Source organism: Ambystoma mexicanum, chromosome 7p (assembly GCF_040938575.1).
Source record: "Ambystoma mexicanum isolate Mex_15411 chromosome 7p, UKY_AmexF1_1, whole genome shotgun sequence".
Classification (NCBI taxonomy): Eukaryota; Metazoa; Chordata; class Amphibia; order Caudata; family Ambystomatidae; genus Ambystoma; species Ambystoma mexicanum.
Genome location: NC_090939.1, coordinates 282,755,733 through 282,899,911, shown reverse-complemented (window position 1 = coordinate 282,899,911; position 144,179 = coordinate 282,755,733). Strand labels below are relative to the sequence as shown.

The window sequence follows — 144,179 nt, the reverse complement described above, 5'->3', positions numbered from 1 at the left end:
GGAGAGCTCATCATTTAAAAACATAAGGTGAGGTTACTAAAAGGGGATATCGGAGGTGACAAGTGGGAGAGAACCAGAACAGTGGGAGGGGGCCATCACTAAAATCCACGGGTGGCTAAATCCCTTTCTCCACTTGCAGGAGAATACTACGGGTCAAGCAGACGAGATTAGGCGGGCCAGTCCAGACACTCATCTCTGCACTATGCATCACGTTGGTGAAGACCGCAGCTGTCCGGGTCCGATCGACGCCCCTGTGGGAACCAGGTGAGTGTAATAGCACGGGATATGGGACAGTGAGGTCTGACAGGGACGTGGACTGAGAGCTAAGGGAAGACGAATGGGATACCATGAACGAGATTGAGGATGGTGAAGGGGATGCACAGCAGGCGCCATAGTTTATTCCCCGGGTGGAATGTTTGTTGTACCAAGGTTAAGGAATAGGTTTGGCCAGGTGGCAGTAGCAAGGAAAAAGGGAAGTGTCAGACGTAAAGAAGGGAAGGGTACAGGTACCCAGATCCCTTAGTTGCATAAGGATCTAGGTAGGACACACTATGTGCCCTCGGCGCAAATGGGTAAGAATAACTTGATTAAGTTGCTCCCGCCCTTTACTGGCGGAGCTGGGAAATGGATCCATGACTTTGAGAAGCAGACAGCGGGGATCCCCTTGGCCGTGGGGGATATGAAAAGCCTACTTTTTGCGATTGTGGTGGATCAGACTGGAGACATGTGGGTTGAAGCGGCATATCTGGGAGTAAAGTTGGATGATGATGCACACAATGTTTCGCCCTTTTATCAATATCAGGACACAGGTGTGGGATGTGCTGCAGCGAACGTACCCGGACATGCAAGATCTACAGTCTATCATGCAGTATACCATGGGGGACAATGAAGACCCTGCACAGTACAATATTAACGTTCAGGAGATGGGGCGTGCAGAGAAGGGGAACCACTGGGACCAGTTGTTAGGACTGATTTTCTATACTCTTGCCTGGTGGACAGATGTATAGAAGGCCAACCTATATTGTGACAGGGACAACTGTGGGGAGCTGTAGCCAAACCAGTTCAGGCAGCAGTGACATGTGGTCGAGATTAAGTTCTTCAGTGATGAGATTGTAAAGGGTCCACAATGAGGTCACACAATGGGAATCACAGAATACACTTAGACAGGATGTATAAAAATACAGTTATTATTTATTGGCCAAAACACACTATCAAAAAATGACTACTAGCCAGTAGAATTATCACACAACACTGAATAAAATAGATACATATATGCCTTCACTTATTAACGGTCATAATATTCAACACAAACTCCTGCAAAGGAAAGGTATGGTTATTATTATGCACTCAAGGTCCACAGAGAAGGATCCCTAACTTAAATTGTCCAGCCCTAAATTGTCTGGGGCCTTTTGCCCAACAGTTCAGGTAAAGGTTCCACAGAATCTTTGAAGCAGGAAAAAATGCAGGTACGGTCTCTGGGGTCCAGTGAAGGGTTCTTATGCTTAGAGTACAAGTTAAACTAGCTAACAGAAGTAGCCCCAATGTTCAGAAGTCTTGCGCAAGCTAGTAATGGCAAAGTGAAAAGTGTTAGAATAAAGTTTATTATAAGCCCATTAACTTATAATGGGAGTATAGCAGTAGGTAAGAAGCTCTGCAATTTACCCCCTATACTCCGATTCTTCCCCAGACTTGGCAGGACAGAGGAAGAGGGTCCGAAGTTGCTTTTCCCTTCAAAAGTCGCAATCCTCGATTTACAGGGGTTGAAGGTTCTAGCTGATCTCCGGTTGGTGTCTTTCAATGTTTCATGGACTCTCGATGGAAGAATGCAGCAAAACCCGATGCAGAACATCTCTCAGGACTGGACTTGGGTCAGGTAAGCAATTTCGGATGGTGGTCACCTCAGCATGGCGACGTAAAGGGACTCAACTGGCATGTTCAGACTTTCCCCCCTATCTCGGGTCCCCTCGGTGCTAGGATGCCGACATTTCGTAGAGGTTAGTCTCGTAGGGCCAGCTGAGGATTCCCCCAAGTTCCAGGTCGAAACTCAGAACGGTGACTCTGGCAGCATGGTAGCCCAAATTTGGAGCTGGTCAGCCACAGGACGGTCCCGGGACACTTCCGAAGGCTCTTCGCTGCAGTTTACTGAGCAGACATTAGGAATTGATGTTCCCTCCACTCCAAGGGTCGCAGCTCCTTCGCAGGACTGCTAAAGATCTTCAGCAAGACAGGGAAGAAGTTGTTAGCCAGCCTTCCTCCGACGGGTCTCCGGTTTCTTTGCAGGTCTCCCAGCTGGATAGGATTCTTGGCTCCCTCAGGTTTCTCCAGGATCTATGAAGAATGGGTGCAGGGCTTCTCCTCTTATCCTATAAGCCAGGTAAGAGCAGCTGCCCTCATTAGCCAATGACAGGACTAGCCCACACCCACACCCAAGCAGTGGTCCAATCAGGACCACTAGGAGGAACATTCATGCATACCACTCAGAAACACTGAAACCTATTTGTGGATTGGGACCAGACAGTCCCAACCCACATCCTGCCAGCAAACACACACAGCCCTCCAGTACCCACCAAAAGCGGCTGCTTTCCTTGGCACTGGAAGTCCTTATAAGGATTTTTTTGGCCTCACAGACCAGGAAGAAGGCTAAAGAACAAGATGGCAAAAGGACAAGCAAAGACTCTTGTGGCATGGCCATGTTTAACCAGTAGCCACAGTTAGTAGCCAAACATGGTAAACATGGTAAGGCTAAAACGAAAAGTCCCCAAAAGTGGGAAAAAGTCATTGCTGCCACCAGCTTATCCTTTAAGCACACCTAGAGTAACCAAACAAAATACTCTGAGTGTTAGTCTAGGGCAAAACAAAAATGTACCTCATGTTACTGCAGTGTAAGATGCATTGTACAATGATAAAAGTTACCACAAGTGATACAAAGTAACCAAAATTAGTAACACAGTAACACGACTAAGGGAAACAAGGTTTCCCAGTACTGACAGCCTGAAGGACATGTCAGTTTCCCCATAACATATGAGCAAAAGCCAGTGTAGCGAAGCTTATGGCTTCACTGCACTGCAAAAAGTACAGATCATATTAACAAATAAAAGCAAAAATCTTGGGGGTTCCATAAAGATGGAAGGAAAGGTGCAGTAAAGAGAAATCTTTCCTAACACCAGTCAGTTCCACTTTTTTATTTCGTTATTAAAATGGGTTTGTCCAAGGAAGTTCAGAAGGGGCTCGACAAAATAGTGGGCATTGAAGCGAAAGGGTGGGTCGAGATTCAAACTATAATCATACACCATTGTAAGAGAATAAATGAGTGAGAAAAGGAAACGGCTCAACGGCTGCAGGCTGAGGAAGTGAATCTAGTAGAGAAAAAGCTGGCTCAAATAGCAGTTGAAGGGGCGGTATCATCAAATGTGACAACAGAAGTGGCAGAGCAAACCTCATCACCTCCAGATGTAAAAATAGCTGTGTTTTGGCCAGGAGGTGGACAAGGACACGGGGTGGCAGGCCTCAGTACCCCCATCCAGAGTGGCATCAAGGAGGTCAGCAACACGGGAGAGGTGGGTTCAGATGGGGAGGAGGGTGATTTGGAGGTATGGGACCTCTGGGAGCAGGTATGGTGCCCTCGCATTGCTGGAGCTGTGGAAAGTGGGGGCAATTTGCAAAAGAGTGTATGAGCAGGTAGGGGGTGGGATGCAATCAGTATAGCAAATATTACCCCAACCACAGGTACAGATCCCGAGGCCAACCTCCATACCCTATGAGATACATCAGGCGTATACCCAACTACCACCACAACCCCTAGGTGTGCCAGTGCAGAATCATCAAGTGACACAATCCCTGATGCCCCAACAGAACACAATGTATGCAAGTAACATGCCCACAAAGGATGCAGTGCCGAATGGCACTTTTATATCCTATTGAGGAGTAAGGGTGATGGGGAGCAATACTTTTATGTTTCCAGGCACAAACACCTACCCTGACTAGGATAGCCCACAGAGAACTCTTGCGTGCCCAGTCCTGTCCATAAGAGTCCACCCTGTCGAGGAACCATTGGTGGGTGCTGAGATAGGTAACAAGCCATTCATCTTCATGATTGACACAGGTGCCACTAAATCATGCATCAGTGAGGGAAACTTCCCACTATCAGGTGAAACTCTTGACACGCAAGGCTTCTCTGCGGCTGTCGCCATGGTTCCCTACACGAATGAACTGCATATCAAAATAGAAGGAAAAGTGGTACGTGTACCCCTGCTGTACTCTGAGAGTTCCCTGATAAATTTGTTGGGGCCAGTCCTGTTAAGCAAATTGAATATGGCCATCTCCTTCACAGGAATTGTGTGTGCCATGCCGGGCATGTGTGCCATAAGAGCAATGATCATAATACATGCAAAGGGAGGAGAGGCCATGGTTTGCGGTATTCCCATGGACCTGGATATGTTTGTATATGGCATAACAGCGCTTCTCGAGGCAGTGGCTCAAATTGCTAAGGCCTGTTGGCAAGTACCATCTGACTTAATTTATTGGCCTGTGGTAGCCCCTGAATTAGTGGCAGGAACAATACTGTCCCTAGATTGACAGGGTCTGGTGGTGTCAGCTAAAAGGATTGTTGTAGTTGGGACCGACTCAGAGGGGTGTGAGTGGTGCACAGTGTTGTGTATTGACCCTATGATGCCTCTAAGAGAAGTAACTGATGCAGACTTGTTTGAGAATCGACCTGATGATGGCTAAATTGTACTAGCGATTTCTATTCCTTGCGACATTATGGTGCAGTATCAAAAAGTGCAATGTGTTCTAATGGCTCTCGTAGCCCTGCAACCCCTCACTGGGACAGACTTACAACAGGTCCCTGAGAGGCTCTGGACAACAAATGCCCATGGCTTGGGGCTCTTACAATTAGTGACCCCAGTTCGAATAACACTCAAGTCAGGTGCCGTGTTGCCCCGGGTGAGGCAGTAGCCCTGATCAAGCGAGGCAGAGGAGGAGATTCGGGACACTATCATTGCTCTAATGAATCAGGGGATAATTGTGCCATCTACTTCCCCGTGCAACACAGCTATATACCCGATACAAATGGCAAAAAGGGGGAGCTGGAGAAAGATTCAGAATTTGCGCCCCCTTAATGACATTGTACAGGCAGGATTTCCAGTGGTCCTGAACCCTGTGACTATACTTTGTAACATCCCCAAAGAGGTGACCCATTTTACTGTGGTAGATCTTAAGAATGCCTCCTTTTCTGTTTCCTTGCACCCCGACTCACAATATCTCACCGTGTTTATTGATCTAGGCAATATACAGGTACCTAGTGCCTAGTACCATTATTCAATATGTTGATGATTTACTGGTGTGCAGTGTCAGCGAGCAACAGTGCAGGAAGGAGTCCATAACACTCCTGTAGCTCTTGGCCTGCAAGGGATACAAGGTTGAAAAGGCAAAATTACAGTACTGCCTTCAGGAGGTACTCTATTTGGGCCATTTGATCTCTGTAAATGGCAGGAGAATAATTCCTGATCGCGCTGCACCCCACAGCCCAAAACAGTGAAGGAAATGCAAAGTTTTTTGGGACTATACAATTACTGTAGGACATGGATACTTGACTATGCAGCATACACAAGGCCCCTTTTACAGGGCCTCAAGTAAGCCCAGAAAAATGACAACTAAATAGTATGGTCGGAGGAAATGCTCACCAATTTCAATGACCTCAAGGAGGTTATATCCACTGCACCAGTGCTAGCAACCCCATATTACATGCAAGAGATCTTTTTATTTTCCCACTCCAATGGGCAACTGATGACTGCGGGGTTTACACAGAAGAGCACCATGGGCCACAAGCCTTTGGCTTATTACAGTAGTATGCTAGATTCAGTAATGCAGGGCCCATTTGCATGTGAACAAGCACTTACTGCTGCAGCATTTGCCATTGAGAAGAGCTCCACTATTTTTATGGGATGCTCCGTAACATTGTACGCCGAGCATGTGGTTTTTGCCATTCTAGAACGCTCTAAATCCACACTGGCCACACAGCGAGCATCTGCAGACGTGGTTCTTCTATCAAGACCAAACATTCACACAGTGTGATGCAAAACCGTCAACCCTGCCACCTTTTTGACAGAAATGTGCTCTGACGAAGATTTGGCAAACCATGACTGTGTAACTTTTGAGGGAGAAGAAGATGATATTCCAAAGGCCCATTCTGTTAATCACTGGATAGGTGATTGGTCGAAGTGGGCAGTCGGGTTCGGGATTTCGGTCCAAGGTTGATTGTAGAGCTTGGGTTAGGCCAAAACCCGAGCCGCCTCTCTTTGAGGGATAAACATTTTTCTCTGATATGCCCCTTTGCTGAACCTTGGGGTCATCTTCGACTCCACACTCTCCTTCTCTCCTCACATCTCTGACGTCTCCAAGAAGTCACACTACCAGCTGCACCTCCTCAGAGGTATTCTGCCTTTCCTCTCCTTCCCCCAGAAGCTCACTGTCTCCAGAGCTCTGGTTCTCTCCCGGCTGGACTATTGCAACAGCCTCTTTCTAAAACTGCCAGCATCTACTCTCTGCCCTCTGCAGCTCATGCAGAACAGGATTGCAAGACTTGTCCTTGGCCTCAAGCCCAGGGATCGTATCTCTCCAGGACTGAAATCTCTGCATTGGCTCCCAGTGGCTGCGAGGATTAAGTTCAAAATCCTCTGCATCATCCACAAGGCTTTCTGGGGCCTGGGTCCTCAATAACTCCAACTCACTCTTCCTAAATATCTTCCTTCTCAAGCTCTTCGCTCATCCACCTCCAACTCCCTCATGGTCAGTCGCTTCTCCAAGCAACGAGTTGGTGGTAGATCTCTCTCCTCGGCTGGTGCCTCCCTCTGGAACAGCCTCCCTGCCTCCCTTAAACTTGAGGAGAACCATCTCCGGTTCCGGAAAGACCTCAAAACCTATCTCTTTGCTTCTGCCTTCTCTCTTCCTCTCCTCTGCTGACCTCCTGGCTGAAACCGGTATTTCACTGGCTACCTGTACACCCTTCTGAGCCCTAGCTCAGGTCCCTCTACTGCCAGCGTCACACACCTGCACTGCCCACCTGGCAACCCCCACACTCGGGGACTGTTTCTGTATCCCTACAGTCCCCCCACCAGACCTCAATAGCTGATGTGCACACTTACCCTGCACTTGCCACTTACTGGCTGCTATTTATTTTATTTATTGTTATTATTGACTCCCATGTACTGCACTTTCCTTTCCCTCCTTCCCATGCACTTGAGCGATCTGAATGACACCTGGCCTAGTAGGATCGTTGTTTTGTCCCCTTGTTCCCAGCCCTTGCCTCGTCGCGCCTTGAAATACTTGTGTATAGGTGCGTTATAAATGCCATATCATATCATATCATATCCAATTAGGCATACAAAGGGGCTGATCACCTAAAAGAGCGGGGAGCACACACCGCCACAGACCCAGCTGAAAAGGAAAGTCCAACAGGTCAATAAGTGAATAAGAAGTAACAGACCATTAACAGATAGTAGCGATATGTAGGTACCTGGACCAACAGTTCCCCTCCCTTCTGGAAAATGGTAACCACGAATTTCTCTACAAGAGTAAGAAATAGTTATTGCTAACCTGACACAGGGAACCAGAGTATAATAGTCAATGAACAAAGGAAGTCTTACCTTGGGCCAGCCGGGGACAGAGCGTACTGGAGAGGATTTGAACAACCAACAAAGACAGGATAAAATACAAAAGGGTGGTTAGTATGGGAAGCTAGACCTGGGCGCACTAGGATCGAGGAGGTGCACTTACTGTAGGGCGTCCGAATGTGCACAGAAAATGTCCAGCAATTCAGGTAATCCAGGTAGGTGAAGCAAGTTAATCTTGATAGGGGAAGGAATGGTGATGAGTGTCTTTGTATGTCCCGGGGTGAGATATAGGAGGTGAGCGAAGGCAGAAGACGGTTACCATAGTGGCAGTAGTCAGGTACAGCAGACCGTTTAAAACAGAAGAAGCAGTTTGGTACGTGGGATATCAAACAAGATGAAACATAATCAGTAGCAGTCCATATGACACAGTAAGGGTTCGGTACATGGAGTATCAAAAGTAGGCAAAAGGACAATGCAGGAACAGTCCATGCAACACAGCGAGGGTTCGGTACATGGAGGATCAATTGTAGGCAAAAGGACAATGCAGGAGCAATCCGTGCGACAAAGCAAGGGTTCAGTACACAGGTAATCACTCAGAAAATAAGGCAGTAGCAAAAGAAGATGAAACTTCAGAATGCTGGGAGCTACTTTAAACAGAAGCAGCGTTTGGCGGGTCTATGACGTATCTATGCCTCGATGAGGGGGAGGTTCTGAGCGGCCATTCACGTGGTACTCCGAGCATGATGGGATATGTAGTCCATGTTGTTGCGACAGGCGGCCGTTGCAGCTCGTCTCCATGGCAACTTCCAATGCCTAAGGAATGGAGCGGAGAAGCTTTGCAATGCCGCATCGAACAGATGAAAGCAATCTGCCATTGCTAATTCTGACGATAGTGTGTCTGCCAAAATACGCCCTGCGGGCTCGTGGTGCCGGAGTCAGCCTCCGAGTTGTGACAGCATCGACCCCCAAAGGTAACGCCAACCCCCTGAGGTCATGGAAAAGAACCGGCGAGTGAATATTGGCAAGCGGTTCCCAGGATCTGTCCTCAGGACCATAGCCAGTCGATAGTCCAGAATGACCGCCACCTCATAATCCTCATCACCTTCCACCCGAATAGGAGAAGGCCGAAGGGGCAGACAAATAGAGGAAGAGCACGGTTTCAGCAGGGAAACATGGAACACAGGGTGCACCTTTCAGGAAGCTGGCAAGGAGAGAAGCACTGCCGCTTGGTTGATCACAGCCATAATCGAATAAGGGCCCACAAACTGCGGAAGGAGCGAACCCTTACCCGGAATCCTGAGATTCCGTTTAGAAAGCCAGATCTTCATCCCAACTTTGTAAGCAGGTGCTGGAGACTGATGCATAACGTTTAGCTCTGTTTTGGGCCCGGAGGAGATGCTCCCGCACGTTCCTGTAGACTGAGTCCATGTTACGGAGACATGCCTAAGCGTCCGAGTTATCAATAGGAAGAACAGGATCTGACAGCAATGAACGCGGATACTGAACATACAGGGCAAAAAATGGAGACACCCTGGATGCTGCATGACCCGAATTGTTATAGGCAAACTCATCGGGGAGAGCAAAGCCAACCATGAGCCCTGAACCCGAAGACAGAGGCACCGTAGATGCTGCTCAAGGGTGGCTTTGGCCCTCTCCTGTCTGTCCATCTGTCTGTGTATGGTATGCAGAGCTGTACCTGTCATCGATGTGAAGAGACAAATCCAAAGCCTTCCAGAAGCATGAAGTGAATTGCGGGCTGTGGTCCGACATGATGATGGATGGCAACCCCAAAAATGCGGAACACGTTCTTGAGGAAAAGTCCGGCCAGGGTTGGGGTCGTTGGGAGACCTAAACAAGTTACGAAAATGGCCATCTTAGTGAAATAGTCTACTACAACCCAGACCGTTTTGAAACCGCGTACAATAGGTAAGTCAACAATGAAACCCATAGACACCATGTACCAGGGTCTGTGTGGCACTGGCAGAGGAAGCAGAAGAGCGACGGGTTTGGAGCGAGAGGATTTACACTGGGAACAGATAGAACAGGAGGACAAGTACTCAATTACGTCCTTGGACATGGATGGCCACCAGGCGCAGTGGTGCAGGGATTCCAATTTCTTCTACTGACCGGGATGAGCTGCCAATATGGAATAATGGGACTAGGTAAGAGCACGAACACGCCCCTCACCAGGAGGTATGAACAAACAACCCTGGATATATGGCATACCCTGCCCGATATCGAGGTTGAGAGAGATGCATTCTTCAGTATGCAAGGAAACCCACTCAGAAATGATGGCGCGCAGTGACGATTGCGGTGTACAGCCGCACACCACCCGACATGGCAGCAGCAAAGAATGACCGCCTGGGTTACTGAGAGACTCCAAGGGCAGGCGAGACAAGGTGTCTGCACAAGTGTTGAGGCGTGCCGGACAATACGTGATTATGAAATCGAACTGAGAAAGAAAAGGTGCCAGCACACTGGCCGTGCAGTAAGGCATTTCATAGATTTGAACGCCAGGAGACTGCGAAGGTCAGAGAAAACAGTCACAGGATGGCGCGCCCCCAACAAATGATGCCTCGACTCAGAGAAGGCATCTTTAACGGCCAGCATTTCCTGCTCCATGATGGGATAGCTCCTTTCGTATTGGGTCCGTTTTCTGGAATAGAAGGCAACAGGTTGTATTTCCCCCGAATCGGGACAACGCTGAGATCATACCGCCCCAACTGCAGAACCATAAAGCATCATCCTCCACCAAGTAGGGCAAGAGTAGATTAGGATGCTGCAATACCGGGAAGGAAAAAAAAGCCGCCTTCAAAGCGTCAAAGGCCTCCTGGGCCTCTGGGTTCCAGTGATAGGGCTGTTTGGAACTAGTCAAGGCCGTCAGGGGAACCTGAAATGGAAGAGAAAGAATGAATGAATCGTCTATAGAAATTTAAAAAACCCAAGAACGGCTGAAGAGCCTTTGTCGATATAGGAACGGGCCAGTCGAGTACAGCCTTGACCTTTGAGTGACTCATCCAGATGCCTTGATTAGTCAGGTCGTAGCCCAGGAACTCCACTTCTGTGGAATTTAAAACACACTTCTCTGCCTTTACAAACAGACGGTGGTCCCACAATCTTTGGAGTACTAGGCAGACGTGTTCCGTGTGGAGGTCCCTTGTGGAGGAATAGATCAAAATGTCGTCTAAATAGACAATCACAAATTGGTCTGGATAATCAAGGAACACGTCATTCATAAAAACCTTGAAAAATGGCCAGAGCATTACACAACCAAAAGGGCATTACTAGGTATTCAAACAGCCCATATCGGGTTTTGAAGGCTGTTTTCCACTCGTCCTCTTTTCACATATGGACAAGATAGTAGGCTCCTCGAAGATCCAACTTGGTGAATACCACTGATGACCCAAGTTGGTCCAGTAGAACAGATATCAGTGGTAGAGGATATTGATTCTTCACAGTGACCGCGTTCAATACCCTAGAGTTGATGCAAGGCCGAAGGTCACCCTCTTTTGTAGGAACAAAGAAGAGGGGAGAAGCTGCAGGGGATCTGGACAGCCTAATGAACCCCATAGCCAATGCTTTGTCCATGTACTCTTTCAATGCTTTGTCTTCCCGCAGAGTGAGAGAGTACACTATCCCCGATGGAATCTTGGCACCGGGAACTAAATCAATAGGGCAGTCATTGGTGTAAAGACTGGGGGGGGCGTATCTGTACTCCTGCTCTCTATATTGCAGAGCACCACAGCCAAGATTCTCTATTTGGTAAAGTTGGATGAGCAATCAAGGCTTAAGCTCTCAGGAGGTGATGTGGACTGGTTCTTAAGTACAGTGTAGTCCTCAAGCACCCACAAAGGAATGTCCACACACTATGTTAGTGAAAACACAGTCTTTATATAAATAAGGTTCACGTTATATACACAATCACAATAACATACTTTGTACTTTGATAATTCTAAAATGGTAAATATATACAGTTTCTATGTGGTACCACAATTACTCTTATTCCATTAAAATGCACCACCTGTAGACAGTTCAAACAGCATACAAATCAATATAGCAAAAGGTATTAACCATAGACATAGGAGGAAAGCAAGGGTTTAGACAACTGGCAGAATACTGGGCCCCTACCGTCAGGCACAGCTCTGTGTGAAGATCCCCCACCTGGGCAACCTGTAAATAAGATATACCACAAGCCCAGTCCATATATTGTCTAAGAGAGTCTTAACTCCTTCTATAAAAGTTCTACCACCTCAAAGTACCTGGTTTAGCAGAGTTTGACATCGGGTCATCAACGGATCCTTCTTGAGTGACCCCCTTTAAAGCAGGAGTCACGGATCATCGAGATCCCATGAAGGTGAACAAAGGCATTGAGGCAGCAGCCTTGATCCTGGCGGTGCTCGTCGATGATCGGTCATGGACGTCCTGCGAAGATGACGCATGCAGGGCACCTCAAGGACGATAGTTTGTTGCCGCAAAGAGTCACTGAAGAACTTTGGCCCAGCAAGGGTGTCGGATCATCACATCTTTGTGGTCTTCGGGTGGCGGGAAATCCACCGGCGGATTCTCCTCGGGGCATCAGCATCCTTGACTTTCTCCTGCGGGACAAAGCAGTCATCGGTGATGATCAAGGGAGTCCTTGTTTCAAAGGGTTCTTAGGCTAAGGAGCACTGCGGCTCCGTTTCCGGTCGGCAGCCTTTCGAGGACTGACTTCCAGGGTGCTTCGGCGAAGGTTAGCTGGTGCACGATGGTCCCTCGTAGCTCAGGGACAGGTCCCCTAGCCAGGTCCTCTCATGGATCAGTTCCTTGAAGGCACAGCAGCTTTCAGATTGCTGAAGGACAGCAGCAGCAATTCTTCCTCTTCCGGTGGGCTTCATGGTTAAGTTTCAAGTATCAACTTCAGCTTCTGAATGATTTCTAGCAGTGAGAGGCCCCCATATATACTGTTTGGACTCTCATTAATTCTGCTGGGTCACACTCAGGCAACCAATCACTCAGAATGGCATTCAGTCAGTCAGGCAGCCAATCAGTCTCACAGTGCCTTCAGGCCATTCTCCTCCCTCCAGACACTCACAACAAGTAATGTGTTTTTGGACAAGTACTCAGCCATTCATAACTCCACACTGCATTCATGCCAGTTTCGGGTAGAGCTGTCTCAGTCTTTGTGTCACATACCAGAAACCAGACACCCATACCCAGGTCCCACCCCAAGGGTGTACCCACAACATACAGTCACTGGGAAGGTTCCAGCCATTCTGGCCTGGACTTCCCCGCAACACCATATATGGAACTTCCACCCAACAGCCAGTCAAGGGGAAGGGACAGGGTCAGGGCTTCCCAGGACTTTGGGTAAAACAAGTTAACAGGCAATAGAAAGCAAGAGGCCACATGGGCCATCTTGTCTCCTATCAGGAATCAACTGATTCCAATGGCAGGGCCTGGGTATCCCAAAATGGAGGCTATTCAGAGCACCTGTCAAATTAAGCATGGAGCTGCCACCAGCTCATACCCTGCTCTGTGGGCCACACACAGGTGCCCAAAAACATACACTGGGGGTACAGGGTTGTACCCCCACCCATGGGTGCCATAAGGGTATCCCAAGGGTCTGTACACCAAACCAGAAAGATGCAGAGCTGCTCTGCCAGGAGTCCACGTGACTCCTAGCCAGAAAACAATAGAGAACATACATGAAAAAGACTACAGGACAATGACATGGAAGCCCTGTCCCTCCAATGCATTTCCAGCATCACAGTCACCACCTCCCACCCCCAAGACTGAGGTAAGGGCGTCCAATCTCCCATGAGATTGACACCCTCATCCAGACGGTCAACATACCTTCTGGAAAATCCATCTGCATTATCATGACTCTTCCCTGGCATAGACGAGTGGTGAAGTCTAGCCCTTGCAGGCTAATGGACCACCTGGGCAGTTTCAGGTTTTCAGCCTTCATCTGCATAAGCCACTTCAGGGGCTTATGTTCTGTTTGGACCTTGAAGGTAAACCCTGTAAGGTAGGGGCTAAAACGCCTAAGGCTCCAAACTATACTGAAACATTCCTTTTCCACAGTAGCCCACCTAAGTTCTCTACCCTTGAGTTGTCTACTGATGAATATGACCCTCCCTTTGTCATCTAACTGGGACAAGACAGCTCCAATTCCAGTGTTGCAGGCATCCGTCTGGACGATAAAGGGTTTGCTGTAATCAGGCGCACATAACAAAGGTGCCCTACACAGACTTTCCTTCAAGCCAACAAAGGCCCTCTGACAGTCTTCTGTCCAATTAACCTTCCTTGGTTGTTTGGGCAAAGTCAGTGCTGTCAGAGGGGAAGCTATGGTTCCATAGTCCGCCATGAGGTTGCGATAATACCCAGTGAGGTCCAAAAAGGCTCTCACCTGGGTTTGAGTAGTGGGAGTCTCCCAGTCGTGTACATACTTTACCTTACTGGGGAGAACTTGGATTCTACCCCCTCCTACTTCATGACCAAAATACTTGACTTTCCCCAGAGCTATCTGGCACTTGGTGGCCTTGATAGTGAGGTTAGCCCTTTTCAAGGCCTGGAACACCTTATCCAGGTGAGTCAGATGCTCTTCCCAGGTGGAACTGTAGACAGCAATGTCATCTAGGTAGGCCACACAAAAGGCCTCCAGCCCACTGAGGGCATGATTGACCAATCTCTGGAATGTGGCAGGTGCATTTTTCAACCCAAAAGGCATGACTCTAAACTGGTAGAGCCCCTCAGGCATTGAGAATGCATTATTTTCCTTGGCATGGTCCATCAGAGCTATTTGCCAATAGACTGCGGTAAGGTCAAAGGTGCTCACAAATTTGGCAGCACCTATGGTGCCCGAGCGCTCATCCGCCCTGGCAATGTGTGCGCGTCAGTTTTGGCGATGGCATTGACCCCTCTGTAGTCCACACAGAACCGCCAATCCTTGGTACCTGCCTTGGAACTTGCCTTGGGGACAAACACCACTGGACTGGACATGGGACTGGTTGTGGGTTCAATTACACCCAGATCCAACAACTTGGTAACCTCGGCCTGGATGTGGTTCTTAACAGTGTCTGACATCCTGTAGCATCTGCTTTTGACAGGTACGCTGTCACCAGTGTCAATTTTGTGCCTGCACCATGGAGTGAGGCCTGGTGTCAGCGAGAAAGGAGGTGCATATTGTTGGAGCAACGCCCTGCAAGCCATCTGCTGCTCTGGAGTCAGATCTGGAGAGAGATGCACTCCCTCCACTGAGCCATCCTGAGCGTTGCTATGCAGCAAATCAGGAAGGGGCTCACTCTCATTCTCTTCTTGCCCTGAAGCTAGCAAGAGGCATGAGACTTGTGCTCATCTATGGAAAGACTTGAGCCTGTTGACGTGGAATACCTGAGGGGCTACCCCAGGGACTCCCATGTCAAGCAGATAATTTACTTCACCCATCTTGGAGATGACACTGAAGGGTCCAGTCCACTTATCTGCCAAAGCCCTAGGCTTGATAGGCTCCATCACAAGGATCTCGTGTCCTGGAGTCCAATCCACTTGTGATTCTTTAAGGTCATCCCAGTACTTATTTAATTCCTGGCTGGCCTTAAGATTCGCTGTCGCCTGGCCCATCATCTGTGTCATCCTCCGTCTGAGGCCTAACACATAGTCCTCCACTTGCTTGGCAGGACCTGGAGGGGTGGCTTCCAAACCTTCTCTGATCAAGGCAAGGGGTGCCCTCACGGGATGTCCAAAGAGTAACTCAAAGGGGCTGAAACCAACACCCTCTTGAGGTACCTCTCTGTAAGCGAACAGCAAGGAGGAGATGCCATTTCCTCCTCTCATATAAAGATATGGCAGAGTAGAGGCACAGAGTACCCCAGTCAAGATTTTCCATTTGGTAACGATGGACGAGCAATCAAGGCTTAAGCTCTCAGGAGGTGATGCGGTCTATACCCCAGTCAAGCAGGAGTATAGATACCCCCTTCCAGTCTTTACACTAGTAGCAGTGGTGGGATTCTAATGGTTTTAAGAATCAGTGTGTAAACTTGCCACTTACAAAATATCTACACTTTGTTAAATTGAGGTTTAGTTGTGTGCTAGATAACTACATTACAAGCAATAGAATCTATTGCAAATGGTAAATTGACTAGGATGAGCTTAGAGGCTCTCCAGAGTGCCTGTGAAACCCGGGAGTTAGACTTTGAAGATAAGTCTAGGGCTGAGTTTATAGCTGACTTGGTGGACTACCAGACTGATTGGAAACTCTTGAACCATTTAGGCCCCTGCCCCTGGGGTTGTTACTGAATCTGATTCTGGGAATGCCACCACTCCTGCTGCCTCTGTTCTGACCTCCAGCAAGGTTTCTTCAGGGAATTCTTTGGAACTTGAATTATTAAGGATGAAATTGGCCTTTGAATATAGAACTTTGGAAACTGAAGCTGAACTTAAGAAAGAGGAGTTGGCACAGCAAGTGATACTCAAAGGCAAGGACACTGAATGTCAGAGAATCCAGCTAGAGAAAGCTAGAGTGGAGACTTCAGAGAAACTAGTTGATAGTGTCAGGTCCCCATCCAGCAAGTTTATGAAAGATTTGGTTGATGTGTATGTGGAGGGTTCTGATATCTTCCAGTGGATTGAAGCATTTGATATGGCTTGTGGAATCCATGATGTTGATAAAAGAGATTGGGCTAAGTGTTTGTTAAGCAGAGTGCCTCAGACTGGATATGACTGTATTCCGAAACTGAGTGGGGATGAAAGGGGTCAGTATTAGTGCATGAAGTCTGCTTTGATTGCCAAGTTTGGCAATCCACCTACCCAATACCTTAAAAGGTTCAGGGAACTTGAGAAAAGACAGACTGTGTCTTGGGTTGACTGGGTGAGTGCTGAACATGATGGGGTGGATTGATGGTTACAAGGTGAAAACCTTTGTTGAATTGTCACACCTTTTGTTTTTTGAGCATTTTTATGAATCCTGTTCACCATAGCTGCGTCAGTATGTTGCTGACCAGAACATTTTAGATCCCTTTAAGCTTGCCAGACTTGCTGATAAGTGGATCTCCCACCGGGTGTCCCTAAGGACTCCAATGGAAAGGGCAAGGACAAAGAAAAGGGGACCTCTCAGAAAGCTGAGGAGTCCCAGAAGCAATCACAGCCAAAATCTTCCTTTCCTAAGACCCAATAATCTAGTGGGGATAAGTGCTATGGGGGTGGGAATAAGGGTAGTGGTCCAGCTGCTGCAAAGCAGGCTCCCAGTGGTTCCAGTACCGTACCCTGAATTCCTGGCACTTGTTGGAACTTTGGGGCTCTGGACCACAAGAAGGGTGACCCCAAGTGTAAAGCTAAGGTATTTGGAGTCCAGGCTGTCAGCCTGACCTGCCCTTACCCCATGCCTGAGGTGGAGGCCAATATCCCCCCTCCTCTACACGGATCACATTTAGTGCTCCCGTAGAGATTTTCCTAGTGTCCCTTGGGGCCTGGGACCAGTACGCAGAAGTACTGGTGTCAATCCCACAGAACACCCGTAGGTTTTTGAGAAGTGTCCTCTTGAATGTCCAGCCTTCTACTGGCTTGAGAGACACTGGGTCAAGCATGACAATGGTGGACAGGACCCTGCTCAAGCCAGAGGACTAAGTAGGTGCTCCTCTGAGAACTTCCAGGTTAGCTGGTGGGCCTCCCAAATTATTGCATGTAGCCTTAGTCAACATTACGATTGGAGACAAGACAGCAAAGCTTCCTGTCCTGGTACAGGACAACCTGTCCGCTAACATTTTGTTAGGCAATGATTTGGTGGAAATGGGGATGATCACGGGTGGTCTACCCATGGCTGCTGCGGCGGTCACCCGATCACAGGTCACACCGGGTCCGACTGAGAGTCTGGTACGTGAGCCCAAGACTCAACTCCTGAGGGAGAAGAGGCAGAAGACCCTCCTGTGGGAGAAGTGCTCAACCCAGAGGATCACCGCGACCTTCAAAGCCTGCTGGCTGAAGGGGGGCCCTCTAGGGCGACTTCTGTAGGGGGCATAGAGAGTGCCACTCTCTGGAGGGTCTGAGGAAACAGGCCCTGGCCCAGGCAGGGCAGAGTAGAGGCACAGAGTACCCCAGTCAAGATTTTCCATTTGGTAACGATGGACGAGCAATCAAGGCTTAAGCTCTCACGAGGTGATGCGGACTGGTTCTTAAGTACAGTGTAATCCCCAATCACCCACAAAGGAATGTCCACAAAGTGTTTATGTAAATAAGGTTCACGTTATATACACAATCACAATAACACACTTTGTACTCCAATAATTCTAAATGGTAAATATATACAGTTTCTATGTGGTAACACTATTACTCTGATTCCATTCAAATGCATCAACTGTAGACAGTTAAAATAGCATACAAATCAATATAGAAAAAGGTATTAACCATAGACATTGGAGGAAAGCAAGGGTTTAGACAATTGGCAGAATACTGGTCCCCTACCGTCAGGCACAGTTATGTGTGAGTATCCCCCCTCCTGGGCAACCTGTAAATAAGATATACCACAAGCCCAGTCCATATATTGTCTAACAGAGTCTTATCTCCTTCTATAATTGTTCTACGGCCCCAAAGTACCTGGTTTAGCAGAGTTTGACGTTGGATCGTCAACAGATCCTTCTTGAGTGATCCCCTTTAAGGCAGGAGTCACAGATTGCCGAGATCCCACGAAGAAAAGGTGAACAAATGCATTGAGGCAGCAGCTTCGGTCCTGGCGGTGCTCGTCGATGATCGGTCGTGGATGTCCTGAGAAGATGAGGCGTGCGGGGCACCTCGACGACGATAGTTTGTTGCCTCAAAGAGTCACTGAAGAACTTTGGCCCAGCAAGCTCGTCGGGTCGTCGGTATCTTTGTGGTCATCGGGTAATGGGAAACCCACCAGTGGATTCTCCTCGGTGCATCAGTGGTCTTGACTTTCTCCAGTGGGACAAAGAGGTTGTCGGTGATGAGCGAGTGAGTCCTTGTTTCAAAGGGTTCTTAGGCAAAGGGGCACTGCGGCTCTGGTCGACGATGGCGTTCATAGACGGTGATGGACTTCAATGTCCGGGCATTTTGCTTCGTGATTCTGCAGCGGTCCCCGTGCCACCTAGCGTGCCGGCTAAAAAGCTGTGACAGTCCACCCAGTAGCACAGCCACAGGCCCACGACACACAAGACGAAAAACATCACCCTACCTCGGCACAGTAGCCTCGATCTGACGCCTGCTCCCCCAGAGTGACAGCTGCCGATGGCAAACTCGCCGATCTTGGGGGGCTCTCCAGCCTCACATTTTCCGCTCTGGGACTCACAAACAACTCAGCAATCACCATGGGCAAGTCAGACAAGGCACAGAGAAAGCTGACATTTGAAATAGGAGCAATAGTAAAGACACCCAGGCAGGGGGACCTGCCGGCACCCTAGCCCTCCAACCCAAACACGCCCAATCAAAAGACCCTACACCTGCAAAGAGGCCTCTCCATCGGACCCCATAAATTTTTTATCTCCCTTTACGCAGATGACATTGCTCTCTTTATATACAATCCAGCAGACAACCTAAACCCAATCATGCGAGAGGTCATCAAATTCGTCCAATTTTCAGGGCTGAGATTAACCATTCCAAATCCATCATATTCCCCCTAACTAAAGCAACAACAAAATTCACAGACGATTTCGGATTCAGCTGGCAATTATTGAAAGTCAGATACCTTGGTATCTCACTGTCCGGATCCCACTCAGACATTATGAAAGACAACTACGGAACAATCATTGAGACACTACTAAGTAAAATAAATAGATGGAAGCTCCTCCCACTCACCTTGTGGGGCCGGGTCTCCCTAATCAAGATGGTGATTCTCCCCAATCTACTATACCTCTTTACAAATATCCCCATACTGCTATCACAACAATTCCTACGACGCATCCGGAGCCTTATACCCGACTTGGTGTGGGCGGGCAATGTGGTGAGAGTGGCATACTCTACTCTCATCCAACCTGTGAGGAAGGGTGGTTTGGCACTTCCCGATCTGGAACAATACTACTGGGCCACCCAAGCCCAATTCCTAGGACATTGGTATGCCACATACTTCATTAGACCTCACGTCCAAATTGAACAAGCCCTGGCATCCCCCTTCCTTCTCAGAACAACAATCCTTGGTAACCTCCACGTGCCCCACACCACGCTCAACATTGTCCAGGTTACAAACACCATCTGGAAAAAGAGCCCACTAAGAAGTAAAATCCAAACTAGGTTCTCCCCCCTAATACCAGCAAGATTCATAACAGGACTCCCCCTAACTACAGAGAGAACCTACCTAAAATGGACAGACAAGCTGCAAATAAAGACACTTGAAGACCTCTTTGTCAATGGCACATTCATCACCCCACAACAAACCAGAGAAAAAGGAGGCGACAACGCCCTAGACTTATTCATATACTTCAGACTCCACCACACACTACAACGTACCTTACCTACGTTCCCTCAACAGCCACAGACGTGGTGACTGCTCCATGGAGTAATCCAATCGCAAGGCAATGGAAGACTGGTTTTGGAAATGTACAAGTCTCTCCTAAACGACATAGCACCCGCTCCCCAAGCACGTAAAAAAAGATGGGAAAGAACCCTACAATCCTCAATAACAGATGAGGATTGGTCATACATCGTTCATCAAACAACAAACGTCTCGCTGAACACACGGTATAAACAAATCCACTTCAACTTCATTCATCAACTATACTGCACACCAGCAAAACTCCACTTGCAACGACCAGCGACTCCAGCGATATGTGAAAGATGCAAGGCTTCAATGGCGGATTTCCTTCATTTGGCATGGATATGCCCAAGCATAGCACGTTTCTGGGATCTAGTACTAGAGAAATTCTCAGCAATAATTGAGACCCGACTACATACAGACCCAATCCTAGCACTGCTGGGACTAACCAGACACCTCCCGCTTTCCAGCCGCAAATTGGCAGACCTACTATTAGTCCTAGCAAGAAGAAGAGTTGCATTGAATTGGGGTCGGGGTCCAGCCCCCAACCTACGTAACTGGCTGAAAGATGTGACCTATAGCCAAGACACAGAAACAAACTTCATAAAGACCCTGCCGTTCCATGCACGGCCACCAGACATCTGGGGTCCATACATTGTATATCTGTTGTCTACCGCTGACTTGAACTCATCGCAGAGCTCATCCTCAGAGCCGGCTCCTTGAGGATGCTATGCCAACATAACCGCTGTCTGAGGAACATAAACTGAATTGGTCCCTGGAAGAACTAACGACTACAACACCGGGGGAGGGTGTTCTGAGGGGGTGAGGGGACGTAACCTGTGCAATGTTACTGTTGAGTTAGTTATGTAAAAACCAAAAAATTAAGTTCTAAAAAAAAGTATCAACTTCAGCTTCTGAACGATTTCTAGCAGTGAGAGGCCCCTGGATATTCTTTTTTGGACTCTCATTCATTCTGCTGGGTCACACTCAGGCAACCAATCACTCAGAAGGGCATCCAGGCAGTCAGGCAGCTAATCAGGCTCACAGTGCCTTTAGGCCATTCTCCTCCCTCCAGACACTCACAACAAGTAATGTTTATTCGGACAAGTACCCAGCCCTTCAGCACTCCACACTGCAGTCATACCATTTTCGGGTAGGGCTGTCTCAGTCTTTGTGTCACATACCAGAAACCCGACACCCATAACAAGAAGTGCATATTGGTCACACATTCCATTCACCCAGGTCCCATACCAAGGGTGTACCCACAGCATACAGTCACTGGGAAGGCTCCAGCCAGTCTGGCCTGGACTTCCTCACAATACCATATATGGAACTTCCACCCAACAGCCAGTCAGGGGGAAGGAACAGAGTCAGGACTTCCCAGGATTTTGGGAAAAAACAAGGTAACAGGCAATAGAAAGCAAGAGGCCACAGGGGCCATCTTGTCTCCTATCAGGAATCAACTGATTCCAATGGCAGGGCCTGGGTATCCCAAATGGAGGATACTCAGAGCACCTGTCAAATTCAGCATGGAGCAGCCACCAGCCCATACCCTGCTCTGTGGGCCAAACATAGGTGCCCAAAAACATACACTAGCGGTATAGGGTTGTACCTACAGGGTTGTACCCCCACCCATGGGTGCCATAATGGTAGCCCAAGGGTCTGTACAGCAAACCAAAAAGAGGAAGAGCTGCACTGCCAGGAGTCCCACATGGATTCCTGGGCAGAAAACAATACAGAGCATACATGAAAATGGACTACACGACAAGGACAGTGTCCGATGCATTTCCAGCATCACCATAGGGTCTATGGGGAGGCAGGTGTTCTGCACCCCCTTTGTCAAACACAACCCGAAAAGCTAAATACTCAGATGGGATTCTAGACTCCGAGTCACATGTTATGGCACCAATGAGTGCCATGGAGGCCACCATGGCCTGACAGGAAGATTCTGGGCACACACTTGTGTTCTGGAAACAATTATCATTACAGACCAGCGACAGGAACTGAATGGCTCTCCTGGACCAGTCAATAGCCGGATTGTGATGCTGAAACCAGGCTATACCAAAAATGACCCTGAATTGGGGCGCTTTAATCAAATCAAATGATATGATTTCTTCATGCCCTTCCTCTGTTTGCATGCGAATGGGAGATGTGTGCGTTGTGACCAAAGCTGATACCAAGGAGGTGCCGTCCACAGCGTGAACTGCGTCTGGTTGTACCTTGGTCAATACAGGAATGACAGCATATTCGTAGTCCATATAATTACCAGTGGCACCGGAATCGATTATAGCCAAAGCAGGAAAGGACACATCAGTTGTCGGAGTAAAGACCACTGGAAGACTGACTGGAGCAGAAGGTGATTTCCCTTAAGAGTCCAAAGAAAACACCCCCGGCGTTCAGCCGATCCGCAGTACATGCACAAATTGTGCGATCTGCGGTGTTCACGTTGGGCAGGTGTCAAGAGACAACGTATTGCCCCTAACTGCATGGGCTCTGGAGCGGAGGCTTGAGGAACTGCAGTGTTGTGTGAAGAGACAGCTTGTGGCAGGGATTTCTGCTCCCCCTTCCGTTCTGCTCTACGAGCATCGATCTGCAAAACCCGATCCAGCAGTATCCACATACGGTAGGGACAACAGGGACAGTTACAAGTGTGTCCTTGAGTTCATCCGAAAGCCCCTTGCAGAAAACAGCAGATTTCTCCTCGGACCAATCTGTTTCAGCAGCCAGGTGGTTGAACCGAGTTAGATATGTGAACAAAGAAGAGGTACCCTGGCGAAGAATTCTAAGTCCGTAGCCTGCGATTTATAGCGGGTATCGAAGACCCTGTTCATAGCTGTGATGAGCGTGTCACAGTCATACAGAACATAGCTGTTTAATTTTAGTAAGGGGTTAGCCCAGGCTGCGGCTGTGCCGACAAGGTTTGGGAGAACAAATGCCGCCTTGGTAGTTGAATATGGAAAAGCCGTGGGGCGACAAAGGAAATGAAGTTTGCACTGATTAATGAAAGTCTGGTATTGTTTGGGATCCCCAGAGAAACGTTCCGGTGGGGCCAATGGAAATTGTGTGGCCATAAGGACTGGGGACGACTCCTGCCTAGGATAGGAAATGCCAGAACCGGAGGCCATACCCCCTGCAGTGTCAGCCCCTTGAGAGCGGTTGCTCGATAAATCTTGCAGACTATCAATCCTATGACATAGAGTGTCATGCGCTACCGCCATGTCAGACCGGAGATCGGCTACCAACTGAACCAGGTTATCCAAGGGGTCTGCGATTTCCATGGCTTCTGTTTCTGTTACTCAGCGGATAGGTGATTGGTTGAAGCAGGGAATTGGGTTCTGTATTTCGGTCAAGGGTTGATTGTAGAGCTTGGGTTAGGTCAAATCCCGAGCTTCCTCTCTTTGAGGGATAAACTCTTTTCTATGATATGCCCCTTTTCTGATCCAATTAGGCAGACAAAGGGGCTGATCACCTAAAAGAGCGGGGAGGACACAATGCCACGGACTCAGCTGAAAAGGAAAGTCCAACAGATCAATAAGTGGTAGAAGAAGTAATAAACCACTAACACATAGTAGCGATATGTAAGCAGCTGGACCAACAGTTACCCTCCCTTCTGGCAAATGGTAACCACGAGTTTTCCTACAAGAGTAAGAAATAGATATTGCTAACCTGACTCAGGGAACAAGAGTACAATAGTCAATGAACAAAGGAAGTCTTACTGTGGGCCGGAGACAGAGCGTACTGGAGAGGATTTGAAGAACCAACGACGACAGGATAAAATAACAAAAGGGTGGTTAGTATCGGATGCTAGACCCGGGTGGCATGAGGGGCACACTAGGATCGAGGAGGTGCACTTACTGCAGGGCATCCGAATGTGCACAGAAAATGTTCAGCAATACAGGTAATCCAGGTAGGTGAAACAGGTAATCTTGATAGTTGAAGGAATGGTCAGGAGTGTCTTTGTATGTCCCGGGGTGTGATATAGGATGTGAGTGAAGGCAGAGGACGGTTACCATAGTGGCGGTAGTCAAGTACAGTAGACCGTTTAAAACAGAAGAAGCAGTTTGGCATGCGGGATATCAAACAAGATGAAATATAATCAGGAGCAGTTGGTATGACACAGCAAGGGTTCGGTGCACAGAGGATCAAAAGTAGGCAAAAGGACAATGCAGGAACAGTCTGTGCGACACAGCACAAGGCAGTAGCAAAAGAAGATGAAACTTCAGAATGCCGGGATCTACTTTAAACAGAAGCAGCGTTTGGCAGGTCAATGACGTATTTATGCCTCGATGAGGAGGAGGCTGTGAGCGGCCATTGGATGATCCATTCACATAGTACTCTGAGCATGACGGGAAACGTAGTTCATGTTGTTGCGACAGAGGGCCGCTGTAGCCCATCTCCATGGCAACTTCTATTGCCTAAGGAACGGAGTGGAGAAGTGTTGCATACCGCGTCAAACAGATGAAAGCAAGCTGCCATTGCCAATTCTGACGGCAGCGTGGCTGCCAAAATGCATCCTGCGGGCTTGTGGTGCCGGAGTCGGCCTCTGAGTTGTGACACATGATATCCCGCTTGAGAGGGGGTCCTCTTTGTTGACAGGTCAGCAACAATTGACCAGGACACTGGCTTACGGCACACTGGTGCGGCAGTGATTCACCTAGTGGATGGGGAGTATGAGATACTAGTTCAGAAGAGATTATCAATGCATTTTTTGGCCCGAGCAGCTGAATTTATAGTGCTTACTGAAGCACTACAAGCATCCCAGGGGTGCCACATGACCATTTAGTCAGACTCAGCATATGTCACTACTAGAGTGCATGCAGGTCTTGCACGGTGGAAAAGGAGAGGATTTAGGAGAGCTGACAGATCTCTGGTTCAACACGCCGTATTATTAGATAAACGTATTCATGCATTATCCCAACGATATGTATTGGCAGTGGTAAAATGCACCACCCATACTAACAACACAGACGAGGTCTCCCTTGGTAGTGCTGATCCAGATGCGGCAGTGAAAACAGCATCATATCTTCCAGTATCACATATCTCGGAGTAGCCTGTGTTGGCACAAAACACTGAACAGTTGCCAACACCGTACAATGCATTACCAATCACGCAGCTAATTTTGTTACAGGAACGAGCACCACAAGAAGTCAAGGAGTTTTGGGTCAAAAGGGATGTAAACAGTCCCCGACCAATCTGTTGTGGAGGCAAGAGGCATCTGGAAAAGCGGTTATGCCACATGAACTATTACTGGTCGCATTCGACCAGTTACACCATCCATCACACGTTTCCAAACAGCACATTGCAGCACACATACAGGAAGACTGGTTTGTCCCCAACCTACAGGAGAACTTAACTGTGTCAAAGTTACAATACAGGGCTTACATTAAGCACTATCAGAGGCACCTTGCCCTGCCCTACCGGGCCATTCGCAAACTGCACATAGATTATGCGGACATGGGTGAAAGATGCAATGGGTCTCGTTACCTCATTGTGTTCGTGTGTCCCTTCTCACAATGGGTGGAGGCAGGACGTTGTGCACATTCTGGTTCTAATTGCGCTGCAAAGATCTTGGTGCGTGAGGTTTTTCCTCAATGGGGCATCTGCGAAGTATTGAGATGGGATAGCGGCACGTACTTCTTTAATGAACCTTTTAAGGAGATTTCAGCACTACTGGGTATTACACATTGGATGTGCACCATTTACCACCCCAGACCAATGGGGTCATAGAACAGATCAATGGCCTACTGAAAAACAAACTGTCAAAGTAGTGCACCACATTAAAGAGGAATTGGGCGCACTGTTTGCCACTGGCGTTGTTCAGTTTGCACACACAGCCTTGCAAGGATCACCACTTATCATCCCATTAGGTGGTAACGGGTGCCTCATGCACACATCTCTCTCGCCTGTTAGACGAGCATCAGATGCTCACAGGGCTGCATCCATTTTGGGGGAAGAGTTTCACAACTATTTGTTCGCCCTAACAAAGGCCATAAAATGTGTCTCCCAACAGATTGCACTTCCCCGGACTGAGGAAGTAACTGGCACTGCAACAGACACGTCAACAGCAACACCTCCTCTGCAGTTGTTCCCCCGGTGACTGGATGTCTATGTTGAAAATGTTGTGCACCGGTGGAGTGAGCCAGATATAACAGCCTTTTCCAGGTCATATAAGCCACTCCTCTTGCTGTCAAAGTTAAGGAGCTACGTTATTGGGTGCACCTTTCTGATGTTCGCAAAGCACCTGTGCTGACCCAGTGAAGTGCCCCACACCCATAGCCCCCTAGCACTCTAAAACCACCCCTCAGGCTTATCTCGTATGCCAAAATTATAATAATGCTGATGACTTGCACTTCACCACTCTCCAATAGTTGCATTTGTATGTAAATCAAATTATGAAAACATAAGTCCAAAGTTTCTGATAACTATGTAATAGTAGTATCGGTCACAGCCAATACGTGTTTCAACCCCCGGTTGTCCTCAAGGCTGTTTGTATGAGTTACAACATAAAAAAGTATGATGATAGAAATTAAACATTCAAACGGTATGCTATTATTGAAAAGTAAAAAGTGGATTATAATGCAAATTACATAACAAGATGTATACAAAGGAAAAGGTGTTACATACCCAAAGTTTTTAGCAGGTGGATGGAGCAAAGATGAAACAGATGAGATACACTTTCATTAGAACGATCACACAAAATTGAGTTTGTATCACATTGTTACACACACCATTGAGTTTGTATCACATTGATACACATACTATGACAGATACGTATGTTATTCCTAGTCCGTTCACCTCAGTAATATGCCTTGGAACCACATGTTTATCATATCATTTGCGAATCTGCATGGTACCTCATGATAGATCCGCCAGACTATATTAATATGTGTGTTAAAGGTAACTAAATACAAGTGACCCAGCACCAGATTGTGTGTGAAGTGGACGATTGCCTTGAAATATAGATAGGTTCCTCCAAGATATAGTCACAGTGACGTAATTGCACCACTCCATATATTCCCATAATAAAAGATAAGTGACTTACCAACTTCTACTGGCTGTTGGTATCTATTGGCGCAATTTAAAATATATGTTGACAATATGATTAAGGAATATGTTTTCCTACTGCCATCATATATTAAAGACAGTACACAGGTTCTTCTAATACTATCTGAAACTGAATGGAGGGAGAACTGTCTATTGGCCACAATGGATGTTAAAGCTTTATATACTTCCATTAACCATGATTTGGCACTTCAGGCCATTGATCATACCTTTCAAGAACACTCAGCATCCTATCAATTACATATAGAGATGCTTAAGGACTTTTTAAGGTTTACACTTGAGAAATTAATGTCTTTCTGTTTGCAGGCTCATACTATCTCAGGACAAAAGGTGTAGCTATGGGGGCCAAGTATGCCCCCTCACTAGCGGACCTGTTCATGGCAGACTATGAACAAACACATGCATCGAGCAATGATAAATTTAAGGACACTATTGTAATCTGGAGGCGCTACATTGATGATGTTCTTATATTATGGCATGGCAAAGCAGAGAAAATTGTGGAATTCACAGAATATCGGAATACAAATAATTTTGGTATCAAGTTGACTGGGCATTGTGACAACTCCCAAATTGACTTTCTTGACCTTCACATTTATATATCCCAGGGTAACATTCAGACCAAGACTTCTCAAAAAGCAACATGCTGGCAGCTGCCATAGAAAGGCAACTGCGAACAACCTACCAGAAGGAGAGTTCTACAGAGCACACTGCAATTGTAGCGAAGAGCATACCTATGCCAAAGAATGTGATTTATTGAGAGACAGATTTCATGAAAGGGGTCATCAGACTATGGGCCTCATTACAAGTTTGGCGCTAAGAATCTGCCTTTACCGGCACGCCGGTAATAACATGTCCGTGTAGGCTTGATCCGGCAAATAGCAGGTGATCACGAGTGCGCGAGCACGTGCACCCCTGTATGCCGCTAACGGCCATATCGGCATGACGATAATGACCGTCAAACCCCCAGATAGCGGCATCATCGAATGCGCACGTAACACCTCCGCCATCGGCAACCCCTAAATAGCGGTACCGGTATTAACATAGTTTTAAGGACGGGCCCGTCAATACCGGACCCGGAAGTAACGTCATCGTGCGGGAATGGGAAGTGCTTTGGCAGCCAGCTTCAAAAACACAATCCATTGCCATCCTCCACATACTGGACCTTCACAGGCAAAACTCCAAGCACACCACGGACAAAATGTCAAAGGCTACCCAGAAAGGCATCGCCCACCTACAGAAACCACGATTTAAGGACGAGGAGCTGAACATGCTAGCCGATACCCGAGTAGAGAATGAGGATGTGGTATTCTGCAGTGACCTCAGGCATCCAGCACAGCTGAGAAAGAAGGCCAGCTGGGAGAAAGTGGCAAGGAAAGTAAGTGCAGTCGGCACCACCGCACGCACAGTGCGCGATTGCAAAAAGCACTGGGATGACCTGAGGCTGAGAGTGAGGAACATCTTGTCGGCCAATCGGAGCCAGGGGCTGGCAACAGGTGGAGGACCTCACTCACCTATCAAATTGGCTAGATGGGAGGAAACTTGCAGCTCAGTGATAGATGTGGAGTCCATTGAAGGAGTCGGTGGAGTGGAGTTTGGCGTTCCAACATCGGCAGATGAAGGTGAGTGTGCCTACAAACACACGTCAACCAATCATCACAGTTGACCGCCAAATGTGACAGCGATGACAGCGATGACAGCCAAGACATGGCCCATCATACACACCTACACATAGCCATATACACATGCTGAGCCCATGACTATCACATCCCAATGCATGCTGCATGCCGCTCCCATACACAAATACACACCGACACACAGATGACCTGCACGTGTCACACAGTACGCAAGTCACAACACACCTCAAGGCCCCACAGCAGACACCATGGTGAACATGTGAACACCTGCGAGATTGCAAAACACACCCCACAACCTTGCACATACCCCGTCTGCTGCAAAGCCAGGCATGCAACTGATCACATGACGCCAACTGCACAAAGACCAACGCATGCATGATGCAAGCACCACCATCACTGATGCCCTGCCACTCTCTGTCCCCCACAGGTATGGATGCAGACACCGAAGAACCTCATGGAAGTGCACAAGCCACAACACCAGCCAAAAGGCCCACGGGCCAAGATGATGGCACCAGGCCATCTATGTCGAGGGGACCAAGGACGGGCCAAACGGCACGCAAGACAAAAACCAATGCCCAACCAGCCACGCTGCCACCTACACAGGCCCAGCAGACACCACGGCAATGACACATATGCTGGTATGGAGAATGATGGCACACAGTCCGCTGCCGCAAGCTCAATAGGGGAGATGGCTGCATCGGCACAGCATAATGGCGACGAGAAAGGTGGTCCTAATGATTACACCAATGCAGGAGTCCTCCACTCAGAGCCTGTAGGTCAAACCACAAACCCGCAGGTCACCCCACAGGACATCCCTCGCCAGGATTCATCAGGACAGGGCAGCCATGGAGAGTGGTCTCCAACATTGCACAGCCCCATATTGGCTACAGTAACACCACCTAACCCACCATCCACCACCAACACTGCTATACGGGACCTTGAAGGACGTCTGTCCAGGATGGAGGGCCGGCAGGAGGAGATGCAAGGCTATGTTAAACAGTACTTTGCAGAAGGTGAGGCAACACGCTGTACATCTGAGACAGCACTGCGGCTGTAATCCAGGTCATCAACTCTAGCGCTCAGTAAGTGCGGGATGGATTCAATGCTTTGGGCCAGATACTCACAAGGATTGCAGACAGCATGGAGTAGCGGCAAACTGCAGCTTTGGGGACACAACCATCTACCTCATCTGCTTCTACCACGCCAGCAAGTTCCACACAGATCAGCCCTGTGTGCATGTCCCTGCGAAGTGCGCGGCGCTCAGAGATGCAACCCCCACCTCCGAAGGGGCCTCCACAGTAGCAGGGCCACCCTGCACAATCTGTTTAGCACCGCATCCAGCCACATGTTGTACCATTGATGACTTTGGGTGTTAGGGGGAGGGTGGAGGGTGGTGGTGGGTGTAGTAATGGGGGTGTGTGGGGGTGTGGTGGGTGTAGTACTGGGGGTTTGAGGGGGTGGGGGTGTAGTACTGGCGGTGTGAGGGGGTGGGGGTGTAGTACTGGGGGTGTGTGGAGGGTGGGGGGTGTATGGGGGTGTGTCAGGGGAGAGGGAGGGGTGTTTGGGGGCGTGGAGTGTTAAATCATGTTGTACAAACCATCACTTGAATACACCCATTGTGTACAAAACCTCACATGAGTGGACATTGCTTCTTTGGTGTGTGTCACTTTATTGCTTCATAGTGCACTGTGCCCATATACCCCCACACCCAGTGCACACAGTTCCCAATACATGGCACCCTCTGCATCCCAGTACATCAGAATGATTGGCGCACTGCGCGACCCTCAAGTGTATCGCGTCATGGCCTATGTCCAACATCTACTCCTTCCTCTCCTTCTACTTCACCAGGCGGTGGCAGCTCCATGTCAGGTGGCAGGGGTAAGTTCCGCCGGATGCACATGTTATGCAGCATTGCACATACCATGATGATCTTGCCCACCTTCTCAGGCCCGTAAATGAGGGCGCCACCTGACCTGCTGAGGCAGCAAAGCCTTGCCTTCAACAGGCCAAAGGTCTGCTCAATGACCACACGCGTGCGTGTATATGCACGATTGAAGTCCTCTTCGTGCCTGTTCTGAGGATTCCTGACAGGGGTGAGGAGCCACGCCTTCAGGGGATAGCTAGCATCACCTGCATGGGAGTAGAAGGAGGTATGTGTAAGGACACTGTTCAGTTGCCATATGTGCTCAGCCTGTACATCTTTCTTGTTCACATGCACTATCCCGTCGATGGCAGCCACATCTACATAACTATCTGCCCTGTACAGTACTTGCCAATCCATGGTGCTAGCCTTGGGTGACGTACATGACTTAGGGGCCTAGACATTGGAACCACCAGGGACCCCGATGCATTGTCAAGGTCCTTTTTATATGCACATGTGAGGGCTGTGTGGCAGGGGATCACTCCAGATGCATGTAGGCCCCCCCAACCCTCTCCTCCCATGGCCCAGAGGGCATTCTCTTTGCATATGCATGTAGGACCCCCAACCCTCTCCTCCCATGGCCCAGAGGGCATTCCCCTTGCATATGCATGTAGGAGCCCCCCAACCCTCTCCTCCCATGGCCCAGAGAGCATTTCCCTTGCATATGCATGTAGGCCCCCCACGTGGCCTCTCCTCCCATGGCCCAGTGGGCTGACTCACCCAACAGCCAGCCACGTCGTACGACGTATCCTTCCATGTAGCGGGGTAGTGAGGAGTTCCGCAGCACCATGGCATCATGCGTGGATCCTGGGTATCTGGCACAGCAATGTGTTATTATCTGGCTGGCATCACACACCATCTGCATATTGATGGAGTGGTATAGCTTCCGATTGCGGTACAACACCTCGACGGCATGTGGGACTACCAACTCTATGTGGGTGCAGTCGAGGGCACGAATTACATTAAGCATGCCTGCCAGTGCATGGAATGCTTTTTAGGTGGCATTTGCCTCCTGTGGTGTCCGTAGTAGGGATATGTAGGCCATTGCATGCTTTAGTAGTGCATCCAGCACTTGGTTTAGCACAACAGAGAAGCATGATTGCAACACGCCATGCATTTGGCCCACTGTGTGTTGGTAGGTGCCTGTGGCCAGGAACTGGAGCACAGATGCCACCTTCAGCAGAGGGGGGGTGGCTGTGCGGATGTTGATCAGGCTGACCAGATCTTCCTGTATTAATTCCACTATGGTGGTGATAGCGTCCCTGTCCAGGCGGTACAGGGTGTGGATCTGTGCTGGGGTTAAGTCAAATGGATTAGCCCTTATACGTGGAATTGATGGCTGTCTACGGGGGAACAACTGCCTGCACTGGTGGGATTTGCTGGGCTGGTCTCACCCTCCTTCTCCTCCTACGTCTCCTCTGTCTTGCCTGTTGTACTGCCTGCTCAAGGAGTAGCAGTGCAGGCATGTCCTCCAGCCCCAGTATGGCAAGTGCAAGTGGTATCATTTTGGTGTGGGAAGGGGTGTGGGTGTGCTCCTTTTGTGCTGGGCCTGACTCCATTGCCTCCACCTGTGCTGATTGTGTGCACCTGTGGCAGTTGATTACACAGCAGATTGCTGTTAACGGGTGATCTGCGATGCCGGTATTGCCAGCATCATGGTGACCCTTCTTACCGGCATCTCAATGCCGGTATGTGCATGTCAGTACGACTCGTGATGTCCTCTTCCTTGCGGCATGCCGGTATTACGGGCACGGCACCCGTGCGCGTGCCCGCATGCCGGTACGGTGGTGCACAGCCACAGCGGGTCCTTGTCGATGCCGGTAGGACCGGTGCCTAGGGTCGTAATACTACGGACCGGTAATGGATGCCAGTATTGCCTTAGCGGCTCCGTTATTACCGGACCGCCAACCTCGTAATGAGGCACTATGACTATTAATGAGGCACGCAGAAAAATTGGAATAAAACAGAGGGAATGTAACACCTTTTATTTTGTATACAACGTGTTATATAATTTGCATTGTAATCCCTTTTTCTTTTCTATAATGGCATACCGTATGAATGTTTAATTTCTATCATCATACTTTATTATGTTGTAACTCATACAAACAGCCTTGGGGGCGACTGGGAGTCGAAACACATGTCGGCTGTGATCGATGCTACTATTAAATAGTTATCAGAAAACCTTGGACTTACGTTTCATCATTTGATTTACATACAAATGCAACTAACGCAGAGTGGGGAAGCCCAAGTTGTGAGCATTATTACAATTCCTGCATTCATTTGCCCAGGAAGATTGGGGATTTCTTCCTAGTGCTGACGCTGCTGCCCACCACACAACACAAACACTGCGTCATATCGCGCCCACCAAAGGTTATACCCCCTCACTATTTCTAATTTATCTCAGATGCCCTTTTAAAACATTTGAGCAAAAATACTCCAATATAACTTCACGTGCCCTACACAAAGCTGCTACAAATTACATTTTCTCAGGGAGTGTACCCTCACACTCTTGCATACTCTTTTCGATGTGTGCTCTCTCTCTCCCTTTTTCTCGCTATATCTCTCGCTCTCTCTCTCTTTATTTTTCTTTCTTGTTTAAAAAAGTATTCCTTTTGAGCTATTTTTTTCGATGGATCTAATGGCTTCTAATAATTCCATTTATAATAAGAAAAGTGACGTGTATGGTACCATGTCAATGGGTTCCCATTTATTTATTTCAATTTTTATACAGTGCCACATGCCCGTGGGCCTCAGAGAGCACAAAGAGACAAGAGACAAACAACAAACATGTGGGGCAGCAAGGAGTCAGCAAGGCGGTCAGCAAGGAGGGAGAAGGCTAAGTTCAGTCAGGGTTCAGGTTGAAGAGAAACTTTTTTATTTCTTTTTTAAAAAGAGCCAGGCTTTCAGTCATACGTATATTTCCTGGGAGAAGATTCCATTGTAGAGGAGCTTGGACAGTGAAGGGGGTGCCCCCAAAGTGTACCAATTTGTACCTAGGTTGGATAAGTGTGGGGCAGGCGGAGGAGCGAAGCTTCCTACCGCCAGCCTTTGATTTTACTCTGTCAATGAGATAGATTGGGCATGCATTTTTTCGACATTTGAAGGAAAAGTTCAGGAATTTATGGGTGATCCTATGTCGAATAGGTAACCAATGTAGGGACCTTCTTGCCTCCGAGATGTGGGCACATTTGTGCAGTCCCTGTAGGGCTCGTACCACATTGTTTTGTGCGTCTTGCAGGGCTTGAATATCAGCTTGTAAGATGCCTGCTAGGAGACTATTGCAATAGTCAAGCCGAGAAATTACTACTACGGTGGCGAGCAAGGCACAGTTGGTGGAGAGAAAGGGGTGAATAAAATTAATTTACTTTGTGATCAGGCTACAGGATGAGCAAATAAAGGAGACGTGGGGTCACATAAATAGCTCATCATCAAGAATGACCCCCAGCGTCTTCACCTTCTTCAGTACTGGATTAATGTTAGAAGCAATAGTAAAGTTGGCGTGGGCAGGATCTAGTTCGCTCAATCTGACTTTTGAGGCCACAAATAAGAGCTCTGTCTTTTTACAGTTGAGAGCAAGCGAGTAAATGGCCATCCAGGTCTGGATGGCTTTATAGATGGTATTAATGGCAGCCGACTCCTGCTCATACTTCCCACTCAACTGGAAAATAACCTGGGTATCATTGGCGTAGTTTGTATTCCAAGCTCCCAGTGCGTCCAGCATGTTAAGAAGTGGTAGAATGTAGATATTAAATAATGTCGGGAAAAGACAGGACCCCTCTGGGACCCCACATGTTTGTAAAATGGAGTCCGAACTTTCTTCCCCAACAGCCACTCGGACGGCACGGTAACAAAGAAATGATGAAATCCACTGGGAGGCGAGAGGGGAGCAATGGGCAACCTCCCGCAAGCGTGTTACTAGGAGTGAGTGGTCGACCAAATCAAAGGACGCAGAGAGGTCCGGAAGCATCAGGACGGCGGGATAACCATTATCCACCATGCCGGCCAAGGTGGATTTAAGGTCCAGCATGGCTGTTTTCCGTCCCATGCTGAGCCCTGAACACTGATAGGCGTGTACCAAGAACCCTGTGGTCCTCAATGTGTTTTTGCAATTGGAGATATGCCAATTTATCCATGATCCTGAGAATAAAAGGCACATTCGTGATAGGCCGATAATGGTCTGGAATCTGCTGGTCAAGATTGGGTTTTTTCAACAACGACATGATCCAGACCTCCTTAAGGGAGGGGTGGACCACACCGTCATCAAAGGAGAGGTTAATAAGCCTGGTCATCCAGGGTGCTAGAACCTCAATGGAATCCTTAACGATATCCACTGGACAGCTATCTGCTGGACAGGTGGTAGGTTTAAGGTCCTGAATGATTTTGGGAACTTGTTCTTCAATATAGTGTGAGAAATTGAAGCATGGTATATTACTAATGTCAGGGGGAGGACTTGTGGTCCAATAAGATCCTGTGTGGTAACAAGGTTGTTAATGGTTGCTCTATGAGTGGACATTTTGGCCAAGAACCCATCATGGATTGTCTGACACCAAGCAGCATCCTTAGTAACAGCATTAGTGGAAGGTGAATCCTGAAAGTCCTTCAGTATTTTGAAGAGCTCACTGACATTTGATCGAGCATTATTAATCCGATTATTATAATAGGATGACTTGGAAGAAGTAATTGCAGCCTTGAATTTCTTTACTGCTAGTTTGTACTGAATTAACGAGGCGGGATTGGGATTTTTTCCCCATTCCCTAATAGAGGCCCTTTTAGCATGTCTGGCAGAGATGACATTGTCAGAGAACCAGGTGTTATGATGCACTTCTGGCTTGAAAATGTTTTCCTTCAGGGGAGGCAGATCAGAAATGGCTTGTTTTAGGGCAGAGGTAAAGTGATCCACAAGCGAGGTTGACTGAGAGAAACTAGACAGTGGTTTAAGGTTTGAGGCCAAATGCGTCAAAAGCCTGTCTAATGTGACATTTTTAAGGTTACGAACAAGCTTGGTGATCCGAGGTAGAGCATTCACTTTGGCTATGGGTTTTGGGAGGTTAAGAGACGTCTGAATTAGAGAGTGGTCGGACCATGCACAGGGTAATACCTGCAGGTGAGAAATGGGGAGATTTTGGGAGACCAGCCGGTCCAGCCATATTCATGTGCTTTGCATTACATTGCTGGATTAATTGCCATATCTATGTTTAGATTAGGTGTTTATCTGGAATGCACTTTTATATGGGGAGGATATTTAAGGGGGGTGTATACACAAGTGCTATCATTAACAATTCTATCTAGCATGTAAATATCACCAAGAGTACAAACCTAAATATGTCCCCATTTCTCCTGACACACAACACCGTGGCCACAGATCCCCATATCAATAACCAGGTCAAATGTAAAACACAGTCAATAGTGCTAATGAACATAATGATGTTATCAATTCACATTTTGATTCCACCAGCTTTCTTAACAATGTATAAAACAAAGTTTTAGCACGTAGAAAGAGGCAAGTTAAAAGGCCCAAGTATGATGAGTACCGTGGACTTGGTTTGGATACAATAGAAGATGTGCACAATCCAAAACTCTCAAATGGTTGGTATGCAGACATGAGCTCAGTGGGAAGTAGGAGGGTGAACCGTAGATGTTATATGTTCGTTGATACCACACACGTCGGCAGCACCCAAGGTCTTTATACCACAGAAACTACCAATTTTAGAGGCTCAATGACTAGTTCATTTGGCACTGTGTAGGCTTTGAGGCACCTTCCGAGCGTGGAGCATGCAAATAGAGGTTATGGATCCTGACCACCTGCAATGCACGCAAAATCCTTAAGGCATCTAGTGTCTACAGAGGGCATACCTGAATTTGCAAGGGGTAAAGTATGTGGCGAGCAAGTGGCAAGGAACCTCAATAAGCTGATTGGCAAGAGGGCTAATCAGGTTCAGAGATGAAGTGTTGGCACGAGTGAATAGAGCATTTGCGCCATTTTGGAAAGGACACATTGCAAAGTTAAAGTGGATTGAAGCAATGGAGAAGCCAGTGAAAGTGCAAAAGTAAGTGCCCTATGAACTATGTTTTTATAATGAAGGAACTGTTTTTGTAGGGCCAACCATGATGCAATAAAACATTGTTCATTCCAGACCTCAAAAAAGGCACTGCTGCAGTAATGGACTACTACTGGGTGTGTTGACAGCAGGCATTTGTGCACCTCCCGCCATCATGGAGGGGCTACTGCTTACTAGCCATGTTGCACTCAGCACTTCTCGTGATACCTGAAGACCACATAGCAGTGGGATCGAAGAACGTGCTTGCCCCAACCCCAGGTCCAACAGAAGCCCACTGCAGCCCCCCATCTTCTGCATCTTGACTGAAAAAGAAAAGGACGAGAAATTGCACAGGAAAAGAAGATCGAATTACCTGTCTCAAGACTCCTCTGAACTGCTCAAGGAAATACTCAGTGAATATAGACTGTTTAGCAGAGAAGAGAGCTTTTTTGCATCACTACTACTGCCTGGGGTCCAGACAGCTGCAAATGCCAATTGGCTACAAACTGAACAGGGGGTCTCAACACAATCAAGGTCGAGATGCATGCAATAAGACTAATGACTCTCCAAAACAGATATGTCACTGTGATGGAAGGGGGGTGGGTTGTTGCAAAATTGGTGATTATTGCTACACATTCATTCCCCTAAATGATGCAGAAAACAGCGCCTTGACACAAATAATAGGAGCACTGCACACCCTTTGATCACACATGCAAACCAAAACTGGCATACACAGGGATGACTGGTTTGATAACCTTTTTTCCTGGGCTCCATCCTGGGGGCAATCATGAAAGTACTGGTACCAGTGACAGTGTTCTTGTTGGTGCGTTTCTGCACTTGTCAGCTCAGACTCTGATGTTGTGCCAAAGCAGTACCTAACAGCGCCATGATGATGGTTTCAATTGGGGTATCGAGTGCACCTCGCGTTACAAAAGACAGTGCTGCCCAAACAGATGACCCAAACACACCATGCATGGCTGCGATAAAGCAATGCTTGCACGCCACTGGCACTATCACTACATCTCCGTTTGACCTGAAATATTATGCATAGCACTGGGTTCATTTAGCAGGTGATGGGGATGTATATATATGGCTTGCACTGCTGAGGAGTATGCCCAATCTGGCCAAAGCTTGAGTGATGTATGCAGAGCATGGGTTCAAAAAGAGGAATCACCGCCTTACTTAGAAGATGAGAGTTTGGAGGAGGAACACTGGTGGGGTATAAATAAAGTTGGCACTTAGTGGGGAGTTTGTTAATGTACAATTAACAAAAGGGGGGAATGTTGGAAAGGGGAGACAATCTTCCCACACCCCCAAACGGTTTAGGATAAGGCAAAAGCCGTGAAAGGTAATGTAAGAGACCAGGGGGGAAGAGGTGCTCTTAAAGCCCTCTACACAATTATTGCATGCTTTGTAGATGTAGTGCATGTGCAGAAACAAATGCCATCTTAGATATTAGCGGCCATATTGAAACGTAAGCCTAAACGCACGCGCAACAGCCAGCATCACAGGCCACAAACATGAGAAAAGGAATAGGTTGAATTCCGGGCTCTGATGAGAAAGATCCATAAACCCTTCATTTTTTTAAAAGTTGCCAGCCTTCATGCTCTGGGAAGAATGCGCCCTGCAAGGTCATTGGAGTAGGGCTTAGTATCTCTGTATGATACAATCCCACGAGAAGGAGGGCACGGGCCTCCGGACCCCCAACTGTAAGTTATAGCACCCAAATGCCCTAGCCTTAGGGCCCCTGAATTCCAAGGTAACAGCCCGCCCCAAACCACTGATCAGAAACCTGTTAGACCCCTGATCGATCAAGAAAGATCAGAAAGCAAGCCTTTGCTACCTTCACTTTTGGGTCATGCGATTTGTGCTGTGAGGTGCAGGGAGGGATAAAATTATAGCCCAGAATGAAGGTGGAAGACCTTGGAGAGGTTCCTGTCTGTCTGGGGGTCGGGTGAATTTTGTGAGTTAGTATGAACTCGGCTTTTCCCTTGGGCCCCTGTCTCCTTGTACCAGGTGCACTGCTACATAGATAGAGATATAGTGTTTATTTTCTACATAATTGCCAATTATCCAGCGCCTCATGACCAATGTCGAATGTAGCATCACCCATGTGGAAGAAGATGGACAGAAGGGGCTGGGACCCCCAATGGAGCATGCGGCCTATGTATAGGGTCTCACCAACCAGCCACATGGGTTTCTACTGTACAATGATGTCACTGATGACGCTATGTACCTTCTTAATGTGCTTCTCATGCAGATTTTGCCAGAATGTTCAGCGGCAGCTGAGCTCTTTGCTGGTGGGCTCCTATTTTTTAGGAATAAACTACGGGTTGTATTTTTTCTGGTGTGCGTGTTGAGGGGCTTTCATACAAATCCCACACAAGCTACACAGTGAAGCAAACTGGCTGCAAAAGCCATATCCAGGTGCTGCTGCCTCTGCGAATCCCATTAGGAGGGCCTTGCAAGCGTTAGAAGAGTCCCGGCAGCTTTGTCACTAGCCCCTGTGTGGCAAATCCTTTATTTTTCACACTGTCTTTGTTTCCAGGAATTAATCTATAAGGTGCAGTGGTTAATGAATGGCTGCAGCAGACACCATGAACAGTGTAGGGGTGTCCCTTTCCGTTAGAAAGTCTCAGCTACATGTAAGTGTTAAAGTGAATTGTTTGATGTGCAATGTTGTGCACGTAAACAAATACATAACAACAACATTCATGATTTTGTCAACCAGTGAATACAAACAGATGGGCTTATCAGCAAAGCCCTTTCCATGGAAGGAGATGAATAAGTCTTCAACTTAGTAAGACATATGGGGCAGTTTATGTAGATCTCAAGTTATCCAGTGTCAAGTGTGAAATAATTAACCATTCCTGGATGTCAGGCTCCTCTCATGCTGTATGGTAGTACTTGTAGTCAGACAATTAAAATGTGTACAGCAATGCCAGATGACATGCAGTAAAAATGCCAGGATTTAAGAGAATGATTTTAGAGCTCTTTTCCTGTATATGTTTAATAAACAAGAGTGTACTTGAATTCTTGTTTGACAACTTTTCATTTTCGCTGTGGGGGGCGATACGTTCTTAATTATTCACATATTGAATCCTTAACCCGATTGCTGTGAAAAGTATCATGATTTGCAACAAAGTATAAACACCTTACAGTAGTTAGTTAAAGCATATGATGTGTTTTTAAGGTGTGCAAAGGAGCATGCAGGTACATTGTTTTGTAACACAGTAGGTGTTGCTATCACGAACGTGCAGCAGATGGCCTGCTAAGGATTCCAATATATAAATACAGGTTGAACAGGCTCTCTAGATATATATATATATATATATATATATATATATATATATATATATATATATATATGATATGATAAGTCATTTATAACGCGACTGCACACAAGTGTTTCTAGGTGCAACAAGAAAAGGAGGGGGAAACAGAAGGAGGACAAACAACGATCTTACTAGGCCTTGATCATTCAGATTGCGCAAGTGTGGGGAAGAGGGGAGATGTGTCAAGGGGATTTGGGGGGTGAGGAGAAGTGCAGGTAACTCAATAAGTGCTGCCCGAGGGTGGCTCTTTATTGCAAAGAGAAGGGACTGTAGGGTTACAGAGACAGACCTGTAAGTGCTGAGGGAGCCCGGATGGATTGCGAGGGCAACTGGACATGCACAAGAGTTCAGTGGTGGCCAGGTGACCAGTGTGCAGAGCTATCAGGGACATTAGCAGGGGAGAAGAAGAGAGAAAGCAGAAGCAAAAAAGAAGCTCTTGAGTTGCTTCTGGAACCGGAGGTGGTTCTGCTCAAGTTCGAGAGAGGCAGGGAGGCTGTTCCAGAGGGTGCCCCCAGCCGAGGAAAGAGATCTGCCCACATTCTCTGCTTGGAAAAGTGTCTGACCCTTAGAGAATTAGAGGTGGATGAGCGGAGAGCTCAAGAAGGAAGATGTTTAGGAAGAGAATGTTGGAAGTAGTGCGGTCCCAGGCCCGAGAAAGCCTTGTGGAAGATGCAAAGGGTCTTGAATTTGATCCTTGCAGCCACAGGGAGTCAGTGCAGGGATTTCAGAGCTGGAGAGATACAACCCCTGGGCTTGAGGCCAACGAAAAGTCTCACAGTCCTGGTCTGGATGAGTTGTAAACGTCGAGAGACTGGCAGATTTAGAAAGAGGCTGTTGCAATAGTCCAGCCTGGAGACCAGGCCCCATGTGAATTACCTGCTGATTTAAAAAAGTAAATGTTTTCCATTCACCCACACAACCGTAATGTACATGCAACGTATCTGCTAAATATGACAATTCTAATGCCCATCAAAAGGAATGCGGGAAAGCCACTGCCAAATTTCATCACCTGAAATCATTACTTCATTAACGCTGTTATTCAATAAACATATGCAGAAAAATACAGTGGTGGCTGGTGATTCTTTTGAGAGGATAAACTTTAGCCATTAATATGCGAGTATGAGTGTGAACCAACCAGGAGGCATTTGGAAAGGAAGGGTTCCTACACCGAGAACTTTTTTTTAGATAATCGGTTAAAATGGTGTATGTTTCTACGCATTTCATGTGAAAAATTGGGTTAAAAAAACAATCAGTTTTGTACATGATGCTTTGGCCAACAATAAATGCCAGTATTCTGCCAGTGTAAAAACGTTTAAATGCTATCTCTGCCCATATTTGTACAAGCTTGCTGCACCATTATATGCCAGTGTTCCCACATAAGGGCGCACTCACGTTTACTTCCAGTGTATCACCACGCACCTCCATGGAAGAACACTCATCCTCATGTTGGCTTTGTTTGGCCCATGATGCCAGCAAACATGTATGCCACTGTAAGAAAACATGTCCATGCTAGCTGCTGCTGCTGCACCAATTCCTCTTACCTCCTGCAATCAAATGCTCAATCCCCCGCCAGGCACAAAGACACACACATTCATTCACACACACATACAAGATGCACGCTATCTCAATGGCATGAGCACCCATACAATTTATGCTCTCTCATTCACAGGTGCACCCACACATACACACTGCTACCTCATTCAAATGCTCACCCATAAATTACAACATACAAACTGACTGCACTCTCATTTACATGCGCACTTAGACACATGAAAGCATGCAAACAAGCTTACATACAGATTGTGTTTCCCTTGCCTGCAGCCCCGTACGCAAAACACTACTAGGATGGCCATTCTGCTCCCCTGACCAACACAAACAAGAAGCAGGGAGACCTTCATGTTTCCTGACATGCATAATGGAGCCAGGGCACTACCACTTCTCTGTCACAGGCCCTACAAATGTGCAGGGAGGCACAGGAGCATCCCATACACACATTTGATTCTGCAGTACCATAGCCTGCATCCATAATGGGATAAGCAAGGATGGGAAAGCAAAACGCCCCTGGTCTTGCACGGCCTATTGATATTGCATGGCTGGGGTACGATACTGACTGTCAAAGGGAAACCATGTTGCCAGTACAATTAAATCCAGTGCATGAGTGGGTTGTTAGCTGCTTGCTGCAGCTGAATTAACACTGTGTTTGCACTAGGCTGGCTTGACTCCTCTATAATGGGTGGCGGGTTAGTTCAGTGCCCCATTACCCATTAGAGAAGAGCTGTCCCTGGAAAAATAGCTCTAGGACCATTTTATGTAAATTCTGACATTCCTGTACACTTCATAAATGCCTGACTATAAGTACCAGAATGCAACATAAAATCCTAAAAGCAAGTAATGGTTGATTATTTAACACCTGACATTGGGCAAAGTGAGATTTCCATAAATTGTCCAATATGTGTTACTATGTTCAAAACGTAGACAATGCTACAGAAGAGCCTTTATGATAAATTGATCTGCTCTTATTCATCTTTTTACAAAGGCATGCACCATGTTATGTATAATGATCACCGTTGGACCGGGAACTAAAGGAGGCCCTGGAAATAATTTAATTGGCCCCATATGTTATGTTATGTTAAAGGTACCTATATAGCGCACTGTCACAAAGGGAATTGGTCCCCAGGCGCTCTGGTGGGTCTGTAAACAGGAGGAGGGTGTTTTCAGCAAGCCCAGCCGATTTTCTATGAGAACATTTGAAAATAAAACAGGTTACCACACAAAAGAGGCCCAGGGTGCAGAGGCATACTGGGAAATCTCCAGTTCCCTACAGGCCAGTCCACCCCTGATGAACACAACATTTTCACATTAAACAATCCACTTTGTCACTTAAGAAGAGATGGGATTTTGAGAGGAACGGGACAATCTTGGGCTGCTCACGGGTGTCTTCTTCTACGGTAAACTGCTGCCTATTCGAGGTGCGCTCCTTGAAACAAAGATAGAGTTATTAATAAAGATTTTCCGGTCTGGAAGCTTGCGGCTAGAGTGGCTTGGACTATTGCTAATACTTTCAGGGATTTCCTGATTGATTTCACAGAGACAGCAGCTTGGAAACTTTAAAACGAATCACAAACTTTGGGTGACTGCTTTGTCACAACAAAACATGTGTTTACAACAGCATTAGGGTTAAATATACAGTATATATACAATAAAAAATGCCTCTCCCCCCATCCCCTTGCGAAAATGAAAATTCGCCAATATAATGGAGAGTTCTTCATAATGCTTTCACTATATATGATCCCTCAACATGGCAGCCAGAGCTGACACATTCAAAGACAGGATGTTACCACTCTAGAGTTTTATTATAACTTGGTATCCTCGACACTCATTCTAGTCTTTTTTTGTTTCCACCAATAGTTCATAGAGGCGGAGCTGGACTGACGTTCCCTTTTACAGAGCGGCTGTCGCTATTGGCCTAGTAGTTTGTGACGTCGCCTGTGGCATATCCAAGGTGGTGTCTGGAGTGCTGTTGGAAAACTAGTCGTCAGTCGATTTTTCCAGCACTGCGATCATGGTTGTCAAGGCGGTGTGCGTGTTGAAGGGCGACCAGGCTGTAAAAGGCACCGTGCACTTCACCCAGGAGCAGGCAAGAACGGGTCCCTAGTAGCGGGGCGGGGTGCGCGGTTTTCCACTGCATTGAGGATACTTTAAGAGGGGCTCTCTTTGAGGGCTGCTTCCCCTTAGATTGATTGTGTATGCTAGGCGCTGCCTTTCTCGGGAATTTTAGTATTATTAGCCTTTTGCCGCAAGTACATTAGTACCCTACCCCCAACCCCCTTTTGCTGGCGGAATGTAAGTCGCGCCATATGCGCATCGTGTGTGTGTGATCTGTCATGTACAGTACATCTTTTAGGATACCTGGCTGGTGCCCCCCCCCTTTTCACAAAGACCCGCCCTCTCCCGCCTCCAAAGGTTCAACTGTAGGGACCACGTGGTCCACGCAGCGCGCGCCTTGATGTGGTCCTGTGTCTGTGCACAACACTATTCTGCGCATTGGTCGTATGCGCGTGAGCCTGCAGCAGCTGTCCCCCCCCTGTCGGGTCACATAGAAAGCAGTACACTAGTTTGTTAGACTACAGTTCTTTAAGCAATTGGAAAGTGAGATTCCCCCTCCAAGCATAATCTGCCAGTTGACTCTGGGGCACTACGGATTGTCACACCCCATGTCTAAAGTAATTCAATCCTGGGAGTTGTAGTCCTGTCACTTTGAATAAAATAGATTCCCCCCCCACAAAAGCAAAACAAGGTCTAGACCCCCCCACAAAAGCAAAACAAGGTCCCTAGAGGTGACCTAGGCATTTAGTAACGTTTAGGCCTTTCTTTCCCCAGCACTTGATTTAAGGGTTTTATATAGCACATTAATGTTGCCTTGGCCAATTCAGAGCACTTTCACTTAATGTGGATGTGCTAGGCTGTAAAGACCCCTCAAATGGAAACTAAGGTACAATCACCATATGCTAGTGACAACTACAGACACGAGTTTTTTTTTTATTTTATTAAACAAGTATGGTTTATTTCAAAGTATTCTCAGTCGGTCGACTGGCATCTAACGTCTCGCAATGTATGTACCCAGACTATGTGAGACGAAAGAGAGTGAGCAACGCTCAAGCAACAATATTTATACATGGCATGCAATCTTTTAGAAGGCAATTCAGACTGCCCATAATGTATCATTTAATCTAGGGTTTGATTTGTCATAACATGTCATGATTGTCAGTCGATTATTTAGTGCAACAGTAGCAGAGACAGTTCTTTGTTATGGAGAACATGGAGCCCTTAGTTCAGCAAGGATATCATGTTTGTAGGAGAGACTTTTTTTAGCACGTTATCTGTGCGTAACTGTTATTGCTAAGGAGCTTGCGGACAGGCCGGCACCTGGGCCACTGATTAGATGCAGTTTCAGCTCGCCTTCACGGCAGTTGTGAGGGAGGAAAACAATGTATTTCTGAATCGTCTGACATTCCTGTCTGTGTTGGCCTTTAAGCGTTCAGGCTGTGGCCTCGCACCGTGCATGAGTTCGAAGTTTAGAATACATTTTGCAAAGCGGCTTTACAGAAAAGAAAACTCAAATGGCAGATATTCACACAAAATGGACGCCCACTGGTTACTCGTAATACATGATGATTCCGTGTGGGCGATGTCTGGTACATGATGCAACTTGTTTCAGGCCAACCTAACGTACATACTATAGGGTCGTTTCTGGACTAACATGATCAAACTGCAGGCCTTATACATTCTTTAAACGCCCACTAGACCTGTAGGTCGATTTTAATTTAGTTTGTCTACTCTACATAAGTAACATACACTCATTGAGATGGATGACAAACGTTTTACCAGAATTATCTGCAAAATGGCAAACCCACTTCTTGTTAGGTGCACTGCTGCTACCCTGAAGCCAACCGAGCACAGTGAAACCTTTATTTGACATTTACTGTGAAATTTGTTGGAAGTAAGTGAGTTTCAAACATCCCAGAGTTTCTCGAATGAACTTAAAAGCAAAAGACTGGTATTGTCATGATCAAGTGTTCGTGTGGAGTGGATTTAAGTTTTCTCTGAACACCCAACACCAGGATCTCAATTACTTGGCGTAGTGGAGCATATCTAAATTGAATAGAAATTGGTGGGATGAAGAGTAGGTGTTCTTCAATCTAGTCTTCTGCATACAATTGCTGATTGAGAACGGAATTCAAACTCTCAGCTGAACAAGATTAGAATCTCCTCTAGAATGATTCGCAACAATGCGGCTTAGTTACAAAATGGCCAGTCGTGAAATTCGTTACCGCTTTGGTGGTCAGAACGGGTTAGATGTACACCTGTTGGGAGTGCTGTGGGATTTTACCAGTTTACATTTTTTTGTTGCAGTAGTTTAATCAAATTGTCGTGGAATGGTCCTAAGAGTTGTAAGAATGCACAACAACCCAAAACATGCACACAAGCTGAAAACCTATCCAGTCTAGTAGACCCTGAAATTGAATGCTGAATGTGTACAACAAATTTGATAATGTGCCTGAACGGCAAATGGTGTTTCAAGGCAAAAAAAAGGGGTGGGGGATGCAATAAAAGGGCCTTGTGTGATTTGGATCGTGCAAGTGCTGTAACCAAGGGGGGGGGAGGAGGGAGTGGGGAAGGGTGGAGGAGTGCTGGTCAGGGTGGAAGGGATAATGCTAGGGCAGAAGGGGATGTTCGGGAACCGAGGAGGTATACAAGTGTAAGGGAGTGGTGGTGAGGGGGAGAAGTGCCCATGGGGCTGGGGGAGGCCAGGTTGGCAAGTGCTAGTGAGTGAAGTCCACATACTAAGTGCGAGGAGGGGGGAGACCAGACTTGGTAGGGGTGCACACCCCACCAGGCTAGTTGGGGGAAGGAGGCTTGGAAGTGAAGGTGCATGTTAAAGGGGTTTGGGGGAGAATCTGGTGCTGGGGGTAGACTAGTCGAGGAGGGCCTGGTTCCATTTAGGACTCGGAAGAGGCCAGGCAGCTAGTCAATACTGCAGGGGGCATTCGTGGGGGAATGGGAGAAGGAAGGAAGGAAGGAAGAAAGAAGAGAAAAAGGAGGATCTTGAGAAGCTTCCGGAACTTGAGATCTGGCTCAAACCTGTGAGATCTACCCCCACTCTCTGCTTGGAGAAGTGTCTGATCTGCAGAGAATTGTAGCTAGAATACTAAAGGGCTCTAGCAGGGAGGTATTTAGGGGGAGAGAGTTGGATGCAGCAGGGTCCCAGGCCCCAGAATGCCTTGTGGATATGATTCCTCGGAATATCGGCAGCTAATATAATTGAAAACATCAGAAATGTCTTCAAATGAGATTGCACCTCCCTTTTCGTTATTTTTCAACTCACTGTTGCTTATCTACAGGCATTATGTTCTTAGTATCTTGGCTTTTGTACTACAGCAAATTAGGCGTTTGTGCAAAGTTAAAATAACAAAACGGGTTGAAAGGCGGCCGTGGTCAACATCCGATGTTGGGGAAGGTGGGGGGGGTTGAAAGAGGACGGGGCATAATTTGTAATAGCAAGCTGACTACGTGCATCCGGAATGCACTTAATTTCTAGTGTTCCTTTAGCAGAATTACGGACCGGGCAGTTTCTTATTACGCAGAAGGTGGCACTAGTTTGTGATGTGCTCTATCGATCTTTACCACTCTAAAACCAATTGCAGGTGATCCTAAACCCACCCGTCTTTGGCACCACAACTATCAATTTGGGTGCACCTCCATGATGGCGTGAAGACACGAATTCGGTGGTTGTTGTGTCGACTGACTGTGTGCTGTTATCACAAGGCATGTGGTCCGAGCTGGTGCATCCACGACTGTGCAGTTCTTGGCAGTGTGAAACCTAGCCAGATGAAGTAACTTCACTGGCAGTACAATACCGCAAATCTGCTCATGGTCCCTACGCAAACATTAGTGTAAATTGGTTTATTACATGTAGACCTGCCATAAAGCTGTTCTCGGATGGCCTGTTTGGAGAGGGCATGCAAGTCCTTACAATGATGCAATCCGATTTTGTGAATCCTTTGTTGTGCAATATGGTAAAGCATGGATAACTAGGTACAATGTAAACTGCCATTTATGTGCTGGCTGCGCTAAAAGATTTGGAATAAAGTTGATCAAAACGTATGCCTTTCGTTTACAAATGGACAGCGAGCACCAAGCCGGCTGACCGCTTTTCTATAGAGAATGCAACTATTTTGCCCCCTAAATGCAAGTGTGGCTAGTTTTACATACCCGTGTGTGTGCATACACCATTTTGCCTTGATGTACTGTTTTGTAGGTGAACTAATGTTAATTCCAAACGAAGTAGTTGGTGCGTTTAACAGGCCGTTTCTGTGATGCAAAGCCAGCAGCAAATAATGCTGCCCTTTTGATAAAGGGCTGCATGTGCCTGCGATATGCTCTTACGAAACTGCTGAGTCACAGTTGCATAACAGAAATGTTGGACAAGAAATTCGTGGCATGAAGAGCCAGAAATGTTTAACTTGTAACTGAGACAAGTTCAGCCAATTTTTGTGTTTGTTTTTCTTAAATGCTTGTGGCATTTAGCTCTTAACACGGGCATCTTTTTACAACTGCTTGTTGGACTTGGAAGCAAGCAGGCTGCGAGTAGTACTGCTATTCGTTTAATTCTCAATGATTTGCTTGACTGAATCCCACGTTCCAATTGGATAGTATGCTCCTGCCCTGAGGTCTTGCATACTGTGCAGTGTGGAGGGGTAACTCGTGGTAGTGAGCCAGAAGAGCTTCAATTAATTTGTTTCTGGAGCTAAATGTTGCAACCCGTGTTCCAGATTTGGAAGTGGGAGTATTAAAAATGTGTCCAATTGCACTATTTTATAAGCAAATAAAAAACGGATATTTCTTTGCACCTAGTTATTATGTACATTAAAAGATACATGTCAACTTGTTCCATCAGGCAATTGGAATGGTAGTTCCTGTGTGGCACTACGCTGGCTCCCAGTAAAACATCACATCACCTTCAAAGCATTGTGCATAACGCACAGGGCAATCAATGGACAAGGAGCTGAATTCCTACAAAAGAAAATAATATTCTACAAGCCAACAAGACTCCTCAGGTCAAGCAACGAAATCTGCCTGGAACCAAAACTATACCTCAAGAAAAAACTTGGAGGCACCTCCTTCTACCACTTAGCCGCAAAAACCTGGAGCAAGATCCCAAAAGAAATAAAACACCAAAGATCACCTAAAATTTAGGAAATCACCAAAAACCTGGCTCTTCAACACCAGACTCAAACTGAAAACCAAAACAGAAGGGAAAAGGGATGACTAAACTGGAGTGGACACTGACAACTCCCAGAACCGACGGGGAAGGTCCCACAGCCTCTGGACGGGTGACGCCGAGTAGAGCGGAACACAGGCGACACCCATGTTGACAAGAGTCAACAACCCCACCCAAAACCCGCCCCTTAGTTGCCACCAGATGCCACAGGGGTGTTGAATTGTCAGGATGCTGGCAATCACCACACTAGCTAAATTGTGGACATTAGCAGGTGCCCTGACCGTATGAGTGGGAGAGGAAGACAGGTAGGTCTGAGACTGGTGATAGAGGGGCCAGTTTTGAAAGGGACCTGGTAGGTGCACTGGCCGTATAAGGGGAAATGAAGAAAGGTAGGGCTGGGATGGAGGCTGGTGAAGGAGTGGCCAGATGTGAGTACCTTGAAGGCCGGACGGTCCCAGATCAGGACAGAGGCGCAGGGGTGCTCCCGAACCCCATCTGGGGAGATTACAAAAAAAAGCACCTCAATTCAGGATAGAGGCCAACTAACCAATTGCACTAACAATTTCCCCCTCTGCTTACACCTACCAAACACATCCACAAACCTACAGCACAACAAACCGCACAAACTTCACTACATGGCAACAACAAAACAAAAACCCACAATGACTACAGGCCGCAAACACCCCAGGCCCAGCCAACGGACCCACCGGGCTGAGGCCGCCAACAGCACATCACTGCACACTGCACTCTTCCAGCTTCCTCCCCCCCCCCCCCCATTCCTTTTTCAGAGCCGCCAGGGGACCAATCCGTTGGTGATAGTGCGCAGTACTAATGTCCTTTAACATTAACATAACTGTTCCAAACATAGTCTTGGAGCTGTGTGGGTGAAAGCAGGGGTGCAAGATTCTACTTGTCTTTTCCATATATTTTTTTTAATTATTTTTCTGGGTTTGGGCGTGTTTGCCAATTTGTAGGGCGTAAAAGTGGCCAATAGACCTTTTTTTGGTAGGGCTAGTTGGAACACCACTTATGGTAATTACCAGGCAGAACAATGGTAAAATCACTTGTCTCCTTGTTAGGGTGTGGGCCGTGGGTGGTGGATAACCCACCAAAAAATGAATACAGAACCCTTGGATCGGGGTTGAAAGCCTGAGATCCAAATGTTTGAGGAAGAAAAGACCGAAGATTATTTCTCCGAATAAACCTTCGGTCTTTTCTCCCCACAACATTTCCAACTTGGCTCCGCCCCCCTACTTACCCTGCGGCCGCTGATCGCAGTGTTCCTGCGACACCTGTTCACTTCGGTGATCAGGAACCGGCACCACAGAGTCCTTCATTTTTTTTTGGGTGGATGGCTGCAGGGGACACCCTACAGCCCCCAGCACTTAATGCGTAATCTGGTTGAACTTCTCGGCCGTTCTGAACTTTCGAATGGCTGACATTTGACAAAACACACTTTTGGTCATTTAAAATCAGACATTTTGGACGATTCCGAACCCTGTAGTGATAATGGCCATAGTCTACATAGCACTTTAGGAAAACTTTTTTGACTCTGTCCGTGCAGCTTACAATTTTTCACGCTACAGATCATTCTTACCCAATTTGATAACTATCAAAGATGATTACATGAAGAAAAAATATACATTGCAAAATATTTTTTCTGAAATTGTGTTTTTGCTAGACGCCTCCCAACCCCCTCCAAAGAAACCCTTTTGGGGATGCAGATAACATGTTTTGCCTGTTCTTGCTGCACCTAGTCCTTGCCTGTTGCTTGAATTACAGGTGCATGAATGTGAAAAACGGTGTCCAGTCATAATTTCGAAAACATAATTTCGAAGGTAAAAAAAAGTTGAATAAAAAATGTCGGGAAAAAAAAGTCGAATTGTTTTTTTTTTTCGATTATTTTTTTTTTGGCTCTAGTTTCTGTGAAAAAAATAGGTAAAAATAAAAAAGGGGAGGAACCCCCCCATTGCGAAAAAAAACGTCATTAAAAAAAATCGGACATTTTTTTTCGACTTTTTTTCGACTTTTTGACTTTCGAATATTTTGTATTCGAAATTATGTCTATGAACCGTGAAAAACCTATCCAAGTAAAAGAATTGCCATTACATAACATGTTTGTAAATTGGGAGCAGGCAGTTGAAACAGCAGAAATCGGTGGACATTGCTTGTTGGCCAATCACGATCACCAATCGCAAATCAACAGCATAACTAGATCCTTTTTTAGACTACTTCTGTCATTTTTACTGGTTGTTCCGAGGCAACCCGCAGAACACACTTGTGCGAGCACATATGTCAACCCTAACAAAGCTCATCAATCTGTTAAGGATTCTAATCGGGTGTCACACACCAGACCAGGACTCTTGCCCTTAGCCTAGGATGTAGCGCTCAATTAGAATACTTTTTCTTTATTCCATAAAATTCGGACTGAGCTGGCGCCCAACCCGTCTCACACCCCCTTTTACAAATACCCTGGGTGTAAAGGGCCCATGAACCAGGCCGGTTGGTGGGAATACAATATTTTATTTTAAATTCAAAGAATCGCACCATTTTAATATTGGGCAGCAATCGCCAATGGGGTGGTGATTGCAATGTAAACTGATATACACTTCGTTGACCTTCTACTAGAACATATCCAAAGCGCAGATTAATTGGAGCAATTTTACTGTTGGGGTAGATCCCAAGATTTCTCCCTGCAATGCTCCCTCAAACCACTATTAATCGAATTTTGATAGAATGGAGCAGCAAGGAGTTAAGGATACTAGGCAGCAAACAGAATTAAAATCTGACCTTTCCTCACGAAGTGGGAGGCAAAATCGGGTTTGAAAATCTTTGCAATTGCATAAATGACACTCTGAATTGCTAAATTAATTTACAGGTGCAGGAGTTCTAACTTTATCCGGGATGGAAGAACACTGGCAACTACAAGGCAAGGTATCAACAAAGGGCATACAATTCAAAAATCAACTTTGAAAGTAAGAACACAGTGCAACCAAAATCACACGTTGGAAAGTTGAATCCACTTTTTACAGTTTTAAATGTCATAACGGTTTGGAAAATAAACGGGTGAAATGGACAGAATTGGAATGTGGTTTTTAGGCTGGGTTCACATCACAGGGTTAGTAGGAAAGGGAAAGGGGGACTATAGCTGACTGGATGAGATTTTCAATGTGAAAGGAAATTCAGTTTTGGGGAAAATAAAAGCAGTTAAGAGAATCGGTTTGGAAAGAAAGGTGACCAGTGCTACTACAACTATATCTTTGTAACTAGATTATCAAGAAGGTAACGCTGCCCAGGAAACAGGTTAAGCAGTTGTCTTAACCCACTTCATGCCGCGTGTCTCTTTGTGGAAATTAATTTACTCCAAATATTACTAAGGACGTATGCAATGAACTAAAGGGATGGGAGAGAATGGTGCCAACATATGAAATTAAGAAACTGGCTACACAGAGGATCTTAAAAAAGTGATCGGGGTATGGATGGGATTTCTGAGAGGGTGGAACCAAGACAAGGTATCAAGATAGGCTAGACTATGTGTTGTTATGGGATGGGGAAATACAATTGGTGCTGAAGTTTGGGATATGGGAGAGGCAACCGGGTTTCTGGACTCAAGGGATCTGGTCACGGCAGCATGGCTGGACTCTCCTTGCAGAGCTGGGACTCTCTGGTCGCAGCATTGAAGGTAGCGGGGCAAAAGGCCGGTCTGGTCACAGGATACTTTCTGAAAATGGTACCACAGCCCCCGCCCCCCCCCATCCTCCCTGAGTTAGTGGGATTTTAGTATGGGGTTTAGATCTAAAGAGTGGTTCTGCCAGGTTAGGGTCAGCTATGCTCTGGCCTGGCAGTGGATCTGGAATCTGCAGGGTGACTATGAAAAGTCTGGATACGCAGCAGCTGGAAAATTCAGAAGTTGGTCCCTTGTCTCTGTGAGCCTGTACCTTTTGATAATGCGGGTGACCTCACAGGATTTATTGTTGGGCAGAACTAAGCTAGACCTACCCCATAGAATCAGATAGGTCAGCCTATGTTATGCTGCCTCCTCCTTAGGGGCAGATTGAACTGAAGGAGGGGACTGAGTTTTATGGAGTGTTTTATGAGGTACAAAGCCACCCCCGTCTTTTTGCCAAAAATTAGTTTTGACATAAATTGCACATGTTTACAGTTGTGGTGCTTTCTCAAATCATACAGGCAAATTGCATATTCCACACAGAGCATAATACTCCCACTCTAAAGTTTGTAGTACATTGTTTTGTCCTTCTAATTTCTTGTCATTTTCAGTGAGAAATATTTTACCTAAAATTCTATAATTTTATACATGTGTACATCATAAGGCATGTTAGTACGGAATTTCAAAGTGGCCCCCTATACACTTTTTTTCCATCACCAACATGCTAGTGAAGGCAACCATGTCTTAATTTAAAGCCACAAAAATTGCATTTAAACTGAAACTCTTACATTCCTGTGTGGTCCGGTTGCAGAGAAAAGTCTTAAAGTTTATTAATAAAATAGTCTTTTGAGCCAGATGGCCAGCATTTTCTCCCAAATAAGGGCATAACTTCCAAGGCTGCTCTGGAGCCTGCTTTGACGCCCCCCAAGTTGAAGTTGAGGAGAGGTGTTATTTGCAATTTCACTTAGTGTCCTGGAACTCTATTGTAACAGGCTCAAGCTCGGACGCAAAGTCTGACAAGCGTGTGATGTGCTCCCTCCTTTAAGTCCTATTGCCAGCACACACATGTCCTTTGAAGCCAAGCAGGAAAACCTGTTTTGCTGGTTCCCCAGTACAGCAAATGCATTTTTTTCTGAGCCAAAAAGGAAGGCTCTTGGAATAAAACATTATATTAGATTTCAAACACAACCCCCCACACACTTCTATGAAAGGACAGGGCCTTAACTCCACATTTCACTTTTAAACCGCTTTTTTTTGTTTGCTAAAACACATTTTACACATGGGTTAATTCTGCTGGGATGTCAACTTTCAAATACAGCCGCCTTGCATTCATTTTCTGAATCTTTCCAAAGCCCCAGTATTGTTTCTAATGCACAAGCATCTGTCCAACTAAAGATCCCTTGAAACTGACATATGCACATAGATATAGGGTTTCTTTTGAAGTTTATCTGGGATATTTGGTAGCAAAACGTTTTTCTGTACGACTGTGTAAGTTGTTTGTGATTTCAGATTTTGCCTGACACAGCCTGTCATTCAGTGAAAAATACTTGCTTTTGCTGGAGCACAACCTGAATATGGCTGGGCATAGCTGGGTCTCACTGGATCAGGACTATGCATTGTTGAACAGATGAATGAAAAAGGGCATAGGCTCCATCACTTTATGCAAAATAAAATATTTCCTTTTTCATGGGACATTTTGGAGCAAGCAGCGCTACTTTTCAATTCTCTTCTTTGTTGCGCTTAAGGAAACACTGGCAGCCTTTCTCAGTGCGTTCCCTGTTCCATCTCGCCCAATAGGTGCTTGGCAAAGACAGCGCAGCCATCATTTTTGTAGCTGCAAATGCAGTTTTGATGCAAGAGAATGGTGCTCGAAGGAGCCAGCGCCGCCATTCTGCTGGTAACGGCTGTAGTACAGATTGGTGATAGAGGGGAATTCTGCTGGGTGGGCAAATGTACCCCACAAATCGACACTCCACCCGCCGCCTCAGTAACTAGATCAAATGCAATCGCCATGCATAAACCACTTCTCCAGTAACACTTGGAGGGAACCCACAACTAGAAGAAAATTGCACATTATCACATTATCCAATCCTAAAATTAATTGTTCTGCAGCTACTAATCTATAAAGGAAAAGGAGACTACTATTATGCTAAAACCTACTATTAAAAGTAAGTGATGAAAGAAATTGCAGGCAGCCAGCACATGCTGATCAGTTGGCGATTCTAAATGTTAAAAAGAAAGTTATAATTCTGACTAATTTCTAAACTAAAGCATACTTCATTGGCTATACTCGTGATATTCCCATTTGAAGTCTCGTAGAATAATCTATACTATCCATGACATTAAAAAATATTGGTTCTCCCAAAAAAGTGATGACAAGAGACTGCACTACCGCTGCTAATAATAAATGTAAAAGGGACAGCACTATCTTATTGTAGGTGCAAGCTTTGGAAAAAATACATTTGGCCACCTACATATCAACTTGGTATTTGTTTTTGAAGTGCAAACCTAGTGTTCGCCTGCAAGGAAGTGCTGATGAAGTAGGGCTTTAATGTTGTAGTATCAGACTGTACCCCACCCACCCAAGTCCCGCCTCGGAATTTCCTGAAGAGCAGTGTTTTCAGTTCTTTCCTAAACCACAGGGGGAATTGTAGCATTCTTGATTGCCACTCAGATGGTGTTCCAATTGCTGTGACATAGCAGGAGATGACCTGTTTCCTGTGGGCTAGTTTACTTTTCAGTCTAGCTCCAAGAGAACGCATACTCTTTGTCCGCATGCTATGTGAGCAATTTAGTCAGTGGTTGCCTCGTAGGTGATAGTCCAATTTGAGAATGATCCTGGCAGACATATGGTGGTAGAGAAGGTTGTGATGTGGCTGAAGTTTATTTTTTTAGAAATTATGTGTGATGGGACTGGTTTGAAGGGAGCGGTGCGTGCCACATGCAACTTGGTGAGAAGGAACTTAACCCCAGCAAGCGTGAGGGCCTCTACCATGGTCCAGAAGTCCTGAGAGGGCACAAACCTGCATAGTATGGTGATCTGGGCTTTCCTTTTTATCTGTGCTGGTGAACTGAGATGCTGCTGTCTGTTCTGATCCAAAGTGATTGGGTGGATGAGGCAAGTTGGGGGAGGAGGGGATATTACCACCTCCCCCACACCCCTTCAAAATGGGTTCAGCCACCTGTGCTAGTCATTCATGTTTGAATGGTGTCTATGCATTTCTGGATGGGAGTGTTGTGGTAGCAGTTTACCCAAAGGTACTGCTGGGTGTGATCCATGTGGTGGTGTAGCAAGGTGTCTGGTTTGTCAAGGGGTGATTCCTGCAGTTAATTATAGATGAAATATCACCACAGAGAGGATAGTGCCTGATGGCACTGCGCAGGTAATGGGTGGCAGTCTGATCTGAAAGTGGTAATCTGGACAGTGTAATAAAGATGCAAGTCTGTGGTAAAAAGGAGAAGACTTATCGGCTCCGAGAGTAGCACTGTAAAAGGGAGGGGGCCTGTTCTGATGCTCATAAAATAAAACCTTCATAAATGCAGTAGCACAGGTAATTATAATCAAACTTGTGGTAGAACGAAACAAATAGGCCTTAAAAGCTTCCTTTTGCAGAAAACGTGTCAAGATTATGTGCGGCAAATGCTGCTGCGGCAGGTGATTTAGTGCAGAGCCCATGATCCCAGGATACTGTTGAAAGACATGCACTATGGTTGTGATTTTTCAGGGTCACAGATTGGAGCTTGCAGGCTCCACCAACAAGCTATGAATGCATGATCCTTTTGTTTCAAAATCACTCAATGCAATTTTGTAATGGAGCTGAAAAGAACCAGAGCAGTTTCAAATGACCTTGTAGAACATTTTGCCTGGGGAAAGGGTTAGTGTCCCTGATGGGCTACATTATGTAACAGTCCATCCGTGGTTCAGGGCTTTGAGGATGACTTGGTGAGCAGCTCTTCCCTTGAGAATCGGGATAAGGCCATCAGGGCACTTTAATAAAGTTCTGCTGGTAGTCTCAAATGTTTCAATGCATTAACTTGGTTGTTTCTTTGACTGTGCCTTTTCATGCAGTTCCGTTTTGAATTTGCTGTCCCATCTGCGCCTGGGGCCCTGAATAAAAAAAAAACTGTTACTACTTGCACCATCGTACACTCCTTTTGCATAATTTTGTAATTTCTTGGTGAGTTTATTGAGGTGATGAACCAAAGCCCCTCCCCCTCAGACTCAACAGCCTGCAATCTGTAGGAGAGTTAATTGAATCAGTTATGGACTGTTCCGGCAAAGCCCGTTCATTGGGAAAGATGGGCGCTTAGTCTTGTGGTCCACTGCATCTAAGGCAGCAGGGAGGTTCTGAAGAGAGACCTGGATGGGGGCTGTTATCCAGAGTTGTATTTCAAATTCAACCCGGGGTGGTAGTCCTGAAACAATGATGACCAGCGGATTTGCCTGTGGAGTTGATTGTACACTACTGTATAGATTATTTTACCAATTAATCTGATGCTGATATTTAGTCAGTAGTTAGCAAGGTCTTCTGGGTCCAGTGTGGCGTCCTTTAGGAGTGGGCAGATCTGGCCTATTTTTAAGCATCTCGTGAAAATGCTCATGTTGAGGGAGCCATTAACAATCTGAAGTAGTGCAATGAGAGCATGACCCACAATATTTTTATCAGATATGATATCGTTGACTCGAGTGTCTACTTGACCTATTTGAGGAGAGATCATTGGGCGAGGAGTGAGTTTAGTCCAGTGTATGGTTAATGAAGGGTGGTGCCTCAGATGGTTTGGAGGTATCAATGTAATGGCTAATTGCGTCGAATGAAGACATTCTTGATGGCGTTACATTTCTGTCAGCACTGTGGTGTTTCTTGGACTCGAAGGGGTTTGCACAACATCACTGTTATTTTACAAAAAGGTCGGGATTGTTCTAGTTGGACTGATTACAATCGAATGAGAACTTGATGAAAACGACCTAGAACATACTATTCTGATTGTGGTGGTGAAAATCAATGGAGAGTTTGTTCACGTTTTAATCGGTAAACCTTAAAAGCATGTTTATGAGCTGTTAATCTCAAATGACACAATCAAAATTGGCAAACCATATTCACGTGCAATATATGAACTGTTTAGCACTATAATGAAAGGCCTATTTTGATTGTGATCAGAAAGATGGTCTCATTGGTTTATTTCCAATCGCATTTTTATGAATCCGTTCAATGGGAATGAATGCAATGGACTTAATGAGGGTGGAGACAAGTTGTCGGTGGTTCATAAAATTCATGAAAAATAATTATCATTTTTGTACAAATGGCCATGTTACTATGTTTGGATCATATGGTCCGTACAAGGTATGATTTCATTCTGAATAGTTTGATTGGAAACTAGTGAATCGACATCAATTCTGTATCAAGACATTCTGTGTCATGACCGGAGGCGAGAATTATGCTTCTACTTCTTTAACACTCTTAAGCAGTTTCAACACTTGAAAATGAACAACCTTTCGTATTTGTTTTCTTTTTCCCTGTTTTCTGGTCCATTTCTATAGTCCTTAAGACATTCTATCTGTGCAGCCCTTAAGCCACTTCTTGCCTATGGCTCCTTCTGCTGCTCTTCAACAAGATCAGTGCCACTCTTACTGCAGAGTGTACTGTTTGCATGTTTTCAGCTGTGGTTGGACATATTGTATTATAGATTTCATGACAAACGTGCGGATTGTTACCCGCTGCCAGAATAGGTCACTGCCCGCCACATTCACTATCTAGGGGCAGCTCACCCATTTCTGTAATTTTCATTGATTGAGCATAGTTTAACCGTGTATTACGATCCTGCCCAACTGGAGAGGCAAGCATCATTCAGGGGTGGGGAGCGCTGAGCAGTTACCTGGAAATGTTTGTAATGAAGCATAGGACCCGCTCAGCTCTCCCCGCGGATCCCTCATGGATCTGACCAAACGCACTAGGGATATGGGTGTAGAGGTAGACCTGGACAGCCTAGCGGCGTGGCTGCAGAGGAGCAGGGAGAGCCCAGGGAGAGCCCAAGGAGCAAACCCAAGTGAGCACTTTACCTGTTTATTATTCCCCCCCCCCCCCAGTAAGGGGGTGGGGGGTGCAATTTTGGCAAACTGATGACCGAGATCCAGCGATGCATGGGTTTTGCAAACTGCCCAAGGGTTCCACCTAGAAATTATACAGGCCTCAAGTCAAATTGTCTGACCGCACCCCATACATGTCACACGCGAAACAGGCCCTACTCCAGAGTTCGGACTGCTTGAGGCGAAAAGAACCAGAGAGCGATTCTCCATCCTGCTGCCAAAGTTCGTGAACATGTTCCTTGTCCACAGGAAAGAGAAGGTCGCCAAGTCATACACCTGAAAAATCGTCTGGACTTAGACATTTCAGGACAGAGGGCATCCAAGACTGGCTAGCCAGGATAGAACTAAAAGACTCCTATCTGACCGTCCCAGTTGCAGAAGCATATCGGCCCTTCCTAGCCTTCAGACTGGGAGGGCAATTCGGGACGCTGTCCTTCGGTCTCGCCTTGGCCTTTACCAAACTAACCGGTAGCAGCGGCCATCGTAGAGGGGGGTCCATATAATCTTAACATCCTGCTCTTGGCAGGCAACAGAGAAACTCTAGTGTACACACGATGGGTGAAGGAACTGGGGTTCCTTATCAACCAGTAAGTCTGACATTTCGAGGAAGATGCAGGAGATCAAAGCATGCCTAATGGCTGCCTCCATTGCCAAATGGACATTAAGTCCAAATGGCTGTGAACTATCACATGCCGTTGCTGTACCCTGCTCCCAGTATAGCCACCACAGACCATGGGCTTCCCCCATCCTGCTCCCACCACAGTCGTCCCGTTACCTCCCCAGCTCCCAGAATAGGGCCAGTGGCAGCTGATGAATTGAGGGGCTTAAACATGTCCCCCAGATATGCCATAGTGACCCATAATGGATTCAAATGCTGCATTTTACAGCACACTTTAATGTTCTTATTTAAATTGGCTGAATGTCATGTTTCAGTATGCAGTGTATGATGGACCCTTTTAATCCACAGCTATTTAGTAGAGTTGGAATATCCGGAATCTGATGTGGGCTGCTGAATCCAAACACTGCGGCCTGCATGCGTGCTAGCTGTAATACTGTAGGTGTCTTGAGTCTCAGCCGCATTTTATTAAGGATCTGTTCGCAATTATGCCTGTTTATACTGTTCAATTTGTGTGGCTCTTGCACACTGGGTATCCAAGCACTTCCATCTTCTGTGAGTAGCTGGCATGTGTTAAGACCAGCGTCATTATTTTCGTTTGACATTAAAAAAAAAAGCACGCCAGGAACAGACCTCATGGTCTGTTTTGGGTAGAGCCTGCTTGAACGTGGAGCAATGCTGGCATATATTGAGAGAAACTTCCTAGTTTTTCTTTGGGGACAGCAAGCATCAATTGCTGTTGCAAAATGCTCCTGGGTGTAAATGGTGACCTGGCATCTATTGGAGTGCCATTTGGCACATTTAGGCAGTGGGCTATCTTGCTCGTTTTACACCTGGCCTCTGACAACACTAGTGACAAAAATGCATCCCCCACAAATTAGAAAGGCTATGAAAGGCTGTCGGATAGAGCTTGGAAAAATAAACCTTATTCAGGTCAGCACTGTGACACTTGTGTTTCCTAGGACAGGTTGTCTGCAGGTATATTTTTGCAGGCCCGTGCACATGGCCCAAAAAAAGATTCGTCTGCAAAACAGCTTAGGTGCTGGCCAAAAGGTTTATGTAATTCGGCCTAATCTGATTTGTGAAGCCAGTGCATTGTGGCAGCCAAGCACCAACTACTTAAGTAGATTGGAAAGCAGAAGGATGGGTGCGATTGGAGACTCAAGAAAAACAAGGCTCCTATGAGCTGCAGTTAAAGCATCACATTTTAGAAAACACGGATTCATATGCTTTGTCCGCCTTCCTCTGGTCAGAATTTACTTTGGCCCTGCCCCTTCATGGAAATCTTGCAGGAAGCCCACGGTAGGGTCAATGTTTTTTGGCTGGAACTAGCCATCTTGCCCCAGTAAACATTCCAGCCAGAGCGTGGTTACAGTTGCTGTGGGTGCTGATTGTCCAGCATTTGGCCCAATCATCAAGTTTGAGGGGCTGATTCATTGAATCGGCCCCTAAATGTTGCTGGAGCTTATCTTGATGGGCTGGTGCTTACTAGTCCACGTTTTGTTGGATAGATGGTGCATCTAAAGCAGGGTTGTTTCTTCAGGCCTCTATTGCCTGAGCATTTAAAATGAAGACCTTACAAATTAAGCAAAGCCATGTGTTCTGTAACAAATTAATTCTTTATGCAGCTGTGTGGACATTCTAGGGTTCTGCGTGGTTACGACCTTTGTGTTTGTTTGGTCACCACTCTTTGTCGACCTTGGTCGATTTACCCACCCTTTTAAAAAAAAAAAAGTAATGTTGAGGCTCTCCCTGCCACCCTCTTACACCCCTTTAATAATTCTGAACCTTTTATTATGGATTTGTTCGAATAGAACTAAAATACGACCATGTAAAGGTCGTTGTATCCATGGCCTACCCATTCTAACACGTCTCTCTTGTGGCCTTAACTGCACTTCACACCGACCCTGATAGGTCCACTAGATTGCCTTCCAAGAATCCTAAATCCGTAACGGTTCTGAAAAACCTAACCCTGGTGGTGTATGCTTTACACTGCATAGGAGTATATTGCAGTCTCCTGGGTCTTGGCTAACCCTGTAATAGTCACTGGGTTTGGGTGGTCGGAGGATTTCAATAATCCTCCAAAATGGAAAAAAAAAATGGGAATTTCTTTTTACAAGGGGGTCAATGGACAGCTTGTGGATCGAAAGCCAAGTCATTGGGCTTGAGCCAGGTCTGAGCTGCAGCTGGAACTTGGGCGGCAGGGCTAGTGTTGAAACATGGGCCCACCATGGCCACAGCCATGCAGAGAGGACACAATCTGCAGGATCGGCTCGATGCAGCAGAAAACAAAACTGGTTCCAGGCATGCCCCTTGTCAAGGTGGAGACCAGCTGACCCCAGGCAAACTCCCCCCCACAAGCACTAAATTACCTTACTTATTGGAACTGTTTATCGACCTCTAAAGGATCCAGGCCTGATTGTCCTGATCAGATTCGAATGTGTGCGCGCCTGCCCCATGTTGGAGGCAAGCTGTTAACATGTGAGCAATCCTGAAACTATGAACATTGATCCCTAGAACTCTTATTGATTCAGGACGTGTATACGTGTATAAATGGGCAATTGTGTCCAGTTGGAAAGGGCAACTAGAATTTACACCAATGCACCCTGCTTTCATTTGAAGACCGAAGCTAATTGCTGAAAGAGTGGCATGCATCAGCGTAGCCCCATACGGTTGATGGATTTGGATTTTTATAAAACCCATGTCAATCGAGTCTTCCTTGTTCACAATGCGAAGAGGTGGATCAAGATGTGTATACGGCTTTTCGTTGTACTAAAGGCGATTAGACCTGGCTATAAAGTCTAAAGAGAAGCAATTAATAGGCCGATTTGACTGAGCCAGTGACTTGTCCTGTTCTGTCCACCTAGGTCTGCACCTCATGGTGGAGCTATGCCAACATACTCGTGTGTATACAGATAATTAATTATGTTGCCATATTCCACCTTAATCCACGTCTAGGCTACCCTTTTGGTGAAACTGAGGGGTTGGCATGTAATCATGTTGTCATTGTAGTTGGGCTCAGCATTCAAACACAGACCAACTGTGGAGCCATAGGTTTAGTCCAGGTGGAACTTTGTACATGGATACAAATGTACATGAACCAGTTTCTCTTGACTGTATATACAGTGATGCAGCAGACGGGACATGAATATGTGGTTTACAAGACCGGAGCAGACCCACTGGCCATCCTTGCATACCCAGCTCGGGCCCCAATTGACATCACTCACAGACCCACTCAAACATTTTCCTGAGCTGCTCATCATTCATGCATCAACATTCTAATAGCAAGCACTACTGGCCAGTGACAATACAATACAAGACTTGCAATACAACATCTCCCTTTCATACCGAATCACACACCACTAATCGCAACACACATCTCCCTTTCATAATGAAGCATTCCAACCACAACCAAACCTTCCTTCGGGATCTGCCACACCCAGAAACTGAGCCTGCCACACTCTGGCATTAACGTAGCAACCATGGAACATCAATCTCTCATACAGGTGGGGAAACAGAAGGGGGGGACCGCAAATTGCCCCGCGGCGGACGCTGATGCTACACACACCCATGAAGCAGAGCCAAACGCAAACCTTTGTCTGAAATCCAAACAAACTAACATTCCAGGAAAGTGGTGTCGCCCATATCTAGGACGGCATACAGGGGGGCAATTTATCCGCCATCTTCCACTCCACATTCGCAATCCCAACAGCTACAATCCGCTCCCACTTATCACCCAACAAACATCCCACAGAATCTCAACCAAAGAACATTGCAAATCCACCTCCAACCAAATTTCTAAGTGAGCACATGCACATCATCACACAACATGCATTCAGTACTCTAACATACCCAAGGACAGTGGAGCGAGGCAGCATACATGCAATCTCCAGGTGGGCACATCCCACCTGCGCCACGTATATCAATTTTAACCACACTCCCATGCAAGCCTCGCACAAATCCAGGCACCAGCACAAACGTGCACATAAAACAATGTGCTGCTGGTAGCACTGATACAGCAAACTCAACTTTAACCTTATGGGAAAACATGGCTAACATTTATACAACCTATTCAATTTCTGTGCACTTTCAGTACATTTTAAATTATCCGCTAGTATTTCAACCCTCATTGGTTGATACTCTTATTCAAATTTTTTTACTTCCACTTTGCTGAATACATTTTACCTCCTAAACATCACAACCTTTTAATGGTTGACACATTAACTTTATCTCTTTTCTCTTTCTCCATAACTCTACTTCTATCAGGCTCAACCCTTCTTGGTTGGCAAAATTTTAACTTGTGTACCGCCTGTTTGAGCGTACATTTCACACATTCCTACTTGGCTTGTGCCTAGCCATCACTTCCGGTAAATTGGAATCTCATTACGCTAATTCCAATCCCTCCAACACTGATTGCTCATCTAAACTTGTGGCAATTGGGAGGTCCAATCAATTGTTTGCACACATTTTGTATATCTCATTTAAATGCTAGTGCATCACATTTAAATTACACCCTGCACTACCAAAAACATCAATACATGTTATGGTCGGCAATGACACATTTTTACCATCTATCTAGGCCCACAACACTCCACAAACATCACATGACAACGGCCCAACACACTTAAAGGGTATCTATACACTTCATTTGCCCAAAACATTTTAACTCCAGGGTATACCATAACCCTAAACTGTATCCTAAATTCTATTTTAATTCCCTAACATTTTTCCACATTGTCACATTAGTTGACTTCAAGTATAATACTTTATAATATCCCAACGTCTTGCATTGTAATTTTTCAAAAATTTCTCATTGTTTCATCTAAAACATTTTTGTCAAATTACTATTTTCCATTAATAACATAATCTTGACGGTGCTGCAATCGCATGATGTTCCTACAATCTGTGTGCTGGCTTGATCAGGGCCACGCACCATAAAATATATTTAAAACCCAAAAGCGGCAGTATTAGTATAAGACCTGTAACAAAAATCGTTATTCCATTCTCTTAATTTATTTACATGGTACTCGACTGCCTTTTTAACTGAGTTTTGTCTCCTCTGCAGTTTAAATACATGAGATTTGACAAATGATCTTTAGTTTCCTCTTAACACATAACTTTATTGTCCATACGATCACTGAAAAGAAGCCATACAAGACTCGTATGATGCCCTTTTTGTTGTTTCTGTCGAAATGAATTGATTCGTGCTCTCGCTCAATTTTCAGCTCAGTACATCAAACACAGCCAGAAGCTGTTGCTTATTCTTTTTCATTTTACTTCCCGATTCCTGGGCACATGAAAGGTAACACGCCTCATGCACCGGGGTGCTTTACTCCGATGTGAGTAATTACTGTAAACAATAGGATAAACGGCGTTGCATTGCTGCCCCGTAATGACCTGTCATCGCCATATCCTTTTGATATTCTACAGACGTCATCATTTGTTCGTAACGGTCGGAGAGGCAGGACCATGACGGCTCCCATACCAACTGCCATTTCCACCAAAGCGCTGCCAAATTTCACAGTCGGGAGCTCCATGATATTCTCCTTAGGTTTGCGGTACCCCAGGCATATTTCCACATTGCTAACAGCTTAAGGCACACGTTGCATGAGCGCGCTGGGAATTCCGTTTCACTCATTTCATTTTAAACCGGCAGCAAACTTTTCTGCGGGAACCCCACTACTCCTAATGAGGACGGCCACGCACCCTGCTGACCCACATAGCACCATGGCATAATTCGGGGAGTCACTCTACATGTTTTAAAACCTATCTGAAACGAGTCTGCATTCTGTATACTGTTAAGCATTGTTTTCATGGGCTGTGTGCGCTCCCTTCATCTATTGCTCTTAGATGTTGCCATACTCCTTTTCATGCTAGATCGCAGTTTTCTCTGGGGTTTATTTTTTGGTGGGGGGGCCCTCCCTCGCAGAGAAACCAAATGTCACTTTATGCTGGGCAGGATGCATTATATGATATCAAGGCATGAATTAGTTTTAAAAAATTGATAGCGGAGTTTGCTAATTTTTCCTGATTAGCAAATGCCACCAGAAGATACTTGTACCCAAGATATACAATGAGCAACAATACAGCAGTTTTGTATATCGCTGAAGTAAGACATTAATGAGATGTCAGGCCTTGCAAATTCTTTCTGTAAAATGGTGCATGTCACCACAAACCCACTTTAGTTTGGCACACTGCCGCCCAGAGGCCAGCCATGCACAGTGAAACTTATAGTTTCTAACATCCATGCAAATGGTAATGGCCCTTCTTATAATCTACTCGACTATGCGAGTGGGTGAAAATACTTTGCGACCCCTGGATGAGTGTCTAAAAGGCTAGCTGCATGGATGTACACAAATAATTGTGATTAAAAGGCTCTCAAAACAGTTTGGCCAGCTCTCTACTGCAGGTGCAAATCTATAATGCAATCATAATCATAGAGCAAAGTGAGCTCTGGAGGCCAACTACAGTGTACAGTTTTGCAGTAGGTCTGTAGATGTACAGACTGGATGAAACTGTCAATATCCAGTTAGCTTTGTGTATTCATTATGTAAAAGACGAAGCAAAGTGGATGGCTTGCAGGCAGAACTGGGCAAATTGGGCAGAATATTGTAGTTTGCAGCCATCTCACTTTCAGGGTAGCGGGTATAAACCAACATGGTACGAGAATGTCAAGAGTATGGGATCGGCTCATGGGTTGAGCACCAGTTGCAAGCTTTATGTAACCAGCAGGCCACAGGACTAGGTTTGCCATCAATGCATTTGGCAGCATGGTCATGTACATTTTCAAAGGTGTTCACTCGTCAATATGATGCATCTACCCCAACAAAATGGAATCTAGTTCACACTGAGATTGAGATACACTTCACTGTAAAGCATGGAAACAATGCAGTGTTTTACAGTAGCAATAGTGTAATTATGCAATATGTAACCTATTACGTTTTTAGAAACCGAATTGAAAGCCTTTTATAAAAGAAAATAACTTGCACATACTGGTCTTTGGCAGACAAGATATAGTTTAGCTTAATAACAGTATTGTCCCGATTATTTCTGGTTTGCAATTATTTGAAAAATAAAATGTGTAGTATTCCCACACAGGCCTTTTTCATGAGTGAAGGGGATGCTACACAAGTGCCAATTTAATTAGCAAACCTACACAATTGCATAGCAAATTGCTCAGACACTACTTATTTTATGCCTTGGTATGAAAGCACAGTGGGTCGGGCTATAGCTGCTTCCCCCACCCACAGCTCGCCTTACTCTATTTCCAGTTGCTGCAGTCAGTCTGGTTGCACCCTTGCTCTGTTCTGTCCTTGTGTGTTTTTTTTTTTTTCTTCTTCTTTCTCTTGGGTTCTTTCAGCTCATCTTGAGCATCCTCATCAACCAATGTTTATATAGCCTCATGTTGTCATTGTAGTTGGGCTCAGCATTCAAACACGGACCAGCTGTGGAGCCATAGGTTTAGTCCAGGTGGAACTTTATTGTACATAGATGCACATCTACATGAACCAGTTTCTCTTGAGTATACAGCAGACGGGACTGGAGCATGGATAGGTGGTTTACAAGACAGATGGAAGGAGCAGACCCACCGGCCATCCTTGAATGCCCAGATCAGGCCCCCAACTGACACTCGTGGAACATTCACTCACAGACCACTCATTCTCCTGAGCTGCTCATCATTCCCGCATCAACATTCTAATAGCAAGCACTACTGGCCAGTGACAATAAGACTTGCAATACAACAGTGGCGTGGTAGTAGAGGGGTTCTCTTGAGACCTGCATGTTTTTTTTTATGTCTCGAGTTAGAGGAGCTGGGGTGGCGAGTTTTCTATAAAATCTCACATTGGCAAGATGCATGACATCAGCGCAGCCCTGCAGGATTAAAACGCTGTAGTGCATTCTAGGGCTGTACCGAATAGCATATTTAGTATTCGGCCAAATACCGAATATGAAACCGAATAGTTGCTTTATTCATGTTCCAAACTTCAAAAAACACACTTATTAAAAAATCAAATGGCACCATTTTAAATGCATTCTATACTCTTATTTCTCCATTGTAATTTATGTAGCATATTTGTTTAAAGTATAAAAGCCAGAAATAAAGCAGATTTAACAAAAATGAAGGGACCAAATGTACAGAAGATTGTTGCATATTCAGTGCCAGTTAAAGTAGGAGGCTTCACAAATGCAAAATGACTGCCTTTGTGAATGAGATGCATTGCATTTTCTATCCAGTTGCAAAGTCGATGCGGTCGAGTTTCGAAATTTCTTTGCAGCTCACGTAGAAATGTATAAAATGGTTAATGTCGGCTCATGCAGGACACAAGTCAAGAGGAAATCTGAAATGTGTGAACTCCATCTCACAACTATTCACCCCACCCAAACAAATGCTGCACACTTTTCACTTATCCTAGCCACTCTTTCTCGCCAATACACAAACCTATGCAATTTATAATTCCTGATATCAGATAATGTTAAACTCGAGTCCTTAAAAAAAAGAAAAAGAAAAGGGGGGACTAGGACGTACACAATGGGAAGTCACATGACAGGAACTGAAAGTATCCATGCACATTTCTTTCAGTTTGTTTTTTCCAACTGAAAGTGCGCATTGCATATGAACATTTTCCAAAAGAAAAGATGTTCCTGTATTGTTGCAGGCTACATATAAAAGATGAGCACCTTTTTTCTCTAAGAATCGGTAGCAAAACATGCCCTAAAGAGCAGATTACAATACAAGATATTTTTCAGCTGTGTGATAGCAATTTGTCTTGTTTAATTCGATTCAGTTTTGCAAACTGAGTCTATATTTGCCTTTCGGAGTTCATGTTGCATTGTATTCAAATGAGAATGTCAAGTCAGCAAGAGACGAATAGCAAGAAACTATTTGGCCGGAGCCGAATAGCTTATTTTCAGCCGGAATTCGGCCGAATAATTACTTGAAGCCGAAATTCGGTACACCCCTAGTGCATTCACAATAGTGGGTGACTTTGGTGAGGTGCAACAGATCAGCTCACTAACAATCCGTAATGTCTAGTGCACCACCTCCTGACTCTTAGCCTAGTTGCTACTTCGTGTGAACAGGTAGGTAAGGCAGAAAACCCATGTTCTTTAGGTCGACTCACTATTTGTTGGAGTGATCTATAGACCTCCTCTTTATTTACCTATGTAAGAGTACATTCGGAGGATCAGCACACTTCCACTGAAGCAGAACGACTTATTTAACTAAAAAATTGTTTAGGAATTTGAGCTTTAATACTTCCATCTTTTCTTAATGCCCAATAGTCCCCAAAAGAATCCCTCTGTACACTCATACCCACCATCACTGACATCTCAGTGCATACTGCCATTTGGTAGGGGACCATAAGTAAATTGTCAATGCCCCACATTCTTGGTAGCAATCATTGGCATTACCATAAAATGTATGTATGTAAAATGTATTTAGCGTCTTGTGCGTCATCTTCAGGGCATGCAAAATCTACTAGCCCACTGGCATTGGGGAGTAGTTTTTATTGTACGATGCTAGTCCTTGCTGGCATGCTTGGGGCTGTTAGAAACTTGTTTTCCATTTACTGCAAACACACTTTGTTTGCAGTAAATGGCAAATTACACTGCATGCTTTGCAGCATTGCACCAATATGAAGTGTGCTTATGGCAACCTGCACCATTTTACAAAAGGCACTGGTAATATGTTCGCACCAGTCCCCTTGGGGCGAGTGCATTTCTCTTGGGTAGAGTATGTAAACTAACGCCTTACAGGTCTAGTGGGATTTTATTTTTAACATTGCAAGGCTTGATCTTGAAATGTATTAGACAGAATTTAAAATTGAATGACCTTTGCTACCCTTCATCCCCAGCAACAATGCCAAGAGCCACATTCCATTTATGCTATGACCTCAAATCGGGGTCTATGGATTCATGGTATAAAATGTGGATCTAAAGTGACATTGCAGGCAAGAATACATAAATTCCACACACTTCTGCTACCCAGGTTCACTGGGGAAGTTTGGCCATTATTTTCCAAACGTTGACCTAATACGAAAATATTGGAATACTGTGGCAGCGCCAGGCCCTAAGTAAGACTGAAGGTCTCCAATGAGCAAACCGATCACCCGTGCAGTCAGTCCCCCACCCAAAGCCCCACAGGGGATCAAAGGGGGGGGGGGGTTCTTCCTTGTGCCTCGGCCCGCTACTCTGCTGTGCCTCTCTGCTTCAGCACACCCAGCAGATGCAGGCCCAGCTCTGTGCACCGGGGACCAACCTTTAGAATGCCTCGGGTGTCCTGGGGGGCGCCTTGTACTTCCACAGGACTGCCCTCGTACTGCAGCTCACGTTTTGACGAGCATCCAGCAAACTTGGCTGGCTGCACTTCGGATACTAATCCATGTCCCTCTGTGCAATACAGAGCTGTCAAGCGACTGCCATGTTTGTTCGCTCAACAGCGCCCACAGGTGTGCTTTTTATGCATCACGTGTAATGTTGGGCAGAATTATATGCAGTACCCTTTGGGAACACCACACACAATTAAGACAAGTGACAATTTCACCTTTGGTACAAGCCTGTACTACACAGTTAAAGTGGTAGCAGTAGCAGAGCAGCCAGACTTATCTCAAGATTAAGTGAGCAGTATCAAATGGTTAACTCAAAGGACAGCAATTGCTATGCTTCAGGCAAACACTGACTCAAGGTTTCTAAATAAAAGAATATATTTATTTACTCAACAGTTAACATTTCACTATTAAAAGCGAGTTAAAGAATCAGAATCATAAATACACCACACCACTTCCCTTAAATTCCAGACAAGTTGAGCTCATAAAAGGAAGTGGGAGCAAAATGGCACTCCAGCAATTTAAAAGGGAGGGAAAGTCAGGTTATTAGAAATTAAATCAAACCAACAGGTAAGTACTCGGGGTAATTGAATAAGTGGAACTTCAGAAGTGAGGAGATCAGCTAGAAAAGGCTTAAGGCCAAAGTCAATGGGTCAAAAGTCTTTTGCACAAGATCAGACAGTTCAAGGTAGTTTGCGGTAAAGTTTGTGGCACAGATTCCAGACGAGGTTGGTTGATAGAAAAGTTAGTTCGAAGAGAAGGACAAGCCCTCGGATTGGAGAAAGATTTCAACCACTTTCACTGCGGTTGAACGAAACGGACAACCGGATTTGCATTGTATCTTAAAACAGAGGGAGCTGTAGCTGAGGCGGATGTTCCTGCAGGCTCACGGTTCCTGAAGCGACTGTCGGACTGACATGAAGTAGGAAGACTGGAGGGTCCTGCGCCACCCAGGGAAGAAACCAGCAGCAGAGCAAAACTAATAAAAGGTGTGCTCCTTTAAAAAACAAAGCAGGGTTCGACCTTCCTGGCTATCTGGCCCACTGTAGCTCTGTACAGCGAATTCGATCAGGGGAGGTTTCTTGGCTTGCATTTTTTTGCGAACTAGTTGGTCCCACCAGCTCAAGGGAAGAAGTTTCCTGGAGTATCTTCTGTCGTCGGATTCTGAAAATTCGGACCTGCAGCAGGGCATCACCAGGTGGTTTAGTCATTTTATGGGTCCTCTTCTGTCAGCTCCTCGTTGGTTCTTGCGTTCCAATGGCGACGCTGCCTTTCCAGTCCCAGAGACCTGCTTTTTATGCAGTTTTTCCCCATTCATACAGCCTGGCTAATCACTCAGCAGGGTGGCTGGCCTGACAAGCCCAGTCACCTTAGCCAATCGGACAACAGTGTGACTTGGGTTACCAAGGAAACCCATGGCAGGGGTCCGAAGATCCCTCCCTCACATCCTGCCCACCTAGACTTTCAGGCGCCTTAAGGAGGGCTTCTGTGCAGAAGCCTGCGAAAAGACAGCGAACAAAGGAATCCTCCCCGGTTTGGCACGCAGAGAAAAACACGAGAAAGACTTTAGCAAAAGAAATGGCGACTAAACCCAGCCGTAGCCAAAATAAAATGTATTTGGTCAAGCAGGTTTATGTTCGAGGTTAATATAATAGCCTAAAACAATACCACGTTTATATAAGATAATCGCTGTAGAAAAGCTAGGGTAGATGCCACTGCCACCAGCCAAGTCTTAATGTAAAGCGAGCGAAACAATGCTCCAAGAGACGCCGACAAAGGGATAAGAGTAACCCTTTTCAACACGCCATGTAAGATGGGGTGCACTGGGTCTGTGGTTTAAAGTAAATATAGTTAATGGCAACTTTACCCTTTTCTGTGGGACAGTAGTCAGCCCCAGAAAAATGGAGTCAGTGAGAAGTCTGAAAGACAACCCTGTGTCACTGCACTGAAGGTGCTGTGTAACACAGTGGTGCTCATGCAGTAGGTGAGGCTCCAGAGCCCAAGAACACACAAGTGAAAACGCACACAGCAAAACGCATGAGTGGGGGAAAAAAGGCTCACTCTTACCAGGTGAAAAACGAAATCCTAGAAATCCAGCAAAGCTGCTGAGGGACTCGGTAGGTAAGCAAAATTAGCCATTTATGAGAATTCTCCCTAATATTAGGCATGCTTTCTGTTCACCCACTGGTTGGTTTGTTGGGCTAGTCTTTGGGTTGTAACCCCTGAGCTTCTCTCCAGGGCTACAACCAAGACCTGGGGCTATAGCCCCTCAGTCCCCACCCCTCCCCAGCCTAGCAATGCCTCTGCTCACTTGCCCGCATTTCATTAGGGATCCTGAAGAGAAGGTGAGATGTGTCACTGGTGTTTTTTAATATAACCTGAATGTCATTGCAGATGGTGTAGATTGGATTCTGACGGGGTGTGAACGGCCATACAGTGTAATTTTAAGCTTGAAATAGTTGTGCTTATCTGTGGCAGTTTTCAACTTCAAGGCTCCAATATTTTTGAACTGTTGAAATGTTACATTTTTGATTTTTTGTTTTCAGGAGAATGGACCAGTTACTGTCGAAGGAACTATAGATGGCTTGACGCCCGGCAAACATGGCTTCCATATCCATGCTTTTGGCGATAACACAAATGGTGTGTTTTGTAATTATTTTTATCTAGTTCTGTTTATGCAAAGTTTGCTTCCCCAACCCCCTGTGTACCATGCCCTAATTATGCTCCCTCAACCTGCAAGCAGGTTCACTCACTCTTCTCATCTCGCCTCACAAAAAAATCCTGGTTGCACCATCAACCTCTCTCACTTAATCTTTCTGTTCGGCTTCTGGAACACCCGAACCAAATGCAGCAGCTGCTTTTGCCTCCGGTTATTACCAGAAACACTCCACCTTTAAAATACCTCATTGCAGAACAGAATCCTGAGCCCCACTCATTGCTGCACCCTCTTCCCTTCCACTTCTGCTCCCTGTCTAAGGACAAGCTGGATCACATGGTACCCTTCATTGTGTGTTGGTTTGTGAGCGCACTGCCCATCTCTTGGTGTGGGATGTAGCTGTTCTCGGAAAGAAAAAATATATTTGGGGGCGATGAGTTGTGTGGGTGTTTTACACAATCTGATGTCTGGATTACCAGAGGGGTATTCAGGTAATGGGTGAGGTAGGAATATCAGTAACCAAGAGTTGGCTAATCTCCCTGCCCTGCCTGGAATGTAATTGGCAATAAAGGGTATGCCGCCTGCGTTCCTGGCAGTGTTCGAGTGAACTCAATTTGGCTGTTTCTGTGAAGGCCACACAGAGCTTATGTGATTGCACTGGCGTACTAGAGCAGGAGGTGTGGGTGATGTAGTCTATGTGGTAGAGGTGATGATTAGTGTAGTAGGCTAATGTAGGCCTAATGGTGTAGTTGATGGGCAACTGAGCAAGTTTGGTGAAGGAATCCAGATTGAAATAAAAATTCTAGAAGGATCGCTGTTGACTACAGGGTTATGCTCCAATGAGGAGGTCGAGTGTCCTCTGATACAAGAGCCAAGCTAGACTTGACCAAAATGTCCCTCAGAGCACCAACGTGGAATATACTAAGTTGATAGCTGGCTACCTTATTTTGTTGTGTGCTTACAGTCCATGCATCCCTGTCTGCCGCTTGCACCCTTTCCCTGTACTATCATTGCGGACATGAGCGGAGGCTGGAGTGAACTGTGGACAAGTTAATCTTTCATCAATGTATTATTTTTGCCTTGGCCTAGGGGTGTATGCTTTGCGGGGTGGTATTGTGTAGTTGATCTCCCCTGGTTCCCCGCGGACCACTGGACTCTTGTCACAGTAATCTGTTCTAAAAATATTTCTTTTCTGTACACATGTGGCCTAGTGGATAAAGGAGTGGGGGTGGACGATCTGATTGTAATCTTTGTAGGGCATAATTGTGACGCCCACACGCGTCCATGCATGGTTGGGACCATTGAGTGGCTAGTCTGTTGAACATGGGAGGATGGTTACTTGGGAGAGCATTTTCAAGGTGCCGTGTCTTTTTAATGTGGAAAATTAACAGGATTAAAACAATGAAGCCTAGTAAAAAATAAAATTAAAAAAATATATACTTTAGAACAATGCCCTTGCCTCTCACGTTACTCCCAATCCCTGACTTGCTCAAAGTTTTTCAGTTTTATTGTAGTAATAAGATTTTCTGGTCTTTTCTAATTTGCTGCAGGGTGTGTGAGTGCAGGACCACACTTCAACCCACAAAATCAAACTCACGGAGCGCCTGAAGATGCAGTAAGGTAAGATTGTTCTGCTTCGTGAAACCTGTCGCAGCGATCATTGTAACTTTGGCCATTTTGGTGATTTCTTATTCATGCAAAAGCTGAGCAGAGTTGCTTTCAGAACTCCCATGAGCAGCACACCCACCATAACTTGAATCTGATTCCGCTGTTGCACGTGTTTCAATTATTTCCCAAGTTGTGCATCAAGCATGGGATGGCTATGAGGGCGCAGCATGGGTCATCGGCATTATCGGACTCACGATCCACAGAACTAATGGTTGTCTCCAGAGAGCAGTGTGGCTGATGCCACGTCATATAATTTATAAACCTAATGAGCAATGCTATCAGTCCGAAGCAGATTATTTAAGACTTATTTCGCACAAGAAAACCAATCCTATACTAAGCTTGAGTTTTTCCACAACCCTCTGAATAGACCCAGCTTGCGTGAAGGAATGGTGTCCACCAAGTTGGACCTTAACTGAGGACCATAAGCCGAGCAGTCTGGTGACTATGGGCTAGTATCAAACTACATTTAGTTTCATGCACCACACATACTATAAAACGGGGTGGGGGGGGTGGAGGGCAGAGTAGTAGTGAGGTATTATAGTCGCTCTTCTGCGAGTTCCCCACATGCACATAGCACACCTTTCCTTGCTTGCCAGAAGTCCAGTTTCCAATAGCAAATGGCAATCTGTGAGTGCTTTCTTGAGGTCTGCTCAACTTTATACGTATGACTGCTTTACCCATGATGGACTACTAAAATCTAGTACTTGGGCAACACAAACCATAGTTCATTATGTAAGCAAACTGTAAGTGGATCCGTCTTTGGTTTCAGTTTACTCCAGGACACACAATACAGGGAACTATACTAGCTGGTGAGTTCTAGGCCTAGTGCAAGAGGGAAAGGAAGGGATTGGAATATAGACCCAAAAGGGCCAACCAACGGTAAACCAATCCAGTACTGGGTCTGAAAATGGCCCTGTTCACCCTAAAAATAAATGATGGTTGCAATGTAACCAGAAGTGGGATACTCTATAAATCACACCCGCTCATGCTGGCCCTCCAATCGCATCAGAGATGAGCACACAGGCTTTGGTGGCAAATCGGACTTTCCCCCAAAACCACAAAGCTGTCGCCACTCAGCTGAATGTAGATTGGGAATCCAAATCCATTTGAACTAGAATCAATGATGTCTTTGTGGGTTTAGGAAAAAGGGGGAATGTTGGGCATGCTTTGTGGTCCACAGGGATTGCTGAACAAAATGAGAACCGGCATTTAAAAAGAAAAGAAAATGCTTTTGTACCCCTATGGCGCACCTCGTTATTTTTTACGTTTATAAAGCGTGCAAAGCCCAAGGGCATCAAGGCACTGTTAGAAAACCAGTTAAACATCGTACAAAGAAAATAAATAACGTTATACATTCATAGAAACAACAATTAGTTTCCTAACGCACCACAATACAATCCGGGTGTAGCCAAAACTAAATCCCATCTGCCTACTCCACAATGCACTTTTAGGATGGCCTTGCCTTGGGTTCAAAATGGGCGATCTAGTGCAGGACACAGAAGAAGGGTTGCAGTGCCCCTTCACCCCAACTGCTTCCAAACTGCCGTAAATCCCCAAACTATACGAGCAGAATGTTTTGGGAGAGCAGAACATGAAGAAAATTAAATGCCCTAACCTAAGCGTTTATCCTAAAGGATTGACGCAAACCTAGGATTTATGGTTGGACGTTGATGGGGTCACGATAGTGGAAGGGACAGACTTTGAAATGATACCCTGGTAATTCACTACCGCTAAACTTGGAATTTCAACTGTACTTTCAATGATGGGAAAAGTGAGACAATCTGTCTCACCATGCTGCAGCCTGCCTGAGACTGTGCTCCCAGAGAAATGGCAGAAAACCGACTACGCACATCTTGGCAATCCGACAAGAGCAGTAGTTTTCTCGGAATATGCAAAATGCACTCCAAATTTGTTTTCATGGGCCAAACAATTGAAGAACTGCCAACTAAAGTTCGCAAAATCAAAGTGAAATTGAAAGCGTAATTAAATGAACCAACCGAACTTGTAGAAATAAAGTTTGTGACTGAGTGAAATTGACATTTGGCAGATTTGACCAGGGGAATGTATACGTCGATGATGGGACAATGCGGCCAAAAGTAAGATGTATCTAGCGAGCCGTGCAAGAGGGGCAAGAGGTAGAACATGGGGGAGGAGATCAGACAGTAAAGGGAAACTGAGTAGGAACGAGGTGGGATGTGCACAGCTAACTGCCAAGGCTCGTTCAGAATACACTACTACTGTTGCAGATAATGATGCAAAGCACTTGAAGACCAGGTAGTGCCCATCATGTACTTGGGGACTAGGATTGTGGCACAGTTTTCGACGGGTTCAGTTGCAGAGCTGTTGGTTGGATTCTTGGGCCGCAGGTTAGTATATCCCCAGTGAACCAAAGAATACGGCATCAAAAGGTGGTGGTGTTGCGCTGACCTTGTTAGCAATGTTCATCTGTGGAGCAAGCAGAAGCCACAAGACCACCTAGCTGTGGTGCAGAGCCTTTGGTAGCTGTGGGCGGGCAGAGGCAGAAATCTGTTGGGCGATAGCTGGCTATAGGTCTTCTGGAAAGGGGGTGCAGTCGGGTAGAACAAAGCTGACGATGCAATTGATGCCATTTCCAAACGTCTGTCCTTTTTTTGTTTAGATTTGAGGGACAAACAATGTCTACGTCCCCCAAAAAATGAACAATGCACCAAGACCGTCGTTGAAAGGATGAGAAAGTTGAGCGTCACAATGCTCATAGACGATTATTTGCATGTGTGTCATGTATTTTAAATTCATATTCTGTGCGTTGTGGTCATTGCAAGATATCCACAGTGGGACCCTGGAGGCACAGGTTTTTCATTGGTCGGGTGATTAAATGGAGAATACCGACTGCTGGGGTGGACCAGAAAATCGGGTTCATGGGCTTTTCTGGGCTATCCTCCTGCCTTCAGCAGGTGGAACACGTGCAAAAGCATTTGCTACAAGTGCTCACGACTCCAGAGCACTGAGACCATCATTCAACACACCTTAAAGGGTGCATGCAAATCCTCTATGTTCCGATACACCACAAGAGATTCTGGGACATGGAATGTATCAATGTGGTTTATGCAAATTAACAAGGGGGGGGTCCTGGGAGTCCCTCTGCCAGATATTAGTCCTGGTTACGAGAGACTTACCCAGAGTCTTTAGCTCACTATCTTTCACAGAGAAGAAATATCCCAAACATATCAGTCTTTGCCCTGGGGCAGTCCAGCACCGAAATGCTAGCCAATTCTCCTCTGAACAAGAGTACCAACAGAAACCCCAGACACGTGTTTCGGTCTGGTTGGACCTCATAAGTAGGGTGGATCTGTGCCGCTCTAAGAATAGTGAGCAAGGGGTCTGTGAAACCAGACTAAAGAAATTGAGGTGGACATGGTGTGTAAATAATGGGCCCAAGCTTATGTTTTGATACCTTTTTGGATATTGATAAGTGTGCCCTCTCTTGCATACAGGAATGCGATATGAGTGTGCAGTGAGCGGATTGGATGGCTAATGATACTAGATTTTCTTGCAATGGGCTACATAGTTTTACACATGTATCAAACATGTTGAAACGCTAGTGTTTCACTTTTCAATATGTATCTGCTAATTCTAATTTTCTAAACAGGCATGTTGGTGACCTTGGCAATGTCACGGCGAATGACGGTGGTGTAGCAGAAATTAAATTTGATGACAAGGTTATCTCCCTAAGTGGGTCCAACAGCATTATTGGACGCAGTCTTGTGGTAAGTGCTAACCAGTATACTTTTTTTCAGTTTAATATGTACATGCTAGGCATGGGCATGCTGCCTGAAAAGAACAAGACCAGGTGACCCGTCTCTGGGACTGCCCCAAACTGCCCCCACCCGATGCAGAAAATTGCTGCATTCAGAGGTTCCATTGTTTTTAAAAAGAAGCAATTTGATGGGACTACTAGAATATTAATATACGTGCACTCCTTCAGTATCTTAAGAGGCAATATCGTCCATATTCTACTTGGAAGTCTCATCTAACTTGCAATCCACATCTATAGCTTATGCCCACTATATTAGTTGAACCATCAAGCCAACCCTACTAAAACATGTATCCCAAGAAACGAGACTTTCTTGCTGCCATCAGAAGCCCACCTATAGGTTTTTACAAATACGTTTGGCCACCCCAGATGAAGATTTGATGTGCCAGTGACCTACTCTGCTCTTAGCAGATGGGCTCTGAGCAGGGTTACCTAGATGCCTGCTGCTCTACTACAAAAAAAGCTATCGCACACTGGCGTTTTGATGGCTTCAGTCTCCCCATGTTTTGCCATCATGGTTGTAATGCTGCATGGTCAGGTCTTACTGCTTGTGAAAAATAATACATGACCCTGCAGAGACTTCGTGCACCAAATAAACCCAGTCTGTGGTAGACTGTTCTACTTCTCTTGGAGGTCATTGACCACCCATGTCTAAACATCTCAAATGTGTGAACCATTCCCATAACAAGAACACGGAATTTGGCACCTGTAAGTGAGTAACATCCCACCCAGTTGTCCCATGCAACAGCAACCAACTGTGGTAGCTAAACTCCCAGCAAGCTCCTCAAACCAAATGGATTACAAATACCCGAATTTCCCCACTCTGAACTCCGTTTAGGTTCACATGTAGGGCATTGCTCCCCATCTGTGTGTTATTACAATTTATGACCTTAACTGCCTGATCCTTTCTCCAGACCACCTGGTACTCTAGAGAAACTGCTCGTGAACACCCTCCCGCTTCCACCCTTCTAGCCTTGTTGATCCACCCACCGTCCCCTGAATGTCCATTTTCTACCTGGAAGTTCCGACTGCCTCATCTTTTCCGCTTAGCGTGTTAGGGGAGCCTGAAGGAGAAGCTGAACTCCTACGGCTTGGGCATCAAATGGGACGTTCTTCTAATGGGAACAGTGTGTAATGTGCAGATGCAACAAATACTACTCCTAGGTTTGATGCCAGCCTCATTTTTCCGTTCGTTTTGGTTACTGATTTGGGATGTAAATCTCTTCCATCTGTGAAGGAGCCAATTTTGACGTGTGAAATACAAACTTTAATTTGATTTTACTTTCAAATCCATCGGGTAAAAATCCCCTTGCGTTTTGCCCCTCTTGTCATATGTCCCTGTTGGTTGGTGATCACTGCTTGCAACTGCTGTTTTCCAACCACAAGAGAGCAAGTGCCCAGCAGGGTCTGAGATGTTGTAGCCAAAATTTGTGTGTTGGGCTATTTTTATAGCTCCTGCTGCCATTAGTATGGTTTCGAAGCACTGCGGTGGATTAACGCATTTCGGAAGACCGTAGTTTGTGCAAACTTGTGACTAAGAGGAACACAATGCGAGCGGACAGTAAATAATTGACATTCCATGATTAGCAGAAATGACTAGGTTGAAGCATTTTAAAGCTATCGGGTAATATTTTCGCCACCAAAAATATCGCCGTGCATATAGTCGTCGGGAACGGCCATAGGCAATATTTTTTGTGTCGCAAATATTAGGTGCGGGGGTGTCCCCCGCACATAAAAAAAAATGTTGTCCCCATGTGTTATTTTCGCCGCAAAAATATGGCGAAATTTTTGTATGGCAATATTTTTGCAGCAAAAATATCACATGGAACCATTTTAAATTGTGCCGCACGTATTGCAAAGGCATAAGGAAAGGCTGCTATGTGACAGCTGGACTGAATTTTTCGTGTGACTGCTGTATTTTATGGGTTGCAGCATGAGAGGGGCAAGCTTATTGTAAAGTCTATCAATCCCTGTCTACAGTTGTGGGTGCTGCTATACTTTATGTTCTGAACAAATTCATCAATAACTAGCATGCAGTCTACATTCTAATTGCATGCACAGTTGTCAGATAAGAAACCTATACCACCAGTGTAGGTTTTCTTGTCTGTACCATCTCGTTAATTGCAGTAAATGTAGTAAAAAGGGTGTGATAATGCATTCTCGCCTATAGACAAATACCGAAGTGGTCGTCAGTGCTGTTCCCAGTCTCCAGACAACCCCATCTCTCTAGAGAGAAACCACTGGCCCACTAGCCAGAGTCCCATGAATGTCCATTCTGGCTGCCTGACTTCCACTTAGCGTAGTAGGGGAATCTGAACGAGAAGCGGAATTCGTACAGTGGGGATTTGGGAATGAAAGCCACAGAAGGCTTAAATATTCAGGGGTGGTGGGGTGCTTCGGATGGGCTGTAGTGGCTTGTGTTGGAGTCTAATTTCATACATTCAGAAGAAGTAGCCACTGTGAGGGGCAGGAACAGTTTAGGTTTAGAGGGCCTAGATTCATTGAAATCTAAGTAACAGGTGGGCTCGGGGGGGGGGCTTATGTTAATGGAACCTGATTCCATTCGATGGCATTTGCTGGATCTTGTCACGGTGGCCAGATCTGAATTGATTAAATAAGAAAGCTTAATGGGTCATGTAGGTTGTGACGCACCAGGTTTTGGTAGGTGGATTGTGGCAAATGATGGGGAAGTTCTATCGTGCTGGGGTGCGTAGGTCAGATTAGTTATGCTGGGGATCTAGGGGGGAAAAGGGAAGAGCCATGTTTGAGTGCTTTCCTGCAGACTAAGTGGTCCTCTATATGGCAGATGTTTACAGGGAGAGTTTCAAATTGTGAGTGCTTGTACTGAGGAGGTCCTTCCAGTACGAGTTGATGTGGTCACTGGAATTAAGAGGAAGTGCAGAGCCAGATCTCAGGCTTCTCTTTGGTCTGTAGCGATTGAACATTTGATGCAGGTATTCGGGTCCTTTTTATTGTAGCAGGATCGACTGAGTGATGCACATCGCTTTGAAAGTAGCATGCCTACTTATCAGAAGCTGATGGTGGTCTGAGGACACAGCAGAGGTTTTCTCTAGGAGGGGCAAGGAGGAGTCTCGCAGCTGTATTTTGCATTTTCTTTTCTCAGATGCGAGGGCTCCCAAGTATAGTGCGTTGGCAGAGTCTAGGCATGGTAGTATGATTGTGATCATTGCTGGAACTCATGTGTAGAAAGGAAACATGCAATGTAGGATACAGATCTGGAGGCTACTGCTTTTTACCACTGAGTTGATGTGAGATGATGGTCAGGTCTCAGTCCATAATGAACCCAAGAGGTGGTGGGCCCAGAGAGGGCAGGGGTGGGGGCTGAGTGAAGAGGGTGGTTATTCCACATTGCATGATCTGTTTTGCTTAAGTAGCAGGTGACTGGACGTTATCCAGTGTTTGGTCTCGGAGCAGCAGTTTGCGAGATCGGGAGAGATGGAGGATGAGTTATTGAATGGTCGTTTGGTGTCAGCGTAGTTGTAGCATGATAGACTGTGATCTAGAATGAGGGTGGGCAGCAGGTTCAAGTAGAGGTTAAAGAGGACAGTGAGGCACCTTGCGGCACCCCGTGAAGGGCTGGGTGGGGTGATGAGAGAACTGATGTAAGTGTACAATTTATCTGTTGGATAGGCGCATGCCTATGCTCTCCTGTTCAACCTCTATATGACAACTCTACCATGAATCATCCGTACGCACATCTCCTGTTACAACTACGCTGATGATGCCCTAATTATCCTAAGAATCCCCAAAACCTGCACCAACCCCATCCCGACCTTGAAGCTTGTCTGTTATTGACCGATGGGTGACCAAAAACCACCTCCTTTTGATCACTGATAAAACTGAAATCATGGTGTATGGCAATATTGCCCTTCTCCCACGGCCCTCTGGGCCCCCCCTCTGATATAGTAAAAACCTAGGCTGCACTATGGACTCAGGCCTAACCTCTCTTGTCAGATCAACGTGTCAAAATGCTGTCGCTACCAACTTCTCAGGTGCATTTTTTTCCCTACCTGAACAGACTTGCCGCAGTTAGGTCTATTGTGATGTTGAGACTGGACTATGCCAACGCCCTATACCTGAGAGCACCGGCATACCAACTTGACAAACTCCAAAGAGCCCAAAACGCTTCTGCTGAACTTCTCGCCCTGGTTCAGAGATCACATTTCACCTGCTCTCCAAACCCTCCACTGGCTCCCAGTCAGACGAAGGGCCACCTTGAAGACCTTGTGCATCACTCACTGAGCAGTGCACAAGACCGGTCCAACTTATCCACAAGAAAAGATAAAACCCTACCTCCCATCTCACACCCTAAGATCAAGCACTGGCCTCTTTCTAGTGATTCCAACCTCGAACTCCTCGGAGGATCCGCCTTCTCAATGTTGGCCCCAACTCTGTGGAATTCGCTCCCCCCCCCATATTCGACACCCAAGACTATGACCTTCTGCAAAGCTCTAAAAACGTGGCTCTTTCCGTAATGCAGACTATGACCATCTGAGGCGACTGAGTCCTTGCACCCCGATGACAAATGCTCAATGAGATCCCGAGCAACGACACCACTGAATACGCTTATTAAGCAAATGCGCGCTTGAAAAACCGGAATAGCCAACTCCTTACATCTTAACTCCACCCAAACACTCACCTCCCATACCACTATGCTTAATCTCTACTCTACACCAACACACAATTGGAGTGCAGCTACATCCTTCGATCAATTTCAGCCTAGCTGCTCCCATCCAAACATTACTCCGTGAACACCTCATTGTAATAAAACGCAGCTACATCCCATGACAACCGGCCTAGCTGCACACATGCGTCCTACACAGGCTTAACGCAGCCAGTACCCAGTCTTGGTGTCCATCCTCCAGACTGCACACATTCAACTGATATCAATACCACCACAGCTACCATCAGGCAATTGCATTAGCTGCACCCTATGACACCTTACACTCTCAACTGACCTGGACTACAGTCCCTGAGGGCATTCAACCTACCAGTGCTTTAAGGTCAGACCATTGATGCATAGAGCGCTATATAAAGGAGGCAATCCAGTTTAGAGCTAGATCCCTAGTGGATGAATTGAATGCCTATTTTTTTATATTGTGCTTGTACACAAGTGTGAACAATGAGGTCCCATGGTGAGGATGGCGTTGCATATCTTATCAAATGCTGCCGAGAGGTCGAGCAGGAGTACAGCAGCGCATCCATCAAGTCTGTCTTTTTAGGTTGTTCCAAATGGAAACTAAGCAAGATTCTATTCCCTGTACAGGTCTGAAGCCTGATTGAGCAGCACCTAGGATCTTGTTAGATTCTGAGGAACGGCATAGATGCAAGTGTGCGGCTCAGTCGGCTAGTTTGGTTAAATTGCAGTTGCTCAAGATGGGTCTGTAGTTGGGTCAAGAGGTTTTTTTTAAAGAAGGGGCTTGATGAACGATGTGTTAAATTCTGCTGGGAAGATGCTTGAATTGATGATAAATTTTGGGTGATTGCCAGCCCAAGAGGAGGACAAGATCTTTTAATGGGGAGGGTGAGTGGTGCGGGGGGCAAGGGTCTCCTGGGGAGCCTGCTTGTCCTCTGTGATGTAGTTTGAGGAATTCTAGGGGCAAGTGGTGAGAAGGAGAAAAGTGAAAGGGTAGATGGTTCTGTTGGAGGGGGCGAGATGGCACAGAGAGGGATGAGATTTTAGACCAAGTCTCTCTCGTGCTTTGTGAGGGGGGGGGGTTCACATAGGTATTGTGGGGTTGGGTGAGTTGGTGGAGCATGCAGGGGTGTTGAAATAAGCAATGAGCTTTCAAGAGTTCCCTGTTTGGGTGTGAGGCTTTGGAGATTCTGTCCTGTAATAGGATTGATTCATGTGTTTGAGCTGGGAGATATGGTCAAGTTTGTTTGATGTAGATTCGTCTGAACACCATGCAGGCTCCAAGAGATGGTATTTTTGAGAGCTGGAGAGAACCAGCTGGGTGAAAGGCATTTGATGTTTGTTCCCTCTGGCCCCTCCGATATTTCTCAGTGCTTTGGGGAGCAAGTTATCTAAGAGATGGTGACCTGAGCTGGGGAAAGATTGTGGGTTGAGATAAAAGTAGTATCTCTGCCAGATCAGGGGTCACTTTGAATTCTTTCCAGGTTTAGGATTGGGTTTGTGGGTCAGAGGCTACCAAAAGGTAAGGGAAGTTTTATGAGGATAGGATGAAGATAATGTTGGAATGGTCTGACCATATGAGCGGGCGTGGTGGTGAGGTCGGAGAATCTAAAGATTTCATCAAAGGTGTGACCAGCAGCGTTGGGGCTCAGATTAGCAGTGTTAGCTGGAAGGTTTCCAGGTTATCCAGTAAAAGAGCTGGTCATTGGATAAGGGGCATATCAACCAAATGGGGGAGAGGGGAGCGAGAGAATACATTTCTTATTTTTATTTGTATTGGTGGGGAACTAAGGGCTGAGGTTATTGCACCACTGATGTATGTTTTTGTATTTTATTTAGGTTACTTTGGGTGGGGGGCAAGGACAGAATTGCTCGCAAGGTGCCTCGGGGATGTATTGTGAGCAACTGTTGGTGTGGCTGAGGATTAGCTGGAAGGGTAATGCTGGACAGAGTTGTGGGTGGTCGGCTGATGGGATACACAAGAGATAGTGGTTGGCCAGTGTGGTGCTGGTTGTGGATTCATAATGGGGGGGAGGGGGGTGGCGCAAGTGGGCAAAGGTGGTTTCTTTGGGAGTGTTAGGTGGCAGTAGTGGGCAAAAGACTGGTTGACTGAGCAGTAATGGCAGAGGGGCAGCTGTGGTCACGGGAGGAGTTGTATGAGGTGTTGGTGCAGTCCCCCATGGATGGTATGTGGTTATGCATTTTGAAGAGGTGGTAGGATCAGAGTGGTTGTGACTAATGTTATGTGGAGTGAAGGTTTGAGATTGAGGGTGTGGGGTGGGGTGGAGTGGGTAGTAATGGTAGGTTCAATGAACTGTGTGGCAGATGGTACAGGCAGGGATACGTGTTGGTGTAGAAGGTGGGGCCGGGAGGGAGCCAATTGGGTGATGGAAGAGGGGGGGAGGGAGGCGATTGGATAGGAGGTGGGTGTATTCTGGGAAAGCAGGGAGTGGAGATGGTGGAGTTGTAAGGTGATGGCAGGGCATAGGATATTCAGTCTTGAGTGAAGAGTTTAGATGGGAGGGGGTGTAAAATTGTTGCCTGCAGTGCGAGCCTTGCATTTGTGGGTTAAGGGTGAATGTTTGAAGGGTTTGTTGGGCGAAGGAGCTTATGCTGGAGGTCAGCGTGTTAGGCAGAATTGCATGCCGTACCTTCTGGGACTACCACATACAATTTAGGACTACAGGTGTAAGCAAAAATAACCTTTGGTAGAAGTCTGTCCTACAGTTTGTGGTAGCGAGCTGAGCAGCCAGGCTCATCTCAAGAGGGAATGTGAGCAGTACAAGGATGTTACACAGAAGTCTTACAATCGCAGTGGTTCCAGTAGACACTTGCACTCAAGGTAAAACATTTATTACACAATCATTTAGAAAACATTCACTAGAAGGAGGCAACTTATTATACACAAACACACTTCAATACCAAACTAATACGTTTCTGAACAAATTAGGCTCCCCTGAAATGGGAGCAAAATGGAATTTCAGTTACTTTCAATGGGTGGAAAAAGGCACAAGTTAGCAGAATAGATCACACCTACTTGGGAGTCTTTGCCAATGTTCTCGTGTAATTTGTATGAAAAAGAATCCTATATTGGGTCACAAGCTGATTGGGCCTGCAAGTTGGGAAAGTTCTTCAACCTTTCACCGCGAGTTCTCTGATTCGGGTTGGCACAGTACCTTTTTAATATGAAGAACAAGATGAAGCAGAAGATGTTGGTTCCTGGCAGTCCCTGCAGATCTTACGGGGGGGATTGAGGGGGGAAGACTCCTGCACGGGCTGACAAAATGGAGTCACTTCAGTTAGAGTAGCTGTTAATCAAGCACACAAGCTGGTGTCTTTGCCCCTGGTTAATCCTTACCAGCTTCGAGAATGGTATCCAGGTGGCTTACGAGTTGATTGGTCCCACCAACTTAAGTTCATGAAGGGGCTTCTCTGCCGAGATGAACTTGGCAATTTGGACCTACAGCTGGGCTCCACCGGCAAACCAACGTTCCAGGAGTTGCAGCATCTGTCCTCTTCCAGCTCATCTTCGGTTCTTTCGTTCCAGTGGTCAACTCTGCGAAGTATCAGGATCTACCCTGAGCCAAGAGCAGGAACCGGCGGCGGGGGGGGGGGGGGGAGAGGGAGAGGGAGAGAGGATCAAGGAAGGGCTGGGTGGGGGTGGTGTGAACAGCTGTAAGGGGTTTAGGGTCTGTGTTAAAGGATGTCGTGGGGGTGGTGAATGTGAGAGGGCAGCTGTGGTAGTTAAGGGAGAAGTAGGTGATACTAGTTGTGACACTTGAATTCTAGGGTGGGAGTATGGACATTGACTGACTGACTGATCAGTGTAATTTCTGCTGCACCATTTTTAGCTTCTTATTTCGGAGTTATTTTTGGAGGCTAGATACTAGCTTATTTTGGATTGGATATAAGTCTTTGTTTGGAATCTCAAATGGTATAGATTAAAACAAGTGCTATCTGAAGTGTGGCTTAATTCAGGGGTAGAGGAGACCAGACAAGTACAGTTCGTGCAGTGATTCAAAGCAGTAAAAATTGACCCGTGTGGCCAAGTTGGCAGCAGAATTTCAAAGTGACAACTGAAAATGGTGTAAACATAGGAAAGTTTTATTGTGGTAAAATGTAAGCTGCAGTATTTCCAAGTGTTAGGACAGTTTTTCTAAAGTCCTACCAAGACTTCATAAAAACCATGAGGCAGAACAAAAAAACTCAACTCGACCACCTGAGAATTTAAGTAGCATGGATCGAACAGTCAGCTGATAAGGCAGCTGTAGCTTGGTACAAATAAATTTCTGCATACAGATGCAGCAGTAATGGCGTTCCTACTGCACTGCCCAACTGTGAGTTGGCGGAAAGTTGGGAGGATTCACCTTAAGCTCTGAGCTTGAGGTAAATCTTCCAACGTTCTGCCTATTTACAGAACTATTACTGTGCCGCAATTACCGTTGTGGTCATTGCGCCGATAAATTCCCCATTGAATCATATGGACTAAAAATAAATGGACTTAGACTGCTACTCGTGATCTGGCAGTAATCCTGCCAAACCACTGGCTGTAATAGTAATTGTGCTGGGCGGCTGAAGGCCATGGCTAGTGGTCTGATAGGGTACTACAAATCTATGGAATAACAAAATCCTTGCAATTCAATGAAAAAAAAACCTTAGTTGTAGTGACTTTAAGCTGAGAACTGAATGCTTAAGCTGAATTTCAGCTAAAGCCATCTCTACTGCACGCAGACTGTTGTGCAGCCTATGACCACAATGGTGACATCACAGGTGTCTCACCAGTTGTGAACAAAGGAGGCCTTCCAGAACAGGACCAGTCTGACTTGGAGGGACTAGCTGAAGACCAAAACTCAGTACAGTGACGCTTCTGGCACGGTAGCCCAAAACTGAGCTGGTCAGTCCACTGCGTGGTCCAGAAACAAACACTTCCAAAGGCTGCAGGATCGTGAGAAGGTGTCAAGACTGGTTCCACCAGTCCAAGGGTCTTCTGAGATCGGGTAGTCCAGCAGGGTTTCAACGGTACGCAACAAAATGGCCGATGGGTCACTTCAGGTTTCGCCTTTGGTCTTCTGCACAGCTACACAGGATACTTGGCTCCTCTTCTGATCTGCTGGACTTGCTCCAGGACTCCTTTATTCTAATTTCAGGTGAGTGATCAAACTCAATCTTTTAATTGGAGATCTGCCCCACACATGCACACCAGCAGTAATACAATTGGGGACAACTGTGGCGCTGACTCGTGCATGCACACTAGACATACTGGCATCAGTATTTGGATTGGGACCACACATCACACTTAGCCCATGCTATCCATCACACATAGCATGCGAAAATAGCAGTTTTGTTGGCAAATGCATGAGGATAAAATGGAAATCCTGACCTGAGATGGCAGGAAGGCCAAAGAATAAGCAAAAATCTTGTGCCATATCCATCTTGGGACACTAGCCACTGTTGGTAGCCAAATGTGAATGAGCGAACTAAAAATATAGCAAAATGTAACTGGTGCCACTAGCTTGTCTTGGGCATTTAAAAGTAACCAAAAATCCCTTTTTAGGTTTTAGTCTAGGGTGATGCAAAATTACCGCAATTGCACTGCATTGGAAGATGCTTTGCGCAGTAAGTTACCCAAACGGGTAAACTGTCATAAAAGTTTCCCAGTACTAACCTTGTGAACTAGTAAATGTCCCCATAACAAAAGAGCAAAAGGTCAGTGAAGTGCACTTCTCTGCAAAAAGTCAGGACCTGGTGTAAAATTGTTGGACAGTTTTTCTAAAGTCCACACAAGGCTCCTAAAACAATCCTGAAGGCAATACAGTAAACCCCAACTAAACTACAGTGAACCCAACTTTCGTATAAACCTGTACTGCATCAAACAGTAGTGGATGGAGTAGTCAGTCAGGCTTATCTAGGGTAGGGTTGTTGTTTTGCATAAATAACCTGTAGCGTACATCAACGAAACCCTGATGGGTATATACAAGTAAGAAAATCCATTTGAGCCAAGTCATGCATTCCACAACGCCACCTAGTAACCATCGCAGGAAGTTCACCCCCAGTTCTGAGCCACAACAGCAAGGCATAGTGTGTATGCACATTAGCTCAAATGCAAGCCTTTTCTCCAGGGAGGGCAGTGCTACTTTATACATGGCTTAATCAACCTGTCATTTTCAAGGCGGCCAGGACAACTACATACCTGGTTTCACTGTGATTAGGGATCATATATAACATTATTCATAAACACAATTATAAAAACCAACACTATGCTTATAGTATGCAAACCATACACCTTATTTTGAATAGCATTATGCAGTTCAAGGGGAGTAAAACCTAGTGATAGTGATGCACAGTAAAACCTAGTGATACACATTTAGAATGGCAATATGCTATTCATGGGGAGAAGGCCAGTATGAACTTCGAGCATACACTGTTGGTAATAAGCAGCTATGTAGTTATTCGGTTTCAGGAATACTACCAACACTGTTACAGTAACTACCTGGCCACTTAGGCAAGTTATTCTGTTTCATAAATAATTCACTTACACTACCAAAACAGTTAAGCACTTTGCAACATATGTAACTTATTATTATTTTAGGAAATGATAGTTACACTCTTACTTTTCAGAACACAGTTCAAAGGTAAGTACATTCTGTAATTTCAGGTGGGCAGTATGCACGTTGTGAGAAGTTAGTCGGGATACCAATTTAGAATGGCAATACGCTATTCAAGGTGAGTAAAACATTATTGGTCATAAATTCAACAAAAGTGAAAATGTGGGTGTGTGGCATCGCGTATGTTCTTTAAACAATTCCACACCGTTTCACTATCTGCACCAGATTCTGCACTGTCGCCCGTTATCCTCCGGGCATTACTGGTTACATGACATTTGTACATACTACCCAATCAAGACAGCCAGCCCCCAATGGGTACTGGTTTCTCTCGGGGGCCCACCAGAAGGCAAAGGTGAGCTGAGTTTCTGACCCCCTCCACCCCACTTACTGTCTTCAGACAGGCTGGAACCTCGGCAGGCTACACAAAGGGTTCCTGCCGAAGCCAAAAGAACCAGGACCTCCCCCACCCAGAACAGCAGAAGGACTAAGAGGACTAGCACCCTATATTGCGAAAAGAAGGAAGACCACATTCTAGCAGAATGGTGACCCTTCTGTGCATTACTGCGGCTGGTTTGACAAGTATGCACTATGCCACCAGCCATAAAGCAAGTTTGTCACTGTAACAAATGTTGCAGTAGCAGTGGGAACGGGATACCATGTATTTACCCAGCACGCCACATAAGATGGGGTGTACTGGTCTGATGATATAAGGGGATCTACCATTGAACGTGTTCTGCAATGTAAGTCGAGACAAAAAAGGGAAGCCCAAGTGGCAACGCTGGCAGCACTGCTGTGTGCTGCAACTATCAAATGTAGAGGGACAAAGTTATAGGAAAGGATAGATTAAACTACAAAGAGTCTGAAAGTTAACACCCATAAATGGTCAAATCAAGCTGGCAAATCAATTCTGAAGGCATAGTAGTAAATCACTCTTAACAGGGAGCTCACCAATGGTGAATCTGGTTTACTTGTTTACTTAATTATGGTCTCATTTGCCCCAACATCCACTTCAGATATGGCAAAAGTGCGAACTGATATATTTCTTTCATTTCAATTTTCTGGTAAAAATATATATCAACCTAAAGCAAGACTAGAAGCTCAGAGTATCCAAGAAATTGAGAACACACAATTTAGGTTTCAAAAGCAAGAAATCTAATTTGACCAGTAATAAAAGAATAGCTTTATGGAACCTTGTAGAAGATGCCAATATTATAATTAAGGGGGGGGAGGGGTAATATTATTATCTTGAACAGACAAGATTACATACGAATGGGAAACACCTATCAACACCCGGCTGCTACAGGCAAGTGGGCACTAATCCCACCTTGGAAAATGAACATTAACCAGGTTAGTACACGATTGGTACTTGCAGGGGCTCCTGACAGATGGTGAGAATTCCTTTTCTAATCCGACACAAACCATTGATTCCAACAATTTATTTTCTACTCAAGGTACATAAAGCATATGAGGATCTTCCATCAGTAGACCGATTATTAGTGGGCAAGGTTGGGCGACTGAGGGGATTGCAGAATACATATATTCAGCTATTAACAATGTGGTTCTGTGCATACCAGCATATTTAAAAGACAGACGCATACCCTCCAACTGTTAGACCAAATCTGGCAACCCTGGTTCCATTTAGCCACTTTGGATGTCAAATCATTATATACTTCTATCCAACATTGTTTAGCGTTAGAAACAATAGATTTTCCTTCAGAACATTTTCGGCTTCACCCACATGTACAGATGAAATCATTCCTTCACTTCACCCTTAGTCACAATCTTTTAATGGTTCATTCAGAAATATTATTTACAAATGAGTGGTATTGCGATGGGTGCAGTATGCACCTGGACTTGGGAACCTTTTCATGGCATTCTTTGAAAACACCCATCTCCACCAAGTACACAACTTTTCCAAAGAAATCTATATGTGGAAAAGGTGTATACAGATGTCCTAATGTGGAATGGCACCAAAGACGGATTGGAACTCTTAATGCAATAGCTTGACAAGAATAACTTTGGAATTCCTACGGGCCAAATAGATGATTCCAAGATTGTCTGTCTTTCTAGGCTTATATTGAGAATAATGCCCTTTTAACAAACTCACACAGGAAAGTCACCGCACAAACTCTATCTTGCAAGCAAAGAGTTGTCATCAATTGGGTGTTATTAACAATATACCGAAGGGAGAATTTCACTGTGCATGCAGAAATTGTAGCACTAACAGGACTTATCTGTTAAGAATCTGAACTAATTGGTAACCGATTTAAGGAAGGAGGGTATTATGAGAACATCTTAGATCAAGCCAAAATGTCTACCATAAATTTGGATCGTAAAGGTTTATTGGATAAGGAATCGGTGGGGGGGGGGGAATACTCATCCAGAATTTGTGAATTTCATTACTAAATACTCAAGTGAAAGCAGTCAGATTTGTAGCTTACTTAATAAACACTGGTATTTCTGAAGCTGAACTGAGAGGTTGCAACTTTATAACGGCAAACCCAAAATTTCTATACCAAATCACCTACGTTGAAAAGGCATTCCTTGCATCTGACACCAATAGTAGGTATCTTCCTAATTGGTTAACCAATCAAATTATCGGTTTCCAGGCACATGCCATTTTAGCAAATTTGCATTGTCGCCAACTAAGATATTTACTTGTCAGGGGGGTCTTGAGGTTAAAATTCAAGACTTCATTAATTGTAAGACTAAATTTGTGGTGTATGTGTTGGTATGTGTATGTAAAAAGGTATATATTGGCAGCACAATTTCGCAGCTTAGAGTGGATCCGAGAGCACTTGGCGAACTTAAACAATCGATCAAAGTTACTGCTGGCTGTGCATTGGCAGTGTACCATGAGGACGACTGCGGAGATGTACGCTTCGTAGGATTACTGCAAGCCGAGACACATCCGAGAGGAGAACAACAACTATTCTTAAGGCCGTTGGAAGCATGTACTATTTGTAAACGTCAATGTGTAAAACTGGGCCTTAAAAAGGAGCATGAGCTTAATGTTTTTTCTGTAAGATATGTATCATCAATGTTGATGTTAGTATCAATTACACAGAAGGTACGGAAGGTGGATAAGGTTGCTTCTGGGTGTGAATGACTAAACGTGGCATAATACTTTTGGAAATTATGTAAAGTAATCAACAATTATTGATAGAAGATATTAACAGGAATGAGTAGAGTCTAAGGTTGAGGGTGTGGAGGAGCGTGCGCCATTATTAGACATGAGCATAATCAAAGCACATGTTAAGTGATAAGTAAGCGAGGCCAGATTGACCGGCTACAACTATCATTGACCATTAGATAGATATTCTAACCTGGATCTAATTATCATCAGACACCTAATTGGGGGGAGGGATAATACGGCTGCACAGGGAAAGTTCTTGACCCTAGATTCATTCATGCTTCCCCTGTTGAAATGGAAATATGCACAAATTATCAAGCATGCAGCGAATAAAGCCTTCTTTGTAATTGGTGAGCAAGCGAAACTGTTTTATATGTACGGACAGACCTTGACTACTGGGCTTTTGAAAAAGGAAGATGTACTAAACATGCGGTAAACAAGGGTTGCTTGAAGTATTGAGATGGTGGGGTGGGCGGGCGGCGTTCTCTACACACAGACTAACAGGAACTGGGTGAGTAGGCGGGACGAAGGGCAAGATCAGGTGATTGTTCACATGACGCACCAATGCGGGAGGAAACTGTTAAATACGTTTGCTCGAACAAGACGGAGGTGTGCGCATTATGTGGAGAACGTTGCTGAATAATTGAGGTAAATTTCAATTGAGCTTAGGACCTGTTATAATGGGAAGACTGAATATCTGCTACAGATTTTAAATACAGGTGATGTACTAGTGAACCAAGAGACTTTCACAAGTTACATCGTCATGATACGGGTTGCAGCTGAACTATAAATGTACGCGTTATCAGAATTCCTGAATAAGTACTAAACAAGAATTGTAAGACGCACGGCTGGATAAGTGCACGGTAAGGGATGTATATTAAATCAAAAGATATTACTGATTGTGTTTGCATCATAAATAAATGGGACGTAATGATATGCCCACTTTATTAAGTATTAAAGGTTGACTCTAGATTAATACTTTTGATTCTAGATTAATCGAGCAGTAATCTGAACATTGTAGCAGCAACTATCACTTAACCATAAAGGGATTACCCCAACTAATGCATTGGTGTGATATGACCGGCATTTGAAAAGGAAGGTAAATACACACTGTTGGGGAGAATTATCATAAATGTGCTAATTCCCTTCACCATGGAGACCCCCAGCAACTTTGCTGAATTTTGAGGATTTAATTTTTTTTACTTGCAAAGAGTGATCCTTTTTTCCCACTCTCGTATTTTGCTGTATGTTTTATTTGTATTTTGTATTTTTATTATTTTGTATAGTGCGTTAATCCAAGGCGCTTTACAGTTAACAAGTACCACATAAAACTTGGAACAGTAGAAGCAAAACAGTAATCTGAATCAAACCATAAAATCGGTATTTAGAATAATTTGCAAGTAAGAAGGGAGAGGAGGGGGGTAGAGAAGGATCGAGAGGGAGAGAGTAATGAGTGAAGTGAGTAACAAAAGAGGAGATCATAGGAGAGACGGGGCAGATAAAAAGGACAATAGGAGGGAGGGGGTAGAGAGGTGGGGGAAGGTATCTGGGAGGGGAGTGAAGTTCTTTCAGTGAGGAGCAGAAAGAGGAATAGGTGGGGGAGGAGCGGAAAGAGGTAGAGGGTTCCAGTGTAAGGGGGCAAGGAGCGGAAACAAGAAGAGGCACATGGTGGTGGGGGAACAGAGTAAGAAGAGATCAGCAGAACGAAGGGAGTGAGAGGGGTATAGGAGGAGAGGTGAGGAGGAGCAAGGTCATGAAGAGATTTAAAGACCAAGGAAAAGGCGAGAGAAGATGAGGGAGGAAATTAAGAGTTTGGTAGCATGGAAGGTGAGAGAAGGACTGACTTTACGGATGTTGAAGAGATGATAGCGACATGCCCGAGCAGTGAGGGAGATATGATGAGCGAATGAGAGGGGAGAGTCAAAGTATATGCCTAGATTACGAGCCTGGTTGGGGATTGGAAGATTAGAAGGGGTAGGATGGATGGATAGGTGGAGAGGGTAGGGAGTTGGAAGGACTTCAGTCTTGTCACGGTTAAGAGAGATGGCGAGATGTTTACTCTTGTGTTCTTTGATTATGGAGTTTTAGGTAACTCCATAGGCATCATCTTCATGTGTCACACAGCACCTTCAGTACACAGTGACCCAGGGATGTCTTTTAGACTTCCCAAAGGGTCAAATACATTTTCTGGGATAAACTGTTTCCCAGAGAATGTAAAGTTACATTGACTTTACTAGTCTTTATCTTCCTATAAACTGCTGGAGGGGCTACCTAGTAACCCCTGTGTCTAGAAACTCATGTAGCACTCAAATGCTAGCTTTTCCTATCGAAATGGCTGGTGGCAGTGGTTTTACAACAAACTACCATGATGTTTCACGAACACCGGTAGCTAAAAATCACAGGAGCCATGTTTTTCAAGATGCCGTCCTAAGCCCCTTTGGTCGTCTTTTTCACCCTTTCTTTTTGGAAAGGTCCTTCTTTGTCTCTGCGCGCCAAACCAGGTTTGGTCCCTTTGTTTCCATGCCTTTTGGCGGGCTTCAGGACTGAAGACTGCCTCTGGCGTTTAAGTGTCTGGGGTTGCCAGGAAGTGAGGGAGGTGCCTGAACTCCCTGTGTTTAGTCTCCTAGGAGACTGGAATGCCAAGTCGTCCACTGGAACGAAAGAACCGAAGATGAGCTGGAAGAGGATGGCTGCTGCAACTCTTGGACTGTTGGTTTGCCCGGTGAAGCCCTGCTGCAGGTCCAGAATGGCCAAGTTCATCTCGAAGGAGAATCCCCTTCAAAACTTCTTCCTTTGAGTTGGTTGGACCAATCAACTCGTAAGCCACCTGGATACCATTCTCGAAGCTGGTTAGGATTAACCAGGGAGAGGGACACCTACTTGTGTGCTTGAATTACAGCTACGTGAAGTGACTCCATTTTGTCCACGTTTTCGACGGTCCGGTGCAGTGCAGGAGTCCCCCGACATCCTTCCTCTTGTCCCCACGACTCGGTGAGATCTGCCGGAACTGCCAGGAACCAACGTCTTCTGCTGCATCTTGTTCTTCATATTAAGGTAGTGCCAACCCGATAGATAACATACCTCTCACGGTGAAAGTTTGTGGAATGTTCTCAACTTACAGGCCTAATCAGCTGGTGACACAACATGATTCTTTTTCATACAAACTACTTCTGAGAACTTTGGCAAAGACTTTACCGTTTACTTCAAGAACTGCTCTTTCCTATCCGAGACACTAGTCCATTTACTTTGGCCTAGGCATATTGAACTGAATCTAGTCTTCTAGTGAACTAAAACTATTTGCACTGCCTAAGAACGTATTTGTGATCTATTCTTCTAACTTGTGCCTTTTTACTCCCATTTAAAGTAACTGAAATGCCATTTTGCATCCATTTCAGGGGAGTCTAATTTGCATAGAAACGTATTTGTGTATAATATTAAGTTGCCTCCTGTGTTTACCAAGAAACCTTGAGTGTAAGTGTTGACTTGAAACATTGTAATTGTAAGACCTCTGTGTAACCTCCTTTTTACTGCTCCCTTTCCCCTATTGAGATAAGCCTGGCTGCTCAGCTCGCTACCACAAAACTGTGTAGTACAGACTTGGTTTTGCTTACACCTGTAGTCCTAATTGTATGTGGTGGTCCCAGAGGGTACTGCATGCAATTATGCCTAACACACACCAGGACTTAAATATATCAATGTGTTGGTAATATAATATTGACAAAATAACCACATGGGTTTAAGTACCATAGCAAGAGAGAATATTGTGGTGTTTCTTAAAGGAATCTGAATCATTGAGCTCATGCCTAGCATAGACAAAGGCTCCCTTCCATAATCCTCATAAGCTTATAAAATGCGCACAATGAATTGATCATATTCTTGAAAAATTATTCATAGCCAGTCATTGGCTAAGGCAAGAATAATCATTTTCTAAAACTAAAGCATACAGTTGTATGTACTGTCATGAAGCATGTATACTGCTGCTTTCTAGGTGTGACTGATCCTATATTACAATAATCAGTGGTCGAAGTGTACGAAAAGAAGTAGTGGAACTATGTTCCCTGCTGGTCTGCCCCGCTCCCCACAAACTCCATCCCTGCGCCCTCTCCCAGATACAATCCAAACAAACACACCTGCTATGTATGGTAATGTGCAGTGCACTAAAGTGCAGGCTTCAACTTCTTCCTACACTTTTATTTTAAAACTAAACCATTCCAGAATGGTTTCTTTTAAAAATATAGGAACCGTGAAACCTAAAAGTATGGGAGCACTGCTCCCGACCGCTCCCTCCCACTTCGACCTTTGACAATGTGCTTCAATGCGTCATTACCTGTTTGTATTGAATCTTATTTTCGAAATTCAAATACTGATTTTTGTTTTGTTCCGTTTCCCCTCCCCTTTTCTCTACCCTGTGTATAATGTGGGTGACACTTGTAGGATAAATCAATCGATCCTAAAATTAGCAAGTTAACAATTGCGTTGTAATGGTCAAAGGGATTTATGATATATGGAATGCCCTGGGGAAGACCCACGTGGGTCGACACGTGTTGGCACATGTAAATTGAATTTGCACATGAACAATAGATTTGGGCTTTATGTGGGTACAAAACCATTGGCATTGATTTGCAAAACTGTTAAGGCACTTGGCACATGCAATGGTAATCAAATGTGTTTTGTTTCTTCTGGGAACTGATTTATTTCAGACTTTTATAGACGAGCATAGCCATTAGCAGTCAAAGTACAAAGTTCAGAGGCAGATGAGGCTCTCTCATATTATTAATTAACTATTGAAAGAGTTTAGTGCAGAGCAGGGGAAATCTTTGCTCTAATTGAATTAGAAGTGAGGTAGGTTGGGGTTGACCTCTCTTCCTCCTGCAACCGCAGCTATCAATCTACTGTTGCATCTTTTTTGACCAAATAACAGGTGATTCGTAAATAATTGGTTGGACTAATTGCGCACCCAATTACTAGTTACCCCACCATCACTCTTATTTATAAATGGTAAGAGGTTCTAAGAGGGCTATGCTAGCGTTCCTGTGTCCTTTCCCTGAGCATTTTTAATTTTTTTGGCCGCTAGACCCTTTCCTGCTCTGGGGTTCAAGTACTTGGGTGATTGGATCCTGCAGCACAACCTGAAAGAGAATGGGTTTACTCACCAGGTTGTCTCCATTCCTGATCCATTTTTTCCAAAACTGGTGCCATGCGCTTTTTCCTTTGGGCCCTGGGCTAGTGGATCAACCTTCACGGTAGGGCTCACCTTGTTTCTGCTGTCCCCTTTACTGCCATGGTTGATATTGGAAAAATCCTTTCCTCTTTTGCGGTTGATTGCTGCCTTAAGCGCACCTATTGGGTAGAATGTAGCCATTTTCCTAGAGTGATCTTGGGTAAGGTTTTCATAATTCTGATCATTCTTCCTACCTGTGTCAACCCAGAACTTTTTGCTTGGACTTGTTAACTACTTCCTTGTCCCGCTTTATTTTTTTTATATGGGTGACCTTTTTGTCTCTTCATAGTAAATGGTTGAAGTTGGTTTCCTACAACTTTTTGGCTTAGGATGGGTTGCCCCTTTGGGCTCCCTTCATTAATCTCTTTACTATACTTGGTTGAACTACGGTTCCCAAGTAGTAAAGGGGATTCTCATCCCCTTTACATTTTGTTTAAGTGAACCAGCACACTCCCTTATGTGGAGTGCTGGGGGATACAATGTATCCTTCTTACCTGGTAACATTTTATAACCATTGTGAGTTTACATGAATGAATGAATGGCTGGCTGGTGGTTTTACCTTTGACTATAAGTCTTTATTACTCGTAGGCTGTTAATTCAACCTCGGTAGTGCACAGAAGGGCCACCATTTTGCTAAAATTGTAGGCTCCTTTTTTCGCCATTTCTTATCTGCTTGCTGTGTGAGGTATTCCCCTGCCTTTCTAGGAGGGAATGACCTCCAAGTCTTTATTTTTTTGCAGGAATCCTTTCGATTCCCTGCCCAGGTTCAGTGTCTGAGAAGGTGAGGGGCGAGGGAGGAGTCCAAAACTCTGCAGCCCTTGGTCTAACATCTTGTCTGAAAGGGACCAACTGCCAGTGGGGCTATGGGTGGGGCGGGGAGGTGGCTGTCCGGATTGGACTGCTAGACTGCCCTTGCTGTAACATGCAGGGAGAGCATGCAGAAGTTGTGCTATAGTTCCTGTTAAATACTCTGGACCTGGAAGCTGCTGACCACTGCAGCTAAAATCAGAGAGTAAGGAAAGACAGTCCTAGCGATTTCCAGCAACCGGAGAATCTGCTGTAATTCCAATTGACCTGGGGGTCCGGAACGCGGTGACTCCTACAGTCGCAAGAAGACCTGCATTTTGAGCCATCCCACAGCGTGCTGTGACCTTGCTTTGCTGCAATACCCTGGGACCTCAAGCCATTGTGTGGTGCGCAGTCTTCCGAATCTTGCTGAAACTTTGGGAGCATACTGCTTGACCTCCAGAGACTTGATTCCTTGAAGCCCCCTCACCAGAGTGCTGGACCAGATTTGCGACGAGAATCCGACCAGTGATATTCAGTCTTGTCCTGGCTCCTGAAAAGGGCCCCACAACCGCATCCAGCCGCGAAGAAACCCTTGGCTGAAGTCTTCTGTTGATTCCCTGCTGCAAATTCCCTTCCAGTGTCCTGTCGTCAGTCACAAGGAATTAATCAACCATGTTTTTGGCTGCAGATCCTGAACGTCCAGCTGAAGAACCTTCTGTGCTGAGGTACTGTGTTGGCTGGGGTATTACTTGCCTTAAACCTTTTGTGAGGCTTTTGGGGTGATTCATTTTGATTGGGAGTCCTCTTGTCCAGTTCACACAGGCCCATTGCTGGAATCACTCTAGGGTGTCTTCTTTGAAGCCCCTAGTAAATGCAACCAGAGTTTACGAACTTGCAATAGTTGGTTTGGTAACTGTCCCTCTGAAAGAGTTCTTACTATCCTTCATCCAACTATGGCTTCACCCATCTATTTATTTCAGAATATAAGTGTATGTTTACAAACTGGGTCTTGCTTCCCGTGACTTGCTTTATTATTATTATAGCCTGTCTATAACTCTGCCTTGGGTTTTAACTACCTTGAATTGCTGTGTGCCATTCTTATTGTACTGTGAGTTTTACTAACCTTGGTCTGCCTTGCGCCATCCTAAATTCCTAGTTACTACTTACCTTAGTCTGTGTCCCACTGAACTGAAAATCACCTAGAATAGTTAACATTAGGTCTTACTCACCGAGTATAACTGAGGAGGGTTATCCTGAATGTAGTTAAAGGTTTATACTGTTCCATTAATCTGTGTCACTATTGAGAAAAGAATCCTGGTAACAAGGTTGGTTTCCTTTTTCCTTTACTCCGGACGGTGCTTACTTGTACAGTTTTCTTGGGCCCCTGAAGTTTTCTATCCAGAGACATAATCTGTGGTACAAACTAAAATTTCAATGTATTTTTAAATCGCTGCTGTTACACTCCAGCTACTAAAATAGTTGGTGTGTCATTGATGGCTACTTTTGTATTCTTTTTCTGGGAGGGTAATGCTACCTTCTGTCTGGTATTGTAATGCTAATTATGTTTTAGCGTTCGGTGGCCCTCCGGACATCATTTTACGGGTTAGCTCATGTGTCTTCCTCTAGATCAGTGGTTTTCAAACTAGGCCCAGCCTGAGCAAAAAATAAATTGTTTGGGAAGCCCTCTGCCCCGCTCTTCTGTGTTGGTTATTTTATTTATATAGAGATGGCTGCAGAATGCTTGGTGCCATAAATTTGATGGGATATGTTATGGGGCCTGTCCAAGACAATCCCTTCAATCTAAACATAGAAACCATGGAAGTGTAAACAACATTTTCCAGTAGGGCTTTTATTTTCTCAAACTACATTCCTATTGGTATATTCAGCAGAAGGCAATTTGATTTTACAGTGCAAGTAGTAATGGGAAGGGTGGGCCTGTCTCTCTGCAGAAAGTGAATCAATGTGTGGCTTTATTTTTGAGACCACCACTGAGGTTGTCCTCCCACTTCCAGCTTTGTGCGGTTCTTAGTTTTCTGTACAGCCAATGCTGAAAAGCCTATTTCGCGCAAGTAGGAAGATCCAAGGGTAAAACCGTATAGCAGACCTTGTCAATGTTGGATACTGCAGGTTAACCTTCAGGCAAAAGTCACCCACTGCAATGTTCCTAAATTCAGATTTGAGTAGTGTCCTACTGAACCTCAATCGTCTACTCCTGGGCATCAAATGGAAGATGCATCACCCAATCATTAATAATAGAATTTTCTTCAATTTATCAAAGCTGGACCTTTAATTTTAGGTGACTTGTGATTGGTTCTAGGACATGCAGCAAGCTGTACTGCTTTCCTCAATTGCTTCTGCAAGCAATGGGAACTAAACTGCTACCACAGCTCCAATTGTTTTGTTTTTTTCCCCCAGAGGTCTAGATTCCTCTTGAAGGCAAATACTTTATTTTTATTCATTGTGAATGAATTGGCTCCTTGCAAAAACTTAATTTATCAAATATCAGCAAGGTATGTCAAGAGCACAAGCCAGCGTGGATCAGAGGGTTTGCTTTGCCAGTGTCGACATATGGCATTTATAATGTGCCTATACACAAGTGTTTCAAGGTGCGACGAGGCCAGGGTGAAATTAAGATCACGCGGGCAGGGGGCAGTGCATTACATAGGATAACAGTGAAATAAATGCAATAAATCAAGTGCACATATCCAGAGTCGGGGGCTCTAGGGATACAGAAACAGTCCCCGGGTGTGAGGGTAGCCGGGGGGGGGGGGCAGCACAGGTGTGCAACTGGCAGGGCAGAGACCTGGGCCTGAGATCAGAGGATAGCCAGGTAACCAGTGCAAATTAAGATTCAGCCAGGAGATCAGCAAGGGAGGGGGGTGGGGGAGAGAGAAAGCGGAAGCAAGCAAAGAGGAAGGTCTTGAGGTGTTTCCAGAGATGGTTCTTAAGTTTCAGAGAGGCAGGGAGGCCCCAGCAGAAGAAAGATCTATCGCCAACTCGCTGCTTGGAAAAGCGACAAACTGAGGGAGTTTGAGGCGGATGAGCAGAGAGCTCGAAGGAAGATGGTTAGCAAGAGAGAGTGGACGGTATCGGGGTCCCAGGCCCCAGAAGGCCCTTATGGACAATGCAGAGGGTTTTCAACTTAATCCCTGCTGCCACTGGGAGCCAGTGCAGAGATTTGAGTCCTGGAGAGATACGATCCCTGGGTTTGAGGCCAAGGACAAGTCTTGCAGTCCAGTTTTGGATAAGTTGCAGAGGGTGGAGAGTAGAAGCAGGCACATTTAGAAAGCGGCTGCTGCAGTAGTCGAACCTGGAGAGAGCCAGAGCTCTGGAGACAGTGATCTTCTGGGGGAAGGAGAGGAAAGGAAGAATACCTCTGAGGAGGTGCAGCTGGTGGTAGGACTTCTTGGAGATGTCAGATGTGAGGAGAGAAGAAGTGTGGAGTCGAAGACCCTGAGGTTTTAGCCTCACGGGTGGGAGCAGGAAGAGGGCCAAGAGAGGCTGACCAGAGAGTGACGGCAAAGATGGGGAATAGGTGTGTCGAGGAGGAGAATATTGGCATTAAGACAGATCATTGGCTGCACACCACCACATCCAAAAGGAATTGCTGAACTTCATTTTGTATCACTCTTCCCCTGGGCAGCCAACTGCCTTCTCTGTGAAAGAGGAAAACCTCATGTTCTGACCCCATATCTACACACAAATGCAGAGACTTGCTCTTGTCCATATTCTGAGCAGCAAGAGCTTCACAGTGAATTATGCAGTGTCCATGCAACATGTGGAGCGACTGCCAACGCTTTAGCCTTCAACCCGATCTGTCTCCACCCATTGAGATGGGGCGCCTGCGTAGGAATCTGCACAGATGGTGCCCCTTCAAACAGTGGCTGCTCATATAAAATGTCAAATCGTTCTGATGCTGTTGCCCTGGTTTTAATGGCAGTACAAAACAAAGACTTCAATATTGTCATTGCCCCACAGTACCTTTTTAGATGGGCTATTAAATGAGCCTCTCAGGATATATTTGTTGCCTCATTCTACTGTAACGCGAAGAGAATGGTTTGCAGCTGTGATTAATTGTGCAGTGATATTTTCTGGCACCTCAGAAATCTCAGCCACGTTGTCTGATGGCGTCTGACGGAGGAATCCTTTTTAGCTTGTCTGCTGCACTTTCAGCACCCATTGCACATTGTCATGGCTGCTGGTAGAACAACTTTCTCTGCGTCGGTGAGAATTTCTTTTTTTTTTTTTTGCAAAGAGTTAGGCAGTGTCATCGGATGCTTTCAGTGGCACTGCACCTTTCTGCTGACTGACTTTACTTGTGAGCAAACAAGTCTCTGCTCTTGCCAATGGGATCACCATGTTTTGTTTACAAGTGGTGTCTTAATTTGGTTGGTTTCAGTCTCTCATTGGCTAAAGTTGCGTCACACAGAGGCCTCGTTTCACCTTTGATCACAATGGAAGTAAATCCAAGGTCTAAATATGTGCCATCATATTTCCTGGCTTTTGCAGGTTTTTCCTGTGTCAATGTCTGCCTTACTTTTCACAGTACCGTTTTTGGGCAAAAAGGTGCTCCATTTCAAAATGGGCTCCTCGCCTATGAAAAAATGTAAACTCCCATATTAATGCCTTTTCATATGCTTTGTTGATGACTGCATGTATGTACCAAATGAGGTACAGTAGGATTTGAAAATGATCATTCAAACAAAAATGCAAAATTTGTAGCTGTGATAAAATCGCACATGCACCAGAAGGCTTTTGAGCAAAAATTAGGGGCTGGAAAAAACCTGGTCCTCCAATAGTACACCACAAGTGTTGTGGTGTTCTATATGTCCTATGGGTCCCGGTTTGTAGATCTGGTTAGTTTCCATAATCCAAAGAAAGTCAAGGGACATTGCTGACTGCTTGTGCTAGCAACAAACCGTTGGGGCATTATGTGGTGGTCCTCCTAAGAAAGACACTTTACCTTTGTGCTTTACACACCTCTTCACAAAAAACAAACCAGGTAACGGTTTGGAAAACACAACCCCTCCTATTTACAGCACTCCAAAATAACTGTACAGCCAAAATTCAGCAGGATACCCGGCTATGGCTCTTCCCGGGACGTTCCCACGTCCCCATGAATGCCCCCAAAGGTGGGATTGGGCGTTTGTGGGGTGGCAGGTTCTAGTGGTCTTATAGTTTCCTTTTCAAAATACACACAGCACATAACAATGTATCATTTTGTGCCGCCTAATGGGGGCCACTTGACCCAAAGCAGCACACTAGGAGATGTATTTTAGAACAATCAACATTGTAAGCACACCTCTAGTTCAGATTGTAAATAGTGCTGCAATGACTTAAAGAGCATTTTGGGATTATCGGGCACTGGCAAGCAGGCTCTGTTGTTGTGGGTGAAGTTAGAGGGTCCCCCACGCCTCGTTTATCCTTGTGTTTCTGGGCACTTATTGGTCATGTATATGAATGCCACTTTTTGATCTAGAAAAGCAGGAACCTCGTGCCAGCATGTAACTCCGGAGTTGATGGACGCAATCTGAAGCAGGATCGCTGAACTGCAGGTGAGTATTTATTGTTGGAAGTAAGTGGCGCCTTCATCCTCGTTGGCTGTCAGTCAGATTAAGCCAACAGCACAGCTTGTGACCCTTGCCAAATGCAAGTTTACATAAACTGGCTGCCATGGATTGGCCCACCCACCCTACCACCCCCTCCCATCTGAAAATAGGGCACTAATGAGCCATCATTAGTGATTGCCTGCTCTGCCTTCGGATGGGAGGGGGTGGTCATCCCAGCAAAGTGTGTAGCAAAGTGTGTGCTTTTCTAGGTTTCATGAATGGGCTCCTAATGGAGCCTGAGGCCCCACAGACCCCTGTCCTTAATGCAACAGGGGCCGGGCCTTTGGGAGCCTATTCATGAAGACGCAAGGTTTGTGCTTTTTTTTTTTTTTTTCTTTTCTTTCTAAATAGGCTCTTAAGGTAGCCAGAGGCCCCACAAACGCCCAGCCCCTGTCGCACTAAGCATGTGTGGCAGGGGCAGTGGAATGTGGATGCGCCCCCCCTACCCCTCCCCTCTGCATCTTCGGCCCACCAGAGGGGTGTGCCTCAGTTTCAATAACGCTGCTCCAGATGCTTTGTAATGTACCGTAGATGTGTTGTTGCTGATAATGTACCAGAGGTGTGGGGAATTGTGAATATTCATGTTTTGGTTACTTATTAGCACTCTGTAATTGTTTTATCTAGTGGTCCCTTTTTAATCCCACTTCTTAGTCTTGGGTGTATTGTCTACCATCAGGTAGTGTGCATACTTTTAGCTTAGGAGTGAGCATGTGTCTAGATCCCTTTTACTATTTTTATACAATTGTATCTTGATGTATGTTCAAACCAAAGTATGTATTTGACCATTTGGATATTCTGTTTGATTTTTCTTATAGTGTGATATAGTGCCATCTAGGGTTACTATTCACTACCAGCTTAACTCCTCCCTTGAGTTCAGCGTGACTGCTCTGCCATAGCTACCACTTTAGAGTTTAGTTATTATTTTGTTTGGAAAGCCTGTTTGGTATTTGTTTTTGACATCCTTCACCAGATAGCTGTGGAAAGGTCGCCTTCGGTATTTGAGGAACGTTGGGAAACTCAAAGGATGGACAGTGGGTGTTTTGTGTTGAATGGCTTCCTGAAAGTATGGAATGGTTGGGTGAATAGCCAGAGGGTGACTGATTTAAAGGGCTGTTAACATTTAGCCATGCTGGAGCCCCTTGTCAGTGCTTGCTCCCCAGGAGTTGTATGGGAATTGTCCAAGATGGCAGAATTGTGGCTCTCGCTCAATGATCCACAAGGTTGATCACAATTCTCCCTTCCTACAGGCCCAAAAAGTAAATGTGGCTAAGTGCCTGTGCGAGGCGGTGGTTGCAAAAGGATGGCAGCACTTAACTCTGTTAGTAGTGAGCCCTTGGCAATTCCCAAACTCCCTAGAAACTGCTGGGGCTGTGGAAAGTGACCATATAAGGGTAACCCTTGCTGTCCTGAGAAGACAGGGGTGGGTACCATGGGCTCTGACTGAGGAGACTTGCTCCTATGTAGAGACATCCCAGAGATTACTCCCACTGTTCCTCTAGTGGGGGATTAAGTCTCCGAGTTGTGGTTCCTCCCATTACTAATTGATCTCCATTCCATGAATATGGTTATCAACCGCTGCAACACACTGCTGCCGGTACAACTATTTTAGAAAGTACTTTCGTTGATCTGGAGGTTCTGATCAGTCCGTCTATTGGCAACACATTATCTAGTGGTCCCTTTCCTGCAGGCATTTGTTGCTAATGTCTACCCTCCAATAGCTGGCTGGTTGTTAATTCTGCCCATTTCAGTCTTAGATGTCATGGGCAAATCTCTGCTTGGAAGACTTGCAAAAGATGTGCCTTTTTAGAGGTTCTGGTCTCGCCCCAGGAGTTTAGGTTATCACCACTCCTTCCAAGGGTCATGGTATTACTCCCAAGTCGGAAGGTGCCCAAGAGCCAGACTAGTTCTATTCCCTTGGGTCATCTGGTAGTACCTTGGCGTCAACCTGCTCTTACCTCCCCTCTCCTGTAGGATCTCGAACCAGGGATTTGAGTCCCCTCTGGGCAACTGGCCCACGCCCAGGGACATCATCCCCGACCATACTCGAGCGCTGGCTGGGCTGCATTACAGAATTTCCCTCTTGGAATGGAAGGGGACCGTGCCAGGGCTCCCTGGGACATGGATGCCCCATATGGGAGATAGCCGCCCAAGGTCAGGGACATTACCCCGGACTATCTTGGAGATCTGGCTGGCCTGCATTACAGCTTCTCCCTCCGGGCAAGGTCGGGACCCTTCCAGGCCTCCCTTGGACTACTGCTGTTCTTGGAGAGGGTAGACCAACATGGGAGACGGATGCCAGAGGCCAGGGACCGTCCTGGTGTTATTGCTGGCCTGCGTTACAGCTTTTCCCCACCAGGGAGCCCGAGCACTGTGCCAATACCTCCCTGGATGGAAAAAGCTGTAACGCAGCCCAGCCAGGACTCCAGGACAGTTGGAGGTAATGTCCCCGGCCTTGGGCATCCATCTCCCATGTGGGTTGGCCATCGCCAAGCGCAGCAGCAATCGCAGGGAGCACCGGCTGGGGTCCCCATCGCTTCCCGGAGGGAAATTCGGTAATGCAGCCCAGCCAGAGCTCCAGGATGGTTTTTGGGGGGGGAGGGGGGTTGTGGATGGCCTTGGGCGGCTATCACTCATGTGGGTTGACCGTCCACAAGCCCAGCTGAGGCTCCAGGGAACCTCGGCTGGGTCCCCACCCTTTCCCAGGGGAGCTGTAACGCAGGCCAACCAGAGCTCAAGGATGGTTGGGGTGATGGCCCCGCCTTGGGCACCCGTCTCCCATGTGGTTCGACCATTTCCCCCAAGTGCAGCGGCACTCCCAGGGAGGCCCGGCAGGGTCTCCGTCCTTTCCCGGAGGCAAAAGCTGTAACGCGGGCCAGCCAGAACTTCACGAGTTTCGGAGGTGATGTCTCCGGCCGTGGGCGCCTGTCTCTCAGGTGGGTCAACTGTCCCAAGTCCAGCAGCAGTTCCGGGGAGCCCCAGCAGGATCCCCATTCCTCCCTGGAGGTGAAATCTGTAACTCGGCACAGCCAGAGGTGTAGCCTGGGCTTGTGGACGGTGCACCCACATGGGAGACAGCCGCTCCCAGGGAAACGCCATGGTCTGGGGCAGCTTGTGGCCTGACCCTGCAATTGTGTCCCAGCCCACCAACATACCTGCCTAGACTGCCCACCCCAACAATCCAGCCCCACCCACCCCACTGACAATGGGCCTGAACCATAAATATTTTTTTAAAAAACTTGCATAACGTTGCAGCTCCTCGCATAAAAAAAAAACCTGTGACGAAACAATGGTCAGCCCAGCAAAATTACACACTGCTCACTGCCCCAATGTTCAAGCCATCCCTGGTGGCCTAGTGACCCTCGCCCCCCCCAGTAAAAACACATTTGCCCCTTCCTAGCACTAGCAATCTGCTCCCAGGGAGCGCTACATGAGATGCCACCACCCATTTGGGGTGGGAGAGGGTCACCAACTTCCATGGTGGTTTAGTGTCCCCCTCACCAAAACGTTTTTTTTTTGTTTTGCCCCTTTCCTAGGGACAGATGGGCAACACTTACCGCCCCATGCTTGAGGGGAGTGGGAGCAGCTTACATGGGCAGCCACCCCTACACACTTCAAAACAGATCCCTGGTGGTCTAGTGGCATTGCTGGGTGCGGATCAAGCGATCAGTGCCTAGCAATACTTCAAGGAAGGTGTCCCTCGATCTAAATGGCACAATAATGCTGGAGATCAAGGGAGAGGAAGGTAGAAACCTACCTTCTTTCACCGCTGACGGTGACGTTTTACTTTCAGTTTCAGAAATCCAACCCCCAGGACGTGAGTAGGAACCTCCTCCTCACATAGCCCAGGGGTTAAAGACAAGCTATCTCCTCCTTGGCATTGCAAACGTAGTGTTGAAGGTGAGAAGAATAGAGTCCAGGTCCGATGTGGCAGACATGATGCTGTTAAGGCAGTCTTTTAGGTCCAGCTGCATAATCTTAAAGTTTCAATTTTCTGAGGGTTTAGTGTATTAGGAGATGGGCCAGGAGTAACAATTGTAATGGAGACATGATACTGGTCAGACCAGATGCAAGGGAGAGTGTCCATCGCATTTACTTTGCGTTATTTACTACAACCCAGTCAAGGGTGTGACGCCTAATGAGTGAGCACACTATTAAGGACATGGAAGTCAAGGTATAAGTGAGCACACTATTAAGGACATGGAAGTCAAGGTATGAGTGAGCACACTATTAAGGACATGGAAGTCAAGGTTATTTAACGCCATTCTCTAGGATGGTTGCTTTCTGGCGCGTGACATCCTTACGCCAACAGTTAAGTCCCCCAACTAGCAAGGTGGAACAGTTGGGTCCTTGTAATTTATTGCAGGTGGGAAAGATCTTGAAATTAGCTGTTTCAGCTGGAGGGCGATGGATCAGGACAAAGTTAATGCAACTGATCCGTCAGTTTTAAATGCAAAACCTTGCAATCCTTGAAAAAGCAAGGTGATAGTGTTTTTTTTTTATATATATAAATGTTTTATTTGTATTATTTTGCTATAATAGCGAACCCCCCCCCCCCCCCCCCTCCATCCATCCGGCCAGAATGGCGGTTATGACAGTAATGAATATGAGTGGCATGCTTGGAGAGTGAGGGGGTGTTAAGCAGAGCACATTTCAAATTCGTGCGTTGGCCTTATTGGTGTTTGCAGTCTTGGCAGGGGTAATATGCAGGGTTGCCTCTGATTGAAGCAAAGATTTATCTATCTCGGCCCACTACGAGGCAGGGGTAGAATACAGGAATCGTTGGCTGTATTGGCTGAGGTGTCGCTCGTAGTGGCTGAAGGCAGGGCAGCTGGGGGACGGGGGGGGGGGGGTTCTAATCAGATGATCTTTCCACACCCTTGCAAGGAGTACCAGGCCAGTGATTAAGTGCAGTAGCTTCTGTCGGAGGACTGAATACAATGAAATGTACAGCTATTAACACGAAACCTTGTGAGGAACAACATATTGCATGCTTATTGTGTTCTTGCCTCTGTTCCAAGAGTGTACAAAGCACAGAATAGCTCTAGGGCAGGCTTTACGGGCGGAAGATGACGATTCCGCCGATGACTGGGGAAGACTGGGCTTGTCTCGGATGCCCCAGTTCACCTGATTTGAGGAGCCTGTGGTTCCTGGAAATGTAGTTTCCCTGGCCAAGTAGCTCAAGCGGAATGCACATAACTAAATGCTGCTTTGTTGTGGGACACCCTGCATTTCCTGTTTTGCACCATTCTTTGAGAAGCTCAACGCCTGATGTTGGGAGCACAGTTACCTTTTGCCATTATCCTGGCATGTTATTGCTTTGCATATTTGTTTATTGCTTATTAATACCTTTTGAACTATACCTTGCTGCCTGATCTTTGTTATGCGAACAGGGTGACCCTTCTAGCAGCAAAGCTGTCGCAGATGGCTTCATCGAGGTACAACGGCAAGCCAAGATTGACATGCAGCGTTTGGTTATTTTGGTTGATGGTTAGCTGGAAGCGTTTTGTGCTTGATTTCCTACAAATAAACCATTGCAGGGTCGGAATGGGGATTGTGGGTGGAGAGGGCTGAGGTGCCTGACTTTCTAGAACTAAGCACTTTCCTTAATAAGATGCATGTGGTGATTTTGTTCCTGCAAAGTACCTAAGAGCTCCTGGTTTAAGCATTTCCATTAACTGAAACCCTAATATGTGCTTCCTTTTTGTTTCTTGAAGGTTCATGAGAAAGTGGATGACTTGGGAAAAGGTGGAAACAATGAAAGCCTTGTTACTGGCAATGCTGGTGGTCGTTTGGCATGTGGAGTCATTGGATTAGCCCTGTGTTAAAATACCAATTACATGTTGATGTCCAGCATACCTCACACTAGGTTAAATGGTCTGGAGGTTCAACAGTTCACAGCTGAAGGCGCTTCTTATGCTGTGATTTTCTTTTTACAAATGTAACCGGCTAAAACGTTCAGTGGCACTTAAAATGTTACATCATTGTTCAAATGTAATTTGTTATTACACCAATTTATACACCTGTGCTTCGGTTAAATATATAACTTTGAACAGTCTGTTTTGCTTGTCTGTTTTGCTTGTTTGTCACTGTTATGAAAGTGGTCATCTGTGATGTGAAATATTGCCGTTTGACATGTACGTCTCTCCTCCAACGTTAGTTCGCGTATTTCTAGAACCTTACAATAGGCAGCATCTGCAGGTGGGCCGTAGGAGCTAACCTAAGATTACCATACCCAAAAATATCTTGCAGTGTTATTCTATATGTTGGCATTGGGAGTGTGGGTTAGGATGGACTAATTTGGCTTTTTTTGGAGCAATTGTTGCATAAACTGCCATCATTCGTAAAAAGCTTTCAGTTGCTAGATCTCGGATCACTAAACATTTACAAAGAGGGATGTTTATCTGGAGAAAAAAAAATACCCCTGGCAGATTCTATGGTGTTGCAACTAAGGTGTGCGTGTAATACGGGCAGGAGTCTTTGCAGGATGAGGCTGTTTGCTATAGAGGGAGAGGGCTTGGATGTTTGGTTTCCCTGTGTAGGTATCTATTGCGTTTAATGCATAGAGGGCCGGGGGTGCAGTGGGCAGTTGTGGGGGGTGGGGCAAGTGAATCTTTGCATAAACTTCATTCAAAAGCGCCCTAGTACTATTGTGATTCCTGGTTAACATTAGAGTCCAACATCCAGCTAGAAATCGTAGCTCACTAGTAGCTGTTAGTATTTGCAGCACAAACTTATTCAGCCCCTGCCTGGATCATGAAAAATGACTCTGGAAAAACTGTTTTACTGATAATTGGCTGTGCCTAGAAAAATATATACTGGTGAGCCTATATACTGGTGAGCCATAGTCAATCTAAATTTAGAATTGAAAACTGTCTAAAATGCACTTGCCTGCCTGGGTCCTGGTGTAGCAGCATTGTTTTTGTAGGTTTGCTATAGAGTTGGTCTAATAACTCCATGCTACTTAACTTTGCAAATGATAAGTGTCCCCCACCAGGCACTGCTTCAGGTGCCAGGGCAAGAGGTTGTCACTGGTATTGTCGCAGTTAAATAACTGACAGACTCATTTCTTTCTCTAGCCCCCAGTGATGAATTATTTTTAGACAGTCATTTGTGGAATCTTATGAAAAGCTCTCAATATATGTACTGGCAAACCTACAGTATCTCTTCTCCTAATGTGCCATCAGAGACCAAAACTGATCATAGTTCAGTAGGTCCAATGTGGCCTATGCTGGGTGTTTTTGATGCGCGCGCACACTGTCACTGGGTTTAGTAATCTGGCGTTTCTTAAACACTTTCGTAACGTATCGAGGCCAGGGTCGTCTCCTCCCCTATAGCCCTCTAGTGCTACACCATCCCGTAGCATTTGGTCTGATGGTTTACAGAAGTGGCAGTCGGTAAGGAAGAATGCTACGAATTCCAACAGCTGGACTATTCAAGCACAGCAAGATCAGTAACGGCCTCTGTGCTGACCTAGTCACCCTCATTTTATCCCTGTCAGCTTGTTCTGCTCCCAGTGCCGGATTCGCCAACCCTTAAGTAGGGGAGGGTGGTGTTTGGGGGGAGGGGGCGGTGGTCGTGGACCAGGCTTTCCAGAGACTGCCACACAATGCCTATGCTCTTGGGAAGCTGGCCTCAAACCCCACTGATCGGCAACTGTGCGTGTCTGCTCCTATGGAGTTGGCGGTCTTAACCGTAGTGAAAGTAAGTTATGAATGAAGTTCTTTTTTTTTTTTACGTTTATATGTACAGGTATTGTGTGTAGGTCCTTGTGTCTATCCACATTTGTTTTGCTCTTACAAAAAATAAGTTGCAACTAGTCTTTTTCTACATTTAAGTGAAAAATGCAGTGCTTGTATGCTCTGACTTGGGCTCCTGCACATCAAGCCAAGATGCATTTTCACCTTAAAACACAGCTGTTCCTGCTAATGATGTGAGTGACATCTTCAGAGTAAAGTATTCAATTTTTCAGCCTTCTGTTGTATTACTTTGCATATCCATTGGACTGCAGTGTGAATGACAATCTGTTTATTACTAAAAAAAAAATAAGTTATTTCATCAGCATTAGGGCTATGATATGGCATCAGACTGCTCTGGTAAACCGTACATGTGCCTCTACTCAACAGAATGTGCAGTCCAAAATGCACTGAAACTGGGTTGGGGGATGTGAGCGTAACAAACACCTGACCGCCCATCTTGGTTAGATAAATGGTCCTTGGTAAGAGTTGTGGCCCCAGTAGAGGTCTGCTAAAATTGGGCCTATGCACCTTTAATGTTCCCTGACTAGTATTTTCTACCCTTGCACGTGAACGTAACTGTTCATCAGCAGTTGCCCAATGAGATCTAGAGAAATGTAGGAACAAGCCAGAGGCCAAATATGTCTGAGTGCTACTTAACACGCTGGGATTTCTTTTAGGGATCATGGCTCTGCGTTTGGGCGTTCAAGGATGTGTTTCTGCATTTGTGTGTATTGAGGGCGAGGGATGGGTTAACGCCCAAATCTGTCTTTTACCCCCTTGGTATATTTGCTCAAATGAGAATTTCTTGGTGCTATTCTCCAGATTAGAAGAGTTGTCCAGGGTTCAGGTTTTACCAGTCCAATCGTTTATGCCTATCCTGCAACAATTGCTAGGGCTGTTTTGATTTCTCAAGTTGAAGGGGAAACAGAAAAATGTATATTCGTGGGCAGGGAGGTGTACATTGGAATATTTATTTCTGGGACTTCTGCTTGGATGTGCATGCTTTCCGTGGTCTGCCATCTAGTGATTGGCTCAGTAGTTTACTTCGACATTAAAAAACAAGACATTCATGTCCCGGTATCCCAGAGGTCTAAACTGTGGGGTGTGCCCCCCTAGGGGGCGAACCGCATCCCCTGCGGCGGATGGGGCGGCACGAAAGCCCAGCATGAAATGTAAAAAAAAATTGGAGGAAATGGGCAGCTCACATGGTTGGACTGGCGCATACAAATGTCTCGTGCACAGAGGTCAAAGTGGGCGGGAGCGGTGCTCCTATACTTTTTATACGTTTTATCGTTCCTATACTTTTTTCTTAAAAAGAAACCGTTCTGAAATGGTTTTGCTTTAGTAGGAAGTTGAAGCTTGCACTTCAGTGCACTGCACATTGCTTTTAAATAGTAGGTGGGTTTGGGTTGGGCGTGGGAGGGGGTGTGGTGCTGGGGCTGGGGGTCCGAGGGTGGGCAGGCCAGCAGGGAACATAGTTCCACTACTTCTTTTCGTACACTTCGGCCACTGCTCGGGCACCATGAAAAAGTGGCCTGTGGTTCCAAATGGATATTCATTCCTTTAGTAAGACTGTACCCAAGGGGGTGTTTTTTTTTTTTTAAATGTAAGCAAATTGTGATAATTAAAGAATATGCATTCAGCAACAATGGTCAAACCGACTAGCTGCATAGTGAAGTAACCCAACTAACTAGCCCACACTAGCATTTTTGGTATGGGCATTGCCCTATTGGCCAGTCCAAGCCTGGTGGTTCATCCATAATGGGTGAGCGGGTGGCCCCTGCACCCATTATGGATGAACGAGGAGCCAGCCCAGTGAACACTGGGCACTCCCTCAGCTGCTTTTTCCAGCTGAGGGAGTGCTGCTGGTTTCCCTTGACAGTTGTTCCCCCAGCTGCACGTGCTCACTGAGCCATGCAAGGCTGGGGTTTTGCTTCACCATCCTTGCATAGTTCATTGGAAATGCTGGCTGGGGCATGCATGTCTGAGGGGAAGCTCCTGTACCTTCCTGCACATACGAACAGAGCAGCCTGGAGCGGGGCGTTTAAGGACCCACACACAGATCCCTGCAGTAGGTATGTTTATTCGTGTTTTTTTTAAAGTTAAATGTGTATGGATTCATGTATGCTTGTGTTGTGAGTGTATGGTGATGGGTTCTTGTGTGAATGATGGTGATTGTGGTGTGTGTTGGTCAATTGAGCTGATTGTGGTGGGTGGGTGGGGGGGTAGAGAGGGGGAAAGGAGGTTTGTACAACCAAGGTATCTTAAAAATACCTTTGTTGCATAATTCACCTGCCAAAATCGTCTTTCTAAGGTGCTGTGAATGGGAACAGGGGTGGTATTTTTTTTTTTTACTGGATATCTTATCATAGATGTCCAGTCAAAAGTACCATGCTTGCCCACTTTACCTCTAAGCACTTTGCATACACACATGATGTTGTGGGGCCCAGGTGACAGAGGTTATCTTTTTAGTAAAAAATATCATGTTCCCCCTGCCCCCCTCCCCCCCCAATACCTGTTTGGATTTTTACCCACTTTTTTTAAAAGTATGCTCTAAAATGCAACATTTTAACCCATTATTTAACATAAATTCATGGGGTGGGTACCCCGACTCTTGATTGGTTCGGCTGCGCTTGTTTGCTATGGCAAATCTAGTGGAAATATTTATGCCTCTCCACTTGCAAAAATTCACCAGCCACCACTGGCCCTGGGACTGTGGTGTGAGCAGGGTGGGGGGGGCAGGGACTATACTGGGAGTAGGCTGTGGTGACGGCGTGTGACAGTTCTTAGCTATTTGGACTTTTTGGGGGGGCGGCTGCCCACATTTAGCTCGGGGGGGGGGGGGGCGGCTGCCCACATTTAGCTCGGGGGGGGGGGGCGGCTGCCCACATTTAGCTCGGGGGGGGGGCTGCCCACATTTAGCTCAGGGGGGGGGGGCGGTAGGGCAGCAGCAGCCCTGAAAAGTTTGAAGACCACTGCACTATACCTATCCTATATGCAAAGGGGCCCATAATTGTTCATGTGTTTGTCTTCAGCGGTCGCCCCCTCCTATCAATGGCATTTGATGCAGGAATGCCTTTTTCAGAGCCAGTGTTCGTGTATTGACCTTGAGAAGATATTGCATCAGCTATAAAAGGTACAGTGGGGATGGGGGTGGTGGGGAATACTTTATACACTTCCTAGGCTTCGGGAATACCTATTCCATTCCCCCCCGACCACGCCCATGCTACATTAAAGCTGCATCTAATCCCTAAGGCCCAAATGGAAAAACTTTTTCTGTTTAATTTCCCTGTTGGGACACGCACAAGGCTTGCATTAATTGTCTTCCTCTTGCATCCTGCTGAGGGTCTCTGCCGGGGCTGCTAAAAATGTAAACCTAAAACCTGGGGAGCACTGTCAGAAGTGCTAGGACATATATGCCCATGTAAATGGTATTGACACAGGTCAAGTGAGGTGCACATAGATAGGAACGAGGGATTTAGATAACTGGGTCGGAATTGACATACAACAGGTGATCAAAGAGGCACCACCTGGTAAGGTTGCAAATCTTTCTGGAGAAGTCCCCTGGTGATTGAGGTCATAAAAGAAGGTGCACAGGGGTTGGGGATTTACCAATAAGCATGAGGAAACCACAGTTTCACTAGTGAGTGTGGAAGGCCTTGACTCCTAGAAAATCAAACATGACAGTCCACACACAAGCTTTGCCATACAGAGAGGGTGGGGGGGAGGTCAAAGTGTTCACATCAAACATGCAGTTTAAGGAGGGTTTCACTGAGCAGTGCACGGGAAGGCTCTAGTGGACACCACTGGCTCCAAGTCATGGGAGGAAAAGTGTTGGGTAGATTTTTTTTTTCTCCCCTTGAGTGACATTCTCCCCACTTTGAGTCCACCAGCATTTTGTTGGACTTTTGGATTTTTGGACTGATTCTCTTGAGTGGGAACCTATTTCCACACTCTCTTTTACTCTTAACCATGGGGACCCCCTTCTTTTTTTAAATATACTGTTAATGGAGTTCTGCTTTCCTTCATCTACATTTTATTATTACAGCACACTGCACTTTCTGTGCAGTGTTGCTGGACTTCCTTGAGCTTCCCTTTTTGTCCCACTTGTATTTTTGAGATCAACACAATCTTAAATGGTGTGATGAGGGGGAAACAGTCTCCCTTTTCCAGTACCCTTTAGTTGCTGTTCCAAGGTCATCTGACAGGCTGGTGGCAGTGTACCGTTTTGTGGAATTTAGTTGCAGGTTGCCTTCACAGCTACATTAAGTGGGGGGTCACCATTTGCCTAAAAGAGGCTGTCGTTTTGTTTTTTTAAACACATTTTTTTAAAGCCTGGTTCTTGAATTTGGTCTTTTCTGAGCTGTCGTCTACCTGCCTTGGTGGGGGAGGTCTTAATGGGTAATTTGTCTTTGGTGGGCTTCCCTTGAAAAGCCTGTGAAGACTGAGTGCCTGAAAGGAGGACAGGAAGTGGGGGAGGTGGCAAATCTTTAGACCAGTCGACCACTGGCCTGAAGATCCTAAGAGGAATTCATAGGACGTCCACTGCCAGAACTGTTGAGTGACTACTGCCGACGTCAAATTCCAAATGACCGGGAAGATTAAAGACTACTTCCTCCCCTGGACTGTTGGGCCGACAAGTCCCAAGACTACATGCATTTTGTGCCATCCCTCAAAGTGATGCGACCTGCCAGGCCTGCATCGCCTAATACCCTGGAACCTGTGCCATTCGTCTTGAAAGCATGGTTTCAGCTGAAACAACCTTGTGGGTATCCCTCTGGGCCTCCAGTGAGTCTCGCCCACTCCTAGAGCTGAGTTGAGGACCAAGAACTGGGGAGGAGCCTGACTTTGAAGGGCTCCAAGGGGCCAGTGTTAAGTTCTACTGAGTGTCCCACTGAAAGAGTGCAACTGTCTGGTCCCTCCTTCGTTCCTTCTTCAGCTGCCAAGAAACCCAAACTGGGGTGTGCTGTCTCCTCACCTTGGGTACCATCCTGTGCCATCGTGTTCATTGCAAAGTTAGTCACGCTCCTAAGTACTTATCTGGGACTTGCTGCGTTATTTTGTTCCTGGGGGCTGCATACAGGTAATCCTTGCACCCCCTCCAGGGCCTACCTTGAGGTGCACAACCCATTGTTCTCTGATTGCCTTAGGACACTTGTACTTGCCCTAGCCGTATTGCGCCCCCCCACGGGGGCGCAATAGGGCTAGGGGAACTGTGTATTCCCTTGCCAAAGTAAATCTGACTTACCAGCCTTGAAGAGTTTCTGCTGAACTCTGCTCCATTGATTCCTGGTGCAATTTGACTTTGAGACTCTCGTAGGACAAGTTTGGACTTCCTAAAATAGGCCAAGCTAAATTATAAAAAAAGTGATAAAAAGTTCTAGAAGTTGGCAAATTATTCAGGATGTTTGCTTATGTGATTTGTTACGAATAAAGACAGAGCATACACTTAGTTCAAGGAAACTCTGAGTGTCTCACTACTGCCCTCCTTCCTCCTAGACTAAGCCTGGTTGCTCAGGCATTGCTATCAAAAGTTTGGGTAGTTCAGGCTAAACCTCAGTGGTGTAACCCTGTTCACTAAAGGTGGGCTTTCTAAAGTCTTGTCCAGTAACGAGGCTTATAATAAGTGGTATTGCATTGCAATTTGCAATACGATACTGCTGGTTTGCGTTTTAATTATGGAATCATGTTGTAGTTTGTGATATGATTTATGGCGCAGAGCTTAAAAGGCACAGATTACTGTGCCTTTTTAATTTAAACTCTGCGCTCGGTGCACTGACCCTGTACAGGCAGCAGGCAGAAGCTCCCGGGCTGGGCTAAATACATTGTATCATGTATGAGCCCAGCCGCGGGGGCGGTGTCGAAGTCACGCGGAGAAGACTTCAGCACGAGCACCCTAGCTCCACTCACAGACCCGACTTCCATCCGAGGTAAGGAGTCCTGCTGGGGTGCTTAGGGGGCGGGTGGAGAAGGGCGAGCCCCTTGCCTGTGGGCTGGGTGTTAGCAAGTGGCCACGAGAAATATTAATTCCAGCCACTTGCTAGTATCCAGCCCCACAGTAAAATGGCATGCTGGCAGATCGCCTTTCAAATTCTTTCCTTCTCGTGATTCACGAGAAGCAAGGAATAGTTGAAGTGCCCTCTGCAAGCAGGCTATGGTATTACTGCAGGCCTGGGTGCTTAGAAAGTGGCGGTAAATAATATTTCTCCCGCCCGTATGGGCAGAAGATTTATTATTTACTGCTACTTTCCAAGCACCCAGGCCTGCAATAATAACATAGCCTGCTTGCAGAGGGCATTTAACATTTTCTTTCAGTCTCGTGATAAAGGTGCGACAAGCGCTTTAATCACGAGACAAAGAATTAAAAATGCCCTCTGCAAGCAGGCTACATTATTACTGCAGGCCTGGGTGCTTAGAAAGTTGAAGTATACAATATCTCACCTGCCCAAATGGGGGGAGAAATAATTATTTACTGCCACTTTCTAGGCACCCAGGCCCGAAATAACAGCCTGCTACAGAAGGCACTTTGCATTTTCTTTCAGTCTAGTGCTTAAATGTGCCACAAGCGCTTTAATCACGAGACTGAAAGAATATTTAACCCTTAAGTGCCAAGGACGAGATAGCTCGTCCTTGGCACTTAAGGGGTTAATGAAGGAAAAAATGTTAAAAGGCTTTGCATGGTAAAATACTGAAATCACCAAAAAAGGCCTTGGCACTGGGGGGGGGGAAAACCCATGGCAGTTAAAATTAAAATGCCTTCTGCAAGCAGGCTATGTTGTTGTCCTATGGTGACCAGACGTACTGGTTTTGCCGGGACTGTCCCCCTTTCTCAAGATTATGTTCCATTGGAAACTGCAGTGGTCTGTTTTTCTGTAGTAGGTCTTTATAGCTTGCAGGCAGGAATGCACAATCTTGCACAGAAGAAATGCTTTATTTTACAAATGAAGATAGTGCTAGTTTGTAATACATTTATTATATATAATGTGTTTCTTTGAACAGCAACACTTGAACCCCCTTCTCTGACATGCCAACATTCTAGGACCCGTTTCAAAAATAGTAAGTAGCATATGATGACATCACAGATGTCACATCAATTATCAATTTTACCCAATGAAATGACAACACCCCCCCCCCCCCCCGATTAACAGCCGCCGATATCACTAAATGGCCAGGAAGTTGAAACAATAATACCCACTGAAAAGTTATAAATCCTATGTAAAGCCTATGTCAGCAAGTACCTGCTGTGGAGGAACCCATGTGAAAAGGCAATGAGGTGATAACACTTCTGTTTACCCCAAGGGAAGTGACGGCTGGAAGGGCTCCCGCAAATGCAACTAAGGCATTAAGCCCCAGAACAAAAGTACATATAAATTGCTGTTATTGTATAACTCTGCAAACTGGCAACATGGGGAAGTTGCTGTGGACATCCCTGAGGCTCATGTCCCTTATCAAATGAAAAGGCTGAAAGGACCGGATGCTGTCCCTGATTGAAGGGTTTGTTGTTAGCAAGTGGCTGGCAGTAATAGTTCTCCTACCCGTTCCGGTGGGGCAAATATTTCCAACCACTTAAGCACATTGCTGTGAGTAATCAGTTGCTCTTTGTCTGTTTTGTAGACATTGCAATGTGTCTGTAGAGGACGATAACGGGAAAGAGTGAACCAAATGAATAGTCAAAGCGTAGCCCATCTTTTTATACTAAATAAAACATCTTTTGTGTTGGTGCCATAGGCAGCGCCTTACAAGAATGGAACAATATTTAAAAGGCCTTTTGCAAGCAGGTTGTGTTATGGGGCTATCACTTGTAGTCTTATATTCAGGGTGATGCAAATACTCCCCCAAAGGTGGTTGCTTTGAGTGATTTGTGTACTTTGCAAATACACAACCATTTTGTGGTTCTTGAAACACAAAACAAATGTGTACTAATTAGCGCTTTGATGGTATGTGGTAAGTTGCTGGCAAATTCTGGCTTCACTGCTTAACCAAACTGTGATCCTGGGCAAATCATTTGATCCAACCCAGCCACACCAGTGTGCTGGCAAGAACAGAAATGTGCATCATTTATCATTGGGCAGTGTTGGTGGCCTGATGGGTATTACATTGCACAATTTGCTGCTGCAGTGAACCTTTACATTTTACACTCCTTGCACGAATGTATTACTTCAGGTACAGAGAAATGCTGTATTCTTGCTAATTGTATGTCTTCGGGTAAAACGAACTTCTGGTGACATTTAAACTAGGAGTACAAAACTGCTAATCAAATAGGTTTATTTGCTAATCAAAAATATTTTAATTGGGTAATTCTGCTAATCAATTTTTGAAAACTAATTTATGCCTTACAGTAAGGTTTTTTAAAAAAAATGTAAAGTCCAGGGTGATGCTGGTGTTGAGATTTTCAAATCCGAGACGATCATGATATAATTTACTGTGTCTGAGAATGCACCTTTGTCATCAGGATTTGTCCATGAAGGATGTTTGGTAATCTAGGGCCGAAGTGGCCTTTCATGCGGCAAAATGAAAGCGGGTAAGACCGTTGTTTGCCACAAGAGCAACCTTTGAGAGAGCAGGGTCGGGGTCCAACTGGGCACACAGACTGGCCCATATTCACACTTGGAGTAAAGCAACTGACAATAACGTCCAAGATACAATAGCACAATATTTTGCCATCCTTACTGAGGAACCAGATAAAGATGTAGATTTTATTGAAAACCACCAGCAAGAAACCTCCCAGTATTCTCTTATTAGCCTCAATTCAGAAGAGGTTCGCCACTCCTCCACCCACTCTTTCTAAAATTTTAAACGAGGCTGAAAAGAAAGGGGGGCGTGGGGGTGTTGGAAATATAAGCCTTCCACAATTTACCAAATGTATATTGACTGGTGCAGTTATTTAATAATAACCACACGGGGGGGGGGCGCAATTCTGCCCAAGCCTGACACCTCAGTCCCATACCCCCTAGGGAGAGCAAATGCATATACTCTTTTAGTAGAAAAGTGGAAACCTCAGCTGCGTGTATAGTGTTGGGATAGCCAATGCTGTGGTTCATATGTCCAGATACAACAGATCTCAGTGGGGTGATGAATTGGGTAACCCAATCTCTTCAAGAGGCTTTGCTTAACACAATCCAGGAAGAAAACCGCCAATGCCATAATTAAACATTTCCTGCACGTTTCTGAAACCGAAGGGTGCCAGGTAGCAGCAGTCATCAAGAGGCCTTTCTGGCTAAGGGGGTGGGGAAAGGTTGTAAGACTTGATCAATCTACCTTGTTGGATAAAGCAATAGGCGTTGCACGGAAGTAGAATGGGCACTGGAAAGGGCTGAAAACATTGGGTCAAATATCAGACCAACTACCAATCCAGGGGTTCACTGGCGATCCTTTTGAGTTGTGCCATATGCACAATAGTCTACCTACACAGGATTAAATTGGTAATCTGCTTTGCTGCCACAGCAATACTTCTACCCTGTGCCCTCGCGACATACATAGGAAAACCAAGAGGACGAACACCCCAAGTGTCGTCCTCAAACAAGGAGTCTCCTCCCATGCTTCTCCAGTAGGAGGATAAGGGTTCACCCATACATAGGAATACAATAAGATCTGTAGGTGTTGAGACAGTAGCCCTGCGGTAGTGCATGTTATTTACCCCTGTGCGAGAGTAAACAAGTGTGTGTGATCAGAGAGCCGCTAGAGAAGGAAGTAGTGGCTTGGATTCTAAAGAACACCATCAAGCTAGTTCTACAGCAACAGGCTAAAACGTGCATTATTTGCTTCACTTTCTAGTACCAAGAAAGGTAAAACAAGAGACCAGTCTTTTACTTAAGACCAGAAAACAATTATGTAAAGCCACAAATTGAGGATGACCACACTTTAAGAATTCATGCTGCGGCTCGAGAGCAATGTAAATGACCACACTAGACATAAATGCATGCGTTCATATTTCAATGTTCCCAAGTCACGGAAGGTTTCGAATGCGGACAATAGGAACGCAGCACTTGCAAATTGGTGTATTTCTATTTTATTTGTATAGCGCACAACCAGGCCCAAGGTCAACCAGGTGCATATCTTCAAGACAGAAAAGCTTTAGAACAGCATTGGCACCTTGTATGTTCACCAGTGCTTGCTGGTGTGGTGATTTGACCAAGTAGAGAATGTTTAATCATTAGTCCTTGTTGTATGTGATCTCGCTGTGTAACTAGCATTAGAGGTTTTCGTGAATGTAGAAACCAGGTTTTCCTTAACGTATTGGAAGTTGGCCTGAAGGGCTGTATCTTACTACCAGGAAGGCTTTTATTTGTCTAGTATAAAGACGATCTTGGGTATCTGGAATCTGTTCCTGTTCTCGTGTGTATTTGTGTGCGTAACAGTGGTTTTATAGTCATGCGAATGTATTCATAATCTGTTTTTTGGTGAGGTTATATTTTGAAGCTGATCAAACTGACTGTTTTGTGATGATTATGCAAATTACGTTAATAGCTAGTTTTACTTTTAACACGAGACCAGAGAAAATCTGGTTTAATCTTCAAATGATAGTTATGAAATAATAGTTTGGGTTTTGGTTAAGAGGTTGATATGCAAGTGCTTATACGGAGCGATCATGTGTGTGCTTTTTTAAAAACATTTTTTTTTTATTAGAAACTCAAACATCTTTGCCACGGGTGTGCTGAATGTACGCAATGAGCCAAGATTGCTTCTGGATGATGCAACATTGAAAGCTAAATGGAGCTATATAGTAAACAAATGTGTGTGGGAGGGATTGGGTAATCTTTATAGATTTGTTATCTATAAAAAGATAACATCCATAGAAACTAAGATTGGATGCCAGCATCGGAGGTAGGTGATATGGTACCATGTGCTACTGCCTTCATAGAGGAGTGGGGGCGTGTCTCGTGGTGCCATGACCAGTGACCTTTTCTTCCCTGCCAAGTAAGTGAATCTCTACGTCACCATTGGTCAAAGTGTATGAAAATAAATGTTTCCTGGTGGCCTGCTCCCCACCCCCGTCCTCCAAACACCTTCATCATGCCCCCTCCCATGCGCAAAACACATCCCCAAAAGGTGCTTGCTGTTTAAGGGAATGTTCAGTGCATGCACCTTTCACTTTCTTCCTACACACAATCATTGAATGTTTCTATTTTTTATAAAAGTATAGGAATGGTAAAATGTAATAAAAGGTAGAGGATCACTGCTTCCGCCCACTGGCGGTAACATGTATGACCTTGAACAATGTGAGATAACCCTTTGGCACTGTGGCTGGCAATTGCCATCAGGCTATTACTCTGGCTAACAGTTGTGGTCAAAGTTGGTCTACACCTTAAGGAGAGAAGGTCGCCCATGTGACTCTCCAGTACTGCTTCCATTCCAGTGCAGGAAATACTTATCTAATTGCCAGTCTGCATTTGCGTTGTGCACAACACTGGGATTTGCTGCATGGCACTCGCACACACAAACTTTTGGCAGATCCTTGTTCCTAGTTCAATACTATGTCTGGACAGTGCCAAGAAGCAAGCCAAATGAGATGGTTTCAGGAAATACATCTGGATGCATCAAACTCCAAGGAACATCATGCTGGACCAATTGTGGAAATTATGTTGCTATTCCAGCAAAGTATTTGCAACATTGACCAGAAACGGATCACCCTACTGCTAGAGTTCATTAATCTACATGTGCAAGGTCGAGGGGTTTGTGAAGAGGGGGTGCAAAGTTATAGGGAGGGGTGGGGTGGTCATTTGTGGTTTCCCTCTAGATTTGAAACGACCAAAAAGTATGTACTTTTTATTTTAAAAAAACATTTTTTTTAAATACAAAATATGGTGGTCTCTCGGTCTGCGGAGGACATCGGGTGCACCTGCTGATTGGTCAGTACAAAAAATGAGCTGCGTCAGATTTTTGGAAACACCTGCCATGTTGGATTCCCGGACAGCAGCCGTTGTCCGTGAACATTGTGGTAAAAACATTAAACACAACATTGCACTAGTCAAACTTATCAAACGATCTCTGGGGAGGTAAGTGATGAGGATGTGATGGGATATGGCCTTAAAAAGCCCAAAAAAACTGTTTTCTTCCCCGATGTTCGCGAACGTCTTAGATATTCGGGGGCATATATGCTTATTTGTGCATTACAGGGTTGGTGAAAAGCAGTTTTTGGATGACTTAACTTTGGGGCCACTCAATGAACCTGCATCAAAATTTGGAATTTCATTCTAGACCTTATTCTGAATGGTTTTGGAAAGCGTGGTTCTGTTTTGTCAAGAGGCATCAAAATTAGAGTTGGGGGGGGGTCCCAAAATATTGTAATGGCTTATAAATATGGTACAATTTGCTGAATCTGCACAAGTTTGCAAAAATGTTAGATCTTGATATACATTTTTTGCTAAATTTGGTGGTTTTGTCACGAAGGGGCAAAATTAGAGGGGGGTCCCCAACATTTTTAAATGGATTATAATTTTGTTGCTGTTTGACGAATGTAACACAAGTTTTCTGAAAGATTAGAGACCCAACCTTGAATGTTTGTGCAAAGTGTGAATGGATTTTGTCAAGTGAGGGCTAAGTTATGACTATTGTATGAACATGTTCGCACTTTTAACCTGGGTTGATTTTGAGCAAATGAAAGCATGATTTTTGCAAATGTACCTATTTCTTGACGAGTGTCATAATGTAGGTACAAAAAATGGTGGTATACCTTTGGTGACTGACGTATAGCCTTGTGGCCAGTTTGTCCGGTTCATGGCATAAAGTAATGACCCAGGCAATCTGGCTACTGGCTGTCACCATGAGGGATGACCGATGGGGGATAAAGTGTTCATGTCCACCAGGGACCGGTTATGTATTGGTTTTCTTTTAAAATTGGGATATAGTTGAAGGGAAAGAAAATGTGCTTGTGGTAATATGATAATGGGGTTCTCTATGCCTTCGGCGGGCAGCCATGAAAAGGGAAGAGGGGCTCTGTATGGAGCCACATCTTCCCCTTCCATGGTGGCCATCTTGGAAAAGGATTTCTCTTCCTACAGCGGAATGCCACGTGCGTCCTGGTGTAGGAAGAAAAAAAAAATATAATTTTTTTTTTTGCGCCCCCCCCCCAGCTTACTGCTTTGGTAACCCGGGGTGGTAGTGGCCTTCATCCCCCCCCCCCCCCCCATTGCAGGTGCTGGAACAGTGGATAACAGTCCCAAGCCCTCGTTATCCGCCCTTGCTTTGCTTAGGCCGATAACTTGGGCTGACAGGTTGTTATCCCCTGTTCCAGTGCCTGGAACGGGGCATGAATGCTACATTATTCCTATTAGCATAACACAAAATGTTGGAAAGTTGAGTCTGTACTTTACTGAAAAGTGATGGTGTCTAAGATTTTTTTTAACTGTGCAAGGTGGAACTTTTTTTCTTTCTATTTTTTTGGGGGGGGTTGAGGGGGTTTGGCAGGAGAGGTTAGAACGTAAGGTGGGGTAAGGAAATGAGGGTACAGCCACTAATGTGGAGGGGCAGGTGGACAGGGGAAGATGTTACATCTAAGGTAGGGGGCAGTGTTTCTCATGCTCTTTGATTACAGCTTCAAAAGTACTTTGAAATTTCCCCCCACCCTACAGAGTGGTGTGTTGTAGTATATACAGAGGACTGTTGTCTTTGAAAGATATTTACAGCCTCTTTTATTACTTGCAAGGTAGCTAGTGGGATTTTGTATCCCACAGAAGTATGGTTTATAATATTGGTTGAGGAAGATGAGGTGGAGGGAGACCATCTACTACTTGCTAAACAAAAGGAACAGCCTGTCTGAGAGCGTTACAGTGGTTGGATTGGGTGTTCGGTGCATGGAGGTTGTCCTGTAGGAGTACTGTCCAGTTAGTCCGTGACGGAGTACAACACTCTTTAGCCTTTGGTACATTTCCAACAGTGGTAAAGAACTGCCACACCCATGATTCTCGGTGCTAGAGGTAGGCACTGCCTCTTCATTGTTCTGCGCTTTTATTTACTGTGTAGGTTCTTCAGCTGGTGGTGGCGGCTCTTGGGGATGAGGGATGGCAAAAGCTGATGCCATTTTTAAGATAAATGGCAGTTCTTACAAGTATGTGCTGTGTACTAGATTGTTAATGGGTGTAGGAGCTGTGCAAGGGGAAAGGTTTGAGCTTGAAGTTCCTAGATCAGTAGAACGTGCAGTTCCAAACTGTCTGCGAAGCATGGACCTGATCGCGGAGTGCGTACACATCGTTCTGCCGCACGTGTGTGGTCGTGCAACACTGTCCGAAAAGTCTGCGATGTCAGACGTCTGCAAAAAGTGTATAGAAGTGTTCAAAATCATGCTAAAAGGTGGGAAATGGCAGAGCTTTAAGGTGAAATTTGTAAATTGGACAAAAATGTTGGTATAAAGTCTGATATTAGTAAATTGTAGGAAATTGGCATGCACTGGTAAAAACCCCATGAAATTCCCTGGAAAGACTTTGTTAAAGGGACGTTATGGTTACAAGTGAAACCCCTTCGCCAGTTATGATGAGCTAAGCAACCATAACTCGCTCCACCACCATGCACTAGTAAAACTAACACCCAGCACTTCAAAGATGACATTAATGTTGATGAGAAAGTCCCTACAACGGGTTGTATTTATAATGTTGGTAACAAGATGTCAGGGGTGATCGGAAGACCAATCATTAACGGATTAATCTTTTAAAGAATGTACTCCTCTAAACAAAACATATTGGAGTGTTCTGTTAATACAGGAACCTAATGCTACATAAACATAGGCAACGGTTGCAGCATAGAAGTACGATATTTATAGTCTTGTAATTTTGGATGGTCACCTTATCAGTTTTGAGCAATATTAAAAAAAACATGTAATAACTGGCTAACAATTAAAGACTTACTACACACTTGTGCTAGTACAAACCGTACATATGAAGACCCACATGCATACAAATTGGAGGCACATACAGGGAGACTAAAGGAAAAAAGAAACCGTATCACCAGAAAATTTTAAGAACATTAAAGTTCATTTTCATGCACACAAAGGAATTGTTTCCCCACGTATGTGCACCATGAACTGAGACCAAACCCCAAGGAAAGTACTTTAAAACATACGACAAGGTTAATGTCTAGATATATAGCACCTTTTTGAATTTTAATATTCTGTCAGAAAACCACATGGGCTAGTGAATAAAAACAAGTGGCCCAGATACGTGATGTCATCATTGATTGGTACCCCCTTGTTCTAATCCTCGAATGCTCATAAGACTGTTTTACAAATAGACGATTATCTTGACCGTGCTGACATTGCATGGCTTGATGATGACTAGAGCGTATCTTGTGGAATGCACTGATCAGCGTCACCCTGGCCCTGATTGCCTACCCAGTGAATTCTTTAAGGAACTTTTTGGAATACTTGCTCCAAAGCTTTCAGAAGTATGCCAGGAAAGCACTTAAATTGTCTACCAAAGCTGAATAAAGACAGGAAAGTTTGTAAAGTATACTCCCGACTATCTATATTAAATCTTCACCATAAAATACTTGCTAAAATCGTAGCTCACAAATTGTTTCCTCTTTTACCTGGGATGGTCCTTCCTGAACAATCTGGCTTCATTCTGGGTAGATATAGTACAAAACCTACGGAAAGGTTATTAATTGTATTGGCCCTGTAATCCTGAGCTGAGCCCAGTTGCTATTTGTGCAGAAAAATAATTTGTCTCCCTACCTAAAGTGGTCTTTTATGCCTTCAGTCCTGTGGTGTATGATCGGAACAATTCTTTGCTTGTATTCCCCTTATATTCTTCTCCTGTCTCTAGAGTATACACAAATGAAGTGGTATATGATCGTTCTTGCTATTCTGGGCTACTGGGCAAGGATGTCATTTTTGCTCTTGCCCTGGAACCACTTGCATCTATTCGTAATACCACATCCAACGGGGTTTGTTCTAGAGACAAATTACTCTAGTCTCACTATATGCATATGATCTTTTACTTTTCATTAAACCCCTCACTAATTTACTGTCAATCCATGAAATGGGCACTTTTTCCAGTCTTTGCATAACCTGGGACAAATCCAAGATTTATTTGTTTGCATTTATAAAATGCACAACAGCCCCTGGGCATCGCGGTGCTGTTACAGTAGGCTTACTTGGTTACATAAGTGCTTGCAAAAACATACAGGTTGCCTAACCCCATTTTGCAGGGCGGCAGCATACAAATTCAGTCTGTTTAGGTGGCACAGACATGTTGCCCAGCCTCATGTTACAGGGTGGCAGCAGCATACGAATGCAGAACGTCTGTTTAGATGGGCGTGGCTTGGAGAGGAAAAAAGGGGAGGGGGAGGACAACGAGAGGGATTGTGGGGGCACTCCCAATGAGACTGGCTGGCTGCAACTCAAGCGACCCTGGGGGTTGGGGGGCACTTGCAACAACTCGGGTGACCTGGGGGGGTGGAGGGCACTCAGACCCTCAGGTGACCATTAGGAGGTGTGGGGGGGAACTCGCAGCAACTCGGGTGACCCTGCAGGGGTAGGGGCCACTCGCAGCAACTCAGGCGACCAGGGCATACCTGACAGGGAGCAGGCTGGGGCCTCGTCGTGGGCCTTTGTGGATTGGCTGGCTCCTGCCTCCTGGTTGCAATGATTGGCCTTTATAGACCAATGGGAGTGAGGGAAGGCCAAGTCGTGCCACTAGATGTAAAATAGTGTGGCCATCTTGCAGCTCATCCACAATAGCCAGCTGTTATGGCAAGCATTGAAAACACGTGACGAAAGTGCCTCAAAGAACGTTGAATCACATTAAAAACGGAACACAATGCAGACCACGGTGCACAATGCAGTTTTTGATAAAGTCAATGCTTTTGAATGTGAGCAGCGCACAATGCGCAAATTAGCAGATGTTTTCCGGGTTTACCCCAGCTCAGCGTAGGATCAGGTAAGGTAGGATGAAGCTGCACGTGAAGGGAGAGATTGAGATCGTTCCACTTACAAATTTGTGGTTGTTCAGATGGAATTGGGGAGTTTTGAGTAACATTTTTTCTTATTTGGGAATTAAAGTAGAATTCGCCAGCTATTTTATGACCTTAATTTCGAACCAATGTTATCCTAAACATATTTGGGTGGGAAAATAGCCATACTTCCTAAATGCTTATTTGCCAAAATTCCCATCCAATTCCCTCAGACATTCTTTCAAGTTAAAATCTGCTCTTACATCCTTTATTTGGGGTGGGAACCAAGCATGTCTTTCCTGTAAAACCCACTCGCTCCCATATGAATATGGAGGATTGGGTCCCAGACAGTTTATGCACTTGTAGCTGCCATTCAATAGTATTATCCCTGGTACTATTCACCTCCGTCTAATACCATTTTGCAAATGGAGAACATTTTAGCGGCCCCTAACTCGGAGTCGTGCCTTCTCTTGCACACTACTTTCTGAATGCCTGAGATTGATAGATACATGCATACATTCAACACAGCACGCCTGTCCGTCTCCACACTAAACTCATGTATATAGCTACCATTTACCAAATAAGGGGGTCCGCTTTACATTCGACCGGGGGATTGTTAGAGATCTAAGAAGATTTGGACTAGTTCTCTGACAATGAAACGTTTGTCACTGCAGACATTTAGGAACTGGGCGCCACCCCCTTTACCCATTCCTTAATATACGTTTGATTTACGTTTAACTATACAGAATGTTAAAATTAAAAAAGGATATAGGGCAAAGGAAGGCATGAACTAAATCCAGTGGTCAGAGTGGTTGAGCGCGGTGCTTAAATGTTTTACTGTTAGTATAATTTCATTTTTAAAAAGAAACCATTCTGGAATTGTTTATTTTTGAAATAAAAGAGGAGGAAGAAGTTGAAACTTGCACTTCAGTGCGCTGCACAGAACATTCCCTAGGGGGTTTGGATTGGGCATGGGAGGGGCGTGGTGATAGAGGGGGGGTTTGTGTAGAGCAGTAGCAGGTCAGTAGGGAACGTAGTTCCACTACTTTTGTGCAATTCAACCACTGACCAAATCGGAGGAGAGGCTGAGGCAGTATTAATAGTGAAAGATCCAGAAGACCTTTTACAGTGGTCAGAACAGAGGTGACTGAGAAGAACCACATGGGAGTGGGAGACATTGGTGATGGATGTGTCCAATTATCCTTGATCTAATAAGGAAGAGGAGGTGTCAAACAAAGGCCTGGGTATTGTTGCTGTTAAACTTCATGATCCATTTGTATCCTGCGTTGAATTCCAACGGTTTCCACGAAATAAGTAAATGTTGAAGAATGTTTGGGTCCACCCCAATTTAGAGACTTCACAGGCCTTAGAAAAGCATTCAGCTTTGTTCCACCTAACCACACGCTTACCAGAAACCTTGTTTTATAAAATAAAGGTACAAGACGACTGGCCAACACTTTCTGAAACTTGAGTGATCTTGAGAAAATGTACTCCTGAATATACTTAATAATGACAGTATTATAGTAAGAAAAGCTGTTCATGATGGTGCTATTGTACTAATGAACAAACTATTATTTTCAGGAATGTAACAGATTACGCGGTGATGAGACAAGTTATTTGAAGTTAAATCCGGATCTCAGAGCCACTTCTGGAATTGATTAAGCTAAAAAGAAAAAATGAAAAGCACTAGACAGAAACTGGATTTTTAAACCAAAGGCTGAAGGAAGCGCCAAAAACATCTATTTTACATTCGCCAAAATAGTCAAAGTACTATGTCTTCCCATTGGGGGTGCGAAGGGGGGGGGAACCCTGTGCCTAACTTTTATACTTGGTACACTGAAATGGCCCTGGCTATAAATTGTCTTGAATGTATGCAGAGGCTGTAGCCACTGTGTCTCCAAATCTGGTTAATTTATATGTTGAATATTTTGGGGAAAGCAGTCATCTATGCAGGCTAATCCATAAAAGAATCAAATCGGGGTTTGGAAACAATAAGGAGGCAGTCTCATCATTTGGGTTGGTACCCTTAAAGCATCCAAATGTGTAAAATGGATCAAAAACACTTTTTTGAAATGTGCTCATAAATCTAATTAACCGTTTTTTTGGATATTGCAATCGATCACGATCATGTGTTTTTGCAAGTAAAGCTGTCCCTTAAAGGCAATGATGAGAATGGTATTTTACACTTTCAGAGTCGCCATGATAGACATGTGAGAGAATCTTCCTTTTGGGCAGTTCTTTAGACTAAAGATCAACCGCAGTCCAAGAAATGTTGGACTGTTATTAGGCTGGAGAAGGGATTTGCGTAGTGGTGTTGGAGCCTTCCCTCTTTTTGTTCACGTCTGCCGTGGGATTTCCTCCCTAACCCAGGCGTGCATATACTTTCTGCCAAATGGTAACCCCTACTGTCTAACAGCTGGCTTCAACTAATGTTTTCCCTAGATGTAGGCTATCTAACTCTCTCCTGGATGACTTAACTTTCCATACTCTTGACAGATGTTACAGTTCTAATGGGAAAGTTAGAGATTGTGCCTTACAGTTACTCTAAGTTCCATCTGGTTCCATTCACGTTTACCTTGCCCTTCTACTCTGCCTGCCTCCTCTCGACGACTCCCTACCAACCCTCTGCCTTCCTCCTGCATCCACCCTTTGATCTTTAATCTTCTCCTGCTCTACTACTGCCACTACACTCACCTTACTACTCCCCCCACCACCCGCACAAGTGCTTCTGGCTCTTTTGAGGACATGAGGTGTTGGTTATGGTTCACTGCCCTGCTGCTCGTCTTCTTCATGTGCCCTACAAAAGATACAAAGGGACTAGTGAGCATCTTTGGGTAGAAGCATGATGTGAGACTAATATGTACTACCAACATATAAACGGTCACCATGGGTTAGAGATGGACTCCCTCTGCATTCTGCCCACCACCCGGTTGCCTTCTCCTGTCTGGGCCAGGACTGGCTCTGAGCTGCTTTGTGGTGAGCCTCCTCCCACCCCCACTCTCCCCCCCCCCATTTCTCCTCTTGACAAAGACATGTTGTTTATATAGCGTTTTAGCCAATGCGCTTTAGAGAACATAAGTACATACAAAGGGCCAAGCTACTGTCCTTGTCACACTCGTCCATCATTTCGATGGAGTCCCCATCTCCCTATAGGCTGACTGTCTTTTCCCAGATGTAATTCGGGCACTTCTCTTCTCCTTGAATCATCGGTTGATCAGTGGAAACTGTCCTGTAGACCTCTTTAGACACCGATAGGAAATCTGTTTCTGGGCCTCACAGGCATTGCACTTGGTTGTTAGGTCCACCCGGAGTTTCTGGGAAGTTGGTGTTGTGCCATCCAGTCTCTGGTAGTGTAGGGTTTCCACCCATCAGTTAAACCCAGAGAATGTACACCCCAGTATCCAATTCTCTGGGAGGTTTGGATTTATCAAGACCTTTGTTTTCCGGATTGTCTCACTGATTTGAATAGGGACTCCTGTTGGCACGTTGGACACCCCCCATAGATGCAACAGATGGTCCTAGTGTTACTGTCTCGGGATAGCTGGTGGTGGAAATTCCAGATGTATGCTATTATAGATGCTGCCAGAGTCTAGCAGGGCCTAGACTGTCTTCCATTGGATGTGCGTCTGGAAGATATCTTCCAAGATGTCTCCCTGGTAGTATAGCATAGCTGTTGGTGATGAGAAGGACCTTTCACAGTTCTTCCCTTGGGGTGTCTCATTCCCTATGGGCGTGAGGTCTGATTGTTGGGCTCTGAAAACTGGCCATAGCTCTTCAGAGGGCCCACTCTTTCCACCGCCTTCACACATTCCCCTCCTTTGGCCCTCACTCTTCAGACCATTGCTGCAATAGGAGTGCCCCCAGTTCTATATCTTCCTCCTTCCTCCTCAGATAAAATATTGTGCGCCACGGAAATTACCTGGCATTCCTATGGAGTGGTTTTTCGCTGGAGAAGTTGTCCCTTTTAGTCACAAAGGGGTCTACCAGTAGAAAAACCTTAACCTCTCATTGGATTTTTTTCCCCCTTTTATTCTCTTTGGGGTTGGCCTTCCTGCTTTATCCTTGACCCAGTCCCATCATCCATCTGCCCCTTGGGCCCAAGTTTTGGCAGGTGTGGTTTCTGGCTCTTCCACTTGTTTGGTTTGGGGTCCCAGCTCTCTCTAACCTCCAGAGCTGTCAGATTAGGCCCCTCTCTTACTGGGGTCTCACCTGAGACTTAAAGTAGGTTCCCTGGTTTCCTCCTAGGATTTCCTCCTGGGATGTTCTATCTGCTGTCAAGCCCTCTGGGGAAACCTTCAGGCTCTCATGCTTTGGACCAGTCCCGTCCTCGTATTAGGAGTGAGACTGCTCCCTAGGTGGTGGCCATGGGTTTCTGAAGGTGTCCCCTCTCTAGGTCTGGTTCTGTGTGCCAGCAGAACTGGCCAAACGCCTCTCCTTTCTGGAGTTGAATGGGTTTGGGAGATTGGTTGACCAAGAGAACCCAGACATTACTGTGGTGCTGGGTGTGATCGACCCCAGTGAATAGTGGATTTTGTATGATTTCAGGAGACTGTACCCAATGTAGACCCTGGATAGGTCTACTCTGAGATCTGTTTCTGTGCAGTAAATTACAAGTTAAACTTTCCAACATCCCTGTACTTGGCGTGAAGGGTGAGCACGATGGAAATTGTTCTTGACCTTCATAAAATCTATTTGCTTAAGCGAGTGGGTGAGGAGATATTGTGAGCCCTGACATGAGAACATAAGTTATTCTTTGCCAGTATGGAAATGCTATCCTCACAAGGTAATCATCCCTTTTTCTGCTAGTGAAATAATATAAGACAATTAGTGGTTGGCAGTTCCCCAAGACACTTTTTATTTGCTGGTGTTTATGGATTATTCTCACACAAATGGAGTTAAGATCTCTAAATTTAGGAAACCAAAAAGATGGCTCCTTATGAAAGTTCCTCCAATACTACACAGGAACAAAAACCAGTCTAGCAGTTACTTAAAACATTGTATATTATATCTTACAAATTGGTGACTTTTCATACATGAACTCTACACTTGTTCATGGTGGGGGCAAGAAAAACTAGGACATCGGTTGTTGCATTATCCCATTTGTTAGGAACAATTCTGAAATGTGCTAATTCCCTCCACCTTAGAGACCCTGAGCAACTTTGCTGGATTTTGAGGACTTATTATTTTTTTTTTAACCTGGAGAGAGAGAGACCCTTTTTTTCCCCCTCATGTATTTTAATGATTTCTGAGCTTTGTGTTTCTTTTGGTTGTGGAGCCTGACAAACTCCATAGGCATCATCTTTTACATTGGGTCACACAGCACCTTCAGTGCAGTGGCACAGGGAAGTCTTTCAGATTTCCCCAAGGTTTAAATACCTTCTCTGGGATAAACTACTGTTTCCCAGAGCAGTAAAGTGAAATTGACTTTACTTGCCTTTGTAACTTTCTAGATCAAGCACACACTATCTTAAAATAGGATGCTGGAGGGGCTACCTAGTATCCGCTTATCTAGCTTCTAATGTAACCATTTTTTGTTACCCTTTTCTCATGGAGTGGCAGTGGTTTTGTTTTAACTATCATGGTGTGCAATTACCATGAGCTGCGTTTGCAGCTGCAATAAAGCACCCAAGGGTGCCATTTTTGTCAAAATGGCCCCAATCTTCTCTTTTCTCCATTTCTTTGTGGAAAGGTACTTCTTGAGATTTACTCTGCGCACCAAACCAGGTTGGGTCACATTGTTCACTTTGCCTTTGGAGGGATTCACGAGTGAAGCCCGCCTCTGGCTCCAGGGTGTCTGGGGTAGTCGGGAAGTGAGGGAGGTGCCCGAAATTCCCTGTGCTTAGTCTCCTAGGAGACCCAAATGCACTCTGTAGTGATTGGCGGGCTGACTGTCCGGCAAGGACAGCCACCCTGCTGGGTGATTGACAGCTAGGCTGGAATTAATGGGAGAGAACTGAATAAAAGGCGAGGCTTTTGGCTTGGAAGGCAGAGTTGACCACTGGACAAAGGAACCAAAGAGGAACTTGAAGAGGACGCCTGCTGTAACTGCTGGACCATTGGTTTGCCCGATGAAGCCCTGCTGCTGTGCTGAAACTCCAAATTCGTATCGACCGAGAAGCCCCTGCACGGACAACTTCTCTCCTTGAGTTGGTGGGACCCATCAACTCCAAAGTAAGCCACCTGGACATCCTTCTCGGAGCTGGTTGAATTTCCAGAGTTGCTGGTGGAAACCGTATAGCCAGGGAGAGGAACACCAGATTGTGTGTATTGATTTTAAAGGGATGGTCTAGTAAAAAATTTTATTTAAAAAATAGATAGGCAACATAAAAAAAAATACTAGCATTCTCCGTTTTAAAACTTCCTATGTAAAATTTTGAGCTATTCAAGCTCAAAATTCACAAAAGCAAGCACATGGGCGCAGCCATTTTGTGAAATGGAGGCCCTGCTGTGCTGGCTTTTGCGGCACTAATGAAGGAAAAGCCAGCCAGCTGTAGTAAACAAAGGCTACCGCTGGGTGGCTTTCCCTTCATTAGTGCTGTAGGCGGAGGACGGGGACCGGAGACCAGAGCAGGAAAGCTGCAGCTGAATCTCGGTAAGTGCTATTTATTTTTTTTACAAAAAATAAGCACTAGCTGCGTTTTTTTTTTTCTAAGTTTTCCGGGCTGGAGGAGCCCCGAAAACTTAGAAATAAAACCGCAGCTTTAAAAAAGTTGTATTTATGTTTGCGGTCGCTTTTGAAGCGACCGCAAACATAAATACAGCGTTATTGTGTTGGAAAACGCTGCGTTTTTTTTTTCCAAGTTTCTCAGGCTCGGAGCCTGAGAAACTTGGAAAGAAAAACCGCAGCGTTTTCCAACACAACCGCGTTGTTTCTGCCTGAATCTGCTTTTCCATTTGGAGCTCGAGAGCCCCAAATGGTAAAGCAGATTCAGGCAGAAACAACGCGGCATTGCGGAAAACAACCGCGTTGTTTCTACCTGAATCTGCTTTCCCATTTGGGGCTCTCGGGCTCCCCACGGGGAGCACCAAAGTGATAGCCACAGCAGGCAGAAACACACGCGGTTGTGTTGGACAACGCTGCGGTTTTTCTTTCCAAGTTTCTCAGGCTCCTCCGATCCGGAGGAGCCTGAGAAACTTGGAAAGAAAAACCTCAGCGTTTTCCAACACAATAACGTATTTATGTTTGCAGTCGCTTCAAAAGCGACCGCAAACATAAATACGTTTTTAAAGCTGCGGTTTTATTTCTAAGTTTTCCGGGCTCCTCCAGCCCGGAAAACTTAGAAAAAAAAACGCAGCTAGTGCTTATTTTTTGTAAAAAAAATAAATGGCACTTACCGAGATTCAGCTGCAGTTTTCCTGCTCTGGTCTCCGGTCCCCGTCCTCCGCCTACAGCACTAATGAAGGGAAAGCCACCCAGCGGTAGCCTTGGTTTACTACAGCTGGCTGGCTTTTCCTTCATTAGTGCCGCAAAAGCCAGCACAGGAGGGCCTCCATTTCACAAAATGGCTGCGCCCATGTGCTTTCTTTTGCGAATTTTGAGCTTGAATAGCTCAAAATTTTACATAGGAAGTTTTAAAACGGAGAATGTTAGTATTTTTATTTTTTTTTTTTTATGTTGCCTATCTATTTTTTAAATAAACATTTTTACTAGACCATCCCTTTAAGCTGGCCTAGAACTTCAGGAAGATCCTCCGGACTCCCAGGAAGCAGGATTGACCGAGCCGGAGCCCCATCAAGAGTACGGGACCCCAGAAGCAAGGAAAGTCCATCTCGACAGCCAGGAACCGCAGTGTTTCTATTTGCGGTAGACGCGCAGAGCTGGAACACTGAACAGCCACTGATTTGAAGATTGACGGTTGTGAGCGGTTACTGTCCCGTTGCAGTGCAGGAGTCCCCAGAAGTCCTCTCTTTTGTCCCCATGACTGAGGCCAGTAACAGTGAGATCTGCAGAGCTGCACAGGAACAGACGTCATCCGCTGCATCTTTTCTTCAATTCATAGGTACTGTACAAAGTCTGAGAGAACGTACCTCTTGCTGTAGAGTTGCTTGCATCTTCTTCTAATCACAGGTCTAACGGCTTGTGGCCCTACATGTGATTTTTCTGTTCTTCAGACTTCTAAAGCATTGTGCAAATACTTTTCTACTTGCCTACCAAAATGGCTTCATCCTATATAAGACTTTTGCCCATTGACTTTGGCCTAGCCTGTTATACTAAATCACTGCTGTAGGGATACAAAACTATTTCCCTGCTTAAGAGTATTTGTGGTCTCTTGTTCTAATAACCTTTTCCTTTTACCAACCTATAACCATATTCTGAATGCAAACAGTAAAATATTAATGTCCCCAGCACCCTAGCTATTGAAGTCACCTGAGGGTGTAGGTTGTCTGTGTGCCATCCCAAAAGGGTCTTTACTGATTTAGAAACTAAGAGTGTAAAGTATTGTGTATTTTTGTGTTCTATTATATTGCCCCTTTCTGAAGAAGGCTATTTCGAACAGACTGATAAATATTTGTTTCTTCAAGAAACCTTGAGTGGAAGTGTTTATTTGAATAATTGTCACTGTTAATCTCTGTTCACAGTGACCCATCTTGAGATAAGCCTGGCTTCTCAACATGCCACCAAAACTGTGTATTGCAAGCTTATACCAAGGTTGGGTTTCCTATACCTATAATAAAAAGGATTTTATTTGTGTATTATAAAGTAGAGTCTGGGTGTGCCTGGTACCTTTTCTTGGTGTTCTCGTATATTTGTGAGGTACTGACAGAACACCTCCGTTCCCAGAACATACCCCCTCTATACGTATGTGATGACTGGCTCATAACAGGAGAAACAGTGCAGAGTTGGACAATCTACAAAATGCAGTAAGTCTTTTGTACAAGCTGGGGTTTGCAGTCAATGAAACAAGTCAAGCTTTTTACCAACGCAAAAAAACAGCTTCTGGGTGCTATATTAGACACACAGCTAGCAATTGCATATCCATCTCAAGAGAGAGTACAAGTAATACTAGCACAAGTTCCCTGTTATCAGACCGGTGTCCCGATAACTGTGAGAAGGGTTATAAAAGTCTTGTCTATGATGGCGCCCTGCATCAATGTAGTTCGAAATGCACGCCTATGCATGAACACCATATAAGTTGCTCTCATGTCAATAATCGGCAGTATTTGGTGGATTAGACAATCTCGTGGTTGTATCATGAGAGGTAGTAAGTGCTCTGCATGGAAGAACAAAAAAACAACCTCTTAAAGGTAAACATTCAGACAGCCACCAGTACAAGCAACAGTGATCAACGGATGCCTCACTGCTAAGCTGAGGGGCACACAGTCAAGAACCTGCTTCACAAGTAACATGGACATAAAAGGATACATTTAATATGTGGATGGAACATAAAAGGATACATTTAATATGTGGATGGAAGGTAACAATATTAATTTTATCTATTTCATGGTTACATTTTATATTAAATGTATATAAGTTTTAGATTAATTGAATGTTTTTTTAAGGTGAACCCTATTCTGCTCATGACACTATCCGATCTATGTATTTTGAATTTATATACGATTTTAACCTCATGTATTTTGGTGGTTTGTTTTTTCAACTTGGAAAATGATTTGTTGTGTTGTATATACAAAGCCAGTCTGACTATGTATATATTAAAATAAATAAAAGTCGACAAACTAGCCCATAAACATGTTACAATTCCTAGCTTTAAAAAAATGGCGCATTGCTTGTTTACAACAAGACCATAGAACAACCGGCTATTAGTCAATACAGACACCACCAGGGCAATGTACATAAACAAGCAAGTTGGAACACCCTCTGTAACCCTGTCATTACTAGCAAAGGGTATATGGCACTGTTCTGTCAAGAAGGGAATTTTCATTCCAACACAAGATGTACCAGGAGACTGCAACTACCTGGCAGATTATTTACGCAGTGCTTCAACAGAACCATGATTGGGAAATCAAACATGCAATGTGAGGGTCAGCAGCATATCTGTTTGCAACAGCCCAAAGTGCCAAATGGCAAAGCTTTGCATCCAGATACCCAGAGAAAGGTGGTCACTAGAGGGTGCTGTCTGGATAAGTTGTTCTGGGATATTTGCTTTAGCCCTAACACTGCTCGTCATCAAGGTGGTACACAAGCTACTTCACTAGAAGTCAACTTTACACCTAATCTTGTGCTAATGTGGGCAAGCGTGGTATTCCCCACTTAATGAGGTTGTTGAGTCAGCCTCCTATAAAAATTCAGGCGGTACACAACTTGCCAATACAACAACACGGACAATTAACACATCCATGTCCACAGACGTTGAACTAGGCAGCATGGCTCCTGAAGTCATAGTTTGGTCATTTGCAACTGCCAACAAGATGCATGGAAATATTAAAGGAAGCCAGAAAATCAATGCCCGTAAGGTACATCTGGCAGTGCTAGCAGCCTACACTACACAAAAAAGAATCCTGGTGTACAGTTTCTGTAGCCAAGGCTTTCATTGAAAGAGTTAAAATCCACCCTCTACTTGCACATCCACGCCCTGGGTGGGACCTCAACACAGTTCTGCAAGGGCTCAATTAGAGCTGATGCATAAGTCAACATTAAGAGACCCCATGTATAAAGTTGCTTTTCTAATAGTAATCCCATCCGTTAGAAGAATAATCTAACTATGGTCTCTGTTACATAACCCTTTCTCTCCATTCACAAGCACAAGGTGGTTCTAAGAACTCACTCAGTTCTCGCAGAAATACATTTCAAAACTCCATGTCAATCCATTGCACTGCCCTCTTTCCAAATCCACAGAGCAGGGGCAACTGCTCTACACACACTGGACGTATGTAGAGCCGTAATATTTTACTTTGATAACAAGCCAGTTCTTTGTCTCGTTTGCAGTGGGCATACAAGGAGACCCTGCGATCATGGCCACCATTGCTAGATAGTCAAATGCATCCAGCTCTGCTACTCACTGGCACATAAAACATTACTTTACACCAAGGGCTCATTCTACAAGTAGTACTTTTGCAATGGCTTTTATTGCCAGCGTACCATTAGATTATATGCAGGGATGCAGCTTGGAATTCAGTCCATATATTTACACAACTCTATTGTGGTGAGGCAAGAGCTGATTCAATGGTAGGGCAAGTGGTTCTATTCCCTAGTGGACCCACTGCTCACCCGCCACTTTCTTCAGGTACTGCTTGCTAATCTATACAAAGCACATTGACCCAAGCAGATTCACAAGCCTCAGAAGACCAATATTCTCGTCTTTCTGTGGCTTGTGCCTACTTAGGATTGCATACCCCCAGCCTGCTTTCCTGCAAGGGATCTATGGGGCAATACAAAACGGCTACATGCTCAATTGCAATCACAACATACACCAGTGTCCTGTCAGCAAAGCAATCAATTTGAGGATGTTGACGTATGGAGTAGTATGGGTCCGTGTACATTTAAAATAGGAATCGTGTGACAGGAATGCCTCTGTCCATACACTTTTTTTTTTTCTTATTTGAAAATCTATGTACTACTCTGAGTCAGCCACTAGATGGCAGACTATGCAAAGCATGTGATTCAAAAGATTCCAGCCACAGAAAGATTACTGGGTAAGTAATATTTGTTATATAAAGGCAGCTATCTACTGGTTGGCTCAGAGTATTGCATGTTTATTAGGACGTTCACAGGGATGTTTGTACACCATTCGTATTGTGTGGGGTACCCATGACCTTCATGTGTCAACTTGCTCAGATTGTTTAATCTTTTAACACCATTGACCGGCAGTATGCCAGTGGAGTTGCAATCAAACTCTTCTCTTGCACCGTTCTGCCATATCTTCCAAACCCCAACCGTGTTTACCATTCTAATGTTAGTCTGTTTGGGGTTTCGATAACTCGACAACTGCGCACCAGGCATAGTGTGCAGGTGGCAGGGCGGGGAAACATTATTAGGTTTCATTAGAATGCCTCTATACCCAACTCTCACTTTTCCAGGCTAGACTCCATTCCCTGAACACCCATGGAAAACCCTGCTTAATGTGAAATTCGAAGGATACACATGGATATGTAGTAACTGTCTTCGAAGGAAATTTGCCAAGGGCCAGTGTCCTGCTGTCTTGATCTGGCTGAGCCGGTCTTCAGTTGCTGTGGAGATCCTTCGGAACCATGAATAACGGGCACCCCTGCCCCTCTGTAAACCCCTGGATTCTTGGAATTATGTACAAGGAGCAAGAGGTGATGGAGGGTGCCCCCCCTTTTTTGTTTGTTTTTTTTTTGTTTGCAGGACTCTGGACCCGCGACTTAGGTGTTGCAGGGATGATGGGGGAGCAAGGCTTAGAATTCTGTACTGAAACTTGCAATATTAATGACATGTAATATAGCTAGGAGATTATGGGGAGAGGCAAACCATCTATCCTGAAATGTCTCACTCAAACCATCCAATGTTCCTGTGGGTATCCTGTTACTGCACAGAATATTCAGGGCTCAAAGAATTTGACTTCTTTCTGTGCCCCCCCCTTACCATGGAATTAACATCACTAATTCCCACTCACTGGATTACTCGGTTTGGGAACTCCAAACCGTTACCAAAGAAACGCCTGTGGTCTCTGTTTGAAGAACACGCCAAACAACCACGAGGGAGAGGTACACTAACCTGCCACAGTACAACCAAAATACCTCTTACCAGATCCAGGGTCTTAAACGAGCCATCACGCAATTGTGAGATGACACGCACTGCGCTTGATTCCCGGTTTATGTAGGAAAGCGACGGGGGTGCAGTGTACACAACGCATCTCCTCGCTGTGACTTCTTGAACAAGGCTAGAAAGCCTGTTTAGCAGCTCTTTGGCCTCTTGGTGGCCATCTTGGGGGCGGGGGAATCTAATTCGATGTCAAACCTACCCAGGAACATGGTGGCCATCTTAAAGGAATAAAGGTAATGCTGTATACTGGCAGCAACCCTGATTTGGTTCCCTCGTTGTGAGATGAGACCTCTCAAGGCACCCTGATACTTGTGTGCCGCAGTTGGTTGCCATAGGCGCCCTCGAAGCAGAACTGAATGCTGTTTCCCAACAAAAGCGAAAGAGGCGGCAATGAAAAACAAGTAAACAACCTAGTTATTATGAACCTATCTGACAGAGTTCTGTCAAGACAAGAAACATCTTTGCTCAACAAAGGGCTTTCATTTGCGCCCACATGTGGATTTGATAGCACAGAACTACAAATTGATTTGTTTAAATTTGTACGGAAGCTAAAACTTTAAAAAATAAATGTAACACAAGTTTCCAGACCTTACAACCCTCCAGTAGGGACTGAGGCAAGTACATTAACAATTAAGCAAATCGAAAGCATCCACTTACTGAGTTCGTTAGATGAACCTGAGACGTAGAGTTTTTAATGTCCCTCTACGGGGCAGTCTGGGAAAAGCTGACAGTGTGAATGCTGTTGAGGCCCTCAAATGTGTAGACTTGGTGACTGTCGCACCTACCTTAGCCTACTTCCAATCGGTATAATCCTCTTATTAAATTGGACATACCCTCGACAGAGTCTCCAAAAAATACTAGGACTTCTATGGTGCCACTATGTGGGGGGGTGGGGTGAACCATACTCTGACTGAATGTGGACATTCCCAAGGCCTTGAGTGCTGAAACTGTAAACACCTGGAGTTTACAATTAAGGAACTCTAGGAGGACCACAGGGCCCTGTACCATGAACGCGAGAATCTGAATAGTGCTGTGAAGAATTTGGGGAAGGCCCAGTGGTTGATGGAAGAAACTAGGAAGGTCACATCTAATGTACTGGCAAAAGCTTAAGTACCTCCCCTAATGCCTGCACTGCTTATTGTAGGATCATTGGGGGCGGGGGGGGGGTGCATGACCAATATAGATGGTGCAGGTAATCGAAGACCATGAATCTAATCATCCTCCGAAGAGACCTCTCAATTTTACTGCCATCACTAACAAACTCCTTGGGCCGAAACACACTAAACATCGAGCAAACGGGCATTCTTTCCTTCTACTTAATGTACCCAGGGTAAAGTCTGGCTATTTTGGATTGAGGGAGAATCTTAATAACAAGGTGATCCACTGGATTAGATCAAAGAGGGGCTGCTACTGTATTATTAGAGAAGACGTCCTTGCCTGTGAGCGCAAGGTGGGAGGCCTATGTAGAGATTACATAGAGGTGTGACTGGTATTGGGCACCCTGTGGGAGGGCCTTTTAGCCATGGAGCAGAGAACTCTTCTGCCCATGGGCTTGGAAATGGCAGTCGCTTTTGTCTGTCCTAAAATCGAAGAACTCACTTCATGTGGGAAGTGGCCAACTCCATTCTGGGCAAATTAAATTGATGGGATGAGTGCTAGACCTCGGCCTCATCGTCTCCACCAGCAGAGAGGTGGTGAACCAGGCAAAGGAGAGCAACAGACCAGAGGATTTGGGGAAAGCAGCTAAAGGCCAGAAACCCCCTTTCCAGCAATCGTTGAATCTTGAAAGCCGCGAGGGCTATGCCAGCCAGCCAGCCAGCCAGCCAGCCACGCTGGGAAGAAAGAGCAATTGTATCCAGTGCGACCAGGTTAACAGCTGTCCTCCCGGGTGAACGGCAGAGTTGGGGAGGCACCAGAACAGCGAGAGTAACAGCCTTGACTTCACATCAAAAGATGCGACAATAAGGCAAGACTCTCAACGCAACCATTGAGTCAATTGTCCGGTTTGTGATTCAGAGTGCCTGCAACTGTTGCTAAGGGAAAATTAAGGTTACGCATGAGAAGACATGCCGCGAGAGAGTGAGCCTATGGTTTAGATTACTGACTCACAAACTCTAAGTAGCAGAGTGGTCTGGCACTGTGGCTGTGCTCATAGGAAAGCCTCTGTGAAAGGTTGTGAAGTGACAAAAACGGAAAGAGGTGAAACAAGTGAACGCATAAAGACGGATACATTTCAAAGGCGTAAATCGGCCATTTTGATCCCAGTAGAGGGAAACTGGGAATTTAAAGTAAACTTTGGTGAAATTAAGAAATACAAGTACCAAGATGCATTGCAAGGGAAAAGGGATGACTGTGAGAAATACGGAAGTCTTCAGCAAAGTCGAGCAGGAAAAAACTCTAGCCCGACGGAGGGAAGTCTTAAGAAAGAATTGAGGATCAAAGTGGTCCTGCGACGGGTCAAGAGAAATCATGAGCACAGTTGAAAGGCTTCGATTTTGATTTAACAAAGAACGTGTGTTTAAGGAAGGACAAATTTGGTCTGAGCCCAGCAGAGGGAGACCAATAGAAGGTTTTGTGTTCAAGTGGGTCTGAGCCTGGCAGAGGGGCACCGGCAGTGAACTACCTGAGAAATTGAATAGCAATGTTTGTCGCATCAGGCCCTCTGAAATAAGCGACTTTGAATCGCAGACTTTGGCACAGAAGGCCCTGATGCTGAGGTTTCGAACTACATCCTCATGCTAGAGAAGCCAAAGAGTGTGCTAAGCTTGAGTGTGCCGCCATGTCCTGTGCTGAAAACGTGGGTAAGGTAAGCCAATAGCTTGAATATCCAGACAAATCATTTCTTAAACACTTTTCTGCATAAGATTGTTTCCCACACTATTTGTATTTAGAAGTAAGGATAGGCCGAGTTGAAGTTCAATAAGCACTCTTGAACTGTGATCAGTTGTGTCTGTCTTACTGTTTGATACCATGCCTTCCTTACATAAGATATGGTCCACTTCCTACTTCTGTGCCCCAACTACAGTGACCTGAGAAATGAAACGTATCTTCATATCTTCATCCAGCGTTCAATCACTACCACGGATGAGGCTATAACACTCTGCCTAGCAGCTAAAGATCGTACTGTTACTTTTACCACTGGGTGGATTTTGATTAGGGCTTTGTGATGAAGATCCAAATTTGTGAAATAGCCTTATGACGCAAGGATGGCATG

At 45.5% G+C, this 144,179-nt stretch overlaps 1 protein-coding gene across 1 annotated transcript; it reads left to right on the top strand.

Moving 5' to 3' along the window:
- Window positions 1-43,444: 43,444 nt before the first annotated feature.
- Window positions 43,445-109,718, top strand: SOD1 (superoxide dismutase 1). Its single transcript, XM_069636350.1, has 5 exons — window positions 43,445-43,694; window positions 72,079-72,172; window positions 73,739-73,808; window positions 77,485-77,602; window positions 109,378-109,718. Exons 1-5 carry the CDS (start codon window positions 43,620-43,622, stop codon window positions 109,486-109,488), a joined length of 468 nt encoding a protein of 155 aa, XP_069492451.1. The 5' UTR covers window positions 43,445-43,619; the 3' UTR covers window positions 109,489-109,718.
- The last annotated feature ends 34,461 nt before the right edge of the window (window positions 109,719-144,179 follow it).

Excerpts from the sequence above, each read along its gene's own strand:
- SOD1 (XM_069636350.1), top strand. The coding sequence starts at position 43,620 with ATGGTTGTCAAGGCGGTGTGCGTGTTGAAGGGCGACCAGGCTGTAAAA. Across the intron at positions 72,173-73,738 it reads TTTTGGCGATAACACAAATG|GGTGTGTGAGTGCAGGACCA; the intron begins GTGTGTTTTGTA and ends AATTTGCTGCAG. Across the intron at positions 77,603-109,377 it reads TTATTGGACGCAGTCTTGTG|GTTCATGAGAAAGTGGATGA; the intron begins GTAAGTGCTAAC and ends TGTTTCTTGAAG.